Source organism: Carassius gibelio, chromosome A13 (assembly GCF_023724105.1).
Source record: "Carassius gibelio isolate Cgi1373 ecotype wild population from Czech Republic chromosome A13, carGib1.2-hapl.c, whole genome shotgun sequence".
Classification (NCBI taxonomy): Eukaryota; Metazoa; Chordata; class Actinopteri; order Cypriniformes; family Cyprinidae; genus Carassius; species Carassius gibelio.
In genome coordinates, this window is record NC_068383.1 from 26,070,890 (window position 1) to 26,183,558 (window position 112,669).

A 112,669-nucleotide genomic window follows, 5' to 3' on the forward strand; every position below is an offset into this window, starting at 1 on the left:
AGGAGACACAGATATCAGCTCTTAATCAGCTCCCTAGGTCATGAATCAATGCTGAGCAATGAATATGCTTCATGAATTCAGGCACTGGCAACGACTCTGATTCACAACACTTTGAGACACCGATGACTCAGTTTCTGCCAACATAACCACAGCTGCGTAGGCTACGTCTACGTCTACACTAATCCAGATAGATCTGAAAATGCATCTTTTTCTCAGAACTGTTTGAACATGCTCTCCCAAGTAACCACATTTTAAAATGCCAATTTCACATTGTTTTGTGGACCCTTAAAACTGAGGTATTTGAAAACAATGACATATGCTTAGCCATGTACCAATATCTACGTGTATACCAGTATGTGCTTCTTATGTGCTGTTAACTTTCTCACTGTTGCTAAAGATATGTAACTCTGTACATTCTTCATATCACAGTCCTGCAAAGATTGCAGAAAATGTCAAACATGAGGCACGTTGTGATTTAGACCAAGCATATAGTGGTGACTGAGTGATCTGGACGCAGAAGAATAGCCTGAGAACTTTCTTATGTCTCTTCCATCTGTATCAGTGAGCTTTTGAGGTTTTATGCATGTGCAGTCAGTTCAGTGTGGATGAGAAACTTTCTGAAAAATATTCAAAATCTGGATGGAGAATGTTTTGAAACGAAAATGATTAATGCATTATCCATAATGGATTAATGTAAATGAAGCTGTATTTTTAAACTATTTAAGTACTTTCAAAACCTTGAAATATGAGGATTTTCTTTATATTTTTTTATTATTGTGCCTTATATTGTATTTTTAATTGAGTTTTATGTTGTGTTGAATTCAAACACAGTGAAGAGTTCAAATAAATCATGTTATCATACATATGACATGCAACTAATTTCTGCCCATTTTAGGATTTATGTTTTCAGGCTAGTTGCCATTTACCTGCTTATTTACTTTTAAACAACAACAACTGTTTTTAAGATTAGCATAATTTCTGAAAACAGAATCTAAAAACATTTCTGGTAATTGTTTGCAGACAATTCTTATATTATTTTATATTATATTATATTATATTATATTATATTATATTATATTATATTATATTATATTATATTATATTATATTATATTATATTATATTATAAATAATAGTATAGTGATATAATCTATTTCAAATAAATGTGCTTCTAAGTGGCACATAAAAACTCAACTGTTTGCATGAAGTGATGTCAGTCTGATGGTCTCTTCCTGTCTAAGTGGCTATGTCTTGGTCAGAATAAGATGCAGTGAGGACAGTTTTGCCATTCACTGAAAGGTCTGGCCTAGAGACTAGGGTGCCATCCCACCCCACACATGTGAATTTCATCTCTTACACTAATTATGTGATGTGAAACTGACCGAGCAGAGATGTGTATTCTCACACTTGACAGTCCTGACTGAGAGACGTGTGAGACTGATAAAATGATCTGAATCCAGATGTCTAAGGAACGACTGACCATTCATTTAGGGTGTTACTCTATTAACGCCTATTTTTTATTTTAACTTGCCTTCTTTTTTCCACTTGACTTCCTCTGTGTGATTATTTCTTCTTCTCTCGATTCTCATCTGTGGTAATTGCTGTTGAGTAACAAAGTTGTTGACTTTGACAAAAATGTAGAGAATGTAAATAAAAGAAGACACAAGGATTTGATATTTGCATTTACGAATGTTTATTAGCTAAAGTATTGTGAGTGAGTTGCACACTGATGTCATTTCCAGTACTAATGATGTACACTAATTACAGCCAGCATGTTTTGACAACAGAAAATAAACTGAAAGAAAACTCTAGAATGCATAAAGGATGGAAATTTGGGATTCTTTTTTTCAATTTAGTTATGTTTTTCATATTTTATTATCCCGCTGTCTCTCTTTATCTTTCACAGACACTCACACACACACACACACACACACACACACACACACACACACACACAAAGAAAGACATTTAAGCAAGCAAAAACGTGTTAGTGGTTTCTTGCAGTGTTATCAGTTTTGCTACTGAAAATCTTCCTGACATTTTTCAGCCGTGAGGTGGAAGCACTCATAATCTTACAGCTTTGCTATTATTAGAGATGTGACTGCCCAACACTGCTGAGCCTCTGCAATTCACTCATATCTCTTCCTCTTGCTTTCACTCTCTACACAAACTCCATTGCAATGACTAAAGCCTCTGTATGATGTGTTTAAGAGGTGTTTAAAGCCTGCTGAGTCAATAAGTAAATGTGTTAATCAATTAAGATCTCAATTTTCACCAAAATGTTTATGAATATAGTTTTGCTATAATTGAGTGGTGCAGGATGTGTTAAAGCTCCATGCTTTTTCTGTGTTCTTGTATGACTTTCGTCAGGCACTGAGGTAAAGTTGGTGCACACACCTGCAAAGTCTTCCATGATCGTAGAGAAGTTCTACCTCTAAATAAACTAAATCCTGAACAAGAAAATAGAGACAGAGATGGAGCTTGAAAGTGCATTGTTCTATATATTACTGCTGCTCACTGAAATGCATTCAACAAAGAATCATTTACTACTCACTGCTCAGAACAGATGTTGAGGAGAAGAACATAATCTAAAAAAATGTTTATATAACCTCAACTTCCTTTTCTGTCTATCCATCTTTCTATCTACTGCATCTAATGCTATTTATATTAAATAAACTCTCTGTTTGTTTGCTCATCTGTGTCTCCTGCAGCAGGCACCACATATATATTCGGGAGAGACGGTGGTCTGATCACATACACATGGCCACCTCACGACCGTCCAAGCACACGAGCCGACCGGCTGGCGCTGGGGTTCAGTACTCATCTGAAGGAAGCTCTCCTGGTGCGAGTCAACAGCTCCTCGGGGTTAGGTGACTATCTCAAACTACACATTGTAAGTGGACCTTTTCTCTATTTAACATTACATTCTTATGGAAAACACAAAATATTTATTGTTTTATTAGACTTAAAACAATTTAAAAGGTCCAATAATTGCTATAATAATTTACACAAGAATTAGGCACATCCAAACATTGTTTTTACAATTTCATGCTTATACTGTCTAAAACTGCTTATTCATTCATTTATACAGTATTCACTATCTAATATATGTAGAAAGTACTATCCTATGTGTATGAAGTTACATTGAATATGGTGTGTACAGGTCCAGAGCTGTACAGCTGTTACCAGGTGTAAACTGACACACCAATTACTGTAAATGAAACCGAAGACACATACAAACATATTTTGAGGAAGTACACAGACACATTTACATGCATCCTTGGTACAGCAGGTGTTGATACAAACGGTCACACACACAGTGACTTGCATTGGCACATGTGAGCTCTGGCCTGCAGGTGAATGTGTGTATCACAGAAGGGTACAGACTCACCACACACAAGCAGCACATCTGAACTGCCACATTAAAGGGTCATGTAATGCTATTAAAATTTTCCTTTCTCTTTGGAGTGTTACAAGCTCTTGGTGCCTGAAGAAGATCTGTAAAGTTGCAAAGACTAAAGTCTCAAATCCTAAGAGATATTCTTTATAAAAGTTAAGACTCATCTACACTGCCGCCGGCAGCATTTCGTGGAGTCGTTGTGTGTTTCATTGTGAAAGCCGTTGTTTTTTGCCTTCCAAAAGAGGACATGACTAGAAATCAGTGTTTAAGTTGTATTTAAAACACTGTCCCATAACAGCTCAACCCAAATATTCAGATGTGTGCAGCGCATTTTAGGGAGGATGAGGACTGTTTACTGAACCATAGCCTGCAATGTGTCTGTGGCACAGCGGCTGTTTCTATAAAGTTGGGCAGTTTAGACTTTTCAAGGACAGTCTGGTGCTTCTGACTCACAAGCCTGTAAGTACTTTATATATATATATATATATATATATATATATATATATATATATATATATAGTACTTACATAACTATATATATATATTAGGGGTGTTTCACTAGTTCACGCTTACATATAATTAGCTGAGGTATGGTATGCGTATTTGGCGTGCTGTCCAGGGAAGGGCTCAGAGCTCGGGAATTGCCCGAACCTAGAGTACCCCCCCCTTCCCCGTATATTGTAAAGTGAACTTGAAGTGAGGAGATGGGGTGGAGGAGGGATGATGATAAACCGTCAATGGATAGAGGTAAGTCAGCAATATTTATACTGTGGGATTGATTACTTGATTGTGGTCCACCTGTGATGATTAGGCTAAGTATCTGACGCGCTCCTCCCAAATCTTCATTGATAATTACATAACGATACGCGTATTCGTATTGAACCGTTCGGTACGAGGCTTTTGGTTCGGTATGCGGTACGCATTATGTACCGAACGGTTCGTTGAACTAATTAATTATATATATATATATATATATATATATATATATATATATAAAAAAGTATATGAAATTTATTGCATTATATGAAAATATAATGATATGCGTTCAACAAGGTAGCCCAATAACCCAAACGACGTAACAGGCAACGCCCCTGACACCCCCGAATAAGAAAAAAAACACCAACTTATATGTTTATGTTAGGCTACTCAGTCAGGCGCTCGCTCACTCAGTACGCACTGAGTGAGCGAGCAGTTCATGCCCGGTACGCGGTGGCCAGTGCGTTTAACAGACCTGAAAAAGAAGATCCTCCAATAACCAACAGGTCTGATGTTTGGGTGCACTTTGGATTCCCTGTAAGCTATAATGGTGATGGCAAGAGAGTGGTGGATAAAAAAACAACGGTTGCATCTGCTACATGACAATAGGGTACACCAGCGGGAATTAAAAAAAACACCAGCGGGAATACTTGAAAAATGTCAACTAATTTCCGCCGACATCACCTTAGTATGTCAGTATCTGGGAAAAGACGAATAAAAGGAGAAACATACACGCAACAAACTATCCCCGCAGCATTTAGTCATACATTTCCAACTGACTCAAACAGGGCAAAAGAGATCACCGCAGCGATTGGTAGGCTACATTTACGTTACATTTACATTATAGCCGCGGATATGAGACCTTACTATTTACCATTCATTCTGTCATCACCATTATAGCTTACAGGGAATCCAAAGTGCACCCAAACACCAGACCTGTTGGTTATTGGAGTATCTTCTATTTCTGGTCTGCTAAATGCATTAGACATTTTGCAACGAGCCTTCAGCGCGTGCTGAGTGAGCGAGCGCCATAGGGGCCATTCACATATCGCGCCTAAAAACGTCTTTCTCCTCCTTTCCAAAGCGCTCGGGCAGAAGCGCCCCTGAGGCGTCTGCCTTTGCTGAGCAACAATGACGTGCTCTCTCCATTGGTTGCGGAAATTTCAGCAAAGGATAAATGGATTTGCAGCTCTAAAAATCGCTTGCAGTAGCTCTGCTACTAAATTTATTTCAAAATTGCAATCCATATACAACTATGATCAGCTGTTCCTTCATCTTGGCTGAGCTTTCAACGTTGTTACAAAAGGATGAAGCTGATTGGTTAGTTCTTGTCACATGACCCGCGGTGCGCTTGCGGCATTCTGAAAAGTTGAGATGTTTTTACATTTTGCTGTATCTAAAACATACCGAACCGAACCGTGACATCAGTGTATCGTATCGAACCGAACCGTGAATTTTGTGAACTGTTACACCCCTAATATATATATATATATATATATATATATATATATATATATATATATATATATATATATATATATATATATATAAAGAATTTGATACCGACTATTCACATGCAAGGTTTGAGCAGTTTAGAGTAGCACTTGTTTGTCATTTCTCTGATCACAAATGCAGTCCATGCAGCAAGAAATGCAAAAACATTTAAAGGGGGGGGTGAAATGCTCGTTTTCACTCAATATCCTGTTAATCTTGAGTACCTATAGAATAGTACTGCATCCTTCATAACTCCAAAAACTCTTTAGTTTTATTATATTTATAAGAGAAAGATAGTCTATACCGATTTTTCCCAGAAAAACATGAGCGCCTCGAGGCGTGACGTGTGGGCGGAGCTAAAGAATCACGAGCGCCAGTAGGCTTTTGCGTTGAGAGCGTTTGGAAGCTGTGACATTAACGTGAGGGAAAAAACATCCAAAACAAACCATGGCTAACAGTCAGATTCAGTGTATATTTATGATCCAGAATCAGAATCCAGAGGCTGAAATTTAACAAGAGCAGCATCAGCAACGACGTCTCTATGTGGTATGTACTGAAACTGTATATATTTGCTTAGCGGTTATGGAAAATGACTAAGTTCCACTTTGTCCTCTTTTTTTTTTTTAAGCTGTACATGTGGAAAGTGCAGTTTGATGCCAACATCGCATGTTGTTTACTTGATGTGCTTACGCGCCGATAGCTAAGTTAACAACACAGAGATATTTGAAGCAGTTTTACTCACCGCATGCGGTTCCAACACACGATCGTGACCCTTTTTCGTTGGGACTGCATTATCCTTAAGAAATAAACGATGTGCAAATCCGGAGTCAAACTGGGCCTTGTTTGTAAAACAAGCATCTTCGAAATGCAGGGAACAAACACAAACACTTGCACAGCTCCGTTGATGCTCTGTAAAAATAAACTCCACTGGCTTAATGCTGTTTCTCTTTTGGTAATCTGTGCAGGGTTGTCTTGCCCTGGCAACCAAAAACACACTCCTTTTGTGACATTTCGTGACGCTCTCGCTCTGATCAGTGAAGTCTGTTGTGCTCTCAGTGCTCTGCTTTACGGGAGAGCGCGCTCTTCCGGCAGAAGTGCCCTAGGACCCATATAAGGAAATTCCGCTCCATCTAACGTCACACAGACAAACCGGAAGGAGTATTTTTTGGAACAGAAATACTCCTTCAAACGTACAACTTAATTTTTGAAACTTTGTCCATGTTTAGCATGGGAATCCAACTCTTTAACAGTGTAAAAAACTCAGTATCAATCAATCACCTTTATTTATATAGTGCTTTAAACAAAATACATTGCGCCAAAGCACTGAACAACATTCATTTGGAAAACAGTGTGTTAATAATGCAAAATGATAGTTAAAGGCAGTTCATCATTGAATTCATTGATGTCATCTCTGTTCAGTTGAAATAGTGTCTGTTTTAATTTGCAATCAAGTCAACGATATCGCTGTAGATGAAGTGACCCCAACTAAGCAAGCCAGAGGCGACAGCGGCAAGGAACCGAAACTCCATCGGTGACAGAATGGAGAAAAAAACCTTGGGAGAAATCAGGCTCAGTTGGGGGGCCAGTTCTCCTCTGACCAGACGAAACCAGTAGTTCAATTCCAGGCTGCAGCAAAGTCAGATTGTGCAGAAGAATCATCTGTTTCCTGTGGTCTTGTCCTGGTGGTCCTCTGAGACAAGGTCTTTACAGGGGATCTGTATATGGGGCTCTAGTTGTCCTGGTCTCCGCTGTCTTTCAGGGCAGTAGAGGTCCTTTCTAGGTGCTGATCCACCATCTGGTCTGGATACGTACTGGATCCGGGTGACTGCAGTGACCCTCTGATCTGGACACAGACTGGATCTGGTGGCCACGGTGACCTCGGAACAAGAGAGAAACAGACAAATATTAGCGTAGATGCCATTCTTCTAATGATGTAGAAAGTACGGTGTTATGTGAAGTGTTCCGGTTCCAGTTTACCTAATTAATGCAGCCTAAAAATCCTTTAACGGATTTGGATATTAAAAGCATATTAGTATGTTATGTGTATGCCAGGTTAAAGAGATGGGTCTTTAATCTAGATTTAAACTGCAAGAGTGTGTCTGCCTCCCGAACAATGTTAGGTAGGTTATTCCAGAGTTTAGGCGCCAAATAGGAAAAGGATCTGCCGCCCGCAGTTGATTTTGATATTCTAGGTATTATCAAATTGCCTGAGTTTTGAGAACGTAGCGGACGTAACGGAGTATAATGTAAAAGGAGCTCATTCAAATACTGAGGTGCTAAACCATTCAGGGCTTTATAAGTAATAAGCAATATTTTAAAATCTATAAGATGTTTGATAGGGAGCCAGTGCAGTGTGGACAGGACCGGGCTAATATGGTCATACTTCCTGGTTCTAGTAAGAACTCTTGCTGCTGCATTTTGGACTAGCTGTAGTTTGTTTACCAAGCGTGCAGAACAACCACCCAATAAAGCATTACAGTAGTCTAACCTTGAAGTCATAAATGCATGGATTAACATTTCTGCATTTGACATTGAGAGCATAGGCCGTAATTTAGATATATTTTTGAGATGGAAAAATGCAGTTTTACAAATGCTAGAAACGTGGCTTTCTAAGGAAAGATTGCGATCAAGTAGCACACCTAGGTTCCTAACTGATGACGAAGAATTGACAGAGCAACCATCAAGTCTTAGACAGTGTTCTAGGTTATTACAAGTAGAGTTTTTAGGCCCTATGATTAACACCTCTGTTTTTTCTGAATTTAGCAGTAAGAAATTACTCGTCATCCAATTTTTTATATCGACTATGCATTCCATTAGTTTTTCAAATTGGTGTGTTTCACCGGGCTGCGAGGAAATATAGAGCTGCGTATCATCAGCATAACAGTGAAAGCTAACACCATGTTTCCTGATGATATCTCCCAAGGGTAACATATAAAGCGTGAAGAGTAGCGGCCCTAGAACTGAGCCTTGAGGTACTCCATACTGCACTTGTGATCGATATGATACATCTTCATTCACTGCTACAAACTGATGGCGGTCATATAAGTACGATTTAAACCATGCTAATGCACTTCCACTAATGCCAACAAAGTGTTCAAGTCTATGCAAAAGAATGTTGTGGTCAATTGTGTCAAACGCAGCACTAAGATCCAATAAAAATAATAGAGAGATACACCCACGATCAGATGATAAGAGCAGATCATTTGTAACTCTAAGGAGAGCAGTTTCAGTACTATGATACGGTCTAAATCCTGACTGGAAATCCTCACATATACCATTTTTCTCCAAGAAGGAATATAATTGTGAGGATACCACCTTTTCTAGTATCTTGGACAGAAAAGGGAGATTCGAGATTGGTCTATAATTAACTAGTTCTCTGGGGTCAAGTTGTGGCTTTTTTATGAGAGGCTTAATAACAGCCAGTTTGAAGGTTTTGGGGACATGTCCTAATAACAATGAGGAATTAATAATAGTCAGAAGAGGACCTATGACTTCTGGAAGCACCTCTTTTAAGAGCTTAGATGGTATAGGGTCTAACATACATGTTGTAAGTTTAGATGATTTAACAAGTTTATACAATTCTTCCTCTCCTATAGTAGAGAATGAGTGGAACTGTTCCTCAGGGGGTCTATAGTGCACTGTCTGATGCGAAACTGTAGCTGACGGCTGAATGGTTGCAATTTTATCTCTAATAGTATCGATTTTAGAAGTAAAGTAGTTCATAAAGTCATTACTGCTGTGGTGTTGGGAAATGTCAACACTTGTTGAGGCTTTATTTTTCGTTAATTTAGCCACTGTATTGAATAAATACCTGGGGTTATGTTTGTTTTCTTCTAAAAGAGAAGAAAAGTAATCAGATCTAGCAGTTTTTAATGCTTTTCGGTAGGATATGCTACTTTCCCGCCAAGCAATACGAAATACCTCTAGTTTTGTTTTCCTCCAGCTGCGCTCCATTTTTCGGGCTGCTCTCTTTAGGGTGCGAGTATGCTCATTATACCATGGTGTCAAACTGTTTTCCTTAACCTTTCTTAAGCGTAAAGGAGCAACTGTATTTAAAGTGCTAGAAAAGAGAGAGTCCATAGTTTCTGTTACATCATCAAGTTGTTCTGAGGTTTTGGATATGCTAAGGAATTCGGATACATCAGGAAGATAACTTAAAAAGCAGTCTTTTGTGGTAGAAGTGATGGTTCTTCGATACTTGTAACAAGAAGTAGAATTTACAATTTTGGCTATATGAAGTTTACACAGAACTAAATAATGATCTGAGATATCATCACTTGGCTGAATAATTTCAACACTATCAACATCAATTCCATGTGACAGTATTAAATCTAGAGTATGATTTCGACAATGAGTAGGTCCTGAAACGTGTTGTCTAACACCAATAGAGTTCAGAATGTCTATAAATGCTGATCCCAATACATCTTTTTCATTATTGACATGGATATTAAAATCACCAACTATTAAGACTTTATCTGCAGCCAGAACTAACTCGGATGTAAAATCACCAAACTCTTTAATAAAGTCTGTATGGTGCCCTGGTGGCCTGTATACAGTAGCATGAAATAGCATTTCACCACCCCTTTAAAAAGACAGTGTAAGTCATTATAATCTGTAATGTCTCCACTTGATGCAACAAATGTAGTTTGTAATGGACTTGTGATTCAAATGATGATTCAAATGCAAGTTTTGACTGAGTCTTGTGCTGCTGGCCTGGGAGATGGCATAGTAATGTTAAGGGGCATAACATTTCCGTCACACGCTTGATGCATTCGGCCAATCACAATGCAGTGTATAGCTGGCCAATCAGAGCACATCTAGCTTTTTCAGACCGATGCGCTTTGTAAAAATCTATGCGTTTCAGAAGGCTGGGCATAGAGGAGAAACAATAATGTGCATTATATGGAAAATAATGTTTTCTTTTTTGTTTTGTTTTTTACCTTAAACCGCATAAACACATTGCATTACACCAAATATACAAAATAATGTTCTTTTTAGCAGCTGTCACAGCCACACCTTCTACACTCCCGGAATCGGACACTTACGCCACACCCACTCGTCCCCAATCACCCAAATTCTGAACTCCTGTGCATCATCACCAGAACCACATATAAAGCCATCAGTCACCATCACTCATCGTCTGGTCTTGCACCGATCTCCTCACTTGCCTGAACGCCATTATTAAACCTACCTGAACTCTTGAACCCTCTTCATCCTCGTCAGTCTTCCTGTCCCCATCGTCTTCATCTGAGCACCATCTGGATCACCGTTCACCATAAGGGAAGTTGTGTTGTCACCGTTCTATCCACGTGTCAAGATTCACCTGTGTCTGAAACCTCTGATTCACATTAAACTACCTTATCACTGAATCCTCTGTGTCCTCGTCTGTGTCTGACAGAAGACCAGACCGCATACAGAGCTCTTTGGACACGGGCGAGGACCGCACCGCGGATCCCTTCACGCAACTGGTTCACGCTGTACGGTCCTCACTGATGCAACAAACTCCCCCTTCTTCACCGGCTGTCAACAACTCAAACACCGCTACAACTCCGGTCACTTCTTCAGTTGCCCCTGCGAGTCCCATGGCCAAACCAGCGACATACAGCGGCACGGCGGAGGATTGCAGCGGGTTACTGCTACAATGTTCCCTCTATATGGAATCCAACTCTCATTTATTCACCTCCGAACGCAGTCGAGTAGCCTTCATCATCAACCTACTCTCAGGTAAGGCCCTCCAATGGGCTGAATCTGTCTGGGACTCGAACTCCCCTGCCCTTGGATCCGTCACTAACTTCTGTTCCCAGTTAAAATCCGTCTTTGGCCATCAAACTTCTGCATTGTCTGTCCATGACCAATTATTTACCATTCACCAACAGAGAGATGAATCTGTGAGTGATTATGCCATACGCTTCCGTACTCTCGCTTACATAAGCGGCTGGAATGAAACTGCCTTAATTACAGCATATCGCCACGGATTGAATGACAAGATACAAAGTTTGATAGTTGTGTACGAAGACTCACTAGGACTAGAGAATCTCATTCAGAAATCCATTCGAGTTGCCCAGAGGCTCACTGCCTGTCATCCGCTCACTCCCGCTGTACTTCCTCCGCCCGCTATACCATCTGTCGCTCCTCCAGCACCTGAACCCATGCAAGTGGACTCTCACCATCTGTCCGCATCGGAACGTCAGCGGAGGATCAACGCCGGGCTATGTCTCTATTGTGGGGGAGATGGACACCTCTTACCATCCTGTCCAGTTCGACCTCCACGCCCAGCGGTGAGTACCATCCATATACCTCCTCAAACTGCTCATCTAACTAAGACCTGGGTTACTCTAAGACACCTTTGCTCTTCTGTTTCAGTACAAGCCCTCATCGACTCCGGTTCGGCGGGGAACTTCATCAACCGGCAAACCTTAACTCGTCTCAACGCCAAACATCACCGAAGCCCTGTCGAACTCAAAGTAACCACCATACAGGGAAAGCCGCTGGGCAAGGGTCGTGTCCACTATTTCTCCCCCACAATCATCCTCCGCGTGGGACTCCTGCACGAAGAAGACATCACGTTCATGGTGCTGGAGGAATCCACCGCAGACATCATCCTGGGACGCCCCTGGCTTAACCTCCACCAACCTCACATCAATTGGCCCACTGGCGAGATCCTGAAATGGGGAATGTCCTGCCATCATACCTGCATCACTCCTCCAGCTAAAATCCCCAAGGTCAGTCCTCCCTTAAGGAAGTCTTCCCTACCGGTCCAGTCCACATCAGTGGAGGGCCCCGACACGAAGATGGATCATATCATCCCTCCTGAATATCGGGCGTTCCAGGATGTGTTCAGTAAGCGGTTGGCAACGAAGCTACCACCTCATAGGCCATGGGACTGCGCCATCGACCTCCTGCCTGGAGCAACCCTTCCTAAAGGACGAATATATCCCCTGTCCATCCCGGAGCAGAAGGCCATGGAGGAGTATATACAGGAAGCCCTCGCTCAGGAGTTCATCCGACCATCTACTTCCCCTGCCGCTTCCAGCTTCTTCTTCGTGGCCAAGAAGGACGGAGGCTTGAGGCCGTGCATCGATTATCGCCACCTCAATTCACAAACCGTCAAATTCAGTTATCCTCTTCCCCTGGTCCCAGCGGCGTTGGAACAACTACGCGGAGCCAGGATCTTCACGAAACTGGACTTGAGGAGCGCCTACAACCTAATCCGCATCCGGAAGGGGGACGAATGGAAGACCGCTTTCATCACTCCTTCCGGGCACTATGAATACCGGGTCATGCCGTATGGGTTATCCAACAGTCCATCCGTCTTCCAAAACTACATGAATGAAGTCTTCAGAGATTACCTTAACAAGTTCGTAATTGTCTACATCGACGACATCCTCATCTACTCCACATCCAAGCAAGAACATATCCATCATGTCATCCTCGTACTCCGAAAACTCCGGGAAAACACCACCTTTACCTCAAATCCGAAAAATGTGAGTTCCATACGCCCTCAGTCCAGTTCCTAGGTTACATCATCGACCCATGTGGCGTGAAGATGGACCAGGGGAAGGTGGATGCCATCACACACTGGCCTCAACCCGGCTCCATAAAAGAACTTCAACCTTTCCTGGACTTTGCCAACTTTTATCGAAGATTCATCAAGGACTACAGTTCACTCAGCTCCCCTCTAACTTCTCTCCTCCGAAACTGGCCCAAGTCTCTGTCCTGGAACCCCGAGGCCACTGAAGCTTTCCACCTGCTCAAACAAGCCTTCAAGACCGCTCCAATCCTCATCCACCCTGATCCCAGCCACCAGTTCATCGTGGAAGTGGACGCCTCATCCACCGGGGTCGGAGCAGTCCTCTCCCAGCGGCAGGGGAATCCACCACGACTCCATCCATGTGCCTTCTTCTCGAAGAAGCTATCCCCGGCGGAGCAGAATTATGACATCGGTAACAGTGAACTACTGGCCATTAAGCTGGCTCTGGAAGAATGGCGTCACTGGCTGGAGGGAGCCCAGTTCCCTTTCGAGGTGGTAACCGACCACCGGAACCTGGAATACCTCCGTGAAGCCAAAAGACTGAATCATCAGCAAGCTAGATGGGCCTTGTTCTTCACGAGATTCAACTTCAAGGTCACCTATCGCCCTGGCTCCCAGAACAATAGAGCCGACGCCCTCTCCTGTCTTCATCAAGCAGATCCCGAACCCGAATCTCCAGAACCAATCCTCCCTCCAGCCATGATAGTTAGTCCTATCCAGTGGAGTATTGATCATCTGATTGCACAGGAAAACCTTCAACAGAAGGGAAGGGAAACTCTTCGTCCCCCCTCAACATCGGATTACCCTCCTGGACTTAGCTCACACCTCTCCGGGCTCTGGACACCCAGGCAGGAGGCGGACCCTCTCGCTCCTACAACAGCGTTACTGGTGGCCATCGATGGCTCTGGATACGGTCCGCTACCTCAAAGGATGCTCCGTCTGCGCCATAGCAGACACCCCTAGAAGACTCCCGGAAGGTAAACTGGTGCCTCTGCCCATTCCTGAACGTCCATGGACCCATATCGGCATTGATTTCATGACTGACCTCCCTCTCTCTCAAGGCTACACCTGTGTACTGGTAGTGGTCGACAGGTTTTCGAAATCATGTAAACTCATCCCTCTCAAAGGACTCCCCACTGCGTTCGAAGCGGCAGAGGCACTATTCCACAACGTCTTCCGTCACTTTGGCATCCCAGAAGATATCGTCTCCGACAGAGGCCCCCAATTCATCTCTAGAGTCTGGTCAGCTTTCTTCCGTCTTCTAGGGGTGTCCGTCAGTCTCTCCTCGGGATACCATCCTCAGACCAACGGCCAGACGGAGCATAAGATTCAGGAGCTGGGGAGGTTCCTGAGGATTTACTGCCACCGTAACCAGGACTGTTGGAGCCAGTACCTACCCTGGGCCGAATACGCTCAGAACTCCCTCCAGCAATCTACCACCGGGCTCACCCCCTTCCAATGTGTCCTTGGATACCAACCTCCGCTCTTCCCATGGTCAGGTGAGCCCTCGCAGGTCCCAGCGGTAGATCACTGGTTCCGACAGAGCGAGAGGGTCTGGGACTCGGCTCACGTGCATCTCCAGCGGGCAGTGCGGAGGCATAAGGAGCAAGCGGACGCTCGTCGAGGACCCACGCCGCAATACCAACCTGGACAACAAGTCTGGCTCTCGACGAGGGACATCCGCCTCCGACTGCCCTGCCGTAAGCTGAGTCCCCGATACATCGGACCATTCACTATTGAACGGCAACTGAACGAAGTGACCTATAGACTCCAACTCCCTGCACAGTACCGTATCTCACCTTCATTCCATGTCTCACTCCTCAAACCCTTCACTGAACCTTTGTCTCCTCCATCCACAGAACCTGGTGATGATGCCGTACCTCCTCCTCCGGCCATCGAAGATGACAACGACATCTTCCGGGTGAGAGCTATCCTCGACTCTCGACGACGGGGTCCTCAACTGGAGTACCTTGTGGACTGGGAAAACTACGGCCCGGAGGAGCGTTGCTGGGTTAATCGTAACGACATCCTGGACCCCAGCCTTCTCACTGACTTTCATCAAGACCATCCAGACCGCCCCGCTCCCCGTGGCCGAGGTAGACCCCGTCGTCGCACAAGATCCCAGCCGTCAGGAGCCGCCTGTGGAGGAGGGGGTACTGTCACAGCCACACCTTCTACACTCCCGGAATCGGACACTTACGCCACACCCACTCGTCCCCAATCACCCGAATTCTGAACTCCTGTGCATCATCACCAGAACCACATATAAAGCCATCAGTCACCATCACTCATCGTCTGGTCTTGCACCGATCTCCTCACTTGCCTGAACGCCATTATTAAACCTACCTGAACTCTTGAACCCTCTTCATCCTCGTCAGTCTTCCTGTCCCCATCGTCTTCATCTGAGCACCATCTGGATCACCGTTCACCATAAGGGAAGTTGTGTTGTCACCGTTCTATCCACGTGTCAAGATTCACCTGTGTCTGAAACCTCTGATTCACATTAAACTACCTTATCACTGAATCCTCTGTGTCCTCGTCTGTGTCTGACAGCAGCATCATATGACCCCTTTAAACAAGACACATCAAATACAACATCCCACACACACACACACACACACAGCAGCACACATCAAGGACACTGAGCACTGCAAGAAAAATGAGACAGGTTTATTTAAACAAAACAGAAAGAAAAGAAGCAACGTTTTTTTTCTTTCTCTTTTTTTTTCTTTCGTCACAGAAGAGATTTTAAGCTATATCTTGATTATTGTCAAGGATTATTTCACCATCAAGGAATAGTGAATGAGCAGTGAATTATTCGGGAAAGTGATTTTATTCTGTTCTGTGATTGTACTACAAGGCACTGCTTACTTACTAACTGAAGGCTTCTGGAGGGAATTTAGACTAGAGAGAGAGTGAAAGCAGCAAGCATAGGTATTTTAAACTTGATGCAATCTCTAACTGGTACGCAGTATAGATGAAAGGGGTGTGATGCAGGCTCTCTTGGGCCAGTTATGCTTCTGTGATCTGAAATATTTGAGAGAAATCCAGCCAGAAAAGCATTGCAACAGTCCAGCCTAGAAATGACAATGACTTGGTTTTTAAAGCTAACTTGGTTATTTGGATTTCTGTCTGATCTGCTTGGGACTATTTTAGGTGATCCCAGGTGGATGGTGAAATTGTGCTGTATGGTTGGAGTGGCTTTGAAAGTTCTGTCTTTGCTAGATTTAGATTGGTTATGTTTTTTCATTCATGATGAGATTTCCATTGGATCATCTGGTTGTAATGAAAAGTAAAGCTCCGTGTCATCGGCATAGCAACTTTGTGCCTGTATAATGGGAACCAGCAATGTGGTGTATATGGAGAAGAGGAGGGGTCCAAGAACTGATCCCTGTGGAACCCCCATGAGAGTTAGACATTATTCAAAACTATTCTAAATATTCCTTTATTTGTTTACATTCACAGTAAAAAAAAATATATATATATTGTGCTTTTGTAAAATAAAGGAAACAAACTGGATGCCACTTTCTCAAGAGTGCATCACAAAAATGAGCCGAAATTCTGCATTCAGGCTGCTAATTGTTGTAGAAAAATATATTTTGCATATAGGCCTATTTATTTATTTTATATAGCCTATAGCTTTATTATGTTTTTCTCAATTCGCAGAAGCGCTGCAGGTGCATACAATGACCATGTGAATCCTCACGTTCTGTTGTTTATGCTGCTTTTTGTGTGTATAAAATTAATCTCATGAAAACAAATTTAGGTGCTTTTATTGGGTCACAGCCACATATCAATTCAAAAGTCATTTAATTGTAATTTAACAATCTCATGAGACTTGTTAAAACTATTTTATGCAGGCCTATACAATGTAATAAAATGCTATATAATAAAGATTTGTTTAAAAATGAGCCCATATACTAGCCCATATAATTTACACAATAGGTGAAATTATGTATGGAAACAGCTCAAGGGCTTTTTTTTTTTTTTGCTGTAAACCAAAACTTATGCAATAATTAGATTTTTTAGGGATGACGTCATCATGCACAGCATTTTATCAGTAAAAGGCCAGTTGGATGGAAACAGGCTGTAGAGAGCAAATTTAGAAAAGTTTTTCTTACGCATATTCTGTTTATAGATGACAAAACTGGATGGAAACTTGGCTACTGTGAGTGCATAAGTGTCAGGATGCGGTGCTCATGAGAAGTACTTGATTTCTTACAATGATTACAATGTACGGGAACCGTACCTTTCAAGCTTCAAAATGGATGAAAAAGCACCATATCAGTTGCCAAGAGCTTAAATTGATTGAACTATTCCCTAAATAATTTTTATTGAAATTTTAATGGAATAAGAACCAAAATAGTTATTGCTGGGAAATTACGGGGTGTTTGTCCCAGTGGAGGGACAGGTATGGGTTTGCATACCCATGTGGCTCTTTCAGAGGTAGGTGAGATGTCAGGTGTGATGCTATTCTGGAGAAGATCAGTCAGCTATGAGGATATTGTCCTTCAGGGCATTTGTTAGGCAGTGTGTTTCAGTGGAAGGAGTGGAACAAGAAGAATGGTGCTCAAAGAGAAAAACAGACCTGAGCGAACAGAGAGGGGGATTTCAGATAAAGACCACTAGATTTTTGATTGTTCAGGAAATGAGATCCCAGGTCAGTGGTTTGCAGGTGTTTATGCTGTGAGGACACAGTTAAAGCACAGATTGAGCCACATAAATCCTCACCCTTCAATCCAGAAGGACGTATACCTGTATTGAAGTATGGAACAAAGCTGAATGCTGCAATTTGTTAAATTTGAAACACCACAGTTTGCTTAATTCAGTTCAGTCTACACAATTTGTGCCGATAAAAAACAATAGCTTGGTCACAGATTCCTGTGCAGAAGCGTATTTGTTTAATAGGTTCAGTATATTCATGAAATCTATGTTAAAGGCTATTTAATTTCTTGAATTACAGTGATCACCCCTACTCATCCCCCCGAGGAGCAGCGAAGAGCTTGTTTCCCCAGTCTGGATTTTGACAGGGTGAAAGTCCTGTGCTTTCTCCCTTGTTACTGATAAAAAGGGTTCTTTTCGCAATAACTAAAATTTCCAGTTTGAAGCTTTTTGCATTTGTGCTCATCCCTGATGGATAATTCATCTGAAAGCTCTGTCATGGACTCTTTGCTCTGTGTTGTATTTCGTGCATATCAGCCATTGTTTTTCCAGAGCATGCTGTGCGTATGTTTATTCTTGCCACGGCTCTACTGGGAAGTCTGTCGCACGCAATCCCCAGCACACCAATTAAAACACCTGCCCATTGACATGAACTTACAGAGATCAGATTACACACCCAGATGAAAACTGCTGCTGTGCATCTACAGACATGCACATATACCCAAACTCCCAACACACTGCCGCGACTCTGGCACGCGATTGTGCCCGCTTCAACTTCAGCAGTCCGTTTACTCTGGCATCACAAGACACAGAGATTATGTCATCATACATACAGTTATTATCGGACATGTGTGTGTGGTGCAGTTTTGGGGGATGACAGTGATTTTAACCTTGTTAGAGCATCTTCTTTCTCTCATCACTGTGACTGTTGTTTCTATAGTAACAACGCAGGTCTGTTCTCCAAATTGCTTTTAGATGATGTATCAGTGGTTTACACCTGTATGGTTTACACTCTCTATCCTAATCTATTGACCTGTATCATATGAGATCACTGAGTCTCACTGGATCAAACTATTACTCATGTACCATGCACTTACATGCAGGGATGGGCCGTATTTCAAAGACCTGTATAGAAAATACAAAACACTATTTTGTAGTTTGTATTTAAATACATTTAATCTTAGTATTTTTGTAGTTCCAAAATATGTTTGGCAATGCCTTAACTAACATTAACAATGAGAAATACATTTGGTACTTTATTAATTAATCTTTGTTGACTAATAAATGTTCAACTTTTCATTAGCTCAGGTACGGTTAACAGATCATTTTTATTTTAATTTTAATAATTTATCAGTAAATGTTGAAATTCAAATTAATTTATTCAGTCTTTAGTATTCAGGGATGGGCAGTATTTCAAATCTCTCTTCTGAAACTTTGTTTGGAATAGATATACTGTGTGCATGTTTTAATCTGCCAACATATGTGGTCATGCATATAGTCCAGTACAGGAATGGGCAGTATTTCTAATCACTACCTTTGAATCTAATATAAAAAAATTATATATATTTTCAAAGGTATTTAAATACAAAATAATATTGTGTATTTCAAAAACATGTATTTGAAATACTGCCCATCTCTGTACTGGACTATATGCATGACCACATATGTTGGCAGATAAAAAAAATGAGCACTATATCTATTCCAAACAAAGTTTCAGAAGAGAGATCTTTAACACATATTCAGTCTCTTTCCGCGGCTGGCATGTTTGGGATTTATGAAAAATCATGAATAAATACGCACCATGGGACTAAAGGTATGTGACTGTGGGTCTCAGCTAGAGACCTAGAGCTAGAGACTCAATCCAGGACATATTCTTCAGTCCCGTTCCTACCAAGTACATCTATGAAATTTAAATGAAATTTAAGTTCTGTAACTTCCCAGCATAAACCTTCCCAATAACCTATTTCCTATAAAAGCGTCAAGATTCACAAATCACTGTTATTTGTAACAGAAAAGCAAGCATAGGCTGCTGTGTGAAGTGAAGTGAAGTGACAAGACATACAGCAAAGTATGATGACCTATACTCAGAATTTGTGCTCTGCATTTTACCCATCCACAGTGCACACACACACACACACCGTGAACACACACCCGGAGCAGTGTAGTGCATGGTTGGCATGGCAGAAAGCGAGCAAAGATCACTCCCTTTATAATCACTAAAAAGCTGAAGTCTCAGTTCATCGCGATCTCACAAAGCTGTTATAACACAATGAATATATGCACAGTGAATCTTTCATAATGTCTACACCTAATTATAATAATAAGAGGAATCGCGAACACGCAAATTTTATCACTACACAGGAACAAAGAGCAGTTTTGAGCATTGAGTGGATTCTAACTTAAACACCTCTGATTGGTCATTGCATTCCAGAAATCAACAGATACTGTAAGTTTGATCTGTTTTGAATGGTTTTAAGTTTATATTAATTGTTCTTGTTGCTTTTGTACAATAGATGCATAACAATTTATATGTTATTAGATATTTTATGTTTAGATATTTATTTTTTGCGGGTGATTTGTGAATGATTTTACTATCCCACATCCCGCATCCACTAGTGTCTACCCGCTGGCACCCAGACTCACCCATCAAGTGTTGTCCCACATCGCACTCTGTTGCATAGGGTCTCTAATCTGAGCCTCTGCCCCTTTCAGAGTACTGGATATGAGCAGAGTGTAACGCTGTAATATTTACCAGCTGCACTAATGAGTTTGCCTCACTCCATCACGTAAATTTTTTTTTGACTATCCAGTCTTTTGCAGAAAGATGCATCTGCAGAAAGTCCTGCATGATGGAATTTGTTTCAGTTTTGTTGGTGGTGTTTTGCTTCTTTTCTGCTGATTATTTGAACTTATCATCTGTATCACAGAAAGGACAAGCAGGTCAGTGTTGCTTTAGTCACAAAATAATAATTAACATTAATGCTATCGCAATATCAGCTTTTTCAGTTAAATAATTATGTGTTATATTGGCATGATCACAAATATATATATTATATATATTTATCAACATGATCAGCACAACATACAAAAATGTAACTACTGTAATTAAACACTGCTTGAAAGACATGCAGATGTACAGTAGCACTTGTGGCTGCCAATGCAAATATTATCTAAAGTCATTTCACTGGAGGTGTTTACATGAAGGCTTTTGTTTAGTTTGATCAATCTGAACGTTAACATATTATTAGGTTGCATGTAAACATATCTAGTGAAGTAATGACTGTGAAGTTGCAGGCAGCAGTGTCTCTCGCTGTCGGGCTGGTGTAGGATGTAGTTTGAAGTATAGTTGCTAAGCAACACAAAAGGTAGGAGTGGGATATAAGCTGTACCTGGAGCAGAAACTGATGCAACTTCTAGTGATCCCTCCCAGCTGGGAGCAAGGAAAGAAACAAAATTTTAGTGGAGTGATGTTAATTTTGTGTAGCACAGAGCAGAACATTGCCAGTATGTTTATTCTAATGCGAAAAGGATTTTCTTGTGTTTATGGATTCTGATATTCTAGATTTTGATTCATTGGATATCTTATACATTTGTTTTCTTAGGCCGGAGTTAGCAAGCTTAATGAGCATGATGTATAATAATGTGACAGATGACTTTAATATTATCCCTTCAGCTGCTGTTAGATCAGTATAGTGTCACAGACTCTTAGCCTCTGTCACATCAGTGACATCCATGATTATAGTGTTAGACTGACTTCTTAGGAGGGCTCTCCACCCTGCTTTCAGAACTAACGTTATCATAACAGTTTCAAGATAATTAAATGGAATGGTTCTCTATTGTTCACATAACCAATAGAAAAAAGCCCTTTAAATATACCAAATGGGTGTTTTAAGCATTGAGAGAACATTCAAAATTTATGTTCTCAGAATGTTTCAAAATTAAGAAATGGAATGTTCCTGTAACATTTATGTCACCATGAAGAAATATTCTTAACACATTAAAATAATAATAATTATTATAAGCAAAAAATAAAAATAAATAAAAAAAAATCAGAAATAGCATTTTCATAACTCAATGTGAATGTTAGCAAAACATTTTGGTTAGCTGCATGCTAAGCCCAGCGTAGGTCTTACATCAAACTTCTCCAGACATCAAGCTCAAGAGAAGCTGGGTAATGCAGCACAATGACCTACAGCACAGGAAATCAACCAAGGCAAGGCAAGGCAAGGCAAGTTTATATAGCACATTTCATACACAATGTTAATTCAAAGTGCTTTACATAAAAGAGAGTAAAATAATCATGAAGAAAAATAATAACAAAAATAAAACAAGCAATTCTAAAACTTTTAAAATGATTAAAACATTTAAAAACAGTTAGAAAATGATTTTACATAAAAAAATAAAAAAATAAAATATAACAGTGAAAATATAGTGCAATCAGTTCGGACATTGCACAGTGCTCATTCAATAAATGCACAGCTAAAAAGATGAGTTTTGAGTCTAGATTTGAATGTAACTAGTGTTTTAGCACATCTGATCTCTTCTGGAAGCTGATTCCAGCTGTGGGCAGCATAGTAACTAAAGGCGGACTCCCCTTGTTTTGTGTGAACGCTTGGTATTTCTAACTGACTTGATCCTAGTGATCTGAGTGCTCTGTTAGGTTTATATTCAGTGAACATATCTGCAATATGTTAGCAATAACCAGATAATGACTCTAACCAAAATGACTGATGTTCTGAAATGACCAAATAAAAGTCCTGACCTCTGAGATGCTGTGGCATGACCTGAAGAGTGCTGTGCCATCAAGACATCTCAGAAATGTTAAAACAGATTTGTAAGGGACTTTATTCGGGACTGATTCTCATGATTAACTAACTATTAACTATGAATTTTGTTCCTAATTTGCTCTTAATAATAGTTAGTAAGGTAGTTGTTAAGTTTAGGTATGGTGTGGAATAAGGGATCTAAAATATGCTCATGCAGAATAAGACATTAATATGTAATTTATAAGTACAAATATACAGTCTATATGCTGGTAATATCCATGCTAATAAGATGCTTAACATTGAGAATTTGTCCTTAAACTAAAGTGTTACCATTAATTTCAACCAAATATTCCAGACTTTTTCATTATTAGTTATGTTAAAAAAGGGCATAAATTGAACATCAAGTGTCAACCTTTTTGTTTCTGTTTGTTTTTCTCCAGGTAAATGGCTACATTGCAGCTATATTTAATGTGGGCACAGATGACATCAACATCGAGGAGAAAGCAAAGTTTGTAAATGATGGAAAGAACCATATAGTGAAGTTCACAAGAAGTGGCGGCAATGCCACGCTGCAGGTGGATGATCTACCTGTTATTGAGCGTTACCCCACAGGTGAGAACATCACTTACCTCCTCAACAACACCTCCCTGAGATGAGAAGGTTACTGGATGTTTGTTTTGTTGACATGACTTTGTATGTGAATGCTGCTAGTTCGTGTTTGCATTGAATTCTTCTACTATGAACAAAAAAATGCTTATTTTTTTCTCTATTAGATAACTGGGTGTAGTACTTACAGTTTTTTAATGCAATTAACTTCTTGTTCATAATTTAATGGAAAGATGGAACAAATACCCATTTTAAATGTTCCACTATGCCTCACACAGCATGCAAGCCTTTTAAAATATACTTCTTTGGACTTGGATAGACATGTTCTAGTGGGCCGTCTTTTCAAGCACTCAAATCACTCAAACAATGCTCAGTTCTCATCACTCAAGAACAAACAAACAATCAAAAAAATGGACATCAGCAGACAGTACGTGAGCTGGAGAGGAATACAGATGAGGGAATTGTACTTTGTTTTAGCCCCATTGCTATTCAGGCAAAACTCACATTATGAAATGAAGTAGTGATGTGTTTCTTTATTTTTAATGGTATTGCGTCAGCAGCATTCACTGGTGTAATAAGATTTGGTGTTTCTTTAGCAATACATCTTTACTCACGTTTTATCACTGCCTTACACAGCTGAAGAGGTACAGTAGAAGATCTATGCAGACAAAAAGAAAATATTGATGAAAGTCTGGCCTTCAAGTCCAGGCATGAAGAGATCATTTAATTCCTCTGTGATTCTTGCTATATGTATCTGTAGAGAAAGTGCTGCCCAAGATCTGTCAAGGCTTTAATTATTTTGATCCTGTTCTGCTCTGTGTGGACACAATTCACTAGTTTACAGCCCTTGGCAGTTTATCTGTTCACTGAAAATAAAGAAGCAGGATGGGTTGGAATTTATCCGATTTTCTGCAACAGTTGATCTAGCAAGACCTCAGTCTCTACAGACTATTGCACATAATAGAAAGCCACTCCAAATGCATCTATTTTGAATGTATTCATTTTCTAGGTTTCATTTGTGGCAGAGTCGATTTGCAAGAAGTGCAAATCATGTTAAATGCAAAAAAAGCAAATAATTATAGATGCTTTTTACGAATAAAATAATATTTTATCTGCACTAACAGCAAATAATAGTTAGAAGCTATGTAGAATTAGTTCAAATACATCTCAGTGTATTGTAGTACATTACAAAGCAGTATGTACATCAATGTATGCTGCTTTATTATGACCTTACTTCACCTAATCATTAGTTACTAATATGCACCATTAAGGTACCAATGTGTATAAAGTAAATACTGTACAAAGACATACCTTTTGAAAGGGTATAGCCCCAGTAATGAGCGTTGTATTGTTTTAGTTTTTAGTAAGTTTTTTGGAAACACACTTGTTTTAATAGAAAGGCAGCCAAGCTTTTATTACAGCATTTTATATTATTTTTTTTAGATATAAAAGCATTGGATAAATATGCAACGCTGTTTCCGTGAGAAGGAGACGAGTCACTGTTGATGCTATGGGAACACCTTTCAGATGTGGAAACTGTCTGACATATAGCGCATATAGATTCAATGTCAGCAAATTCATTAGCTTATGCATTGTTGTGGGCCCCATTAAGACTCTGGGTCCTATGCACTTTGTCCCCCTTTCTGTCCATTGTGATGTCCCTGCTGTAAAGTGATTCACAGTTTATCAGCCTGTGAAAACAAGCAGATGATCCAATTCATGCCACTGACTTTTGCAGTCGACATAAATCCTCATTGATGAGGCTGACAGAGCCTGTACAATCTCTCACTCTCCTGTGAATCGAAGGGCAGAAAATAAAACCGCAACACAATAACTTGGAAGCAAAATAAATTGGAAACAACATTGTGTGATATCCTAGCCTTGGTTTCAATAAGACTTAAACAAAGGCAGGAGCAAAATCCATGCAGGAGTTTACAGATAAAGCCTTCACATCTCCAGTTCTTTTGAGAGATGTCAGTCAATAACAAAACCTTCTAAGAGTCCTCCTTTGAGGTTGAACCGAACGAGTCAACAGGGAACCTGTTAAACCTTCTAAGACTATACATACAAAGAAGGAACTCAAGCAGAATGGAAAACCTAAGCTACTGGTGTCCAAACCTGGAGGGCACATAGTGAGCAATAGCAGCTTGATAAACCTTGACAGTAGCTGGGGCTGTGCTGGCAGAAAAATGCTGCTGAAGCATATAGCTGCTTGTAGAGGTTCCCTCAATCATTTGAAATGTTACACATAATCTCAGGCATAGATCAGCTTTAATCAAAGTGGTCCATTAAAATCGGCAGCACTGAAGTGCCCTTTTAGCCCCATCTACGTAGGTGCCCCTGGAATGCAATTTCTACCCAGCCCCTCTGTGCATGCCACTGCGCCAGAGCATCTATCTACAGAGGCTATGAAGGAGAGAAAACCAAACAGGGCAATGTCCTGTTTCGTTGGATGCCAAACCTGTACCAAATCAGACCCACAGTCTGAGGGTTTGTCCTCCACTCTCCAGACCTCAGTGCGTATTTTAAGAGAAGTTCCTCTCCCGGGTTCAGGATACCTGGGATGTGTAATGTCCTCAGGGACAGAAACTTGTTCTGTACCCAGAGTAGTATCTGGCTTGAAAATCTTGAGGCAAAAGCGAATTCTCACTTGCCGGTTTAAATACAAGTTTATCAACATTTTCTTTATTCTCAAAAACACATGGTAGACTTGAAGGCCCAAAGTGCCACCATCACCCCTCCAGACTCCAAAGGCAGGGTGCCCTTTATAAAGACTGCACCAATGAGGCATCTTTTGTTATTCTAATGGCTCTTGTAAAGAGGTCTTCTCCCTTTGTTCGTATTGTATGCTTGTTTTGTGTGTGGCTGCGTTTGTGTATGTGTGTGTGTGATTGTGTGTGTGCTTTTCTCATTCCGTGTGATCCTGGGAAAATGTTTTTGTTTTATCTTTATGGGATTTAAAGACTTGACATATGATGGAGATGATATACATCACTGTATTGATGTTGAAAACAACATAACTTGTAAATATTATGACCCTGAGCATGTAAAAAGTCTGAATATAGCAAATAATTTTTCATTTCTGCACTTAAATATAAGAAGTCTCCCTACTCTCAAACACTAAATGCTGTTTTAACATAATTGGTTGTAGTGAGACGTGGCTAAATGACCAATCGTACATAGATGCCCTAAACCTTGAAGGCTATAAATTATATCATAAGGACAGATTTGGCAGATCTGGTGGTGGGGTATGCCTCTATGTATGTTCGAATATGCATGCCGATGTTTGCGATCTTGCTGTTAGTGACAATCATACAGACTCTCTTTTTATTGAGATAAAAAATGACAAAGGTAAAAGCATTATTGTGGGCATAATTTACCGCCCCCCAGATTCTGATTTAAACATTTTTAATAACAAACTTGAAGAAATTTTACTATACATAAATAAATTAAATAAAGACTGCGTCCTCCTTGGAGACTTTAATATTGATGTCTCCAAGGACGATGCAGTCAAAAATGACTTCATTAACATACTACACTCCTCCTCTTTCTTTCCAACTATAAATATATTTACTAGAGTCACAAATACTTCTACAACTGTTATAGACAATATTGTCACAAATATATGAAATGTTAAGCTTGAATCAGGAGCTTTACTTTCTGATATAACTGATCATTACCCAATAATATTATGCTTTAATCTTGATTACAAATGTTTACCTTTATGTCAACCGGTAAAAATTAAAGTAGTAAATGATAAAACATTGCATCAACTTAAGGCAAGTCTGCAAGCTAAAGCATGGAACACTGTTTATTGCTGCTGCGATCCTGACACTGCATATGATTCCCTGGTAAATGAAATAACAGATTCTATTCGCTGCTCCATTCCTATAAAAACTGTCACACGCAGTAGGGTAGAACACAAACCCTGGCTACTCAACAAAGAGCTTCAGAATGTGGATAATTGGTTCAAAGTAAATAAACTATCCATAAACGTTAGTAAAACCAACTACATAATATTCTGTACAAATAAAAAACAACTTAATTTAGAGGATTCAAATTTCAAGATCAAAATAAGGGGAGAGGAAATAAAAAGAGTGAAGACGACTAAATTCTTGGGTGTCTTTATAGATGATCACCTAAACTTTAAACACCATATTGAATATCTTGTCAAAAAGCTATCAAAATATGTTGGTCTGTTCCTTAAGCTTAGACACCTGCTTCCCCATGCAATACTACTTATTCTTTATAAAACCCTCTTTGAACCACATTTAAATTACTGCAATATTATATGGTGCAATACTTATTCTACTCACCTAAAAAAATTAGAAATTCTACAAAAAAAATAATTCGTGCCATATCATGGTCTGATTTCAATGCTCCAACTCTTTCTATTTTCTTTAGGTATGGTCTTTTAAGACTAACTGAATATAATATATTTCACAATGCATGTACTATGTATCAGGTGGTCTTTGGTTTGAATAACAGACTATGTGAACTTGTTCCAATCCACTATCCCCGGCACACTTACCTCACTAGAAACATGCATATCATTACTGGTAAAAAACGGAGATTAAAAAGCACTGGTATGAGTGTAGTGTGCCGGGGACCGCGGATTTGGAATGAGCTGGATGAAAGTCTGAAAACCTCAAGCTCTATTTCTTCTTTTAAACAAAACCTCAAGAAACAATTACTAAACTTGTATACATCTTCCTGATGTATGTACTATTTCTCACTCTGCATGTATGTCAGTATAAATTTCTCAACCTCAAGGTAAACTGTTAAACAAAATTGTATCTGTTAAATGGGATCTCCTTCCTTTTGTTGTATGAATGTGATGTATGAAATGTATTATATGTAGGCCACACATTTTTGTAAATTTTTTATTTTTTTATTTTTTTATTTATTATTTATTATTTTATTTTTTTTCTCCCCTGGCTTCTCATGGCCCCCTATTATAAGCTTTAGATAGCTTCTTTGGGGACCAGTTCACATGCATGCTCATCTTAAGTTTATATGAATATATGTATGTGTAAAAAAAAATGTTAATAAACTCTTCTTCTTCTTTGTGATAGTTTTAAGGCCAGAAATCCCACCTAAAAATAAAAATAAAATAGGTAAGGATGTTTCCATAGTCACAATCTCCCTGGCTGTTGATTTACAACTGAAAATGCCTCACATGGAGTAAGTACAATAAATCCAAGATATGTCACAACAAGTGAGTAAAATAAAATCGAGCATCGCGTTAGTTCAGTCAGGCCATGTTAGTCACGCTTGCATCAGCTGACAGTCAGCTGTTCCTGATGTGTACCAATCCAGTCTTGACACCGATCACCTACGGTCTATTTAAATTCCCACCATTCAGTGTCTCTTCCATTGCATTGCTGCTTGCAATTAACTCCCTCCTCCAACCCCAACTCCACCAACTTAACCTGTAATCCGATCTAACCAGAGGTGGGGACACACATGGTCAAGTCCAAGCAAGTCTCAAGTCACAGTTCAGATAAATCAAGCAAGTCAAGTCAAGTCAAGGGTTCACCCTAAGCAAGTCATGTCGAGTCCTGATAAGTTTCAAGTCAAGTCAAGTCAAGTCACAGTACTAAAATAGAGGTAATTTTTTTTATACATATTTATCTTTGCACAGAAAAGATGAACTTGTAAACATATATAATGTCTCTTATTCATTATACATTTGCTATATACCGTATGAATCATATGCATATCTGTGCTACATTAATATCTGAAAATAAAATAAAATTGTGTTGTTTACACAAAACATTTAGAGTCTAAATTTAGAGTCCAATCGGTCTAATTCAGTTTAATTGAAACAGTCTAAAATGTGTTGAATTTACAGAAAATAAGGTTTGCCAAGACATTGGCACTAAGCTGTGAACGATGGGGCCGCATAATAATCCCCCCCATGACTGAACACACATTAGTGAAAACAGGCAGAGACAATGGTAGCTTTAGCAACATTAGCCTAACTGAGAGCCAAGAAGCTCTTTTGGAAAACAAATCATCACATGTGATGCTTACTTTGTCTGGAGTCTAGACATTTGTTCAAGAAGCATTGGTATTGATCCCTCTTTCAGAGGCAATCTTTGCAGCAAACTCCGGCATTGAACTGACCCTCCTTTGTGAGGCAGTCACAAACATTAGCACATTATGAGAGTAAGTAGATAAGTACTTGTGAAGTAAGTTATAGTCAGCAGACAATCAATAGACTATCTATAGGGGGACCATCAAAATAAAGTGTAACCCATTTTTTTTTACCACAAACCTATAGGTTTTTTTTTTCGGGACATTTCCTTAGAAAATGAAAGTTAACCTTGTCCGCAGTGGTCTATGGAGACTAGGGTTGGGTACCAGTACCTATGGAACGGTATGCACCGAACCGAATCAGAACGTAGATTTCCGATTTTCCGATTTGCCTTAGCAATCGAATTGAAATATTTGGCCTTGGTTCTCCGCAATGTACACAAGAAGCATGGGCAACACTAGGCTTTTTTAGCGGGGCTATAGCATTTAGCTCCATAAACTGTACTCAAATTTACGATCGCCTCAGAGTCAGTCCGCTTAAATTTCATATAAAAAAGGTGGCAGACCAGTCCCCCCCCCCATCTTTCAGCGCGCTCTTTAATCCGCAGACCGCAGCGGAGCAGTGCAAGGGAACTCAAACAGAAACAGAGGAGTTGTGTTAGAAACAAGGTGTGCGTTAAAACATCTTTATCTGTGCAGTTCTTTGTCATAAATACAGTTTACAAAAGGTCAAGAGGGAGCAGTTGGTTTCCCATCTACTGTAAAGTTTTCACTCAGTTCACCGCTCATCACAACTGAGTTGTTTCCTCCAGCGAAAATCGTCTCTAGGTTACGTATGTAACCCTAGTTCCTCGAGGGAACGAGACGCTGCTTCGAAACGCTTTGGGGAACGCGTTTAGCATGAGCGACTCTGAATATGATATCTAATCTGCACAGCTGGCTTCAGCTTCGAGTACCAGCAAGCGCCGGCAGGGGTGCCGGGAGTATGGCCTCGAGACGCAGAGTCTTGTTCCCTCGAGGAACTAGGGTTACATACGTAACCTAGAGACGTTCCTTTTCAGGAACTCGAGCTGCGTCGAAACGCTTTGGGGAACGAGTACCAACGCTGCCAGACTACCAAACCCCTGCCTAGTGTGTATCCAAAGAGCACAGCTTAGGACGAGGGGAATGAAGTGCCTGGAGTGACTGGCATGTCTAAGCCATAGAATCTTTCAAAAGTAGAAGGCATGGAAACCCCGTAGCATTGCAGATGTCCAGCATGGACGCACCTGCTAAAAAGGCCTTGGAGGCCGCCATACCCCATGTAGAGTGAACCTTGGCGCCCGACAGCGGGGGACGACCAGAGGGTTCAGAGTGGCTTTGATAGTCTCAACTATCCAACGACTAGTAGTCTGCTTAGAAGCAGGGAAACCCCTCTTGGGGGGACCGCAGCATGCAAGCAATTGGTCCATTTTTCTCCACAGGGCAGCTCTGTGGGCGTATGCATCCAGCGCTCGAGCTGGACACACACAATTTAGCTTCTCTTGGTCGGGCTCCCGAAAGGGAGGAGGACAGAAGGCCTGCAGCACTACAGGTTGTGGTGTGATAGAGGGCACCTTAGGAACATATCCCGCTCGAGGGTATATGAACACTTTGGTAATGCGAGGTGCAAAATCAAGATAGGTAGGGGCCATTGAGAGGGCCTGTAAATCTCCTACTCTCCTCAGAGAGGTAATGGCCAACAGAAAGGCAGTTTTAAGAGTCAGATGTCTATCTGAGATATCTTGAATCGGTTGAATGGAGATTTGTAAAGAGCCTCTAACACCACACCCAAGTCCCACGGGGGAATGCGGGACCGTACTGGAGGTTTCAGCCTCAGCGCACCGCGGAAGAAACGTGTAACTAGGGTGTCTTCCCAAAGACTGGCCATTCGAGAAGGGCGTGGTAGGCCACAATAGCCGCCACGTAGACCTTCAACGTGGAGTGGGTCAACCCTGCAGAGAGCCTAGCCTGTAGAAACTCCAGAACAGTACCAACCGGGCAGTTTGTTGGGTCTAACGGGCGGTCTCTGCACCATGAGGTGAAGAGTTTCCACCTCAGGGCGTACAGTTTCCTCGTTGAGGGAGCTCTGGATTGGAGAAGGGTCTCAACAACCTCGGTTGAGAGACCGGCTGCTAACAGTTGCGCCCCTTCAGGGGCCACACCCACAGCTTCCACAACTCCGGGCGAGGGTGAATTATCGTACCCTGTGCCTGCGAGAGTAGGTCTGTCCTGATCGGTATCTCCCACGGAGAGCCGTCGAGGAGCGAGACTAGATCTGAGAACCATACTCGGCCCGGCCAGAACGGGGCTACTAACAACAGACGGACCCCGTCCCGGCGCACTCTCGCCAGAACTCCCGGGAGCAGAGCAATAGGGGGAAATGCGTACAGACGAAGCCTCGGCCAGGTCTGTACCATAGCGTCCAGTCCCAGAGGAGCTGGATGAACTAGAGAGAACCAAAGGGGGCATTGTTCTACTTGAGCCCTGCCAAATACTCTCCATATCTGCTTCACTACTTCTGGGTGAAGTCTCCATTCCCCGGGCATCAGCCCCTGCCTCGACAGTATGTCTGCTCCCATATTTTGTTTCCCAGGAATATATACTGCTCTTAATGAGAGGAGTTTGCTTCTGGGACCACACCAGGATCTGGTGCGCCAGCTTGTACAAAGGGCGTGAACGCAGTACTCCATGGTGGTTGATATAAGAGACCACCGATGTGTTGTCGGTGTGCACCAACACATGGTGACCCCTTAGGTCTGGGAGGAAGTGCTTAAGTGCACGATAAACTGCTAGCATTTCTAGACAATTGATATGCCATGTTAGATGGCGATCGCTCCACAGACCACGGGCACGGTGGCCACTCATGACTGCACCCCAGCCGGTGGGGGATGCGTCCGTCGCTAGTGTTGCACGGCGACAAGGAGCTCCCAGCACCGGGCCCTGTTTCAAGAACCAAGGTTTCTTTCACATGTCTAAGGCACGGAGGTAGCATCGCGTGACCTTGATAGTGCGAAGTAGATTGCCCCTCGGGGAAAATCCCTTGGTCTTGAGCCACCACTGTAGGGGTCTCATGTACAGCAGGCCAAGAGGTATCACGTTGGACGCAGCTGCCATCAGACCCAAAAATCTCTGAGATTGTTTGACACTGAGTGACTGGCCTTCTTTGACTCTCTCAACTGAGATGCGGATCGACTCGATACGAGCAGGGGACAATCGTGCCTGCATCGCGGTCGAATCCCATACTACGCCTAGATAGGTGGTTCTCTGAACCAGACAAAGCACACTCTTCTTGGCGTTCAGTCTCAAACCCAGCTCCCCCATTTGTGCGAGAACGACACCTCGATGCTGAGCCGCAACCTGCTCTTGACTGAGCTAAACTTAACCAGTCGTCGATGTGGTTGAGGATGCGGATGCCCTGCATGTGCAGGGGGACCAGAGCCGCGTCTACACATCTTGTGAACATGCAGGGTGAGAGTGCAAGGCCGAAGGGAAGTACTCGGTATTGGTAGGCTTCGCCCCCGAAAGCGAACCTCAGAAACTTCCCGAGTTGTGGAAGAATGGAAATGTGGAAGTATGCATCTTTGAGATATATTGTGACAGACCAGTCATCGGACCTGATCTGATCTACAAAATGCTTGTGATCGTGAGCATTTGAACTTCAATCTCATAACTCAACGAATTAAGACCCTCAAGTCTATAATCGGACGCAACCCCCCATCCTTCTTTGGAACTGTGAAATACCAGCTGTAGAACCTGGACTCCCTGTCTTGAGAAGGGACCACCTCGATGGCCTCCTTCTCTAATAGGGTTTCACTTCCTGTTCCATAACCAGACCCTGCCCGGGGCCGACCATCGTCGGAATGACCCCGTTAAATATCGGCGGTACAGAGCCGAACTGAATACGGTAGCTTTTTCTACTGTGTGCAGGACCCATTGAGATACATTTGGCAGTAGTTTTCACGCTGCTAAATAATCTACTAAGGGAATCAGTCTCTCGAGACTGACCTCTGGTGTTATAGGCCCCCGCAGGGGCAGCGAGCGTCTCAGCCCCGCTACGCGCACGGGCGGAAAATACTGAGAATGATGCTTGCTGGGGACCGCTGCGCCCTGGAACACTGGCAGGGTTGGCAGACCAGCCCCCAGAGGGCGATGAGGCGAGACGGGAACCGTGTAATGCGGTGTACGCTGCTCCTCCACAGTAGGGGCCGCCCTCTGCAGTCATGACCGAAACGTGTCAGGACTTCTTAACTGAGGGCCTCACAGCCCGAAGTACGGCCCTCAGATCCGCCTTCGGCTGGAAAAAACCCTGATTCAGAGCGTTGCTTCAGCCTCCGGTCCCGACGCAGGGGGAGCACGGGTGGCAACGCTCTGACTACAGACTGGGAGGGCTGCTCTCGCCCAGCAGTCCCTCCAGTATATATAATTCTCAGAGTGAGATAAGTGTCATTATATTCCTCAGAATTTAATGCAAACAAACAATCAGACGAGTAGACACGGTCTGCATTGTTAATATAGTTCATATCTAACTTCTCATAGTCAGATAGATACTGTATTTAATTCCTCAGAATTAATGCAGTTAACCAATCAGATGAGTAAAGACAGTCTGGATTTGGTAAGATTTACATCAAAACTGAAAATTATGTAGTACACGCGCTGCCTCGGGAACACGCAAGCCGCTTAGTCACACAAACAATATAAATCTCCTCGGAGATAAGTAGCTGCAGCTGCGAGTTCACAGAGGGGGAAGGAACCGCTTCGCGTGCTTCCGAACCTCGATGAACTCTAAATCTAGGGAATACGGATGGAGATAGGCAGAGCCGTCTTTGATCCATCCCAGATATGCGAGAAGCACAGTCAGCCCCCTTATTTTTTTTTTTTTTTGAGAGCTGGCTGCGTGAGCTGCGCTCCTCATTAATGCTGCTCGTTATAGAGTTAGGCATAATATGTTTGTGAAACTGATGCTTGTGTAACTGTTTGTCTGTGCAGCTGTTGTTTATGCAGCTTATGTTTGTGCAACTGCGAGCTCATCGACGCCCTCCGTTTTAATCTCCTCGGAGAAAAAAAGGAGGTGCGTCACGGCCGTCACTCGGGGGAAGGACCGCAGCACTCGGGCTTCCGCTCCCGGAGATCGGGCAGATCTGGCGGGTGAGGTAGGAGATAGGGACGTGCCCGTCTCCCTACCCTCCAGCAGATCTTATCTGCGAACCCAGCGAGTGCAGGCGCCGCTCCGCCTCGGCGAAAGCAGGACCGACACCGCGAGGAATGCTGGCGAAGACTCCCCCTCGAGAGAGTCCTCCAGGATCGAAGCGTCCACACTGGCTTGTACCAGTGCAGGCAGTCGGCTCCCTCAAGAGCCGAAACAGCGTGCCTCAATCCCAGGCAGACCGCGCACAGACCGTGTATTCTCACTCGTGATGAACACACGATCTGAAACGCGATCTGGATTGCGTTTCAAATGTCTCGTCTTAGCTTTGCTCTTTGACTATTGCTTACTTTTCGAGGAGCTAATAGTGACAAACAACAATAAATAAGACTGACAAGACAGAATGACATGCACACACAGAGCGCTTGCTGAAAACGCAGAAGCTGAAGCCAGCTGTGCGGCTCGTGCCTTTATAGCTTCCTGGTCGCTTACGTCACCTCGCCTGTGACGTCATACTCTTCTATAAGACAGATGAGATATCATATTCAGAGTCGCTCACGCTAAACGCATTCCCCAAAGCGTTTCGACGCAGCTCGAGTTCCTGAAGAGGAACTAGCCCTTAACAAACATGAACGCATACTTTAATTACACTTATTTAAATATATTTAATTTAATTATAAGGGCCGGGACTCGATTAAAAAAATTAATCTAATTAAATAGAGGCTTTGTAATTAATTAATTGAAATTAATCGCATTTTAATCGCATATAAATATTTGACCTGAGAATTAATTTTTTTTTTCACATGGATTTATTGTATACCATTGAATAATGACTGAATACATAAGCTAAAGCAACAAAATATTGTTTATTTTTGTTCAACCAAGTCTAGCAGACCAGTGCAATTTTTGCCATGAAGTGTAGCAATAGCATATTTAGAAACAATTTAGAAATAGTACATTTCAGAAATTCAGGAAGCTTATAGGTGCTGGAACCTTCTGTAAAGTGTTTTTTTTTTTTAAGTAAAACACAATACTGTCAATAAGAGTCAGAACATTGGAAATACTGATTATTAGAAAACATCTCTCTGTTGCTTCAGAGGCCATAACATACTAAGTCCAACTCTCTGTTGCACCAACAAAATAATAGATAGTTCAACATAAAGTGTAAAGTCCACGTTATCTGCTATATGTTTTGCGTTGAGGTGATACTTGAGGCTCGATGTGCTGCGGTGATATGCGAACGCTAGTTGGTGCTCCAGTATAATCGGTCCACCGAAACTCATCCAGTGAGAAACGTTCCGCGGTGCAAAAATAAGTTATTAAAAATGCGGGATTTTTTTTTCTGTAATTAATTAATCTTAGTTAACTCGTTCTTTTTTGTGTAATTCATTAATCTCAACTAACGCGTTAAAGTCCCGGCCCTATTAATTATACATTCTTTATACATATACTACTGTGCAAAAGTCTTAGGCACGTTAGTATTTTCACCCAAAAGAATGGTGCTCGTCCAGTTATTTATATCTTTTGCTGTAGTGTGTCAGTAGAAAATATCAGTTAACATTTCCTTGTGGAGCACAGGCTCTTGTCAGAATGCTTGTACATTCAAAAATCTCACTAGATTATTATAAAAAATAATGGCAAAATTAATGTTTGGAAATGTAAACTGATATTTCCTACTGACAGACTACAACAAACGATATAAATAATTGGCTTAAAACCCTTTTTTGAGATGAAAATACTAATGTGCTTTTGCACAGTACTGTACTTTACAAACGACATTGTTGCTACTTTATAAAGAATGTCATTCACAGAACTGATTGAAGACAGACAGACAGCATTCATTTTCATTCGTTAGCATTCGTTAGCTGGTTAGCTTGACATCACGTTTCCATCCGCGTTTCTATTATTGTTTCTTTTTCTCGTTTCTTTTCTCTTGCGCGCCATTTTTCACGAGTTCATCAAACAACAGTGGTAAGTCAGAATCATTCTTCAATCATGGATGAGTAATGGCTACTTCTCCTGCTATTGTTGTTTGCACCGCTTGCCACATGTACTCTGTCAGCAACAAGGGATTCACATGTGATAAATGCAGGGAAATAGTTAGGCTGACAGAGAAGGTTTCAGAATTAGAGACACGCATCCAAACTTTAATCTAAGACAGTGAGAATATGGCTGTAGATACGGCTTTGGATGCGAATAGCTCAGGGAGTCCTGTACATTGTTCGGTTTTGGCTAAAGCCCCTCTGGAGCAGGGCAACTGGGTGATTGTGAGGTGGCATAGTCTCGGGTCAATACACTGCTCTTCTGTTCCGATCACAACATTAAACAGGTTCTCCCCACTCAGTGACACACCCACTGAGAAACCTGATAAAAGTTCTCTAGTTATTGGTGATTCTATTGTATGGAATGTGAAAATACAGACACCAGCCACCATAGTCCACTGTTTACCGGGAGCCAGAGCGCCTGACATCTTGGCAAATTTAAAAGTGCTGGCTAATACTAAACGTAAATTCAGTAAGATTGTTATTCACGCCGGCGGTAATGATGTTCGACTTGAGTCTCAGTCGGAGATCACTGAAAATAACATTAAAGAGGTGTGTGAACTTGCAAGTATGATGTCAGATACTGTAATATGCTCTGGTCTCCTCCCTGCTTACCGTGGTGATGAGATGCATATCAGATTGTCATCACTCAATGGCTGGATGTTTAAGTGGTGTCCGCAGAATACTATAGGTTTCACAGACAATTGGATGAGTTTTCGGGGCAGACCTGATCTGTTGAAAAGAGATGGTCTTCATCCCTCCTGGGGTGGTGGCGCTCTTCTCTCTAGAAATATGGCACATAGAGTTTGAACTTGACTAACTGGGGCCCAGGTCAGGAAGCAGACAGACTGGCTAAAATGACATCATCATGCATCACGCCACAGAAATAAGTAAATTCTCAGCACATAGAGACTCTTTTACCTAGTTGTCACACTATAGAGACTGTGCCTGTTCCCCGAACTTGAAAATACAACCTATTTAAGAGTAACAATTTAATCGATTTTCAACAAATAAAAAGCAGATGTAACATGGATAAACAAAGGACAAAGCTTGACTTATTGAATATCATGTCTCTTTCTACGAAAGCACTTTTTGTAAATTATATGATCACTGATCATAACCCAGATGTGCTCTGTTTGACAGAAATCTGGCTAAAACCTGATGATAACATTATTTTAAATGATTCTACTGTTCCCCAAAAGGATTCTTTTTATAAACATGAGCAATGTCCAAAAGGTAAAGTGGGAGGTGTTGCTACAATTTCTAAAAATATTTTCAGTATTACTCAGAGGGCGGGCTTCCGGTATACCTCATTTGAAGTAATGATCCTTCATATAACACTATCCAGAGAAACAAGTGTTAATGATAAATCCCCTGTGATGCTTGTACTGGCAACTGTATACATGCCACCAGGGCACAATACAGAATTTGTTTTAATAATTTGCAGATTTTATATCCAAGTTTTAATTATTGGTTATTTTAATGTCCATGTTGATAATGAAAATGATGAATTGGGATCAGCATTCATAGACATTTTGAACTCTATTTAGAGTAAGACGAGTGTAAGGAACTACTCATTGTAAAATCATACTCTAGATTTAATACGGTCACATGGAATTGATGTTGATGGTGTTGAAATTATGCAGTCAAGCATGATATCACAGATCATTATCTAGTCAGTGTTATTCTACAATTTTCATAGTCATGAAAATAAAGAAAACTCTTTGAATGTGAAGGTGTGTCCAAACTTTTGGTCTGTACTGTAGCTGAAACGGTAAATTCTACTCCTTGTTACAAGTACGGTAGAACCATCACTTCTACCTCAAAAGACTGCTTTGTAACTAATCTTCCTGATTTATCTCAATTCCTTACCACATCCAAAAACTCAGAATAACTTGATTATGTAACAGAAACTATGGACTCTTTCTTTTCTAGAATTTTAGATAAGGTTGCTCCTTTATGTAACACACTGGCTCAGGAACAGAAGGTTATAGGTGACAAGTTTATTTTAAATCAGGTATATGTGTAAATAAGGAGAGATGCAGGGGAGAGAAACCAGAGGAGGCATTGAGCAGGGTGATGATGACTGGATTTGATATGGTCAGTACTGCCGGTGGGTTGACCAGGGTAGAGGAATAGTTGCACACATCTTGGGGAAAACGCAGGAGAGGAGACCTTGAAGGAAGGATTGCTGGAGACACACAGGGGAAAATTCTGGAGGAACTCTGGAGGAACACAGGAGACTAGGAAGATAGTGCTGACAAGGTGGTAGGTAGAGAGGTTTAGTAGAGTCAATGCTTTTAGCTCGTAACAGAAAGATTTCCACTGTGCAGCTACTACATCGGACAAACTGCTGACTGAGGTGTGTGCTTTTATGTGGTGGGGAAAGGGTGACTGAATAGAGATCAGGTGCTAGTGATTAAACAGCTAAATTGTGAAGTAAACAGGTGCTGGTGATGAACCAGACCAACTTGTTACAGTACTCTCCCCTCCTTGAAGGCTTGTCCTGAGCCATAACATTGGGGAGGGGGGGTGGGCGCCCTGGAGGTTGGTGCAGTACAGGAACAGGGTGGAGCAGAGGAGGACCTCCAGGGTGGATCTGGAGACTGGTGTGGCCATGGCGGATCTGGAGACTCGGGAGGCCATTGTGGAACTGGAGACTCGGGAGACCATGGCGGAACTGGCTCCGAGGGCGAGGCTCCAACCCCCGCCTCAGCCTTGTCTGGATCTCTACTGCCCCAAACCTCCCCAAAGAAAAAAATACTTGGGAAAACTTATCGGGCTGGACTCGGGACCTGGAGAAGACACTGGAGCGAGCTCTTGGGCTGGAGCCGTTACTGGAGCCAGCTCTGGGACTGGAGCCGACACTGGAGTGATCTGTGGGCTGGAGCTGACACTGGAGCTTACAGGGTTCAGGAGCCCTCCCTGGGCTCGTTGGAGAATCAGGAGCCCTCCCTGGGTTCGTCGGAGAATCAGGAGCCCTCCCTGGGCTCAACTGGGGATCGGGAGCCCCTCTTGGGCTTAACTGGGGATCGGGAGTGAGGATGAGGGTTGAATACAGTATTTTCCTCCTCATTCTCCTCATTTGGGTCAGGGTGAGTTCGGTGGCAACAGCTAGTGGGCCTTTTCTTGGCATAACAGGGAATTCTATGCTGGGTGGAACCAGCGGAGGCACGGGAGGTTCTATGCTGGGCAGAACCAGTGGAGAAACAGGAGATTCTATACTGGGCGGAACCAGTGGAGACAAAGGAGATTCTATGCTGGGCGGAACCAGCAGAGACACAGGAGATTTTATGCCGGGCAGAACCAGCAAAGACACAGGGGATACAGGGCTTAGGGTCAGGGAGGAGATATGGAGGTCTCAGGGGAAGTGCTGAAGCAAAGGAGGGAGTGGGCTCTTTGGAGTGGTATGTGGACATTTTATGCTTCATGAAGATTAAGGAAAACAGTCTAACATTGTGGTATAATGAGCACACTATCACCCTAAAGAGAGCAGCCTGGAAAATGTAGCGCAGCTGTAGGAAAACAAAACTAGAAGTATTTCATATTGCTTGGCAGGAATCTACACTATACAGACAATGCTTTGTAGATCCCCCGAAGAACAGTTCCACACATTCTCTACCATAGGAGAGGAAGAATTGTACAAAGTTGTTAAATCATCTAAACCAACAACATGTATGATAGACCCTATTCAATCTAAGTTCCTAAAAAAAGTGCTTCCAGAACTCATAGATCTTCTTCTGACTATTATTAATTCATCAATATCATTAGGATATGTCCCCAAAACCTTTAAACTGGTTATTAAGCCTCTCATCAAAAAAACACAATTATACCACAAAGAACTAGTTAATTACAGACTCATCTCAAATCTTCCTTTTCTGTCCTAGATAATAGATACTAATTATATTCCTTTTTAGAGAAAGATGGTAACTGTGAGGATTTCATGTCAGGATTTAGACCTATCATAGTACTGAAACTGCTTTCCTTGGGGTTACAAATGACCTCCTCTTATCATCTGATCGTGGTTGTATCTCTCTATTAGTGTTATTGGATCTTAGTGCTGTGCACTATTTACCACAGCATCCTCTTGAATAGACTAGAAAACTTTGGTGGCATTAATTCTTAGCAGTGAATGAAGAGATATCATATTGACCACAAGAGCATTATGGAGTACCTCAAGGCTCAGTACTAGGGCCATTACTTTTCACACTTTACATGTTACCCTTGGGACATATCATCAGGAAGCACGGTGTTAGTTTAGTTATGCTGATGATACTTAGCTCTATATTTATTCAAGGCCCAGAGAAACATACCAATTTGAAAAATAACGGAATGCATAGTCTATATAAAAACCTGGATGAGGAGTAATTTCTAACTGTTAAATTCTGACAAAAACTGAGGTGTTAATTATAGGAGCTAAAAACTCTGCATGTGATCATTTAGAACGCTGTCTAAGACTTAATGGCTGCTCTGTCAATTCTTTGTCATCAGTTAGGAACCTAGGTGTGTTATTTGATAGCAATCTTTGCTTTGAAAGCCACATTTCTAGCATTTGTAAAACTGCATTATTTTCTAAATTATGATCTATGATCTCAATGTCAAATGCAGAAACGTTAATTCATTCATTCACAACCTCAAGGTTAGATTATTGTAATGCTTTATTTCGTAGTTGTTCTGCATGCTTAATAAACAAACTCCAGCTAGTCCAAAATGCAGCAGCTAGAGTTCTTACCAGGAAGTATGACCATTTTAGTCTCCCTATCAAACATCTTATATATTTTAAAATCTTGCTTATTACTTATAAAGCCCTGAATGGTTTAGCACCTCGGCATTTGAATGAGCTATAGTCTTCCACATCCGCTCATTCTCAAAACTGTCTTGAATATCAAAATCAACTGCAGGCGGCAGATCCTTTTCCTACTTAGCTCCCAAACTCTGGAATAAACTACCTAAAATTGTTCGGGAGGCAGACACACTCTGTCAGTTTAAATCTCGATTAAAGACCCACCTCTTTAACCTGGTTTACACACAACACAATAACAGATTTCTAACTTTCAAATCCATTAAAATATTAGGCTGCATTAATTAGGTAAACCGGAACCGGGAAAACTGCCCATAACACCCAATGTAGTTTCTACATCATTAGAAGAATGGCATCTACGCTAATATTAGTTGGTTTCTCTCTTATCCGAGGTCACCGTAGCCACTAGATCCAGTCTGTATCCAGATCAGATGGTCACTGCAGTCACCCGGATCCAGTATTTATCCAGCCCAGATGGTGGATCAGCACCTAGAGAGGACCTCTACAGCCCTGAATGTCAGCAAAGACCAGGACAGCTAGATGAGCCCCAGAGACTGATCCGCAGTCAAGACCTTGTCTCCTAGATGGCCACCGGGACCACAGGAAATAGATGATTCTTCTGCACAATCTGACTTTGCTGCAGCCTGGAGTTTAACTGTTGGTTTCGTCTGACCAGGAAGAACTGCCCCCCCCCCCCCCCCAGCTGAGCCTTGTTTCTCCCAATGTTTTTTTCCATTCTGTCACCATGGAGTTTTGGTTTTTCTTGCCACTGTCGCCTCTCTAATTGCACAGATTCCATTTAAACTGAACTGAGCTGGATGATGACATCACTGAATTCAATGATGAATGGCCTGTTTGCTGTGTTGAGACACTATTTTCCTATTTAATGCTGTTCATTTGCTTTGTTACAAACTGTATTGGTAAAAGTGCTATATAAATAAAGATGACTTGACTTGACTCGGGGCTATGTATATGCTAATATGGCAGAGAGCGTCACAAATGGCCGGAACTTTCCCCGAGTATTACGTCATAGTAGTGAGAAATCTGGAACTGCTTGTGTGGAGAGACTGTTTGTGATTTATTAGGATTATAAAACAATGTGTGGGTAGATTTTTTACCATTATAGGCTGGTTGTTTTCACACACTATGGCCAGACAACTGTGTTAAAATCATTTATAAAAGTCCTAATAAAAGTGATTTTTGCATTCTATGGCACCTTTAAGGTACCTATATGGACTCTTTATGTACAAAGTTGTGCCTTATGAAACGGTACCACCCCAATGACAACTTTTGTACCCTTTTTTTTTGAGGGTGTATGATGTAGAGATCCAGCTGCTCACATTTATGTTTGAGGGACTAATTGATGATAACCGATGATCAAGTATTCAATACACTATATTAAGAATCAAGGTAATGTAAACTTTTGCAAACAGGATGATTAGTGTAAATTGTAATTATATAAGATCTTACATCTATGAAGTTTGCAATTAATTCTATATGGATTTTTTTAAACAAACCTACAATTCACTAAACTGGAAATATACACAATATATAACCGGAAACTAAACATAAAATACAGCTAATGTAAGATTTAAAATCTTTTCAATTGAACACCTTGAATAATAAGGTTTAAAGTTAGCCATTTATTTTGGATTGTAACCAATGAAATGTCTCTTTAAACTTCAAAGGAAAGATTGATAGTGAACGGCTGGTGATCACTAGACAGCAAATTCCATATCGTCTCGGTCGAGTAGTTGACGCTTGGCTACTCGACAAAGGTAAAAACACTGATAAAACTTTTAAAGTAGTGTTTTTTTTTATCTGAAATAAAGCATTAATTTAAACATTTAGTTAAATGATTTTAAATAGATAAATATATCTTAAAATAAGCGTAATTAACTATTTAGTAATGTACTGATCTGTATTAACTCATTTATGTCATAAATTTTAGTTAAAGGGACTGTAGATTTTTTTTGTAAAGAAATTTTAAATTTTAAATCATGAAATTAAAATGTCCAGAGTAAAACGATAATTTTGTTAATACAATGAATTGACAGACTGTAGAATGCATATGTAGATGTCTATATATGGGTATTTTTTCGTCATAAGAATAAAAAAGCAGCCATAATAACTATAGTAGATAAATAAAGCAGACTTGACTAGATAATATGTGATAATTATAATAATAATGATCATAATCAGCAATATAATAATAACATATATGTGTGTGTTTAAATATTAATTTAAATATGAGTCCCTTTAAGAAAATTTACATGTAGCTAAGAAAATGACAAAAATCCACTGGAGAAAAACAAAATAAATTACAAGTGCATTTATAATAATTTGATCTTTTAAAGCTTTTTTTCTTCTTTTTGGTTTTTATTTAAATTAAGCTTTGCTTTTTCTTGACCACCATGTTTACCTTTCCATCCAATCCAACTCCTTTTGCTAAATGGCAGACATAGTTGTTATTGTTGATTTATAATTCATAATGTGTTCGTTATTTTGCACACCTACACAACATTGGTATCAGATGAATCATTTAATTGCATACAGTCAAGCTCTCTTCAGATTGAATGTTAGCTGTAAACATCTGCCAACTCCATGACAACAGAGGGCAAAAAAAATAAAATAAAAAATCTTCTCCCTCTTTTACTTTAGAGTCAATAATGCTTAGCTTTACATTATTTCACTAGGAATTAAACCAGTTGTTCATAATTAGTAGTGTTCAAGAGGCCTTTTAGCAAAGTACCACAGCTTAAATGTATTACCACCGCTTAATAATTAATTTTTCATTATTTGTGTTTTATAAGCATCACTTCATTCACAGCCATGATAAATCGTCTGGCATTTATATTCCCAGTACTTGAATAATCCGTATTTTCCTTAGGTGCGATTATTTTCCGTCATCTCCCTCACTTGAGTCTTCAGTCTGCATTACTTTTTTTGCTTTTTTATTGCAGTAACTTTGTTCTCCCGCAGGCCGTCAGCTCACAATCTTCAACAGCCAGATGACCATCCAGATCGGGGGGTGGGAAAGAGACCACAGCCGTGCCTTCCAGGGCAAAATGTCTGGTTTCTATTATAATGGCTTGAAGGTTTTTAACATGGCTGTGGAAGGAGACCCCAACATCCACATCGAAGGCAGCGTGAGGTTGTTTGGGGAGATGAAGTCTTCCTCCATAACACCACAGTCCAGTGCTAAATTCTCTCGCTCTGAGACCTCTACCTCAATCATGGAGATCACCACCTCCAACCACAAGATCATAACGACTACAGCAAGAGCACCTCAACAGGTCAGAAAGCTCCACTCGTCCAATTATTATTTTGCTGGACTTTTTCCTGATTTGTATGGCCCAAAACTACTGAATTTGCTGCAGATTTTCTCAAAAATAGTGGCTATATTTGCAAATGTTTTGTGCTGTTTTGCAGTGAAACCCCAATATTCTTGACATATTCAATGTTAACAACAGTTTGAGTAGAATGACCTGTAAACAATGCTGTTTACTATTATACTGTTATACAATTAAGCCTTTATAGTGATTTTAAAACTTTGTGTTCACATTTAGTATGTAACTTGTCTATATGTCAGTGTCAATAGAAATATTAATAATTTTCTGTACTTAAAATTTTCTACTTTAACGTACTGCTCCAAGACTTGAAAGATAGGAGATCCAAATGCAGCTTTATTTGGGACAGACCAGAGACAATGATCCAAAATACAAGCAGCAGGTCAAAACACAGGAAGGCATTCCAGACAAATGACAAGGCAGGAAACTCAGGCAAAAAGGGTAAATCCAAAAAACAGGCAAAAGATAAAATAAAAAAAAATAAAACCAGAGAGAATGGCCAGAAATGCAGTGTCAAAACTAACAAGACTTTGCAATGTGACTCAGAAAACATAGGCTTATATATGTAATGGGGTAACACGACACGGGTGAATACAATAAGTCAAGTCAAGTCACCTTTATTTATATAGTGCTTTTAACAATACAGATTGTGTCAAAGCACTTTTCAGTATTAAACAGGAAAATAGTGTCAATAATACAAAATGATGGTAGAAAAACTACATTTTCAGTTAAAGGCAGTTCATCATTGAATTCAGTGATGTCATCATCCAGCTCAGTTCAGTTTAAATAGTATCTGTGCAATCAAGTTGACACTATCGCTGGATATTAAATGTCCGCAATTAAGCAAGCCAGAGGCGACAGCGGCAAGAAACCAAAACTCCATATGTGACTGAATGAAAAAAAAAAAACTTGGGAGAAACAAGACTCAGTTGGGAGATCAGTTCTCCTCTGACCAGACGAAACCAGCAGATAAATTCCAGGCTGCAGCAAAGTCACATTGTGTAGAGGACTCGTCTGGTTCCTGTGGTCTTGTCCCAGTTGCTGTCTAGGAGACAAGGTCTTCATTGGAGATCTGTCTCTGGGGATTATCTAGTTGACCTGGTCTCCGTTGACAATTCAGAGCAGTCACCCTCTGATCTGGATACAGACTGGATCTGGTGGCTACGGTGACCTCGGAATGACAGAGAAACAGACTAATATTAGCGTAGATGCCATTCTTCTAATGATGTAGCAAGTACATTGTGTGTTATCGGAAGTGTTCCTAGTTCCGGTTTTCCTAATTAATGCAGCCTTAAAATCCTTTAATGGATTTGAATATTAGAAATGTGTTAGAGTGTTATGTGTAAGCCAGGTTAAAGAGATGGGTCTTTAATCTAGATTTAAACTAAAACAGTGTGTCTGCCTCCCGAACAATGTTAGGTAGGTTATTCCAGACTTTTGGTGCTAAATAGGAAAACGGTCTAAGGACTATAGTGCAATAAGAGCTTGTTCAAATACTGAGGTGCCAAACCATTCAGGGCTTTATAAGATTATTTAATCTATACAATGTTTAATAGGGAGCCAGTGAAGTGTTGACAGTATGACAATATGGTCATACTTCCTGGTTCTAGTTAGAACCACTGCATTTTGGACCAGCTGGAGTTTGTTTATTAAGTGTGCAACCCCTGGCATAGTTCATAATATAGATATATTTTTGAGATGAAAAAATCTTTACAAATGCTAGAACTGGGGCACTCAAAGGAAATAATGCTATCAAGTAGCACACCTAGGTTTCTAACTGATGAAAATAATTGACAGAGCAGCCATTGAATCTTAGACAGTGTTCCAGGTTATTACTGGTGAATGGTTTAGGTTCCGATAATTAACACCTCTGTTTTTTTTTCTTCAGATTTTAGTAGTAACAAATTACTTGTCAATAATTTTTTTCAGTTTTTCAAACTGGTATGTTTCGCCGGGTCGCGAAGTTATATAGAGCTGAGTGTCATCAGCATAACAGTGAAAGCTAACACCATGTTTCCTGATGATTATATCTCCCAAGGGTAATAAATAAAGTGTAAAAGTAATGGCCCTAGTAACGAGCCTTGAGGTATTCCATACTGCATTATCAATATAATAGCTCTTCATTCACTGCTACAAATTGATGGCGGTCAGATAAGTATGATTTGAACCATGCTAATGCACTTCGACTTATGAAAACAAACTTTTCTAGGCTATTCAAAAGAATGTTGTGGTCAGTAGTGTCAAACACAGTGCTAAGATCTAATATCACTAATAGAGAGATACTGTCATGCTGTCAGTCTCTGTTTTCCTGGGTGTCCACTAGTGAGCTCACTTCTCCTTAGGCACTTCACCATAGGCACTATAATTCCCCTAGTCTGGTCCTGTCTTTACAGTAACTGCATTCCAGTTAATCGCACAGGTGCAGGAAATCTATTGTCATTAGTCCCCTTATAAATACCTGTCTTTCCCTGCTGTTTGTATGGAGTCCTTACCCTTCGTGTACTATGTTCTCGTCTCCTGAGACTCACCCTTGCCTTCTCGTCCTCTGAGTTTCCTGTCCATTTCATCCGGTTCCTGCTTTTGTTTTGTTTGTCTCTTAAGACTGTTTTTGTTTGATTACCCTTTTTTGTCAATAAACATACTAGCAATTGGATCTTCCCCTCTCCTTGTGTTTTCCTAGTGCACGATCGTCACAGATACAACCACGATCAGATGATAAGAGCAAGTCATTTATAACTCTAATAAGAGCATTCACAGTACTATGATATGGTCTATATCCTGACTGTAAATCCTCAAAGATCCCATTTTTCTTTAAGAAAGAATATAATTGTGAGTATACTGCATTTTCTAATATATTGGACAGAAAGGGAGATTCGAGATTTGTCTGTAATTAACTAGTTCTTTGGGGGTCTAGTTTTTTTTTTATTTTTATAAGAGGCTTAATAACAGACAGTTTGAAGGTTTTGGGGACATAAACTAATGACAATGACAAATTAATAATGGTCAGAAGAGGATCTATGACTTCTGGAAGCACCTCTTTTAGGAACTTAGATGGAATAGGATTTAACATACATGTTGGTTTAGATGATTTAACAAGTTTATACAATTCTTCCTCTCCTATAGTAGAGAATGAGTGGAATTTTTCCGAGGGGGATCTATAGCGATACTTTAGCTGATGGCTGCATGGTTTTAATTTTATCTCTAATGTTGATTGTTGAATATTGAATATTTTTCATTAATTTAGCCACTGTATTAAATAAATACCTGAGGTTGTGTTTGTTTTCTTCTAAAAGAGATGAAAAGTAATCATACAGTTTCTAGCAGTTTTTAACCCTCTGAGGTCTAGGGGTTTTTGGGGGCCTGAACAAGTTTTGACATGGCCTGTTTTTTGTGCTTTTTTTAGTTGCTTCTAAACATATACATGGCTAAATTCTGAAAATACTGTATTCATTACAAACTGGGCTACAATAATATGTAATTAGCATGTATGTACATGATTTTGTTTTTGAGAAAACAACGTTTATGCGTGGTTAGTGAAAAAAACTAAAAATTTTATATATAAAGTCGTAAGTAAGGTCATAAAACACATACAGAATATTTGTTCACAAGACTGTCAGACCTGGAGCTTGTAGCCTAGATTTTTTGCTTCAAAATGATGTGAAATGTATTATTGTGAGTTACACCTGAGAAAACAAAGGCCTGCATAATGATCTGCATAATGAGCCTTTCAGTCAGGTGTGTGATTGACAAGTAAGGTTTACAAGAAAGAATGTGAGGACAAAATAAATATATATATTTTTATGTTTGTATTTTATTTTAAATATATATAATTATCCCACAAAATAATTTGAGATTCACTTGCAAGTGAAGTTAAACAGTTGATTAGGAACAATCAAAGCTGACTTTCAAAGCTGAATTTTTAGCATAATTACTCCAGTCACTCGATCCTTCAGAAATCCTTCTAATATTCTCATTTTCTACTCAAAAAAATAAATAAATTGTATTGTTATTATTATTATTATTATTATTATTATTATTATTATTATTATTATTATTATTAATGTTGAAAAGAACTGGGAATATTTTTGTCCGTTTTTTTTTTTTTTTATAAATTGAAAGAACAGCATTGATTGTAACATTTATCATATTAATCGTTTTTATTTATCACCACGTGTTTGCTAAATAAAAGTTTTAATTTCTATATATATTGACTCCAAGCTTTTGAATGGTAAGACTGGATGCTGAAAATTTAGCTTTGATCACAGGAATAAATTAAATTGTGAAATATATTCAAATAGAAAGCAGTTATTTAAAATAGTAAAAATACTGAACAATATTACCGTATTTTCCGGACTGTAAGTCACACTTTTTTTCATAGTTTGGCTGGTCCTGTGACTTATAGTCAGGTGCGACTTATTTATCAAAATTAATTTGACAAACCAAGAGAAATGAACCAAGAGAAAACATTACAGTCTACAGTCACCAGAGGGCGCTAGCCTCTCATGGCTGTAGACGGTAATGTTTTCTCTTGGTTCTAAATAAGTGCGACTTATAGTCCAGTGCAACTTATATATGTTTTTTTTTCCTAAGCATGACGTATTTTTGGACTGATGCAACTTACACTCAGGTGCGACTTTTTCCAAAAATACGGTACTGCTTTAGCAAACTGGTATTGACTGGTATCGTGTAATGTTGAAATATATAAATGAACATCACATAACTAGTATTTCCAAAGGGTATATTGTTTATGTGCTCTTAAATCGAGCGCATAGTTAGTAAAGTTCAGCGTTGGTTACAGATGCTTTTTGTCATTTTTCTTTCTTTTTTTTTTCAACAACGGGGATGCCATCTCCATTACACTTTTAACTGATAAAAAGTCTTAAACTAATGCTCTGTATACTCATTTAATAGCTTTGATAAGATCAGTTTCCTATTTCATTTATTCATGTACGTTTTTTATTCTGTTTTATATATCTTGAATTCAGCCTCTCTTTCCATTATCATCCGTTTTCCAGAATACTGATGACTTGCTGGTGGCATCTGCCGAGTGCCCAAGTGATGATGAGGACATAGACCCATGCGAGCCAAGCTCAGGTGGATTAGGTTAGTCATCTCCTTATTACTACTTTTCTTTCTGATTGTCATTCTCTCATTGTGTTTCCTCACATTCACCTCAACAGTTGTGTCTGTAGAATGTGCAAATGCAGGTAAATAGAAGATAAAGAGCCTTCCTCCAAAGTACTTCTGGAGCAATGTGTCTGTATCTGGTATTTTAAATATTAAAATGTACTTCTGTTTAGAGTTGTTTGGGTCGCGGTTTTCACACACAATTATGGGGCCACATCTGGAATTTAAAGGAAGGGTAAATGAGTTTGCAATAGAAGATTAATTGCGCATGCTGGTGTGTAGAAGAAAAAAAAACAGTGAATGTGAAGAGAAAAGTGTAGCAAAGAGAAACTAATATGTAAACTATTAATAATGGTCTTGACAGAGATGAAGATAAAGGATAATAGTCTCTAGTTAAGATTTTAGGTTTATGAGGTCGAATCAACAGTTTTTGCCATCCTGGACATGAGGTGACATTATCTATAGTCAGTGCTACCACCATTCTATCTTCAGAGTCATTTTATATTGCGTTATTTTCAGTCTTCATTTTTTTCTCATATATTACTGAAATATATATTACTGAACTGTATGAACTGTACAAATCACAAGTTGGGCCGCTATCATATGTGGTTCTAAATCTGATTCAGGACAGATGTTTTGCAATGCGACCACAATCTGAAAGGTCATATTTGAATTCTTGCAACTTTAACATCACTCTAGATCAACTTTCATCATAACTCCGCATCGATAGGAGTCACTCCGATGATTTTACCACCGGTAGTTCTTTGATCACTAGGTAATTATGTTAAGTGTAGTTATGTTAAGACAGTTGAGGAGGCAGTCAGTGAGGTGTTGTTTTACAATGTATTACAATGCTACAATGCTATACAAGCTAAACTTAAGGGGTTTTACCTCACACTGAAATCTGATATAAGCCACATTTAAAAATTACAATATGATCAGCCTGAGTAATAAATTGGAGCCGAGTACTAACGCTTGAAATATATACATATCCTAAAACTCATCTGCCGGGAAAGATGGCTGAAATGTATTCAACATTTTTGGCAGCTTATTTTAATACCTCATGGGGGTCTGTGAATAAGTTGTAGTAAATAGTTTGTTAATAGTGAGAATTGGACCCCACATTAAAGTTGTAACGTTTTTTAATATATGTTATGAACAGAAGTTGAACTGTGGTATTTCAAACATACTGAATTACTTCAGACGCAGAGCGGTGTTTCTGATATCAGTGAGCCTGGAGTGGAGCGGGAGCAAAAAATGGTGAACCCGGACCAGAGCTGAAGCGGAGTGATTATTAAATGCTCAGAGCACGGAGGGGAAATTGTTTACGCTCCAATCCGCTGACATACTCTGCTCCCTTGTGGCCCTTTTCCCTCCTGCAATAGAGACTACATGTAAATACAGGCCCACTCTTTCATTTAAGCCATGCAGACTGACGTCGCCTTTACTGAAAGAGGGGTACTTGAATTCTGGTCATGTGACTTCAGCCTTGCACACCCTGGCTGTTTTTCTGGCTTACCAAGCTCCAGTTTTATGAGGGACTTTGATGAGTGCACTAAATTGGATGCCAAGGCTGTTTGTGAGCTACTAAGAGTTTTTGACTTAGGCCTGACTTAGGCTCTTTCTTTCAGAACATGCTACACAACTCATTGTTCAAGCTCTAGTTCTCTCCAGGCTAGATGATTGCAATGCTTTCTTAGCAGGTATTCCCACCAAAACAAACCTCTACAACTAATCCAGAATGTGGCAGCAAGAGTAGTCTTTAATGAACCGAAAAGAGTGCATGTCACACCTCTGTTTATTTAATTTCCACTGGCTACCAATAGTTGTTTGTATAAAAGTCAAGGTATTGATGTTTGCCCACAAAACTACAGCTGGCTCTGAACCCCTTTACTTAAATTGTGTACTTCAGACTTGTGTGCCATCCAGAACTGCAAACGAACAGTCCATTATAGCGCCATTACATGTAGAAAAAAATTATCTGTATGAAGATTTTCAAGTTTCCAGGCCCCACCATAGCACAGAAACTGCACTTGTTCAAATGACAGATGACTTGCTTCTTGCGTCAGACCAAGGCTGGATCTCATTGATAGTTTTACTTGATCTTGGTGCCCCGTTTGACACCATAGATCATGAAATACTGTACTCATAGATCTATTACAAAACTATAGAAAACTACAGAAAAGCTAGTACATGCATTCATGATCTCTAGACTGGACTATTGTAGTGCACTTCTAGGTGGTTGTCCTCCATCTTCAATAAACAGGCTACAGGTAGTCCAAAATGCAGCAGCTAGAGTCCTTACCTGGTCAAGAAAATATGATCATATTACCTCAATTCTACAGTCTCTGCACTGGCTACCTATTAAGTTCTGTATCACTTACAAAATAGTATTACTTACCTATAAGGCCCTAAATGGTTTAGCTCCTGCTTACCTAACTAGTCTTGTACCACACTACAATCTATCACGCTCCCAAAGGTGAATTGAATGTAGCCACAGCTTTGTCAACAAAGGAAAGAAAAGAGATGCAGAAAACTTTCAAAAGAACTCTGTTCCTGTCAGGATATGCACGGGAGACAAAGGTAGGTGAATTCAGTACAGTGTTTATTCAATATTCAAGTGCTCGGTGAATATTTTGTGTCTTCAAGTGTGGGCAGTACAATGAACACAGGGGACTGGATTGTAGACAGGTGAGTACGTTTGATTCAGGAGTGTCCAAGCCACAGTCATAGTTCGCTCATATATGTTCTCTTCCTTCACAGAGGCCGAAGTTAATACCAGCTCGGGATATACACAGGAGACTACAGAGACTGTTGAATCACAGGCAACAATAAGGTGATCCGTTGTCCTGAGGACAGCAGAACAAGCACACAGGTTAGTGTTACAAAAGGGTGAGTATACGTTACGTCTGGTCGGCAGTGAAGTGTCAGGAGCTCAGGAGACAAGTGCGGAGGGTCTGTTCCTGTTGGAGGCTTGACGGAGAACTGAAGTTGGCATGAGTGTTTTATAGTGCTCTGATTGGATCATTGATGCAGGGCAGGTGTGGCTGGTTAGTACTCAGGGGAACGTGATTGTTGTGGAGTTGCAGAAACCGGGCTTGCCATATCCCTGACACTACCCCCCCTCCAGGGTCCGTGACAGCGGACCTAGCTCTCCGACGTTGTGGGGGCCAGCCTCGGGGTCGCGGAGCGGGTCTTTCCGGAAGTTGGGCTTGGAACTCTGTGAGCAGATTAGGGACGAGGATATCTTGACGAGGTACCCAAAATCTTTCTTCTGGTCCATAATCCTCCCAGTCAACTAAATATTCTAGTCGCCCACAACGACGTCGGGAGTCTAGAATCTCTCTTACTTTGTAGACGGGTTCAGCGTCAATGGGTGGTAACGGGGGGTTTTCGTCAAGGACCGGGTCTGCAGAGGGAACAGAAACAGGTAAGTGATGGGGTTTTAACAGAGAAACGTGAAAGGTGGGGTGTATCCGGTATTGAGCGGGTAAATGGAGTCGGTAAGTAACAGGGTTTAACTGTCGCTCCACTGGAAAAAGGTCCTATATACTTAGGGCTTAGTTTTCTGCAGGGTTGTCTTAACCGGATGTCCCGTGTTGAGAGCCAAACCAGTTGTCCAGGTGGATATGTGGGATTTTGCCTTTGGTGAGTATCGGCAAAGCATTGGTGACGATTTATGGCCTGCTGGAGATGGTGGTGTGCCTGGTTTCATACCCTCTCACTGTTCTGGAACTAGGTGTTTACTGCAAGGACCTCAGATCGCTCACCGGACCAGGGGAACAGAGGAGGTTGATAGTCTAAAACACATTGGAAAGGGGTCAGGTTGGTGGATGACTGTCGGAGTGAATTTTGTGCATATTCTGCCCAGACTAAGAAACGGTTCCAGAGGTTTTGATGGCAAAAGGTTCGAAGGAAGCAACTGACATCTGTAATTTTCAGTTCTGTCTGCCCATTTGTCTGGGGGTGAGACTTACAGTGACATTGAGTAGTGCGAAGAATGACCGCCATACCCTTGAGATAAACTAGGGTCCTCGATCCGACATGATGTCCTCGTGGAATTCCAAAGTTCCGAAACACATGCTCGAAAAGGAGCTCTGCGGTCTCAAAGGCTGTGGGTAAAGCTCTCAAAGGAATTAATTTGCAGGCTTTAGAAAATCTGTCTATGGCTACTAGGATACATGTTTTACCATCAGAAACGGGGAGGTCAGTGACGAAATCCACCCCGATGTGGGACCAAGGGCAGTGTGGAACTGGCAAGGGGATTAATTTCCCAGTGGGCAGTTGTCGCGGGATTTTTGTCGTGGCACAAAGGGCACACCCCTGGATGAAATCCTGGGCGTCCTCTTGCATTCCTGGCCACCAGTATTTGCACTGTGATGAAGCAAGAGTTTTAATTACCTCGGGATGGTCTGTTCCTACGGAGGAGTGAGCATGGGAGATGAGGGGTCTACGATGATCTTCGTATACATACACCTTCCCAGGTGGGCATGCAGGTGGGATGGGCTGGTGTTGTGATTGTTTGCGGAGCATTTCATCCAGGGTCCCACTGAATGGGATTAACAAATAACCTGGTTGGCGAGATGGGCTCTGGTTCTTCAGGGATCTCCTCAAGGGCGTGGTCAGAGTATCAGCTCTTGTAGTCTTGGATCCTGGACAGTAAGCTATCTGGAAATAGAATCTGGTAAAGAATAAGGCCCACCTGGCCTGCCGAGGATTGAGTCTTTTGGCCTCAGTACTTTATACAGTATTTTATATACAGTACAATACAGAACTTTAGCAACAAGACAAAGGGATGTAGTTGTGAGACCAACATTGACAGCAGCAATGTTTAAAGATTATGACAGAAACTCTGGTACCAAAATTATTTCAGAATTTTACAGTAGTAAATAGGATTTGAGAAGTGTTCATTTCTAATTTGGATGATGTTTATTAAAGAGCAGTCATTTAACTCATTATCTAAATATATAAAATTTTCGTTATAATTGAATGGTTCGTATGTTCACAAACAGTACTATTTATATTGTGGTGGCATACACTTGACGTTACAGAATTCACATATAGTGCTTGTGAAATTATGTTCCCCTTTATGAATGTTAAGTTGCCTGTTTTGCCTGTTTTATCTTTAATTTTGATTTTGCCTGTGGTCATGTAACTGAACGAACACCTACCATTTAGTCATATAGTGTTTTTCGATGTACTAACTTAATAAAAGTTAGTTACTATTATGTGTCCATGATCTTGGTATGACCTCTCTGATGTTCAGGATGATGAGGAGTGTATCGCACATAATGATATGTCTTCAGCTTTATATTATACTGAATGAGCTCTTGCATTTTGAAGTCAGATCATGCTGGAGACATGCCCTCTCAGGTAGTGCATGTGCTCAGTCTCATTATCTGATTAAAAGTCAGAAGCAGCAGCTTTTGTAGCAGGAAACCTACACAGGTCAGCTACTTACCATCTGTTTTTGTGTGTGTGTATCACTTGGATCAATAAGATAAAGCACATTTGTGTGCAAAAGCTGGAAGTATCTTACGTATACTAACCCAATTGGTGAATTTTGGTGAGACAGGTTGGATGGACTGACTCTGTGTTTTTGTTTCTTCAGCTAACCCTACTGGACCAGGGGTGAAGAGCTATCCTGGTCAGTCTGAGGTTTTCCATGGGTCCAGCAGCACCACAGGCATGGTGGCTGGCATCGTGGCTGCTGCTGCACTTTGCATTCTTATTCTTCTCTATGCCATGTACAAATACCGCAACCGTGATGAAGGATCGTACCACGTGGATGAGAGTCACAACTACATTTGCAATTCAGCCCAGTCAAATGGAACAATCTTAAAGGAGAAACCAATGGATGGTACCAGTAGTGTCAGCAAGAGCAAGAAAAACAAAAACAAGGAGTATTATGTGTGATTCTATCATTCTCATCCACAGTTCTCACAAAATTCAACTATAAGACCTACTCATGTAAGATAACAAAAACTGAGAGATTGTGGAAAAGCATTTAGTCATTATGTCTTAAACAGAAATAGAATAGATGAAAGAACAGAAGGACAGCCACTTGCGGATGTTCAGAAAATGTCCAGCAGGCCGGTCGGAGTAAGACAAGCTGATTAAATATCCAACAATTACCCATTAGTGATGGAAAGATGACTCTCACTTTCTTGTGTAACAAATGCAAGAATGGAATGAAGAATACGCAATAGACTATTACAAAATGCTTTTGTGATTTGTTTTGTTTTCCTGAAGCATGATAATTCTTATAGAGCTAATATGAATGAAAGTTGACGATATAATGGAAAAGAAGATTATTTTTGGCAAACATATGGCTTGCAAAACAGTTGTGGATATCTCAGTGATTATGGATTTTATGGTTAAGTCTTATTTAATGTTTCTATACAGTAAAACCACAACTGTTTGTTTTATAACCTGTTGCATTGAGGATGCAAACTTCGTCTACTATATGTCAAAAATGTCTTACATGGGTCTATTATAGAGTTTACAGATAACAAACAATGCAATTTGTTGTTTACATTTTATTTTTTCTATTTTGTTATCTGCAAATGACTTTAAAAGTTGTCTCTTAACTTTTTGACTATGGGTGTGCACATACACGGCCCATATTTTCGAATGTACTCTGAAAGACACACAAAACAGTGAAGCCAGAGCTTTCCAAAGACATATCACTATCAATAAACTCACAAACCTAAACTCCCAAGAGATAGTTCTCAGCCTGCAGTGACAGATGGGATGAGTCCATGTTTAATTGTGCTTACCCTCAGAATGCAATCATATATCAAATTCATTCACTTATTTCCATCATGTGAGTACATCAACAGAGTACACTCATTTGACTTATTTTTTAGACCTGTATTGTTTTTTATACAGTATTTTATTTCTGAGACTTTAAAATTGTAAGCATTAAAAATAGCTGTGAAACATTTATCAATCAAATAAAATATTACCCAGAATGAATCATTTTATCCAGAGTATTTATGAATATGTGTCATCTTGGATAAATGCATTTCTATCACCATGTATGTTTGTATGCATTTAGTTAGTTAATTAATTAGTGTGCTACATTTATTTTATATATTATCACTATGATTAACACCACTTATACATTCTTCTTTTAGCACTGTAACATCTTTAGAACAAAAAGGAAAAATGTTATGGTGAAAATATTTTCCAGCATTATTTATTTGTTTTTGTTGACGAGCTGGTTTTGTGCTCTTGTTTTGCTCTCTCCGGTGGCTTTGTCAGGCTTTCAGATTTGTCTGGATTTCTGCAAGTCCCTCAGCTTTATACTGCGTGTTCATCAGCACCTGTAGTTAATTGAACACTGGGGGCAGCATAGAGAGAACTAATGATGCCTCACCAGTCACGCTCTCATTTTAGATGATGAATAAACATCTGTTAAACTGAATTCATGTATGTATTTTTATTTTATTTATTTTTTGCAGATAACTAAAGAATTGCAGAAAATATTTTTGGGGTGTTCACAAAAAGTCCATTATGTTTTAAAAGAGATTTGCTTTTAGAAATGCTCAAAACTGAGGGGCTATGAACACTTTCCACATTACATACTTTTTGTTCTAATATCTGTGCAAAAGTATTAGTCCATTAGTATTTTCACCATCCAAAAAGAACCCATGCACAGCAAGACTTATTTTCCCAGAGGGAAATCTTCAAAGTGAGTTTGGACATTTTTAATCAGCTTGTCCAGGAATTCAGCATAATTGTGATGGTGATGTTTTCCTGCAGTCTGATCCAAAAGTCTTGGGAAGTAAAGCCGGTCCTGCTATAAGTCACATTTGAACACCTCCAGCTTCCTCTAGAAATCACGGACAGCTGACATGAGCCCACACACTGTGCTGGAGCTTCATATTAAGGTCACTGAGATAGTAATGTAAGTAAGAAAAGCAAAAATTTCCATTTCCTCTTCATTCTTTATGAAATCCACAAACAGTTTGGCTTTTACAGTCTTCTGATCCAACAGAAATGTCTCCAGCTCTTTCCACAGTGGCCAAAACCACTCCAGTACCTTGCCTTTACTAAGCCACCGGACATAGTTGTGAAGGAGCAAATTATCAAATGTTGCATTCACCTTTATTAGAAATGAGGACAACCAGCGATGTTTCAGAGCAGAGGATGCTCTCAGATAGTTGACAAGTTTCATGACTGTTGTCATGCTTCCAATGACCTTTCTCCAAGGCTGGCACACAGAACCATCTGGTGAATTATGCAGTGGTATGCCATGAGGTCAGGGTGTTGAGCTCTCAAGCGTGACACTAGTTCCCTCTCTCCCCCAATCATACATGGTGCACCATCGGTAGTAATGGAAACAAGATTTTTGCCATTGATTGTAATAATCCGTTAAGATTTTTGTTTGCACAAGGAGTCTGAAAGCAGCCAGTGCTCCACAAGAGATCTGATCATCATCTTCAGTCTGTCTGGAATAACATGAAGAAACAGAACAAACTGAGACAAACTCAATCCAGAACAACTGTGGCAACTTCTCCAAGACACTTCAAGAAACCTGAAGAGCTCCCTGAGAAACAATGCACAAGTGCACCAAGGGAAAAGGCTGCTTTAAATGCCAAGGATTCTCACACCAAATGCTGATTCATTTATATATATATAAAAAAATAATTGCATTATTACATTATTTTTGACAGCAATCCCATTTTACAGAATTTTTACACAAATGTCTAAAATGTTTACAATCACTGTAAGTTCCAGGTAGGTTTCTTTCTGCACACACACAAACAAATTAATATTTATTTTTCTTAATAAAACACTATCTATTTACTGATAGAGGCATGGGCTTGCAAAAATCATCACAAAAATCAGATAGATTAACCAATCATGATCAAAACAATTAATTAAAACAACCAATATAAAATGTTTCAGTGTGATAAAGCGAAATGATTGTTGTTGATGATGATAATATTTAATGTATACCTTCAGATTTTAGAACAGGTATCATGATTAAAATATTGTAAAATGCTATTAAAATAATAATTATATATATATAGGTGTTTTTGTTAACTTTTTTCAAACATTTAGCACATTAAAACAACAACAGACCTTATTTCAACTTTGAAGCTCGGTCCTGTGCCACGTGGGAATAGTCTGTGTGTGTGTGTGTGTGTGTGTGTGTGCGTGAACGAACCTGTGATACTTTAATCTGGATTCTTTGATGAATAAAAAGGTAAAAAGAACAGCATTTATTTAAAATTAAATCTTGTGTGTGTGTGTGTGTGTGTGTGAGTGAGTGAGTGTTGTATGTTTCTGTTTGCATTTCACCAAGAAAAACGATCTCTGAGATGTAGTTTGTTTGTAAATTTATAAGCACTTTGCGTGTGGACAGGACTTTTAATTTGGTTTGGCGGTGTGACGTCATAAGGCTGCGCCGCGTGCAGCGTCTGTGATTGGACTGTAGAAAGGTTTGTTTTTAAGCATATAAAGCATTTAAAGTGTTTAAATAAATGTAAACCATTCAAGAGTTGTAACATTGCAAAAAAAAAAAAAAAAAAAATGTAACATCGTAATTATTTATGTAATGTTTATTTAATGCATCCGCACGTGAGAAGCAGAAACATCTCATTTAGTGTCGTGAAAGAGTTTATCATAAATACGAACTCATGCACTGGCGAGTACTGATGAGAGAAACTGGAACTCTCTTCTCTGTTTTGGCTGAATGATTCACTGGCTGTGTTCCAAATGGCATCCTTGCTCACTGCTTACAGCCAAGTGCACAGCCTAAAGAGTGTGTGAAACAGTATACAATAAGCAACAAATGTTTCAGAGTAGTGTGCTATAGCGTTGTCACAGGACAACACATTAATTCAGCACAGCTGCTGAGGTTGTTACCTACCTCACAAATAAATGTACTATTCTTTTTAAAAAAGGCTTGTTAATTGGGTCATTATACGAAAACGTGCCATTTTGTGTCCCTCAGGAAAAAAAAGCTCTGTAAATCTTAATAAAACATAAAAGAAATAGAATATTTTATATTTTAGTTTCCATAATGTCTCATAATATAAGAATAAATTATTTTCTGTTTCTTTGGTTTTTAAAGGATTTTAATCACATTTTTGTACAAAGCATCTTGAAGAAATGTTGAAAATGGCCTGTCCCTCAGTAAGATTTTTCTACTTCTACTTGTTATCGAGGCCAAAAAAGTCAAACTATCATAAAAAAACATATACTTGTATAAAGCCTTAAGTGTCAGTTCATTAGTCATAAATGGATTTTATTCTTAACGTGTCAAATAAAATAAAAAAACACACAATTAAGTCGGGTCCCTAGGTTCTCGTCAACCCTGTTACTTTTTATAAAAACACCTCTTTAAAGATAATGGACTGTTCCAAAAGTTGCATCAGTTCCAGGAAGTTACATTATCTGACTTTCATGAAGTTGATGGTAGAAGACAAGTAAGTGTTCTCTTCTTTTTAATGAATTTTCTTTGAGGTTATGTAATGTCTGAAAGACAGGGACATGCTCATTGTGTCAGCCCTGTTACCAGAAAAGCATACGTTAAAAAGTTATTTGGACATATTTAAAAATGTACATATATGATAACATTTAAGCCTCTCATTAAGGCACGTAATGTGGTGTCATTACCTATACCTCATGGCTAGTAATGGCCGGCAATAACCTTTTTCGTCAACCCTGTTACTGTCAACCCTGTAACCATTCCAGGGTAAGAGGGTTGACCCAAGTACGCTTTTGTGTGTCTTACCCATGTTGTATACACAAGAAGGGTTAAATCAAGGGCAACTGGACTAGGTACGTCCATATTTGAAGCTATTGCCTCTCATCCAAGGGGTTTCTTCATTTCTAAATGACTGATGGGGAGTGCCAGGCATTTAACCTCTGTGGGGTTGTCACCCCTGAGCCAACCCTTCTTGGATAACTATGACCTGGATGACTGAGAATTTTAACAGATATACTTTTCTTACAAATAGTATACATAATATACATGTTTTTACAGTTTTTATCCCTAAAAATCATGTTTTTTTATTTATTCTACTGATAGATAGGCTAAAATATGTTGAGGTTACTGATCTATACTGATACACACAAGTGCATTGGGTTTTATAAATGTGCTTTATAAATCAAAAGTCATTATTTTTTTTATTATGAGAAGTCAATAAATTAACAAGCTTTTCAGTTTGCATTTGGGATACTCTCCATACATGCACTCCATCCAAATAGTTGAAAAAGTTTTCTTGTCAAAAAATAAATCAAGCTTGTGTGACTTGTATGATTATTTGATGGCATGTGAACTACTTACATTTACAGTATGCTACACAATCATAAATAATCAGGGCTGGGGTGTAACGAAATACATGTAACAGCGTTACGTATGTAAAATACAAAATATGAGTAACTGTATTTCGTTAAAATTACATTTTAAATAAGGGGTAATCAGATTACAGTAACATCTGAAAACTATTTTAGATTACCAGTGATTACTTTTATTTTGATGTAATTTATTAATTTAATATTTAAGTTTGGGGATTTCAACCAATTCCGCGACTGATTTTTTCCCGTTACAAGCACATAACGACACAAACATTCTCCTAGAAATCACACTATGCATTCAGTCAACAGATCCATACGAAGCATGCTTAAAATAAAGGTTTATGAAGTCAAACAATAGCTTTATGTGGTTTACAGATGAACTTCTTTATTCATTCGAAATGTTCAGTATCATCTTTGGCTCGGTAATGCAAGTTCACGATCCAATTCGTGAACAGATGATTCTTATTCGTGAATCTTTTAAAATAATAATTTCCTTTATTTATTTATTTATTGAAACCAGTGTGGAAACCAATGCTTCACTAACGGGATAGATCTGGGTCAGGGTATATTCTGGCAAACCGTTTACCAATCAAGTTTCTCAATTGGCAAAGCAAACTGTGGTACACGCCACTACCAACACAGAATGGGTAAATCTGTGTTTTCTCAGCACAATATCATAGAAAGTATGAGGTTTGAGAAGTAGAAGGCGGGGCAACAGTTAAAACATTTTAAAGTTAAAGTTCATGCAAACAGATAAGTTTCGGTTTTTCATCATTTTTATGCTAAAATATCTCAATAGAGCCGTCTACATAATATGCTGATTAGTCATGTTGAATTAAAGGTTTATGAATGTCCAATTAAGACTCCATTACAACCATAATTGTAACTCAAACAAGCAGTATAATCAATACGGTAGCTGTTGTCAACCCTGTAACTGATGTGTCAACCCTGTTACTTGTATAATATTCTAATATAACTTAAAAAATGTAAATAAAAATGTAATCAATTAATTGTAAATGTTTAGTAAGAGAGGCTAATAATCCACTCAAAATTGAATTGAGGCGTTTAATTTTTGTTTCCATACATTTTTCTTAAAACAGAAGATGCTGGGAGAGTGTAATTTGGAAATGAACGTATTCATCCCCTTAAAAAAATAAAACTTTCAATATTCTCAATTCACAAACACTCTTAATGTAACAAGGGGGAGTATATCTTCCACAGTATATCAGATTTGTTCTATACATGTATTTAAAACCTTTTCAAAAAGTAATTAATATGTTGGTAACAGGGTTGACCAAAAACACACATTTAAATTAGTTAAATGAAAAAAATGAAAAAAATAAGATAGCCTGAGATGGCACGGCACATTTTCCTGAGAGGTAAGGATCTACTTAATCCAAAAAGGGGCTTAAAGATTTTCAAAACAGAAATTTGAAAATCAAACATTAAAAGTGGGAAATGGCACGTTTTCGTATAATGACCCAATTAATGATTCATACTAGTAAAGCATGCTATATTGTCCAACTGAGCATAATTAATAGACTTTACATACTGAGCACAACTAATAATAATTGTATAAATAGTAGGTGGTAGATATTTAGATTTAAGTACTGTAGTACATTATAAAACAGTATCTAATAACACAGTGTGTTTAAATTATCATACTTAAAAATATATTATTAAATGAATGCAACTTTATTGGGACAAAAACCTCCCTACACCTATACTGCTAACCACCTAATAACACTGTATTATTAATGAGACATTTTATGTAAAAAAAAATTATATTTCCTATATTTTTATTGAAAATAAATGCCTTTCTGATCAGATATGTGGTGGAAAAAGGACTAGCCTAGAACAAGTTTGGTAAAGTGCAGCCTCAAATGTGTCAAAATCATCCATTTGCCAACTCTGCCAACAAATTATTTATATATTATATTACTTTAATATTTTTATCATTCAATATCTTTGAAGTAATCTGTACTGTATAAAGCACTATAGAGATAAAGGTGACGTCTTCTGTTTCAAGATTCTGACAAAGAATGAAATGGACACAAAAAATGTCCTTAAAATATGATATATATATATATATTTTTTTTTTTTTTTTTTTTACAGTTGTTTATTAAATGTATTTCATTTGAAAATGTGTTTACTATTTTCAATATAGTACAGTTAGGGCTGGGCGATTTTCCCGATTTAATCGATTTATTCAAATGTTTTGCTTTGCTACAATTTAAAAAAAAAAAAATGAACAATTGCGATTTTGAATAGAAATATTACCAAATGTTATAATTAGACACTTTGATCATTTTTTGATGTGGGCAGTGGAATTATAGTTAATAAGAGTCTACCTTCAGTCATTCTGAGTAACCTTGGCTTTCCTTTGAGATATTCTAAAATAATTTTCCTTGGATTATTTCTGAAACATAATATGTATGAGACAAGAATGCATGCAGTTGTAGTTTTTGCATCTTTTCTGAGAAGATATTTAACAAGTGATTTGTTAACATTTACATCATGTTGACAATGTGTGCTGCACTTGAATAGAATTTTCTTCAACCAGAGGGTTAGTCAAGAAAAAGTAACTTGAATCATGTTGTAGTTACATTTTCAAGTTGACTACTTAAAAATCGTAAGAAATCGAGAATCGGTAAATTGACTTTCTGGAGCCTTCAAAATTGTGTGCAAATCAATCCCACACCCAGTATTACTTTAACATGAATATATAGTATGTGACATTTTATTCTCATCTTAAACATGACACTTTTTCTGCTGTCCAAATAGAAAAATTCCAGATGAAGCAACTAAGATCTACTGTAAAGATGACGTTTATTAAAGAGGAGAGTGAAGACACGAGGACTGAAGAAGCATTTAGTGTGAAACAAGAAGATTATTTGGTAAAAACGGGTTAAATTTTAACTATTTCGCTAGAAATTGCATAAAAAGTGAAAAACGTTGATCGGAAACATACATTTACACACAAACTGACCACCGACCGCAACTTTCAGACGTCATCTTTATTTTTTGTCTTAACTCTCACGGATTGGAACGCACAGGATTGTGGGATATCAAAGGCAGCAAAGGATACATCAATGCTGCCTTCATAAATCGGCCAGATGGAGGCATCTCAGGAGACAGGAAGTGAAGCTAACTTTGAATTCGGACGTGCCTTGATGCCTTCCTACCTTTGGAATGCGTCCTCCGAAGGCAGCATTTTTCAGTTTTCGGATGCAGCCCATGACAGGACCTGGATCAGTGAGCTGCGTCTCGGGCCGATGACGTCACTTCCAGGGAGGCATGTTGTACACCCCCCCGTCCCTTAACTCCACCCCCACGTCAAAACAGTGCCACAAAGAGAGACGTGCAGAAAAGTGAAGCGCAAAGGAAAAATGGTATCGCAAGCTCAGACTAGATTGACACGTAAAATAAAAGAAGCATTGCAAATAAATTAATAGATATGACCATGGAAAATATGTATTGTAAAATCATTGCTTTTGCGCTGTTTCATTTATGTTTTGCTATTCTTAATTTTTGTTTGCAAAAATCTAATTTATTTTCCTCTATAATTAAATTTTCGTTTGCAAAACGAATTTTTTCTTGCGTGTATATATATATATATATATATATATATATATATGTAAATCGACTCCATGATTCTGTTTTTGTTTCAGAATTTTGAAATTATACAATCTAATTTAGATTAAAAACTGCTCATGTGGCATGTAGGCAGCATCTTTGTTTGGATCAGATTAAAATGCAGTGGTCGTCTCTAATTATGGAAAGAGCACAGGCAAAGCCTTATTTTGTTTATATGAAGATATTTATTTTATTTGTGTTATTTATTTGATCATGATGTTTAGCGCCCAAGTCCCGCCCCCGAAAGTTCCGGAAATTTGAAAAAGTGCCATCTCACCAGCAGGGACTTTCTGAGGGGCATTTTAATAAAGGGCAACTTTATTTAGTTCCTGGTTTATGCGGTTGAAACACACTGAGTATCAGCCCATAAGTCCCTAGTTCCTTTTTCCTAGTTAAAAAGCCTGGTACCGTAACATTTAATTTTTTTTAGTACCAATTTTTACCGAAGTATCGGGTCTTTGGACAACACTACTGCTAATAGAGGTGTGCGTTTCTTTCTTCTTATTATTTTTTCAGATTGTCAGGAAATATAAGACTCAGAATCACTGGCATATCATTAAATAAATTATAAACACTTATAAGTAGACCTAATACATAGCCCTGATGCACTCTTTACTCTTAATCCACACAATGTGGTTGGGATTAGATAGGTAGGATCTAATCCATGTTTATGCTAGTCCACAAATGGTAACACAATTCTTAGTCTTTCCTAGAAAATGTTGTGATCTTTGCTCTCAAAATATCTAAGCACTAGAAGAGAGAGATTCACTAAACACAGTTTCAGTCGTGGCCTAGTGGTTAGAGAGTTTGACTCCTGATGCTAGGGTTGTAGGTTCAAGTCTCGGGCTGGCAATACCATGACTGAGGTGTCCTTGAGCAAGGCACTGAACCCCCAACTGCTCCCCGGACGCCACAGCATAAATGATGACCACTGCTCTGGGTGTGTGTGTCTGTGTGTGTGTGCGCGTGCACTTTGGATGGGTTAAATGCAGAGTACAAATTCGGAGTATGGCTCACCATACTTGGCTTAATGTCACATCAGTTTCTGAGCATTGATGGCACTTAATTCTGATTGAAATTGTTTAGAAATATGCAAAACAGTACATAGTTGAGAAGACACTTTTTCTAATATTTTAGACATAAATGGAAGATTCGGGATCTGCATATAATAAACAAGATCTCCTGGGGCAAGCAGTGTTTGTCCTTAAGAAAGCAAATTATTAACAATATTGAGACAAGGTTTGAAATTTGAAACACCTTAGGATCTAGCATACAAGTTGCTTTTAATGTTTTGTGTTGGTTTTCATATATGTAGCTTTGGGGCCTATATTATGTAAAACAAAAATAATAATAAAAACATAATAAATTGAAAAAAGAAACTGTATACCTTTTTTCACTTTAGAACTGATGGTGCCTAAAGAGGAGAGTAAAGAACTGAATCAAATGGAAGAGAAAGTCCAGAAACATAAGTTCATTACTGGAGAGAAATCCACAGAGACTGAAAAGATTTCCTCTTGAAAAAAGGATAGGACAACCAAATCTAAACATCCTTTCATCTGTCCACAATGTGAAAAACGTTTCACTCAGAAAGCTCACCACATTAGAAGTCACACTGGAGAGAAGCCTTTCACCTGCAAACTGTGTGGGCAAAGAGCTTCACGCAAAACGAAAGTCTTAAGATTCACATAAGAATTCATACTGGAGAGAAGCCATTTTTATGTGGTCAGTGTGGAAAGAGTTTCAGATGTAAAGAAACTCTTAATTCCCACATGAGGGTCCACTCAGAAGAGATTTTAGATGTCATCAGTGTGGAAGGAGTTTCCAATTCAATAAAAACCTTAACTCACGTGAGAGTTCACTCTGGAGAGAAACCTTACTCTTGCCATCATTGTGGAAAGTGTTTTGTTTATAAAGGAAGCCACAAGAATCACATGAAGATTCACACTAAAGAGAAGCTATTCATGTGTGCTCAGTGTGGAACATGTTTCAACTATAAAGCAACTCTAAGTGCCCACATGAGACCACACTGAAGAGGGTCAATTCACCTGCAAACTGTGGGAGAAGCTTCTCATACAATGGAAATCTCAAGACTCACATGAGAGTTCACACCAGAGAGCAGCCATTCACGTGTGAACAGTGTGGAAAGAGTTTCAGACGTAAAGAAACCCTCAATTCCCACATGAGAGTTCACACTGGAGAGAACCCTTACAGCTGCAGAGTGTCTGGGAATGGCTTCTCACTAAAGGGAAGTCTTAATATTCACATGAAAATTCACACTAGCGAAAAGCCATTCATTTGTTATCAGTGAGGAAAGAGTTTTGGACGTATAGAAACACTTAATTACCACATGAGGATTCATTTAAAAGAGAAAGGTTTAACTTCATGAGTGTGGAATCACCTTAAGAAGCATGCAATAATTCACACCGGGGACAAGCCTTTCATGTGCCATTACTGTGGAAAGACTTGTAAAAGCAAATCAAACCTTGAGAATCAAATAAAAGTTCACACCGGAGAGAAGCCTTTCACCTGTCGAGAGTGTGGAAAAGGTTTCACAGTCAAGGGAACCCTTCGTATTCACATAAGAGTTCACACTCAAGAGAAACCTTACAAGTGTCTTCAGTGTGAGAAGAGTCTCACATATCAAAAGGCCTGAAATGTCACATGCAATTTCAGTGTAAAAATAAAACTACAGTGTTCTGAATGTAATAAGAGGTTACAAAGTGGAATATTCTCAGAAATCACCTGCATAATCACTCTGGATGATTTAATTGACCAATCGGTAAGCCACGCCCCCTTGGTTACTGTTGCTTTCTCAGACAAACATAGGTGCTAAATGTCCCACAATGATTGTCTGTGTGAAAACCTTTTCCCACAAAGTTTTTGCACAGTTCTGGAGACAGAACAAGTGGGAATTAAATATTCCATAGAGGGATATATAAAATATTTAAAAATAAATATGGTGGCTAAGGGTTTGCAGATAAGAATGTAAAAGTATCATATTATGGTCATCAAGATCATGGATGACAATATGCAGGATCAACACTGTTCATGTACTGTAGTGTATGATTAATGTACATTTACCAGTTACATGGAGAAGCACTGAAGAGCATACCTTCGTTTAAGTGTTTTTGACTTTACATGATGTGAGAGCAGTTCACTGTTTAGGTTTGTAATAGCATTGAATTACTATCTTTACATTAGCTGGTTTTAGCCAGAGATGCCTTCCTGAAGCCCAAGATGACATTAACGTTCTGCTTAAGCAGATGGAAATGGTAACTTAATGAGAGTATGACAACCAGAAAATGAATGTTTTTGTCTTCATTGGGATTGGGGTTGAATGCTTAGGGACATTTTGCTTCATTTGTTTGGGTTTAGGAAATCTAATAAAATAAATTATATTGCCCTTCCTTTCAGGATACCTGAAATCACTGTTACAAGTACCCCAGGCACATAGATTTTACAAACAAAACAACTAAACAAAAGGCGCCAATGTTAATGCTGTCACGGTTGGTAAACCGTGATCTCTGGGTTTTGCACTTTGTGGTGAAGTCTGTGTGTTTCGCGTCTGCACTGATTAGTTTGTGGGGGTCTCCATTAATTGTCATCAGCAGCAGCTGTCACTCATTACTCTCCCTCTATATAATGGCTTGTCTCACGTCTTGTGTTTGGGAGAGCGATGTTTCATGTCGGTTAACTGTGCATTGCTTTCTGTGTTGTTCTGCATTTGGATGTCTGTGTCTTCCCCCGGAACCTCGTCCACTCACCGCAACCATCACAAGCATCACTACTTACCTTCGCCTCGATTCCCAGCAGTTCCTGTGCCACCCTCTCCTGCTGCCAACTCACCACCACCATCTGGATTCATCACCACCTTCCACCATCTTGGACTGTGTCTTCTTCCCAACGTTGTTTGTGTTCCAGTTTGTTTTGTTTCTGTCTCTAATTAAAACTTTGTTGTCACAGAAGAACCCTGGCGGCCGCGTGCCAGTGGAACGATGCGGCGCAGTGGGATCGATTCCTGCATGGGCTGGCCGACCGTGTTAAGAAGGACCTCCTCGAGCTGCCCTCTACACTCAACGGTCTTATCGACCTGGCTCTCCGAGTTGATGCTCGGATTAATTGTCTGGGTAGACAGACCAGTCCTACACGTCGTCCCATCTCTCTGGAAAGGGGCCGCTCGAGTCGAGAGAACACGGTCAGTCCCGTCGACGACCACAAACCCATACAGGTGGGTAGAACACGGCTGTCCCGGAGGGAGAGAGAGCGGTGGAGGTCCCAAGGACTGTGTTTATACTGCGGAGGCTCAGGACATCCCATCTATTCCTGCCCGGTAAAAGAGCCAGCCTGGTAGTAAAGATGAGGCTACTATCGGGTGGGATCTCCGCTGGGAAGTCCTCAACCAAATCATCGACTCTCCTTCCGGTGAAACTGCGGTGGGAGAATCACATTCACGACTGTCACGCCCTTCTGAACTCCGGAGCCGAAGGTAATTTCATCGACTCACTCCTTGCATGTCACCTGAACATTCCTGTCCTGCCTGTGTCTGTTCCCATCCATGTTACCGCACTCAATGGCCAGGAACTACCACACGTCACCCACTATACTGAACCCATCACTCTGCTCAGGCAATCATTGCAAAACCATATCCTTTTTTCTCATCGACTCCCCCGTGGCTCCCATTGTCTTAGGTCACCCCTGGTTAATTAAACATAATCCACGAGTGGGTTGGGGTTCCAACACTGTCACATTGTGGAGTGAAAGTTGTCATGAGTCTTGTCTGGTTTCTGCTTGTCCTGTTGTCCCTGTCTCTGTCTTTCATAAGGAGAACATGGTATTATCAAACGTGCCCGTAGAGTATCTGGACCTGAAGGAAGTGTTCAGTAAGTCCCGAGCTCCTTCTCTTCCTCCGCATCGTCCCTACGACTGTGCCATAGACTTAGTGCCAGTTAGGTCTCCGCCTAAAGGCAAACTATACTCTCTTTCTATTCCGGAGAGGGAGGCCATGGAGAAATACATTTCTGATTCCTTTGCATCTAGGTTCATCTGCCCTTCCTCTTCTCCAGCGGGGGCCGGATTCTTTTTTGTGGGTAAGAAGGATGGTTCTCTGTATTGACTACCGAGAGCTGAACAACATTACTATAAAGAACACCTATCCGTTGCCACTTTTGTCTTCAGCTTTTGAGAGGTTACAGGGAGCATCCATATTCACAAAATTGGATTTAAGTAATGCTTATCATTTGGTCTGCATCAGGAAGGGGGATGAATGGAAAACCGCCTTTAATACCCCTAGAGAGCACTTTTAATACTTGTTGATGCCGTTCGGTCTCTCCAACTCGGTTTTCCAAGCACTCGTTAATGATGTGTTGAGAGATATAGTAGATCAGTTAATATATGTTTACCTGGATGACATACTGATTTTTTCTTCATCTCTCCAGGAACACGTTCAACACGTCAGACGAGTGCTCCAGAGATTACTTGAGAATGGGCTTTTTGTCAAGGCAGAGAAATGTGTATTCCATGCACAGTCTGTTCCCTTCCTAGGGTATATCGTCTCATCCGAGGTAATACGTATGGACCCTGACAAGGTTAAGGCTGTGATAGATTGGCCATCTCCAGTTTCCCGTAAGGCCCTACAGCAGTTTCTGGGGTTTGCCAACTAGCCTCGCCTCTGACGGCCTTGACCTCTCCCAGTACTCTGTTCAGGTGGTCGGACACAGCTGAGACTGTGTTCACTAACCTCAAAAGCCGCTTTGTTTCGGCTCCCATCCTTGTGGCCCTTGACCCCACACGTCAGTTTGTGGTGGAGATTGACGCATCAGAGGTGGGAGTAGGAGCAGTGCTGTCCCAACGTGCTGCCTTGGACGATAAGGTACATCCATGTGCGTTTTTCTCCCATCATTAATCTCCTGCTGAACGCAATTATGACATTGGTAACAGAGAATTGTTGGCCGTCAAATTAGCTTTAGAGGAGTGGCGTCACTGGTTGGAAGGCTCAGGGGTACCTTTCATTGTTTGGACCGATCATAAGAATTTAGAGTACATTAGAACTGCCAAAAGACTCTATTCCAGGCAGGCTCGGTGGCTTTGATTTTACTCTATCGTACTGCCCGGGTTCCAAAAATGTCAAACCCGATTCTTTATCACGTCTTTTTGATCCCTCCGCCCGCCCGGTGACTCCCGAGTGTATTTTACCTGAGAGAGTAGTTGTCTCAGCACTCGTATTGGAGGTCGAGTCGAAGGTCAAGACGGCCTTAGAAGGGGTAATGCCTCCGCCCGGTTGTCCACCGAATCATTTATTTGTGCCGGAGGAGTTAAGGTCCGAAGTCATTCAGTGGGGTCACTGCTCTAACGTTGCTTGTCTTCCAGGGATAAGCCAAACCAAGGGTTTAGTTAAGCAACGATTCTGGTGGCCACTTATGGCTCGTGACGTCCATGAATTTGTTTTGGCTTGCTCAGTTTGCGCCAGTGGTAAGTCATCTAACTGACCTCCTGATGGGCTCCTTCAACCAGTCTCTGTCCCTTCGAGACCCTGGTCCCACATCGCACTAGATTTTGTTACCGCCCTCCCGCCCTCTAATGGCATGATGGTCGTTTTGACCATAGGGGACCGGTTCTCGAAGGCAGCACATTTCATTCCCTTGCCCAAATTACCGACAGCGATCACTGTCCTAGATCATGTCTTTCAGCTTCATGGCCTCCCGGTAGACGTGGTTTCTGACAGTAGATCTCAATTTATATCAAAATTTTGGAAATAATTTTGTAAGTTGCTAGGAGCATCAGTTAGCTTGTCCTAGGGTTATGATCCCCAGAGTAACAGGCAGTCTGAGCGAGCAAACCAAGATTAAGAGAGGACGTTGCGATGTTTGGTCTCCAAGAACCCTTCTTCCTGGAGCCAACAACTCTCTGTGGTGGAGTAAGCTCACAATTCGTTACCAGTGTCAGCCACAGGGCCTTTCTCGGTTCCAGTGCTGCTTAGGTTACCAGCCACCAGTTTTTCCCATTCTGGAATCTAAAGTCGTGGTCCCCTCCGCTCACGCGTTGGTCCAGAGGTATCACCGCACCTGGACCAGAGCCCGTGAGACTCTGCTCCAGGTGAGGGAGCGCACTAAGGCCAAGGCCGATCGCCACCTGTCAAAGCCTCCTGTTTACGTTGTGGGTCAAAAAGTGTGGCTTTCTACCAATAACATTCCTCTGCGATCCGTACCTAACAAGTTAGCTCCCAAATTTATTGGCCCATTTACTATCACCAAGATCATTAGTCCGATGACAGTCCGCCTCAAACTACCTCCAGCGTAGAGGAAGATACATCCCGCCTTTCATGTGTCCAAAATTAAACCCGTGTTTTATGCATGTATTAATCTGCCTATTAATCCCCGCCACTGCGTCTCATAGATGGGGAACCGACTTATTTGGTTAATCGTATTCTGGACTCAAGACGGTGGGGGCGAGGATTCCAGTACCTGGTGGACTGTGAAGGTTACGGTCCGGAGGAGAGGAGTTGGGTACCTGCTAGGGACATATTGGATCACTCCCTTATTGATGATTACAGTCAGCAGGTAGGCCCTTCTGGGAACTCCAGGAGGCGTTCTTGGGGGGGGGGGGGGGGGGTACTGTCACGGTTGGTAAACCGTGATCTCTAGGTTTTGCACTTTGTGGTGAAGTCTGTGTTTCGCGTCTGCACTGATTAGTTTGTGGGGGTCTCCATTAATTGTCATCAGCAGCAGCTGTCACTCATTACTCTCCCTCTATATAATGGCTTGTCTCACGTCTTGTGTTTGGGAGAGCGACGTTTCATGTCTTCCCCCGGAACCTCGTCCACTCATCACAACCATCACTACTTACCTTTGGCTCGATTCCCCGCAGTTCCTGTGCCACCCTCTCCTGCTGCCAACTCAACACCACCATCTGGATTCATCACTGCCTTCCACCATCTTGCACGGTGTCTTCTTCCCAACGTTGTTTGTGTTCCAGTTTGTTTGGTTTCTGTCTCTAATTAAAACTTTGTTCATACTCGCACTTGTTTTCAGCTTCTCCTTCACCCAGTCGTCACAAATGCACACTGACGCCTTGAGATTGGTGCTTTTGTTCACATGCCTGAAGCTGCTGAAAAAACCACTTGGTGACGCTCAAGCACAAATTGATCTTGCTGAGCACGCATTGATACAAAACGATTAAGAGGAAGTAAGTAAACAAAGAAGATGCATCGAGGTAAGATGAATTTAGAGCTGCTGGTCTCATTGGTGTCTGAACATTAAAGGTCTTTTTGACAAACACGACAGCAACTACATAAATCTCGATATGAGGGATGTGTTATGGAAAGGAATTGCAGATCAAATAGGATTCGATGTGTACCGGGGTATTTTCGTTTTTCATTATTCACCATCTGATGTGAGAGTTAATTTGCAAGTTCACTTGGCTTATCGATCCAGTGAAATTCGCTTGGGTATGAACACACAAGACATGTCGAAAAACGTCTCGAAAAAACCTGCGCACCTGATAATCATCACGAGGGTGTAGTGTTAAAAAATCTATCCACAATTGCACAATACGTTTCCATTGTATAGATCATTGGTTCTCAACCACATTCCTGGAGCACATTTGCATCTCCTTAATCAAACACCTGATTCAACTCATCACATACAAAGACATGCAAATTGTTAAGTGTTGGGGGATCCAAGAATGATTAGGATTAACTCCCAAAGCCCAGGACACAACCAAATGACTTAAAAAAAAAAACTAGATGAAAGCCAGTGGTGTTGTCAGCTGTGTCTGGACCAAAATGTTGTGCTTGAACACACTCCACAAACTAGTATGTGAGTTCTGCACCTGCGTGCAAGAAATTAACCGTCTATTGGCGCTTTTCCACTTCAGGGTATGACTTGGCTCGGTGCAGCTCAGTAAGGTATGGCATGATTGGCTAGGTTTGCATTTCCACTCCAGTTTAGTAATGCTTTAGAGTCTGTGGTATTATTCACATTTTGTTATTGTTGTTCTGCCTACTGCTACGACTTGTGAAAATCTGCATTCCGCATCGCCCCATCGAGCTCTTGCTGGATCCACTCCTCTGCTATCAGCGATCTAGGATTATAAAAAAAAAAAAAAAAAACGAGACCCATCTTAAAGCAATATCAGATGTTTTGCATAATATTACCAACAGTTATATAAAGGTCAAAACCAGGAATCTAAAAAAAAATTTAAATCATTTTTAATTTGACAAAATTATTGGAGGAAGTGAGTAAATTTACAGATCCTATAACAGAAGATGAAATTAAAGAAACAATCACTAATCTAAAATCTAAGTCACCAGGAACAAATTGGTTTTTCTGGATAGTTTTATAATGCATTTATGAATGACCTTTCTCCAATAGTATGTAATGTATATTACTATGCGCTGCAATCAGGTGACCCACCAAAGTCGTGGCCAGAAGCAATCAGTTTTACATCAAGCAGGTAAAGATCCCATGCAGTGTAATAGCTATCGCCCTATTAGTCTTCTGTGTGTGGACTAGAAAATATTAACATCTTTATTAAAGAATCCTGAAATCTGAAAGTGTGGCTCTTGTCAGCCGCTCAAGCGACAGTACCAGCGAGTCTCAGAAATCAAATAAGGTTTATCCAAGAAACTTTTGGGTTAAAAAAGGTCATTTAAAGGGATCTGAAAAGTAGCAAAATCTAGCAACAAAATTTGCTAATTTGGAAACACTGTAGTCCAAGCTCTTACATTAGCTATCTCTGCTTGCCTGCTGTGTGACTTGTTTAGGTTGCGGTGCATTCAAAAACAAACAGATACTTAAAAAACGAAAACAAGTTATTTCGAGTCATTTAACTCAAGTCCGAGTCAAGTCTGAAGTCAAGAATATTAAGTCAAAGTCACGCTTTACATGTTGGGAGATATTATCAGGAAACATGGTGTTACCTTTCACTGTTATGCTGATGATACTCAGCTCTGTATTTTTTCGAGGCCTGGAGAAACACACCAATTTGAAAAATTAACAAATTCTGAAAAAAAATAGAGTTGTTAATTATAGGACATAAAAACTCTCAAGACTTGATGGCTGCTCTTCTTCGTCATCAGTTAGGAACCTAGGTGTTAGTTATGGGAAGTTCGGATCATTTTACCGACTCTGACTTTTGGGTCTTGTTCAGCATAATGAACAAATCTTTTTTCAAGTCTTTCGTTCATTTTAGCAAAATGTAATTAAAATGTTACATGTTTCTTCTCCAACACATCTAGTACTTAGGCAAATGTTGATCACACTACAAACAATATAAAACTAAAATGCTATAATAAACAGAAAAGATTAATTCAATGTTTACTGAGATTTTGAGTGACTTCAGTGACCATAGGCAGAACAGACACGGACAGAGCATTACATACAAATAAGTGGCAGTAACAGATACAATAGGGTAGACAGTGTTAAGAGTTATAAGTAGTCATAAGTAGTCTGCAGTTACTAATATAAGATTATTGGGTCAGAGCAGTGTCTAAAATGTCATTGTAGTAATTTTCCGGTGCACCCAATAACAAAGATAACACGTCAGTAGCATTACTGCAGTGTTTTAAACGCGCTCACAACAGACCCGGAAGAGAAGACAATGCTCAATAAAGTCGTAGTTTTTGCAATTTTTACATATCTTTTGTGATTGTCCTCACACACAGCTATGGATTGAATTCTCTAATGTTATCCATCGCAGTGTGCTCCAGGGTTTCTCTCTGCTTTTTAAGGATGTACTGTTTTGGCTTCTTTAATATTCAAAAAGACAAAATTAATGAATATTTTATTATTAACCTATTATTACTTCTTGCAAAATTTCATATTCAAGTTAAGCTTTCGTGTATTATTATTATTTATTTTTATGTTTACATACATTCGTAAATTATGCTTTGCATGTAATGTCACCTCTTTGTATGCAATATTGACATTCTCTTTACTGTTATCTTTGGTACCTTAATGCAAAAAATAATAATAATAAAAACACAAGTTTGCTACAACAAACAAAAATAAACAACTATGCAATCTATAAAGCAAAACCCTTCAAATTAAAGTTGAAATGTTATACTGTTCGAGTTTGACAAAAATTAAAACAAAGGTATGCACAGTAAATGTCTAACATGACCGAATTGATTATATAGTACTGATTAAATAAAAATGTATAGACCAACAAATTGCATTATTATTATTAATAATAATACAAATGTATTCAGTGCTAATGATGAAGCAGTCTATTGACTCATACATCTGTAAAATTTCACAAAACAGTGGCTCAACGGAAGGATCAATGTCATACTCAGAGCTAGAAATGGAGCAGGAGTGAGGAAAAGCAAGTGAAAGAAACATGTTTCCCATACAGAACGGATGCAAGAATTTCCCTGGCTAAGGTACAAAAAAATAAAAACAAAAACAGTATTGTTTTAGCACGGATGCTTATATGACACAATTACAAAGCAAAGCCACTGTCATCACCGTCAGCCAAGCTCAAGCTTAACACATGTGTCATACCAAATGTGAGACGTTGTTTCCAAAAAAAGGACTTTCTACCACAGGTAGTGCTGGGTGTGAAAACAACAACAGCCCTGAATAACCTGACCCAACAGTCGAGGTAAGGGCCAGCACTGGGTGAAGATTCGGCCATGTGTAGCAGACATACAGCAACAGAGAATCACACAAACAGACACTTCTGTAAGATTCGGGTGAATATTACAGTTTCATCTTATGTATATTTAAACATTTTAACATGCACACATTTCATATAAATCTATGTGATTTAATGTTGCTATTATTTAATAAGTATTCTGGTGAAGTTGCAGAGCTACAGAAAAAAAAAGACAAAGCTACAGAAAATGAGAGCTTCTAAATTATAGTTCCATGATTGTCTTATAGGCCATAAAAGAAAATGAACACTCCACTGTTAAACAGCTTTTGGCAGCCTTTTAGGTAATACGCTTTATTTAATGGCTATTCAGTGTTATATGATCTGTAATGCTTAAGTATCCATATACTGTAAGTGTTTGTATTGTTTGTTTTGACAGGCAAGGCAGTGAGATGCTCCATCATCTTTAATCATGACTCCTGGCCAACAAAGAAAGAGAAACTCTTGACCACGACGCAGAGGATCTTGATGTTCTGTAGAAGAATGTGTTTGTTTTTATCCACTTGTTCTGAACATGTGTCTGTAACACCACCCTTCACAACCTCCTATACTCGTATATGATTGTCTTATTCCCCCTCCCTAATGACCACCGCTCGTGAAGCAGCGGTTACCCTCTGGTAATTCACCATGGTAAATTGATTGAATAATACATATATTAATATATGTATAATATCTATGTTTTATTTTTTTATTTTTTGAGTTACAAAAGAACTGCACATAATAATCAGTTGGGACATCTTAAAGAAAAAGGTTGCTTTTATTAAACAGCTATTATTATTACCAACAAATCACATCTATGATTGCAGACCTGCGAAAGGGCAATGTTTATCACTGAGCAACTTACAGGACTCTGAAATGACTGGCAATAAATTGAGGAGGTCTGTTACTGTGAAGTGCCTTATTTGTTTATCTTTAAATACCATATGACCTGATAAGTTATTAACATATTTCTTTACAGTTTGTTGTTGTTGTCTTGTTAATATAGTAACATTCACTGAACTAAATTCTAGTGTATCCAGGTCTACGTGCTTACCGACATGTTAAATGTCGACATTTACATTTACAGAAATGTAAAATGATCAACAAAGGTGTGGTGGCATTTCACAGAGATAACCCAGTTTTCAGTTTTGTAGTGGCATAAAGTTTTCATGATACATTAACTGAAACCTTTATTAGGGCCACAGACTAAAAACAAAAGGTTATAGCATTTGACATTTGTTGATTTCATTTCTGATTACTTACAGCAATTTGAATATATATATATATATATATATATATATATATATATATATATATATATATATATATATATATATATATATATATATATATATATATATATATATATATATATGCGCGTGCGTTACAGGACTTTTATTTTGGTCTAGCGATGTGACGACATAAAGCTGCGCCGCGCTCCTGCGCCTGCGAGTCGGCTGAAGAAAGGTTTGGGGTTTAAATCATTTAAGGAGTATAAATCAATAAAAGCGTCCAGTCTATTTAGAGTTTTTTAACAATCGAAGTAAATTGAACTATTTTTCATTGAATATGACATCGAAATTCTTTATTTAACATTAATGAACGATTGTTTTGTAAGTAAAACCCAGTCGCGCGTGAGTAACAGAAACTCTTGTCTGATTTCGTTTCTTATATCGTGAAGGAGTTCCAGACACGACTTCGGTCTCTGGCATGTACTGTTAGGAAAATCTGAGCTTTCTGAAACTCCGAGTGAACTGAACCAAACAGTAACTTGGCACAATGATTCAGATCACGGCAGCTGACGACCCCTGCAGGATAAAACCGTGAACATACAACGAGAACACCAGAGTCTAATAATGACTACACAAAAACACAAATGCTTTCAAGAAATGCGATCTTCAAATCATTAAATACTAAATATTATTCATACAAACATATATGTGGACTTTATGTATACATTGTGTTCTTTATAAGGTCATTTATAATATCATTGCCCCTCTGCCAGTCTACTGACCACTGAACCAGGGAGCTTTTTCAGACTCACACAGAGATTTGGATCTTTCATTTCTTTCTGTTAATTATTCTCAAACGCACAGAAAAAAAAAAAAAGAAAATCCTGTTGAAGCATCTACGAGGTCTACATGACATACTATTAAAAGATGGCAATTATTAAAGAAGAGAGTGAAGACATGAAGATTGAAGAAGCATTGAGAGTAAAGCATGAAGATACTGAGGAACAAACAGGTTGGTTTCCATTCTCAAAGCTGAATTTGGACATTTGACTCTTGTTAAACTGTTGACCTACACGCAGGGCCCTGTTTGAAAATTGTTTAATTTGTATGTTCTATTTATTTATTTTTGCTATATTTACACAATATTGACTTTTTTTTTCAAGTTTGTAGGTGTCAAGTTACAGAAACCAAATAATTAAATATAAAATAGCACTGCGTAGTCTTCACTGTAAAAATTAAATATACAGTCATGCCATAATTTATTCAGACACCTTCAACATTTCTCACATGATCACAGTTTATTTGATATGGTTTTGAAAATGGTGATACAATATGACAAGAACTCAGAGTTAAACTGTGTCAGAACAAATTCCTCTTGATGTCAGATAACTTTGATAGAAAGGTATATAATGGATTACAATCGACCAAAAATTCAGACAACTGTATGACAGTATTTACACAACTATCAATACTGTTGACCAATTAATGAGCAATGCTTTATTTTGTTCAGTCTTTGAGGATTCTCTCCAAGACTAATATTTTGACCAAGAGCAAGAAGAGGGAAATTAAGTGTTCAAGTGCTTTGAGACTCGTCTTTCTGTGTGTGCACAGAACACCGTGCACAGGTGCTGAATTGGGCTTTTCCACATCCTTTTCAGCTTGCATGTTTAAACTGCGATTTGTATTTGTTCGTTCAGGTGCAGGAGGATGCCAAGGAGAGCTTGGTTCGGTGTTGCTGTCTGTCTCTCTGCGTGCGCAGCGAACACTCAGTTGAGTTTTTCCGCGTCTTGTGTTTGAATGCTTTAACCTCTTTGGAATGTGTTAAAATTAGCTAGGCTTAAAAACACGTGCAAATGATAAGCTTTAATGATGACGCGGCAAGTGGCCCGTCAATTGTTCAGAGCGTCTTTTTCGATATCGCTGTGAGACCCCATAATGTTCACCACTTTTCACCCCACTAGTCACAGCCCTGCCTACATGAATGAAAAGAATGCCATATGAGTGTCCTAATTAAAGCAGTTTTATTTTACTGAAGCGGTTTGCCTCATATGCACGGTCGTGTTGAGATCACATGACCAGATAAATATTAATGCTAATAAAACGTTTCGATCGCTGACACAGCTTGGTGGATCTACTGTCTACATTTTTTCTTCATTAAAAGTGGATGCAAAATAATTAGGGGTGCTCCGATCACGATCGGCCGATCGTTAATGCGCATCTCCTCAGTAAAGCCGGTTCTCTAATCAGCCGTTAATTCCATCAGGTGCGTGATTTCACATAGAGCAGCTGTTACTACACAGAGCCGTTGTTAACTGAGAAGATGGGCCAATAAACGCTGAAAATTAACGTGATTTGCGCATCTTCTCTATTAACAACGGCTCTGTGTAGTAACAGCTGCTCTATGAGAAATCACGCACCTGATGGAATTAACGGCTGATTAGAAAACCGGCTTTACTGACGAGATGCGCATAACGATCGGCCGATCGTGATCGGAGCACCCCTAAAAATAATAGATACCATTAGAAGTTTATTATCAAATGAGTGTCATGCAGTATGGTGCAAAATTATTTCTGTTTCCTCGGTCAGAAGGTGTGAATGGTACCAAAATAGCGAACAGTACCATACCACTTTTTTGGTACCCTTCCATTGGGGTACCTAGCACAGCGAAGGGTACCAAAAGGGCGGAGCTAAACTCACTAGATTGGTTGACTAGAATCATCACTTTTGCATGATAAACAGAGATAAAGCGTCCTTTACTCATTCTGCTTTGCTGAGTGTTGGGCTTATTTACATCAGAGTGTGCAAATTTGTTTTAAAAAACCTTTATCTTATTTTATCAGAGTTGTGCTTACTGTCATGGTTCATCGTCGATCGCTACGTTCTGGCATGCCATGCTATTGGCAGTGAAAACAAAAGCCTGATCAGAGTTACCAATATCGAATCACACTGTACTGAACTGTACCGTAATGCTCAGGGGAAACGAGCCATAAGTCATAGTTCCTGAAGGTGGAAGAGAGGTACAAAAAAAGTTTTGGGTTACAAGTCTGACTCTCTAACCATTTAGGCCACGACTGTCCCAATATTAAGTTACCAATCACAGCCTATAGTTCCTTAATATTAACTTCTTGTTTATTGTCTGACAATCTTGTTAATTATCGACACTGGTCCTACTTCTAAATCTATTAACATACCCCGTGGAAGCATATATAAGGAGAAAGGCAGCGGACCTGATACAGAGCCTTGTGGAACTCAATACTTGTTTTTGAGGAGACATATTTTCATTTACACAAACAAAGTGGTAGCGGTCGGATAGATGGGGCCAAAACTGTGCTAATGATTGATCACCAAAGCCAACATAATTCTCAAGCTGTTCAAAAGAATGTTGTGGTCTGTGTTGTCAGACAGATCTAATGGCAAGGGAAGATTAATTTAACTTTATAAGCACATTCTCTTTAAATTATGACTGAAATATTATTTTACTACTAAACTGAACAGTTGAACTGAACAATATTTTCCTATTTAAAATATGAATGGCAGATTTGGGATTGGTCTATATTGAACCAGTTATTTTGAGTCAAATGATAAGGGGTTTGATAACTGCAAGCTTTGAGATAGGAGAATTTGAATTTGAATAATACAGGTAACACCTCTTTCATAGCTAAGTTCATATATGATCTAGCACACATGTTGGTTGAGATGCTTTATATTATATTTGATGTCTGTTGCTTCAGGCCATTAAACTGGGATTAACTTGAATTTGTCTTTTTCTTTCTTTAGACCTGATGACACTGAAAGAGGAGAGTGAAAAACTAAATGAAATGGAAGAAAAAGACCAGAAACGTGATTTCATGATTGTAGAAAAATCCACAAAGACTAAGAAGTCATCCTCACGAAAAAGAAGTCAGAAGACAGAATCTAGCAGTTATTTCACCTGCCGCCAGTGTGGAAAGAGACTGACTAATAAACAAAACCTTGACGTCCACATGAGAATTCACAATGGAGAGAAGCCTTTTACCTGCCAACAGTGTGGAAAGAGTTTCACTCAAAAACAAAACCTTAAAGTCCACTTAAGAGTTCACACTGGAGAGAAGCCTTACAAATGCACTCAGTGTGGACAGGGTTTTACACATAAAGGAAACCTTAATGCCCACATGAGAATTCACAATGGAAAGAACCCTTACAACTGCAAACTGTGTGGGAAGAGCTTCTCACGAAAAGAAAGTCTTAATGCCCACATGAGAAGTCACACTGGAGAGAAGCCATTCATATGTGGCCAGTGTGGAAAGGGTTTAAAATGTAAAGAAACCCTTAATTGCCACATGAGGATTCACTCAGGAGAGAATTGTCTTACATGTCATCAATGTGGAAAGAGTTTCAGTCATAAAAGAAGCCTTAATACTCACATTGTAATTCACACAGGAGAGAAGCCTTTCACCTGCCCTCAGTGTGGAAAGAGTTTCTCACTTAAAGGAAACCTTAAGACTCACATGAGACTTCACACCGGAGAGAAGCCGTTCACATGTCTTCAGTGCAAGATAAGTTTCACATATCAAAGAGACCTGAAACATCATTTGCAAACTCATTCTGAAAATAAATTGCGAGTGTGACAAGGTTAACGAAAAGAAGCAATTTCAAAAGTTGCCTGAACATTCACTCTGGAGGAAGGCAGTTTAATTGTGATCAGTGTAACAAAAAATAATAATAATTTGCCACACTCATGCAGATGTTCATGTTCTTTGTTTGTAAAGTGTTTTAAATCAGGGGTTCCCAAAGTAGGGTTCAGGACCCCCCAGGTGGTCGCCTAACCACGAGAAAGGGTTGCAGGATGATTTCCAGAAATCAAATAATTTTTTAAGGATTAGAAATATTGTTACATTTTATAACTTGAATTAAAACTAAAACTCCAGAATGTTGCCCACCCAACCAATTAGGTAAGATTAATGTTGAAATGTAAGTAATGAGTAAATTGCTATAAAATAATATTGTTGTTAGACTGTTGTGTTCCTTTTTGTTGTGCAAAACATTAGTATACTTTAACCACCTCAGAAGAAAGTGGGTGTCCCGAGGGACTTATACCTTAAGGGGTCGTGGGCTGAAAAGTTTGGGAAAACCTGTTTTAAATGACTGCCATTGAAAATGGCACCAGAAAATATGTATCTGTGTGAAATGAAGGCTACAATCAAATCACTGGTGAATGTCGACCAAATCTGATTGTCCACAATTGTTTTATTTGCATTCATCAACTCTTTATGAAATTTATATTTTCTTTTATCATGTACATATGAACTTTTTCCGGGCAATTTGAACTGACCAACCATCTCTTTTGCTGTAGTTTCAAACACTGAGCACATAATACAGTCATTTAAATGTTGCTCCATTTCATCAGTTCATGTATTGGTACTTCAGAATAAAAAAAAAAAAACGTCAAACGTCTTGCTGTCAAATATCAAATTGCTGCAATGCCTGGGGAGCAGTTGGGGGTTTAGTACCTTGCTCAAGTGTCTCACCTCAGTCATGGTATTGAGGTTGGAAGAGAGCGCTGTTTATTCACTCCCCCCACCTACAATTCCTGCCAGACCTGGGACTAGAACCTGCACCCTTCGAGTTACAAGTCAGACCCTCAAAACTGCCCCACAAGTTTCAAGTTTTATGATTTAATGACTTAAATGATTTAAAACTGTTCAAAAGTTATTAGCAAAAATAGCCATTCTTCATATCTCCTAACCATCAGATAGCATAGATGATGCTTTTGATGACATGTACCGAGTTTGGTCAGAATATGCTATTCGTTCATTTTGCTCAAGTGTTATTTAAGAATGGTTGGGTTCATCATAAAGATTTTAATAACTTTTTACCAACATAGTCGAAAGATGATCTAAGATCATTTTGGTAAAATGATCAATACATTTTTTTTATTTTGCATTTGACTCCACATGAGCCAAGGAATCAAGAGGGAAAACTGCCACACAGTTCTATGGGCTGCCATAGACTTACAGAGCGGAAGAAGAAGACTAAGAAAACTAATGGAAAAAGTAGAAACCTTTGGTGCTTTACCTCTAATAACTTCTTCACAACATCCTTTTGTGATGTTAAAAATATTTAAATTGTGGACAAAGAACTGCATGTAGCCAATGGTAACTCATTAGCAGTCATACAGATACATGAGCTAAGCCCTTTCACTTCTTGTTTTTGTTATCACCTTCTGTCAAGTCAAGTCACCTTCATTTATATAGCGCTTTAAACAAAACAGATTGTGTCAAAGCAACTGAACAACATTAATTTGGAAAACAGTGTGTCAATAATGCAAAATTACAGTTAAAGACAGTTCATCATTGAATTCAGTGATGTCATCATCCAGCTCAGTTCAGTATAAATAGTGTATTTGCAATCATTGGCAATCAAGTCAATGATATAGCTGTATATTAAGTGTCCCCAACTAAGCAAGCCAGAGGCGACAACGGCAAGGAGCCAAAACTCCATTGGTGACAGAATGGAGAAAAACCACTTGGGAGAAACCAGGCTCAGTTGGGGGGCCAGTTCTCCTCTGACCAGACGAAACCAGCATCTAGTATCTGGGGCTCTAGTTGTCCTGGTCTCCGTTGTCTTTCAGGGAGGTAGAGGTCCTTTCTAGGTGCTGATCCACCATCTGGTCTGGATACGTACTGGATCTGGGTGACTGCAGTGACCCTCTGATCTGGAAACAGACTGGATCTGGAGGCTACGGTGTCCTCAGAATAAGAGAGAAGCAGACTAATATTAGCGTAGATGCCATTCTTCTAACGATGTAGCAAACACATCGGGTATTATGGGAAGTGTTAGAAGTTCCGGTTTAACTAATTAATGCAGCCTAAAAATCATTTAACGGATTTGGATATTAGAAGCGTATTAGTATGTTATGTGTAAACCAGGTTAAAGAGCTGGGTGTTTAATCTAGATTTAAACTGCGAGACTGTGTCTGCCTCCCGAATAATTTTAGGTAAGTTATTCCAGAGTCTAGGCGCTAAATAGGAAAATGATCTGCCGTCCACAGTTGATTTTGATATTCTAGGTATTATCAAATTGGCAGAGTTTTGAGAACACAGCGGGGTAAGTCCCTCCACATGCTTTGGCTTTATTTGTGTTATTTTTATTTTACTTTATTCTACTTCTCTTTGATTTTATTTCATTAATTTACCTTTGTTTTGTGTGAAAGTACTAAATCCACAAACTAGAAAATAACCAAAACAAACCAAGGTTTTTATTTAGCAAAGTGACTAGATTAACAAATAACCAGACACCACCCAATCTTAATATTCCCTCACAGTTTAATAGTAATGACTTTATGAATGTCTTCACTGATAAAACAGATAACATCAGAAATATAGTAACGAATGTAGATTCTTCAGTGTCTAATACTTCAGCTTCATAAATTGCTCCCAAAGATAATCTGCAGTGCTTTACAACTATAGGACAGGAAGAGCTAAAAAAAATGTATCACTGCATCCAAGCCAACAACATGTTTATTAGATCCTGTACCCACTAAATTACTGAAAGAGTTGTTACCTGTAGCAGAAGAACTGCTTCTCAATATTATTAACTCGTCGTTATCTTTAGGTCATGTCCCAAAACCATTCACAACTGGATCCTAATGGACTGGCAAATTGTATGCCCATTTCAAAACTTCCATTTATGTCTAAAAAGAAAATGTTGTGTTTTTAATTGTGCTTCTTCCTGAAAAAATAAAAATAATAATCTCTATTAAGAATTTAATGATTCAGGCCCTACCATAGTACAGAATCTGCACTTGTTAAAATTACAAATGACTTTATTCTTGCATCGGATCAAGGCTGCATCTCATTGCTAGTTTTGCTTGATCTGAGTCGTGCGTTCGACACCATAGATCATGACATACTCATAGATAGATTACAAAACTATACAGGTATTTAAGGGCAAGCTCTAATATGGTTCAGATCCTGCCTGTCCGATCGCTACCATTTTTCTTATTTAAATGGGGAGTAATCACATTTATGACCAGTAAAATATGGAGTGCCACAAGGATCTGTCCTAGGTCCTCTGCTATTTTCAATATACATGTTGCCCCTTGGTAATATTATTAGAAAATACAATATTAGTTTCCACTGTTATGCTGATGATCCTTAACTATATATCAACGAGACCAGATGAAACTTCAAAATTTATCTAAGCTAACAGAGTGTGTTAAAAATTTAAAAGATTGGATGACCAATCATTTTCTCTAATTAAATTCGGATAAGACAGAGATATTACTTATTGGACCAAAAAACAGTACACAGAATCTAGTACACTACAGTTTGCAACTAGATGGATGTACTGTTACTTCCTCTACAGTCAAAAATCTGGGTTTTATATTAGACAGCAACTTGTCTTTTGAAAACCATATTTCCCATATTACAAAAACTGCATTCTTACATCATAAAAACATTGTCAAGCTACGAAATATATTACCTGTTTCTGATGCGGAAAAGCTAATTTATGCATTTATGACCTCTAGACTGGACTATTGTAATGCACTTCTAGGTGGTTGTCCTGCATCTTCAATAAACAAACTACAGGTAGTCCAAAATGCAGCTGCTAGGAATTGGGAATAATACCCCAATTTAACAGTCTCTGCACTGGCTACCTAATATATTCTTTATCAGTTACAAAATATTATTAATTACCTACAAGGCCCTTAATGGTTTAGCTCCTGCGTACCTTACCAGCCTTATACCACGCTACAACCCATCACGCTCCCTAAGGTCACAAAACGCTGGACTTTTTGTAGTTCCTAGGATAGCAAAGTCCAATAAAGGAGGTAGAGCTTTTTCACATTTGGCTCCCAAACTCTGGAATAGCCTTCCTGATAATGTTTGGGGTTCAGACACACTCTCTTTGTTTAAATCAAGATTAAAGACACATCTCTATGGCCAAGCATTCAAATAATGTATCTCATAATCTTGGACTGCAGTTATATCTGATCAAATGCGCATTATTATTCTTTAGCTAAATTTTACTTGGTTGGAACAGCCTGTATGCTAACTATGTCTCTATTAGTTTCTCTGTTTTTGCCAGGGGGAATTACACAAGCTTCAGTCTGGATCCAGAACACCTGAGAAGAGATAACGCCAAATAGGGCTGCATGGGTATCGATTCAGATGTTCCGATTTTATTTAGATTCACAAGCTTTCGATTCGATTCTCTATTTTTTTTTTTTTTTTTATGGATAACATTCGGTAAATACATTTTTAATAGAAATTGTAGCAACATACAAACTTCATAATCACGGGAAGAAGGAGGCGGGAACCGGTGAACAATCAAATGAAACACTTTAATAACAAAATAAATACAAAACAGCGCGACAGCCCCTTGCGGATGACTGTAGTGCAGAAACTAAAACCGAACACAAAATAAAGCCCAGGGCTGGTCCTCTCTCATCCTTCACTGTCGTCGCTTCATTTTTGTATTCTTCAGATCTCCTCTGTGGGAAGCGAGACCGGTGAGTCTTGCTCATTTCCAATCATTCCATCGGCCTCGCTCCGTTCCCACGGCTCTCTTTTTTATACAGTAATAGGTCCATATAAATTGTTCTTAATTTTTCTGGTAGTCACATGAAGGAATACAACAGTTTAATTTATCCTAATCAAATTAAAAACGTGTTTATTTTTTTGGCCAACATAGTGCTGCAGGTATGCTGTTCATAGACACTATAAAAAAGTAACATTCAATAGTTAACAGGATTGATACCACACTCACAACAACTGATTAACAATGGACAAATCATAGTTTGGTCTCAGGCTGGGCCAAATTAAGTTTATCTTATATAAGCTGCTTTAGAATTACACATCAACTCTTTATATATATATATATATATATATATATATATATATTTTTTACAATTTGAAATGTGCTTAAATATCTCCACTAAGACAGATGAGAGTATTGAAGGTGACTCTCCTGGGGGTTACAGCGCCCTCTGCCGTGGATCTGAGCGTCATCCGCTTCAGACATCAGCTGAACAAACCGAAAGCGAAAGAATCATCCGACTAAAACAAACTGAAATCCTCGAGGTACGTTCATGAGCTTTATATATATTATTTGTAATAGGCTAATGATATTTTAGTTTTTATGTGGACCTTATTTCAAACTCGATATTGATCCTACACTATATCTGCACTACGATCTCAATTATTTGTGGAGAAGAGAGTCATTGTAGTGCCGAAGCAGATAACGTGCAGAAGCCTGAAAGACCCGTGAGCAGCTTACTAGTGTCTGAGACTGGTCTTATTATCATCATTCAATATACTGCGCTAAAAGGCATCAATGTCGATTGTGAAGGTACATTAAATTTTTAGCAGAGACCGATATTAACATGGATTTATTGTACAGCGAGGGAGGGAGCTAGAGCAGACAGCAACACAAAAATAATATGATTAACAGGCTCACAGCCTAATAATTCAATAGTGTATTAGATATTTTCAACAAATATATTGCACTAATTTTGACGTGGGCACTTTAGAAATTGTGTTTTAATACACTACCAGTCAAAAGGTTCTGATGAGTAAGTTTTTTTAGTCTCTTCTGCTCACCAAGCCTTCATTTATTTGATCCAAATTACAGCAAACACATAAATATTGTGAAATATTTTTTTATTAAAATGTAATTTATTCCTTTGATCAAAAAGCTGAATTTTGAGCATCATTACTCCAGTCCTCACATTGTCCTTAAGAAATCGATCTAATATGCTGATTTGCTGCTTATAAAACATGTATTATTATTATGTTGAAAACAGATTAGACCCCCCCCCCCCCCCCCCCAGGTTTCTTTGATGAACAGAAAGTTCCGAAGAACAGCATTCATCTGAAATATAAAATACGATTATAAATGTCTTATCAACACTTTTGAGCAATTTAAAGCATCCTTGCTAAATAACAATAATAATTTCTATAATTGCCCCCCCCACCACCCCAAATGAGGTACAACAACTTTTCACTGGAACATGACCCTTAAAAGGACATATTTGTTCTTTTTTTTTTTTTTTTACCACTAATAGATAGGCCTACAAATTAGTACCATAAGGGTATGAATGACTACTCTTAAGGTACTAATATGTACGGTGTCAAGCTGTTGTACCCCAAAAGGTAAAATACAAGACAGAGAACGCACTGCAAACATCAGACTTGTATCTGATTTAAGACCACTCACAGAAGAGGCACAAATCAGAACCAAACATTTAATTCTTTGTGGTTTCTGTTGTTCACACTGTTCTGAAAAAAAAAGACATCTGAACCACATACAGTATGAGCTAAATAATCAGATTTGTCCCACTTTTAGATGCAGACTGAATGAAGCTATAGAAGAAATGAGCCTGAATGAGGAGAGAGAGGATGGAGATGTTGTTCACTACCAGAACCAGAGAGCAGCATCTCCAGAGCCCAGCTGTTTGTCTGTGAAGAGTGATGCATCCATGGAAATACCCATCAAATTCAGTCATGGAACAGGGACCCTTAACAACAGGTAAGACAATTACCAGACAAGGGACAGAAAAAACTTAAGCTAATAATTTCCAACCTTGTTAAGTTACTGCTGTACCCACATTTGAAAACTTTCCACAAGGATCACCTTATACGTGGATAAATCATGCTAACTCTAACTCATCTGACTGTTGCTGAAGTCTCTAGCTAGTGAACGATCTGAGGTGAAATGTCTAACTATATATTTTAGACAATAAAACTTTATTATGAATTATCCGGTGCATGGTATGGCTGGTATGTTGGGGTAGACCTGTTTGATTTTGAAGATATTAACCCAAATATCCGAATCTTAATGCTGCATTATACAATTCAATTAATGTTTAGAAGAAAAGACTCACATTACCGAAAATGCCTGCAAATGTGGTTTTATCTGACAGTGGCTTGATGTGATAAACATCTTTGTAGTGGACAGTGTCCATGTGAACACCTTCAGCCACATCGTCAATTAAATGGCATTTTATGGTAAACTTAATTCATCCATCATTGCCACAAATGAGTCAGCTCCACACCACATTTGGAGGGTTGTCACCTGAATATGCTCTCAGAATCACGCTTCATTGTCATCACCTGTATGTCAGTTAATATAATTTTAGTTTTCATTCTCATTATTTAGTAATTATTTGTATAGCATTCATTCATTTAATAATTAATTCATCAATGCCAAATCTACCAAATTTCAGAAACATCCTCAGCTAAAACGTTTGATATTGTTAATATTTTTCAAAAAAGAAAAAAATAATAATAATGATGAAAGCCAATGGTTATTAAATACTATGAATGAATATTTACACTAATTTGTAGAGTGGGGTAAAAATAAAAAATAAATTATTGAGATTTGGAGCCAGATTACCATACGGTGAAAATGACTTTAACGACGGCAGCATTATTTTATTTTTACACTTATGTGAGCAGTTCCTCAGCTGCATCATGTGCTCAGATCAACTGTTATCATTGCCTTATTGTCATCCTGTCACAATGTTTGCTAATATTTTATTAACATTTTAAAACAGTGATTTCTTGATTTCTTCAATTCCTCAAAAAAAAAAGAAAAAAAAAAGAAAATGTGGCCAAACATTACCTTCAGATAAATTTTTAAAAGTGGAGTAAAATAAAAAAAAATTGGACATGAAATGGACAGAAAATTTAGTAAATAAAAGTAATAATTTCTATAACCCCCTCCCCAGCCCCACCATTTAGGGTATAAAAGCTTGTCACTGGAACAAGGACATATTTGTTCCTTTTTTTAACATATTTGTTCCTTTTTTTTACCACTAATAGATAGGCCTAAAATCTAGTACCATAAAGGTACGAATGACTACTCTTAAAGGGATAGTTCACCCAAAAAAAAAATATTTCATTAATAACTTACCCTCATGTCGTTCCAAAACAGTAAGATCTCCGTTTATCTTTGGAACACAGTTAATATTTTAGATTTAATCCGAGAGCTCTCAGTCCCTCCATTGAAGCTGTGTGTACGGTATACTGTCCATGTCCAGAAAGGTAAGAAAAACATCATCAAAGTAGTCCATGTGACATCAGAGGGTCAATTAGAATATTTTGAAGCATCGAAAATATATTTTGGTCCAAAAATAGCAAAAACTACGACTTTATTCAGCATTGTCTTCTCTTCCGTGTCTGTTGTGAGAGAGAGTTCAAATCAAAGCAGTTTGTGATATCCGGTTCGTGAACGAATCATTCGATATAACCAGATCTTTTTGAAAAGTTTGAACTCTTCAAGTTATTAATGACAGAATTTTGATTCTTGTCAAGCTGTTGTACCCCAAAAGGTAAAATACAAGACAGGGAACGCATTGCAAATATCAGACTTGTATCTGACTTAAGACCACTCACGGAAGAGGCACAAATCAGAACCAAAAATTTAATTCTTTGTGGTTTCTGCTGTTCACACTGTTCTGAAAAAACTAAAATCTGAACCACATACAGTATGAGCTAAATAATCAGATTTGTCCCACTTTTAGATGCAGACTGAATGAAGCTATAGAAGAAATGAGCCTGAATGAGGAGAGAGAGGATGGAGATGTTGTTCACTACCAGAACCAGAGAGCAGCATCTCCAGAGCCCAGCTGTTTGTCTGTGAAGAGTGATGCATCCATGGAAATACCCATCAAATTCAGTCATGGAACAGGGACCCTTAACAACAGGTAAGACAATTACCAGACAAGGGACAGAAAAAACTTAAGCTAATAATTTCCAACCTTGTTAAGTTACTGCTGTACCCACATTTGAAAACTTTCCACAAGGATCACCTTATACGTGGATAAATCATGCTAACTCTAACTCATCTGACTGTTGCTGAAGTCTCTAGCTAGTGAACGAGGTGAAATGTAAAATGTAAAAAATGCAATTTTCTCTTGAGATTTACTTTTTAATTTTAATTTTTCATTGCCTTATTGTCAACCTGTCACAATGTTTTCTTTTTAATTGTTTTTTTTTTTAAACTGTGATTTCTTGATTTCCTAAATTCCTCAAAAAAAAAAAAAAAAAAAACTTGCCAAACCATTACCTTCAGATGAATTGTTAAAAGTGGTGTAAAATTAAACAATTTACACATGAAATGGACAGAAAATTTAAATTCCTCTTTAACAGCATAGTGAACCACATTTTGTTTTTGACACTGAAATTTTATAAAATTTAACAATGTACTAATGGAGTCATAATAAGATCCCAATATCTCTGAAATTGAAGTATAAGGCCTTAAAGAAAGAAAAGTAGCTTTATTTTAAGGTATCCTTGTTACTGTTTAATCATGTATTTAAGTACTGAGCAATATTTATTAAATATGTGTACTTCTATAAGGATTATGATTTTGTTTAGGGTAATTATGCATAATTAATTGTTGTTATTATAGTACGTATATGTAACACTTAAGAACACGTTAAAATAAAGTGTTACCGAAAAGTATGTTAAGAACTAGAATTTAAAATCATATTATACCTTTAATAGTTACAAGATGGGATCTTTCCCATTTTTTTACATTTTTCACATTCTATTATCTCACGGGGAAGTCGTGGCCTAACGGTTAGCGACTCAGACTCGCAATCGGAAGGTTGTGAGTTTGAGTCTTGGGCCGGCAGGAATTGTAGGTGGGGGAGTGCATGTACAGTGCTCTCTCCACCTTCAATACCACGACTTAGGTGTCCTTGAGCAAGGCACTGAACCCCCAACTGCTCCCCGGGCGCCGCAGCATAAATGGCTGCCCACTGCTCTGGGTGTGTGTGTGTGTGTGTCTGTGTCTGTGTGTGTGTTCACTTCTCTTTGTGTGTGCACTTCGGATGGGTTAAATGCAGAGCACGAATTCTGAGTATGGGTCACCATACTGGCTGAATGTCACGTCACTTTCATCTCAGAATAAAGTTGTCATTTTGATCCCCCTCTATAAAATAATGGAATACTCAATAAACAATCATCCATGTCATTTAACATTTTGGTTTTCTTCTTTTATGCATTTCTTTCACACACACATTTCTTTTTGCATTATTGACACACTGTTTTCCTAATGAATGTTGTTCAGTGCTTTGACGCAATGTATTTTGTTTAAAGCACTATATAAATAAAGGTGATTTGACTTGACACACACACAGTCAAAAAATATTTTTTTTTTGACCTCTGTTTGAGTTGACATCATTCGACCCATCATCGTTACACACACAGTGTTTCAACGTTAAAACAAATATGGCAAGGCTTACAAGTTTTAAGTGTCATTTGAAAAATAGAGTTCTAACTGATGGGGGATAGTTTCTTTATAGAAACAGCATGGTGTGTCTCAGGTGTTTCTTTTTTTTTTCATTTGTTTTTCTTTGAAAGACACATGGCTTTAGTAGAGCTTGTCTCTTGAGACCTCATTCTGTCTGTGTTCTTTTTCTTTTCCCTGCTGTGAGCATAGAGATGATTGGTCGACCTGCAGAGAGACTGGAAACCTGCAACTGGATCCTCACCGACCAAATGATAAGCTACTGAGAGCCAAAGACCACCACAAAAACAACATGAAGAACAAATATGAGAGGTTATTTGAAGGAATCAAAATACAAGAAAATCAAACTTTTCTGAACAGCATTTACACACAGCTCTACATCATAAATGAAGAGAGTAAAATAGTGAATGAGGAACATGAGGTTTTACAGATGGAAGCAACGCCCAAAACAAAATTCTCACATAACACTCCAATCTACTGCAATGACATCTTTAAACCCTTACGTGAACCAAGATGTGAGGAGAAAGACAAAATAAAGATGGTTCTTACTAAAGGTATCGCTGGAATTGGAAAAACCGTCTCTGTGCAGAAGTTCATTCTGGACTGGACCGAGGGAAAAGCCAATCAAGATGTGGACTTCATGTTTGTGCTCCCATTTCGTGAGCTAAACTTAATTAAAGATGACCAGTACAGTCTTCACAGACTTTTACTTGACTTTCATCCTGATCTTGGAGATCTAGACTTAAAGATTTATGAGGAGTGTAAAGTTGTGTTTATCTTTGATGGTCTGGATGAAAGCAGAATTACACTGATGTTTTCAGACAGTGAAAAAGTTTCAGGTGTGACTGAGACTTCATCAGTGGCTGTGTTGATGTCAAACTTAATGAAAGGAAATCTGCTTCCCTCTGCTCTCATCTGGATCACCTCCAGACCAGCAGCAGCCAATCAGATCCCCCCCAGATATATCAACCGTGTGACAGAGATTGAAGGATTCAATGAGCCACAGAAGGAGGAATATTTCAGGAAGAGAATCAGTGATGAGCATCAAGCCAGCAAAATCATTTCACATATTAAAAAAGTGAGAAGCCTCTACATCATGTGCCACATCCCCGTCTTCTGCTGGATCTCATCCACTGTGCTTCAGAAGCTCATGGAAAAAGATCTGAGTGCAGAAATCCCTCAAACTCTGACTGAAATGTACATCCACTTCCTGCTCATTCAGATAAAAATGAGGAATCAGAAATATGAAGAGGGAGATCCAGAGAATCGCCAACAGTTAGATGAAGTGATTCTGAAACTTGCTGAACTGGCTTTCAATCAGCTGATGAAGGGCAATGTGATGTTCTATGAGGAGGACCTGAGAGAGTGTGGCATAGATGTCACTGAGGCCTCAGTGTATTCTGGGATGTGCACTGAAATCTTTAGGGGGGAATCAGTTATTCATCAGAGGAAAGTCTACTGCTTCACACATCTGAGCCTTCAGGAGTTTCTTGCTGCATTATATGTGTTTTGCTCTCATCTGATGAACAACATGGAGCCACTGGAGTTGTTTCAGTATATAGAATATGAAAATTATGAGAATATGTGTGACAGGTCTGAGGGAAACCCTCTGTATGCATTACTAAGATCAGCAGTTAAAAAAACTCTTCAGAGTGAAAAAGGACATCTGGATCTATTCCTGCGGTTCCTGCTGGGGGTCTCACTTGAGTCCAATCAGACACTCTTACAAGATCTACTGCCACACACAGAGAACAGCTCTTCCACTATCAGAGACATCACAAAGTACATCAAAGACACAATTAAGAGTGACAATGAAACAGATTATTATTGTAATTTGGATTATGATGATGACAGATTCAGCAATCAATTTAAAAAGCATTACAAATGTCTCTCAGCAGACAGATCTATCAATCTTTTCCTCTGCCTGCTGGAGGTGAAAGATCAGACTCTGTCAAGAGAAATTCTGGAGTTTGTGAAATCAGACAAACTCTCAGAGAAGAAACTCTCTCTTTCTCACTGCTCAGCAATAGCCTACATAATTCAGATGTCAGATGAGGTGCTGGATGAGTTTGATCCTATGAAATACAACACATCAGAAGAGGGTAGATGGAGACTGATACCAGCTGTGATGAACTGCAAAAAAGTTATGTGAGTAGGCTATTCATGTTATCACATAAGTTTCCCAAACTTTGGTCCTGGAAAACCCTCAGCTCTGCACATGTTTCCCTTTTCAAACTCACCTGAATCTACTCATCACCTCATTAGTAGTGACTCAAAGGCCTGAAATGAAAAGGGTAACATCTAAAACAAGGGTGTGCTCCAGGTCCATTGTTGGGAATCACAGACATAATATTTTTTTTTTCTTCAGTAATTGTGAATCTGACTTTTTGTGTGTCTAATTAATATATGAAATTTCAACCCTGTTTTTATTCATATTACACAAATTTATTATGAGCATTGAAGTAGAAAAGACATAAGAATTTGAAAACACATGGAACAGTAGACAGTAGAAACACAGCAATGTGTAAAATATGTTTACAACGATCTCACATTCACAATTAAAAACTATTAAATTCATATCACAAACAAAGTATTACTTAGTAGTCAAAAGCTACTTAATTTGAACATGATCTTTGTTCAAAGAACTTCTTGTAACACAGCATATTAGATATGTGGTCAATTAAAGATTGTTTTATTGGCATTCTTAAAAAAGAAAATAAGACATCTTTATTACAATCTTTACAATGTTGTTTTCTGTTATAGATTTGCTGGATGTGGTCTCTCTCTTCAGCAATGTGAAATTTTGTCTTCAGCTCTACAATCTTCAAATTCCTGTCTGAGAGAGCTGGACCTGAGTAACAATGATCTGCAGGATTCAGGAGTGAAGCTTCTCTGTGCTGGACTCAAGGGTTCACTCTGTCAACTAAACATACTGAGGTTTGATTTTTACATTCACTTATTATGTTAAAAAATGGGAATGAATAGCTGTTTGGAAAAGATCAGATTTTTATAACACATCTTTATTTCAAAGATATTTATTTTGTTCTAATTATAAAGTGTGTGTATATATATATATATATATATATATATATATATATATATATATGTATATATATATATATATATATATATATAGTGAAAGTGACGTGACATAGAGCCAAGTATGGTGACCCATATTCAGAATTCGTGCTCTACATTTAACCCATCTAAAGTGCACACACACAAACCGTGACCACAAATAATTGATTTTAAGTATTATTCAATTAAGTTTCACAATACAAGATGAGAATTTAAAAAATATGAAACATAACATAATATAAAATAAAAGCTTTAATAAACGCACCACAATCACAAAAATAAGCCAATATAAGATGTTCCCTATTCTAAAGTATTACCAAAGAGCTTTGAAATCAATTCCGAATTGAAAAGGCAACCAAAGGTGTTGCATCGCATTGCCTGCATCTGGGTCAAAGGTTGAGCTTGAATATACAACAGACTACAGCCAACTAGCAAGATAGGTCTTCATCTGCATTTTCCATACCAACAGCTGGTAGTAATCTGTAATTAAAAAAGGGGAGTAGCTAAGACTGCAGGTATTCAAACAGTGAAACGGTACGCAGATGTCATGGTTCGGTACGTACCTCAGTTTGGGGGTCACGGTTCAATACAATCTCAGTACAATAATAGAAAAAAATCTATTATGCTCGGTTTCTTTCTAAATTATGTGAAAATCATCTTGTTTACTCACAGAAAACAATATATTGATTTAAATTTTCTAAGACACTTTTTGTTGGAAAAAGTCATATGCGAGAAGGTGTCAACTATCATGAATATCATTGTGATAGTTCATCATTTACACCTGAGAAGACGAAGGCCCTGATAATGAGCTGCATAATGAGCCTTTCAATCAGCTGTGTGTCTGAGAGGAAGGTGTTACAAGAACGAATGTAAGGACAAAATAAATGCAAATAATTTTATGTTTGTAGCTTATTTAGAATATATTTAATTATCCCACAACATAATTTAATATTCACTTGCGAGTGCAGTTAAACAGTTTATTAGGAACAATCAAAGCTGACTTTCAAAGCTGAATTTTTAGCATCATTTCTTAAGTCACACAAACCTTCAGAAATCCTTTTAACAATCTGATTTTCTATACAAAAAACATTTATTGTTATTATTATTATTATTATTATTATTAATAGTGTTGAAAAGAGCTGTGAATATTTTTTCTGTTTTTTTTTAGCGGGGATAAATTGAAAGAACAGCATTGTTTGTTACATTGATTACAGTTACATTTATTTGATACATTTATGTCTTATCCTTCTCATTGCGAAGCAAACAGTAAAATTAAAAAACGTGAAGAACAGTCTCGCTGCGTTATCTTCTGTTGTGTGGCGTATTCAAGCCGCACGCTTCAGTGAAACATTAGAATCTGAATAGAGCGTTCAGCACGAGGGGCGTGGTCACATTACAAGATAATGAAGGGAGACGTGAAAAACAGATAACGAGTTGTTTTCATATGTATTACTTTAGCACAGGATATTTGTTTTCGGCAGATATCTGTTAAAAGTAGACATGTCAAGCTTTCTATAGATTTATGTCTCGTGTCTCTTCGTTGAGTATTCATTGAGTTACACTTCATTTTAATGTCGCATTTGTAAATGAAGATCACTGCAGACAAAGGCTGCAGACAGCACACCTTGTTTGTTATCTTTATTTTATAAATGGACAAAGTTTTGTTGTTATTATGTCTTTACACAAAAAAGTAGACCCTTTACAGATTCGATTGATGTATTGCTCTTATCTGTATGATCAAAACTGAAAATGTAATTTAAGTTCTTTACGGGGTTATCAGGAGAAAATGCCTCATAACGCGTATACATGTTAATCGACTCCAGGGGGTTAAAGTATACTCCTTTGTCAGTCTGTGAGAGATGCATTCAAAATCAGCACATGGTCACTGTCTAGTGGGCTTTGTTTTCAAGTGCGCAACTCACAACATTCACTGTTCTTCTGTTGGCAGCCGGTTATCAAACAGCATTACATTGCCGCAAGCGACCCCTTCTGGATTGAGGTGTAATTACCTGTATTCGTTGTAAGGCCTCATACACCGAACCGAGATATCTGTATCGTGATGGTTCGGTACGAATATATGTATCGTTCCAGCCCTTACAAACAGTAAACTAAAAATCATTTGATGATTAAGATTAAGATTTTTACATGATTTAAGTACACAGTTCCTTTTAGAGCACTTTTAGGGGGTTTTGAGATCATTCAGGTGTACACATGCATGTTATATTGGCCCAAAGTAGGTTTGAGTATTCAAATTCCCTGAAATTTTGTTTGTAGCACCATTGCCTTGAATTGTTTAGCTCCAACCCTAATCAAACACACCTGAACCAGCTTGTTGCAAGCAGGGTGGGGCTGAAAGTCATGGAAATGGAGTGTGACTGATAGCAAAAGTGCAAATGAAGGACTCCTGCATGCCACACTAGTCTCCTTAAGAGGAGCTCAATGCAAGGTGTAGTGACATTGCAGGGAGAAACAGGACCAGGCCTGGGACATTTTATTATGTTTGTGTGTGGTAGTCGGTCATAAACCAGCTGTTTTTTGTTTTGGTTAATTGTGAATTAAAGTAGGTTTATTTTGACTAGGGGCCTGTACCATGAAGCTGGATTAGCTGGCTAGACAGGTAAGTTACAGGTTAGTTTGCACCAATCCTAGGTTTTAGGTACCACGTAAATGACTTGGCTTTTAGCGGCATTCATTGCCATAGTAACTTACACTCCAAGGCTAACCTGCTCCGGGGCAGGTTATGTTCTGGGTTAGAGATCTTAAACTAAAGCTAGACCAATCAGATGTGAGAGAAATGACACATGTCTGACACAAAGTCACTCCAGTTAATCTTGCTCCAAATTAAAGGTCACTATTGCTAACAAAAAAAATTGCTAAAATTAAAAATATAAATTATTATATATTATTACACAAGCAATTTTAGTTTAACAGTTATTTATCAATTATAATTTTTTTTATTTTAAATAAATATTAATGTATACAGATCATATAATATAAATAAGCTGTAGTATCAAAATATTGCACTATTTTAAAAATAAAAAATCTGACCTTACATGTTCAAGTCTCTATCACTATATATTTTCAAATGTATTAACTTTTACTTGTCACTGCACCGACAGAGCAAGACTATTTATTTTATTTGTCCTCCTTCATTTTTTGATTGGACACTCCTGCCACAAATATAATTTATTTTGTTTAAATGTTGTTGTGGATGGGTGTTATGATTAGTATTGGGTATCATTTGAATTTGATCAATTCTAAATCTTTCTCTGTTTATCAATTATGTTTTATATTATACAGCATTAGGCTACATAAAAACTGAGGACTTGTTTAAGAGCGGCTTGTGTGCAAAACTGTTTTAACACACAACATTTGTTGGAAGTAACCAAATAAAAAAAAATGTATAGTTACCACCAGTGCTTAGCGGTTTGTATGTAGAAAAATCAACAAATCTGAAATTCTGGGAGCATACAAAACCTGTCAAGGCAAACTGCAGGCAAATCTGCATTCATATGTGTGTGTCCAGACATGAGCAACCTATCTGCATGGGCTGCTTTTTGTTATAACACAAATGTACCCACATTTTTAATGGGGCTTTCAAAAGAGACGGAGGAAAAATGAGGTACATCATCTCGACCTCCAAATAAGTGCCCTGTCAAATTACAAAGAAAACGCACTAGAAAGCTATGAATATGTATAAATAAATATGAATAGACCAGATCTGACAGGAAAGACTGTTTGTTTGTTTTGTTTTTTTTTGGGGGGGGGGGGGGGGGGGGGGGGTGTATGGTCTTCCACCACCAGGTAGCAGGGTCTTTAGATGTCATTGTAGTCACATGTCTGCTTTCTTGTGCTTGTGCTGTGTGTCCGTTTCCTCACCTTTTGGCTGCTGTGCTCAGGACGCATAGACGAGGAGTTGTTGTAGTTGGCTGTTTGCCTGAGATTCTCAGTCTCATTTCCACCTCGCGTTGGGCATTGCACCAGAGGTAGTCTCCATAGCCTGTGTCCACAGGTGTCTGTACGGACGGCTATGGAGTTGTTTTTTACGTTGGTTTATTTTTGGGAATTTTTTATTATTGTACCCAATAAACTGTTGCACGTATCCTCTGCATTTGAATTCTCTCTCTTCACGGCCCTGACATATATATTTATATATATTTTTGTAAATATTACAATTTTCAACAGTTAAAGATTAACATAACAAAGAAGGCAAAGAAGCTTAAGGAAGTTTTCACCTTTACAGTCATAGCACTCATAGCAAAGAACTATTCAAACGCTTTGTTCGTACTTGTCCATCTCTGTTGGCTTTTCTCAAATGCTTATCCAAGCTGGCTGCTTGAATAGCAGGGTATTGTTCTAGAAATCATCACATTATCAAAGTATAGGGAATTCCAGCTGGTTCTTATATTTTTTTTTTTACAAATGTCATACTCTATACATTTTAAAATGCACATAATACTTAAGATTCAGCACCCTTGCCAGTGAATAAACAAACATTGATAGGCTAGCTCAAAATAATTAAAATAAAATATTTTTCCCTCTGAAGTTCCCTCTACACCCAGCTAAATGACACAACCATGGAAAAGGGATGCAATGCTTTGATTATAAATGATCGACCTGTGACACTACTCAGTTTGTTTTGTGTAAACTTTACTTTCGAAGCAAGGGTGTGTAGTTTCTGAAATTGATCAATAAATGTGAAACTGAGGGTGAAAAACCTGTCAAAGAGTTTGTCTTTGACTTGATTTTAATTTCTGCAGAAATAATCTTATTTACAGAGTTTCACCTTCTGAGTTCAAATGAGACAGAGAAAGGTCCCTGCTAACATGGTAACATTGAAAGATAACTGTATCCCCTGGGCCTCTGGTCTTAACCAATTGTATGCTCACAAGTTACTGAAAAACATCAAAACACCAGATATAATAAACTACAAGTACCGTTCTAATACAGTTTTTAGGATTCATCAATTTGATCACATCATTCATATAATTTAAACAATCAATCATGCTTCCCGTTATCTGGTCTTTCGGAAGATGTGTGAACAGGAATCAATAAGCTGAAAACAGAATGTACATTTCATAACAAGTATCTAATTCCTAACCATAAGTATCCAATTCCATACTTTCTCCTTTATTGTTCTCTTTAGATTGGTCCTCTGTAATCTCACTGGTCAATGCTGTGAAAGTTTGTCTTCAGCTCTGCAATCATTAAACTCTTTTCTGAGAGAGCTGGACCTGAGTAGCAATGACCTGCTGGATTCAGGAGTGAAGATCCTCTTTAATGGACTGAAGAAGTCGCATTGTCAACTGAACATACTGAGGTATTTATAAAAATAAATAAACATATCAATTTAGACTTGCCCTTGATTTCTGACTTGAAACAAAGTACACATTATAAAAAGTATGTATTTTATTAAATAATAATTATATAATTATATTTTTATTTATAAGAATACACACATATGCCCTATTCAGATAGTGTATATATATTTTTTTTCTCATGGGGACAAACTAATGTCGTGGACTGTTGGCTGTTGGTTTCTGTAGATTATCTGGCTGTATGGTAACAGAGGAAGGCTGTTGTTATGTGATGTCAGTTCTGAGTTCAAACCCCTCACTTCTGAAAGAGCTGGATCTGAGCTACAATCACCTCAGAGAATCAGAAGTTAAGCTGCTCAACCATCCAAACTGCACGCTGGAAAAATTCAAGTATGTTGATCAGCAAGTATGAAGATAAAAGAGTAGCAAAAGAGAGAAAAAATGAGAGCTTCAAATCTGAATTTGAGAAATCTAAATAGTTTGTAATCTGAAATTTACTTTTAAACCTCTGATGTGCAAAGCTTAAATGTTTAAACTTTTACACATACACAATAATTAAAACTCCTGTTTTAAATTCAGTGTTGCAGACCAGTAGTTACAAATTTGTAAACACCAATACAGGCACAAGTGTGTATTACATTTTTACTTTAGCATCCAAACATAAATATTTAGTGCGTTGATTTTTACTACTACTTTTGTGATATTTCTGTTACAAAACTCACTTGCACAAATGGAAGATGTAGGGCTGTAGTAAAATTTTTTATCTTCTCAGGCTTGGTTATTGAACACCTCAAATGTTCTCATTGGTCAAGACCGACTCCAGCAATATGCTTTTTTTCTCATTCAAAACAAAACCACAATTGTATGTCGCACCTGAAAAGTGTGGGGAAAAATGCTAGGCGCACCGTTTTCTCCTTTTTTCCAAAGCACTCTGTAGCCTGTGCTTTATGCTTGCGTTCCGTGACATCTGCTGTTGCTAAGCAACCATGACCTGCTCTCCATGAAGAAGCAGAAGTTTTAGCAAAGGATAAATAGATTTCCAGCACTAAAAATCCCTTGCAGTTGCTCTGCTAATCAATTCATTTAAAAAATGTCTATCAGCTATGACCAGCTGTTTCTCCATCTTGGCTTAGTTTTTAATTTTGTTACGGGAAAGGATGAAGCTGATTCGTTGATTCTTGTCACATGTACAGTGGTGCACTTGCTGTGTTCTGAAAGGTTTAGATGTTTATAATTAAATTTTCTACCTGTTAGATTGTGTTTTATTAACATCTACACCTACATAGCTAAACTTTCTCTTTACCATAATTAAATACTAATTAAAGTTGTACAGTGTGACATATTAACTCGGTCCTATAGGGCTAGTGTCCTTTCTGTATGGTAGAGTATGGCAGTGGCCATACAGCTCAGTCAGGTGAGTCATGAAAAATTATCCAAACTTCATATATTTCTGTTATACTTTTTTATTGTTATATTAATGAGAGGGTTTTACAAATATTTAACCAATGATAAGTATTACAAAGAGCTTGTCACTAAAGCTCGTAATGCCATTGGATACTCAAGCTCTCAGCGAAACCTTGTCACTTCACCCCGTCTCCCCTCAGATTGACACGAGGCACACAGCCTGGAGACATCTCCACTTTTTTGCAATGCAAACAAATAAATAACTGATGTTTGAATATGAATACGAACAGCGCCGGACTGAAACTAACAAACACACTTGTGCATTGCATTGCGCAGGGTGTATGATAGGGCCCTATGTCTGTAAAGGCTAATGCTTTTGTGTGTTTGAAGAGCAAGGTAGGTTAGGCTATTTGCCGTCTAGCCAATATTCTTTGGTACATTTTAAATATCCTGTGCATAAGCATTAATCATTTATATCATGAGATTTTGGCCAAGTGTGTTAAACAACAAGAAAAACTAAGCACCCATATAGCAACAATAAATGTTATATAACCTGTAAAAGTTGATGAAAGTGTATAATGCTATGCACTTGCATCAAATGTGGTTGTTCTGTTGACAGACAAAACACAGATCTCCTCATTCTCCACCAAAAAACTTGTTTTTCATATAGCCTAATGTTAATTGCAAGTGTCTGATACAATACCAACACTGACTACTGATAATATTAGTCCTGTGCAAATTTCTAATAGCAGACATAGCTGAAAAGGTTTTGAGGTTAATGTGTTACAAATAAATCATGTGTTACAAATAAAGCGTGATATATTATTTTAACCTGGTGAAATGTAAATGACACAGGGCACAAAACTATATTAGTTTTTTTTTTTTTTTTTTTATCCATCCATTTAACGGACCATAGAACGGGACTCACAAACCCTAGACATCCAGGTATCTGGGAAATAAGTCAGTAAATTCAAGCTCTTACTAGACACTCTAGAAAACTTCCAGATAGGTGTGTTAAGGCCAATTGGAGCTAAACTCTGCAGGTCAATGGCCCTCCAGGATCTAGTTTGGAGACCCCAACCTACAGAGTTGTTACTTTGCAGTTTGTTACTTTAATGGCCTTCCCCTAATGCCTAGTTCACACTACAGGATTTTAAGCCTGATTTGCAAGTTAATGAGATCACTGACAGGTCGGGCTGTGATCAGAGGTTCAAACTCTGAGTTCAAACAAACCAATATCCCGGAGTAATTCATGTACTCAAACAGTACACTGACTGAACTGCTGTAAAGAGAGAACTGAAGATGAACACAGAGTCGTTTTATTAATAAATTAATAAAAGACGGGTATTTTGATTATTGTGTATGTTTCCAAAACAAAACATCAGCTTTTCTCATCAGATTGTGAGTGTAAATATCAACTAACAAGTATGAATATTTCTTGTGTAAGTTCTCACATTCAAATCTACAAGCCCTTGAGTTTTAGTGCACTTTTACCTGACAAGGAAGAGTCAGTGCTGTGTATGTGAGTTTACTGATTGTATCTGATGTGCAGAATGTGACACTGTGTGTTTTATAGTGTGGCTCATGGAGGAGAGTTCAGGATTTTAGCTGGACTACGCAAATGTACGTCTACACAAGACACACACACATACACCCCTTTAGTGATTATTGTTGTGTTGCATTATAAATGTCTCTCTTCTTGTGTTCAGATGCCTGTCACCTCACACTGGATCCAAACACAGCACACACTTGTCTCATTCTGTCTGAGGAAAACAGACAGGTGACACGTGTGAGAGAGGATCAGTCATATCCTGAGCATCCAGACAGATTTGATGAGTGTCCCCAGGTTCTGTGTAGAGAGAGTCTGTCTGGACGCTGTTACTGGGAAGCTGAATGGAGTGGATATGCTTTTATATCAGTGACATATAAAGAAGTCAGCAGGAAAGGAGCAAGTGATGACTGTGTATTTGGATTCAATGAAAACTCCTGGAGTCTGATCTGCTCTGAAAACAGGTTTACTGTCCGACACAATAACAAGGAAACTGACATATGTGTATCTTCAGGCTCCTCTAAAAGAGTAGGAGTGTATGTGGACATTCCAGTCGGCAGTCTGTCCTTCTACAGCGTGTCTGACACACACACACTCACACACTTACACACATTCACCTCCACGTTCACTGAGCCTCTCTATGCTGGATTTGGGTTTGTGTTTTATTATCCAAACTCCTCAGTGACTTTGTGTGAGATTGAAAAGCCTGTGACCAACAACAGACTTTACCCACACACCTGAATGATAGAAATACTCTCACTTTATATACTGTAGTGCTGCTGAATGTGAGGGTGTATGGTTCTCTTGGGAACCATTAGAATCCATGGAAGCTTTCTATCATGTCTTATTTAGGATACACCTTGTTATTAGCTTGTACATATAATTGATGTTCAGTTAGGTATGCTGCTAGAAAAAACAAATTTAGAAGAACAAAAAAGTACTGGTCATTTTCTGCCAGTATATTATCCATTATGTAACCCTAAAACTCTCAAAATGCAGAATGTAATTTAAAAGTACACCATGTAAATTTTGTGTGTGCACTTTGACAATTAATAAACAAAACTGTCTTGCAGAAGACACACCTAGGTTCTTAACTGATGACGAAGAATTGACAGAGCAACCATCAAGTCTTAGACAGTGTTCTAGGTTATTACAAGCAGAGTTTTTAGCTCCTGTGATTAACACCTCTGTTTTTTCAGAATTTAACAGTAAGAAATTACTCCTCATCCAGTTTTTTTTGTCATTCAATAAACAATATGCAGTTGATCTACATTTCCTTAAATATGAGTCTGTTCTGCTTCCATGGCAACAAGTTTGCATCTAAAATCTTCAACCACCAGTTTTCAGTCGAGACGAAATAAAGCAGCGTTTCAACAAATCTGCATCCTACCTCCCAACTTAGATAAATTTCAGCTGTGAAGGATGCATAATTGTAATTCAGACAACTTATCAGTGTCTGAGGGGAAATTAAACCCTTCGGTAATATCAGATATAACACAATACATAACAATACGATTCAAAACTACAACACTACATCTAACCATGACAGTGGTGCATCTTGTAATACTGGAAGTATGAAAAGCTATGACAAATACTCGTTGAATTGTGACTAATATATTGGATATATTAATATCAGTGAACGCGTTACACATTTGACAACCAAAAAGTGTCATAACACATCTTGAACTGTATGTTTTGTTTGTAAAGTATACCATTTTTGTTTGTTTGTTTTTTAAATGCCAATTTCTTTGATATTTAGTTTCTAATGCAATTATATTAAAACTTTTTCTTGCTTGTTCACCATATTTTATGTAGGTTGATATTGTAGGGGAATTTACAGTTAAAACCCAAGGACCAGATATTTGGCAATAAAGACCAGGAGTCAGAGATGAGTTCAATTAATAATAATTATTTTACTTGAAGAAAATAGTTTGCAATTTCATCAGCAGAAGTCAGCTTCAATACTCTCGACGGAGTTCGTAGGCTGCCCCCTGTACAACTCAAAATCAACCACAGTTATACCCTGACAGAGGATACTAATTGCGTCAAAGCATAAGACAACAAAATTCTGACTGGTTACAAAACCTAGATAAACTCTCCAAAGATGTATATCTGGTAAGCTGGACACTGGCAGTTGATCGTTTGTCCTGGGACTGTCTGAGCTTCTCCCTGTACAGACAGATATTAACACACATACACAGAGAACTTATTTAAAATTCAAGGCTTTCTAGCACTGGCGAGTGTCTTATTACGGTTGGATACACACACATAATATGTGGACATTAATTTTGAGGAAAAGAAATACAGGGTAGAACAGGATTCTTTAATATCTCATAAGCGCACATAAGGTTACACATTTCACTCTTGCCATAACTTGATTAATAGTCAAACAAGAAATCGTGGGACCCACTTTATATTAAGTGGCCTTAACTACTATGTACTTATATTTTAGTTAATAATTTAGTACAATGTACTTATTGTGTACATACATGTTTTTACATTGTACTTATATTAAAAAAAAAATGACATGTAGTTACATCTGTATTTAATTTCTGTAATTACATTTATAATTACACTGTTGACCCATACTTTACACCAGGGGTGGGGAACGTTGATCCTGGAGGGCCTGTGCCCCTGCAGAGTTTAGCTCCAACCCTGAAAAAGAAAAACCTACCTGTATCCTGAAGACCTTGATTAGCTTGTTCAAGTGTGTTTAATTAGGGTTGGAGCTAAACTCTGCAGGGACACAGGCCCTCCAGGATCAACGTTCCCCACCCCTGCTTTACACCTTAACCCACCCTTAAACTTACCCATACCTCCAACCCTCTCCCCAACCTTACCCCTGTCCCACCTCAATTGCAGCAAAAGTGTTTTACAATACAATATGAACACAATAAGTACATTGTTCTTATTTTTTTATGTAAGTACATAGTAGTTAATTTGTCACAGTGTCTGGGTTGTGTTCCCTGGGGTTCCACTAGATGTCCTCCTTTCTCACGGTGTCTGTCACCAGATCACTTACTGTTCCCTTATTTGGTCACCTTTCCTCCTTGTTGTGTAATTGATTGTTCCCCACCTGTCTCCTCACCAAGGAGGAAGGTGACCAAATAAGGGAACAGGAAGTGATCTGGTGACAGTCACCGTGAGAAAGGAGGACATCTAGTGGAACCCCAGGGAACACAACCCAGACACTGTGACATAATTAATATCAGTATGAAGGATATGGCAACTCGGCATCCACTCCTTCAATATATATATATATATATATATATATATTAGGGGTGTAACGGTTCACAAAATTCACGGTTCGGTTCGATACGATACACTGATGTCACGGTTCGGTTCGGTTCGGTTCGATACGTTTTAGATACAGCAAAATGTAAAAACATCTCAACTTTTCAGAATGCCGCAAGCGCACCGCGGGTCATGTGACAAGAACCAACCAATCAGCTTCATCCTTTCCCGTAACAACGTTGAGAGCTCAGCCAAGATGAAGGAACAGCTGATCATAGTTGTATATGGATTGCAATTTTGAAATAAATTCAGTAGCAGAGCTACTGCAAGCGATTTTTAGAGCTGCAAATCCATTTATCCTTCGCTGAAATTTCCGCGTCTCATGGAGAGAGCACGTCATTGTTGCTTAGCAAAGACAGACGCCTCATGAGCGCTTCTGCCCGAGCGCTTTGGAAAGGAGGAGAAAGACGCGCTTAGCGTTTTCCATGCGTTTTTAGGCACGATATGTGAACGGCCCCTAAGGCGCTCGCTCACTCAGCACGCGCTGAAGGCTCGTTGCAAAATGTCTAATGCATTTAACAGACCAGAAATATAAGATCCTAAAATAACCAACAGGTCTGGTGTTTGGGTTGGATTCCCTGTAAGCTATAGTGTCTAAATGCTGCAGGGATAGTTTGCTGCGTGCATGTTTCTCCTTTTTTTCGTCTTTTCCCAGATAGTACTGACGCATATATCCCAGATATTCCCGCTGTTTTTTTTTTTTTTTTTTTTTTTGTAATCCCGCTGGTGTACCCTGTCATGTTGCAGATGCGACATACCGTTGTTTTTTTATCCACCACTCTCTTGCCATCACCATTATAGCTTAAAGGGAATCCAAAGTGCACCCAAACACCAGACCTGTTGGTTATTGGAGGATCTTCTCATTTCTAGTCTGTTAAACGCATTGGCTATTTTGCAACGAGCCTTCAGCGTGTACTGAGTGAGCGAGCGCCTGCTGAGTAGCCTAACATAAACATATAAGATGGTGTTTTTTTCTTCTTCGGGAGTGTCAGGGGCGTTGCCTGTTACGTTGTTTGGGTTATTGGGCTACCTTGTTGAACGCATATCATTATATTTCTTTCTCTCTCTTTTTTTTTTTTTTTCAAATATAATTAATTACTCCAACGAACCGTTCGGTATACATAATGCGTACCGCGTACCGAACCGAAAGCGTCGTACCGAACGGTTCAATACGAATACGCGTATCGTTACACCCCTAATATATATATATATATATATATATATATATATATATATATATATATATATATATATATATATATAGGAAGTAGAATATTTATGTTTTAATCAACTTCAGATCAAATGTGATGTTCCACTTCCAACATATAAGCATAACACATTTTTTTAGCTTAATAAAACTTAGTGTAATATTGCAATATGGGTAATTTCAAATATACAGAGAGGGGTCCAGAGACAAAGGCAGGTTCAGTCTTGTTCTTTAATGAAGAAAATAAGGATACACCACACGGCTGATTAATAGAACTAAGGATACAAAGGATACACTAAGTAAACAGGGTCCTTGACCACTTCCTCAAAGGGAAACTCAGGAATACAGCCGGAGGTCCGGGCGACTCTTTGAGCGGCGAGTTCGGGAACACAGTTGAGAAGCGCAGTTCTCTGCAACCCTCTACGAATCCCGCTGGGCACAGCACAGAGGAGGTAAGCACAACCGCTAAAATTAGGCTCTACAAGAAACACTGAATATGACAATGCAGGACTGGACTTAGACAGGACAAGACAAGACTATAATGGAGAAACAATCACGCACAGCTCCGTACATCAAGTATTAACAATAATCCGACAACACAGACACGAAAAAGAGAGCTAAATATAGCGAAGACAAAGGGGCAGATAGCGAACAGGTGTGATTCTTAAGATAATGGAATTCAGCTGGTGGTAATGAGAGCGAGCGGTCCAGGATGTTCCGGGAGGGGATCCAGCATCTCTCCTCAGGACAATAACCCTCCCAATCTACGAGAAATTGATGGCCCCTCCCCCTGGGGCGAACATCAAGCAACCTACGTACTCTGTAGACGAGGCAGCCCTCAACACAAACCGGGGGCATGACAGGATGAGGGAGGGCGCGAATAACAGGCTTCAAACAAGAGACATGAAACACGGGATGAACGCGTCAGAGATTGGCCGGCAACCGGAGCCTGACAGAGACCGGGCTAAGAATCTTTATGATGCGAAAAGGTCCAATGAATTTAGGAGCCAGTTTACGCTATGGGAACTGAAGGGGAAGGTTAGTAGTAGTGAGCCAAACTCTCTGTCCGCAAACATAAAGGGGGCTTCTGACATGGCGTTTGTTAGCGGAGCGGCAAATAACAGAGCGCAATCTACTAAGGGCGGATCGGACCTATCTCCAAGTTCGTCTGCAACATTAAATGAACGCACGTACGGATGGCACCTTGGATTCGGTGTTAGAGGGAAAGGGGGGGGGAGGGGGGCTGGTAACCCAAACAACCCTGGAATGGGGACAGACCAGTAGCAGACGCAGGGGCGGAATTGTATGCATACTCAGCCCAAGGAAGCTGTTCTACCCAAGACGCGGGGTTAATAAATGCGAAAGTACGCAACAGCGGACCAATAGTTTGATTGAGGCACCGATGAGGCGACAGAACTCCTCCTAAAAGAGGGAGGAGAATTGTGGCCCTCTGTCAGACACAACATTCTCAGGGAGGCCATGGATCCTAAAAATGTGTTCTATGACCGTCTGCGCAGTCTCCTTTGCTGAGGGAAGCTTAGGTAGGGGAATAAAGTGGGTGGCTTTGGAAAAGCGATCTATAACGGTGAGGATAACCTGGTTACCTCTGGAGGGGGGGAGACCAGTGATGAAATCAAGGGCGATATACGCCCACGGGCGAGACGGCAAGGGTAAGGGTCTTAGATACCCAGCAGGAGGTCTATTACTGACCTTCGTCTGGGCACAGACCGGACAGGACGCAATAAAGCGGCGGATGTCTCTTTCATGGGAGGGCCACCAAAATCTCTGGCGAATAGTGGCAATGGTGCCCCTGACCCCCAGGTGAGCGAATAATTTAGATGAGTGTCCCCACTGAAGGACAGCGCGATGAGTGGACGGAGGGACAAACAAAAGCCCCCTAGGGCAGAATCTAGGATTGCTAGTGCGAGACAAGGCGCGTTTAACCAGTCGTTCAATACCCCAGATGGCCACCCCCACTATGACCCGCTGAGGAAGGCTGCCTTCTTCAGACGGTATGGACTCAGGACAAGGAAACTGGCGAGAGAGAGCGTCAGGCTTTAGATTCTTGGCCCCCGGCCGATAGGAGATAGTAAAATCAAAACGAGTAAAGAAAAGGGACCAATGAGCCTGACGGGCATTAAGTCTCTTGGCTGACCGAATGTATTTAAGATTCTTATGGTCAGTCCAGACTAGAGGTCTTCACAGTGCACCCGAGACCCGTCGATCCCGGACCCGACCCGGGACCCGTACGGGTTCGGGTCTATATTTTAAATAATCAGCCGGGTCCGGGTCGGGTCCAAATCTATTACCTCGGGTCCCAGGTCTGTTTAACATTGTGTGTAATACCCGTGCGATCGCCGATCGGAGTCATCGGACTCGAAGAACACCCGGCCGTGATCAAAGACTGCTTGTGTTTTTTGTAACTTGCAACTTGTAAAATTAGGAAAAGAAAGAGTGAGCCAAAAAAAGTGATCTCTCTCTTTCTCTCTCTCTCTCTCTCTCTCTCTCTCTCACTCGCAGACTCAGAGTTAATATAGTACAAGAGCACGCACGGTATTAATGCTTGCAGACTTGACACACTCATATTTAATATATTTCAAATCAGCAACACAATCTGAGGTGAACTGTCACATGAATGTTTTCTATTACGCTCAAATTGTGTTAAAGCATTTTAGGTTGATAGAGCTAGCACGCATGTGAAGTTTCAAGCACATTTCATGTTTCTATGGCAACCAGTGAGGGACACTTCGACTCCCAAACCACGTTTTACATTTTCTCCCATTTTTATAATATTATAAATGAACCATTTAATCTTAAAGTTTGAGTGGTTCAGATTCAGACTCGATGCAGAGCAGAGAGTAGAGTTGTTCCGATTCCGATACTAGTATCGGAAATATCTCCGATACCACAACAAATTCTGGCATCGGCATCGGCGAGTACATGAACCCATATACCGATCCGATACCATTTTCTTAAAAAATACCTAGTTATGACCGCAAGCTTTGCCTAACCGCTGCACGGTTCTTCTTCGCTGCTCAAAATGCATTGAAAACACAGGAAGTTGTGCTGTGTTGCCACAAGCAACCCCTGTTTAGAGCAGCGAAGAAGAAATGAAAACACGTTAGCAGCCCTGATCTATATATGACTGGATCACTCATCACATTCTAAACTGCCAAAAGACAGTGAAGCCGCTTCTATATTATAGATCAGTGGTTAGCAGTATGTCTCTGTAGTACCGGTAGTTACAGACTCTCAAGTATATTCAGTACCGGCAGCTGCGTTCAGTCGCTTCCGTGTAAGTCAAAGCGCAGGGCTCCAGACAGTAGCCGAATATATACTAGTGTCTGTGAATATTAAACTGCAAAATACTATTTAAATATTACTCCCGCAAAATCTACATCTCTGTGGGTGACTGGCACAGATGCGCGAGAGCTCGCTGTTTTGTAGTCTCTGCTGTGTGTCATGAGGACACGAACGCATAAACCGTCACTTCATGAGAATTTACCGTTTCATTTGAGAATACTGTCATATCATAAACACAGACACTCAAAGATCTTCATGGCAGCCCATTAAAATAAATGTTTGGTTTACATGAGTAAATTGACAATATATAAAGCTACTGTTGTAGCCTACAGTAATAATAATACGTCTCTATAATAATAATAATTATGCCTAGATGGTTGCTTGTTTTTTACTTGTTTTGTTGTAAAGAGATTATCTGATTAATAGATCTTTTTTTATATTCCTAGACTTATTTGTTGCAGTTTTTTTATACAGTTATATTGTAAAACTTAAATACCTTTTTTAGTTTGCGGTGTTAGATTTTTGGCTGCATTTGAAGTTCTTTTTTGCATATGAAAATAAATAATACTGTCAAATTCATGTTAGATAATAAAAATACTGTAATAAATACAGTAGTTCACCATGTATTTGTTCATGTTTTATTGAGGGATCTGTCTGAAGCACACCATAAAAAGAATTCTAGCAATTTACACAGGGCTAGTAGTATATACAGCTGTATATACAG

General features: G+C 39.2%; 3 protein-coding genes across 7 annotated transcripts; all 3 read left to right on the forward strand.

The window, feature by feature from the left end:
* The first annotated feature begins 44,449 nt into the window (after positions 1-44,449).
* On the forward strand, positions 44,450-56,715 carry LOC128026567 (neurexin-1-beta-like). The gene is made up of 4 exons (XM_052613830.1): positions 44,450-44,556; positions 49,201-49,237; positions 49,626-49,713; positions 55,349-56,715. Exons 2-4 carry the CDS (start codon positions 49,202-49,204, stop codon positions 55,651-55,653), a joined length of 429 nt encoding a protein of 142 aa, XP_052469790.1. The 5' UTR covers positions 44,450-44,556; position 49,201; the 3' UTR covers positions 55,654-56,715.
* Positions 56,716-77,712: 20,997 nt separating this feature from the next.
* LOC128026556 (gastrula zinc finger protein XlCGF8.2DB) lies at positions 77,713-82,532 on the forward strand. Of its 3 annotated transcripts, XM_052613819.1 has the most exons (4): positions 77,713-77,787; positions 78,002-78,564; positions 79,250-79,321; positions 81,330-82,532. In XM_052613819.1, the coding sequence occupies exons 2-4, from the start codon at positions 78,480-78,482 to the stop codon at positions 82,157-82,159; spliced, it is 987 nt and encodes a 328-aa protein (XP_052469779.1). In that variant the 5' UTR covers positions 77,713-77,787; positions 78,002-78,479; the 3' UTR covers positions 82,160-82,532. The 3 variants fall into 3 exon arrangements, with proteins under 3 accessions (XP_052469779.1, XP_052469778.1, XP_052469780.1); XM_052613818.1 differs by lacking the exon at positions 77,713-77,787 and having other exon boundaries at positions 77,794-78,564; XM_052613820.1 differs by lacking the exons at positions 77,713-77,787; positions 79,250-79,321 and having other exon boundaries at positions 77,794-78,564.
* Positions 82,533-87,544: 5,012 nt separating this feature from the next.
* Positions 87,545-105,407, forward strand: LOC128026547 (NACHT, LRR and PYD domains-containing protein 3). 3 transcript variants are annotated; one of them, XM_052613808.1, is made up of 9 exons: positions 87,545-87,616; positions 88,881-89,063; positions 91,060-91,242; positions 92,985-94,940; positions 95,556-95,729; positions 101,017-101,190; positions 101,417-101,578; positions 104,169-104,215; positions 104,302-105,407. In XM_052613808.1, the coding sequence occupies exons 2-9, from the start codon at positions 88,909-88,911 to the stop codon at positions 104,880-104,882; spliced, it is 3,432 nt and encodes a 1,143-aa protein (XP_052469768.1). In that variant the 5' UTR covers positions 87,545-87,616; positions 88,881-88,908; the 3' UTR covers positions 104,883-105,407. The 3 variants fall into 3 exon arrangements, with proteins under 3 accessions (XP_052469768.1, XP_052469769.1, XP_052469770.1); XM_052613809.1 differs by lacking the exon at positions 91,060-91,242; XM_052613810.1 differs by lacking the exon at positions 88,881-89,063.
* Positions 105,408-112,669: the final 7,262 nt, after the last annotated feature.

Bases quoted from the DNA above. Each gene is read 5' to 3' on its own strand.
- LOC128026567 (XM_052613830.1), top strand. From the start codon at position 49,202: ATGACGTATTTTTGGACTGATGCAACTTACACTCAG. The intron at 49,238-49,625 runs GTGCGACTTTTT...TCCGTTTTCCAG, and splicing joins CTGATGCAACTTACACTCAG to AATACTGATGACTTGCTGGT. The intron at 49,714-55,348 runs GTTAGTCATCTC...TTGTTTCTTCAG, and splicing joins GCCAAGCTCAGGTGGATTAG to CTAACCCTACTGGACCAGGG.
- LOC128026556 (XM_052613819.1), top strand. From the start codon at position 78,480: ATGGCAATTATTAAAGAAGAGAGTGAAGACATGAAGATTGAAGAAGCA. The intron at 78,565-79,249 runs GTTGGTTTCCAT...TTGTTCGTTCAG, and splicing joins AGATACTGAGGAACAAACAG to GTGCAGGAGGATGCCAAGGA. The intron at 79,322-81,329 runs GTTGAGTTTTTC...TTCTTTCTTTAG, and splicing joins GCGTGCGCAGCGAACACTCA to ACCTGATGACACTGAAAGAG.
- LOC128026547 (XM_052613808.1), top strand. From the start codon at position 88,909: ATGAGCCTGAATGAGGAGAGAGAGGATGGAGATGTTGTTCACTACCAG. The intron at 89,064-91,059 runs GTAAGACAATTA...TCCCACTTTTAG, and splicing joins ACAGGGACCCTTAACAACAG to ATGCAGACTGAATGAAGCTA. The intron at 94,941-95,555 runs GTGAGTAGGCTA...TTTCTGTTATAG, and splicing joins ATGAACTGCAAAAAAGTTAT to ATTTGCTGGATGTGGTCTCT.